At 36.5% G+C, this 141361-nt stretch overlaps 17 protein-coding genes and 2 pseudogenes across 20 annotated transcripts; 9 read left to right on the top strand and 10 right to left on the bottom strand.

The window, feature by feature from the left end:
- Positions 1-12417: 12417 nt before the first annotated feature.
- On the bottom strand, positions 12418-14541 carry LOC116210973 (annotated as a pseudogene).
- Positions 14542-24415: 9874 nt separating this feature from the next.
- LOC116210399 (probable mediator of RNA polymerase II transcription subunit 26c) lies at positions 24416-27794 on the top strand. Its single transcript, XM_031544264.1, has 9 exons — positions 24416-25298; positions 25692-25760; positions 25852-25934; positions 26022-26098; positions 26455-26504; positions 26624-26657; positions 26757-26878; positions 27058-27160; positions 27380-27794. The coding sequence occupies exons 1-9, from the start codon at positions 24888-24890 to the stop codon at positions 27487-27489; spliced, it is 1059 nt and encodes a 352-aa protein (XP_031400124.1). The 5' UTR covers positions 24416-24887; the 3' UTR covers positions 27490-27794.
- A 257-nt stretch (positions 27795-28051) lies between these two features.
- On the bottom strand, positions 28052-32703 carry LOC116210398. Its single transcript, XM_031544263.1, has 3 exons — positions 32151-32703; positions 29868-31296; positions 28052-29428 (listed from the first exon to the last, which is right to left on the bottom strand). The coding sequence occupies exons 1-3, from the start codon at positions 32539-32541 to the stop codon at positions 28402-28404; spliced, it is 2847 nt and encodes a 948-aa protein (XP_031400123.1). The 5' UTR covers positions 32542-32703; the 3' UTR covers positions 28052-28401.
- An 8276-nt stretch (positions 32704-40979) lies between these two features.
- Positions 40980-42722, top strand: LOC116210970 (annotated as a pseudogene).
- Positions 42723-46674: 3952 nt separating this feature from the next.
- On the top strand, positions 46675-47892 carry LOC116210968. The gene is made up of 3 exons (XM_031545138.1): positions 46675-47036; positions 47118-47314; positions 47372-47892. The coding sequence occupies exons 1-3, from the start codon at positions 46675-46677 to the stop codon at positions 47890-47892; spliced, it is 1080 nt and encodes a 359-aa protein (XP_031400998.1).
- Positions 47893-53353: 5461 nt separating this feature from the next.
- Positions 53354-58781, top strand: LOC116211299 (WAT1-related protein At5g64700-like). 3 transcript variants are annotated; one of them, XM_031545616.1, is made up of 7 exons: positions 53357-53717; positions 53824-53886; positions 54009-54125; positions 55130-55379; positions 56205-56363; positions 57286-57437; positions 57584-58776. In XM_031545616.1, exons 1-7 carry the CDS (start codon positions 53431-53433, stop codon positions 57750-57752), a joined length of 1197 nt encoding a protein of 398 aa, XP_031401476.1. In that variant the 5' UTR covers positions 53357-53430; the 3' UTR covers positions 57753-58776. The 3 variants fall into 3 exon arrangements, with proteins under 3 accessions (XP_031401477.1, XP_031401478.1, XP_031401476.1); XM_031545617.1 differs by lacking the exon at positions 54009-54125 and having other exon boundaries at positions 53354-53717; positions 57584-58781; XM_031545618.1 differs by lacking the exon at positions 57286-57437 and having other exon boundaries at positions 53354-53717; positions 57584-57727.
- An 11880-nt stretch (positions 58782-70661) lies between these two features.
- On the top strand, positions 70662-74962 carry LOC116211298 (WAT1-related protein At5g64700). Its single transcript, XM_031545615.1, has 7 exons — positions 70662-71058; positions 71160-71222; positions 71916-72032; positions 73455-73692; positions 73891-74049; positions 74244-74395; positions 74650-74962. Exons 1-7 carry the CDS (start codon positions 70877-70879, stop codon positions 74837-74839), a joined length of 1101 nt encoding a protein of 366 aa, XP_031401475.1. The 5' UTR covers positions 70662-70876; the 3' UTR covers positions 74840-74962.
- A 2396-nt stretch (positions 74963-77358) lies between these two features.
- On the top strand, positions 77359-80152 carry LOC116211296. The gene is made up of 7 exons (XM_031545613.1): positions 77359-77701; positions 78498-78527; positions 78788-78886; positions 78965-79088; positions 79185-79497; positions 79576-79630; positions 79717-80152. Exons 1-7 carry the CDS (start codon positions 77567-77569, stop codon positions 79789-79791), a joined length of 831 nt encoding a protein of 276 aa, XP_031401473.1. The 5' UTR covers positions 77359-77566; the 3' UTR covers positions 79792-80152.
- A 147-nt stretch (positions 80153-80299) lies between these two features.
- LOC116211297 lies at positions 80300-81126 on the bottom strand. The gene has a single exon (XM_031545614.1). It carries the CDS (start codon positions 80999-81001, stop codon positions 80426-80428), a length of 576 nt encoding a protein of 191 aa, XP_031401474.1. The 5' UTR covers positions 81002-81126; the 3' UTR covers positions 80300-80425.
- Positions 81127-82535: 1409 nt separating this feature from the next.
- On the bottom strand, positions 82536-85014 carry LOC116211295 (trihelix transcription factor GT-2-like). Its single transcript, XM_031545612.1, has 2 exons — positions 84590-85014; positions 82536-83897 (listed from the first exon to the last, which is right to left on the bottom strand). The coding sequence occupies exons 1-2, from the start codon at positions 84781-84783 to the stop codon at positions 82799-82801; spliced, it is 1293 nt and encodes a 430-aa protein (XP_031401472.1). The 5' UTR covers positions 84784-85014; the 3' UTR covers positions 82536-82798.
- A 1397-nt stretch (positions 85015-86411) lies between these two features.
- LOC116211294 (protein BOLA2) lies at positions 86412-87982 on the top strand. The gene is made up of 3 exons (XM_031545610.1): positions 86412-86601; positions 87483-87505; positions 87591-87982. The coding sequence occupies exons 1-3, from the start codon at positions 86539-86541 to the stop codon at positions 87787-87789; spliced, it is 285 nt and encodes a 94-aa protein (XP_031401470.1). The 5' UTR covers positions 86412-86538; the 3' UTR covers positions 87790-87982.
- A 630-nt stretch (positions 87983-88612) lies between these two features.
- On the top strand, positions 88613-91443 carry LOC116211293 (fibrillin-5, chloroplastic). Its single transcript, XM_031545609.1, has 8 exons — positions 88613-88755; positions 89480-89606; positions 89750-89999; positions 90245-90360; positions 90450-90572; positions 90670-90768; positions 90873-90917; positions 91018-91443. The coding sequence occupies exons 2-8, from the start codon at positions 89574-89576 to the stop codon at positions 91189-91191; spliced, it is 840 nt and encodes a 279-aa protein (XP_031401469.1). The 5' UTR covers positions 88613-88755; positions 89480-89573; the 3' UTR covers positions 91192-91443.
- Positions 91444-99443: 8000 nt separating this feature from the next.
- Positions 99444-102019, top strand: LOC116212387 (50S ribosomal protein L15). The gene is made up of 4 exons (XM_031546974.1): positions 99444-100081; positions 101015-101098; positions 101189-101278; positions 101534-102019. The coding sequence occupies exons 1-4, from the start codon at positions 99692-99694 to the stop codon at positions 101789-101791; spliced, it is 822 nt and encodes a 273-aa protein (XP_031402834.1). The 5' UTR covers positions 99444-99691; the 3' UTR covers positions 101792-102019.
- A 1325-nt stretch (positions 102020-103344) lies between these two features.
- LOC116210420 (probable LRR receptor-like serine/threonine-protein kinase At3g47570) lies at positions 103345-105326 on the bottom strand. Its single transcript, XM_031544286.1, has 2 exons — positions 104063-105326; positions 103345-103780 (listed from the first exon to the last, which is right to left on the bottom strand). The coding sequence occupies exons 1-2, from the start codon at positions 104331-104333 to the stop codon at positions 103674-103676; spliced, it is 378 nt and encodes a 125-aa protein (XP_031400146.1). The 5' UTR covers positions 104334-105326; the 3' UTR covers positions 103345-103673.
- LOC116210963 (LRR receptor-like serine/threonine-protein kinase EFR) lies at positions 104429-105310 on the bottom strand. The gene is made up of 3 exons (XM_031545132.1): positions 105083-105310; positions 104918-104976; positions 104429-104705 (listed from the first exon to the last, which is right to left on the bottom strand). The coding sequence occupies exons 1-3, from the start codon at positions 105308-105310 to the stop codon at positions 104429-104431; spliced, it is 564 nt and encodes a 187-aa protein (XP_031400992.1).
- A 1901-nt stretch (positions 105327-107227) lies between the features above and the next one.
- LOC116211174 (histone H3.2) lies at positions 107228-108012 on the bottom strand. Its single transcript, XM_031545422.1, has one exon. It carries the CDS (start codon positions 107862-107864, stop codon positions 107454-107456), a length of 411 nt encoding a protein of 136 aa, XP_031401282.1. The 5' UTR covers positions 107865-108012; the 3' UTR covers positions 107228-107453.
- Positions 108013-111231: 3219 nt separating this feature from the next.
- On the bottom strand, positions 111232-114353 carry LOC116211173 (actin-7). Of its 2 annotated transcripts, XM_031545421.1 has the most exons (6): positions 114164-114353; positions 113248-113324; positions 112737-113130; positions 112034-112647; positions 111811-111899; positions 111232-111440 (listed from the first exon to the last, which is right to left on the bottom strand). In XM_031545421.1, the coding sequence occupies exons 2-5, from the start codon at positions 113305-113307 to the stop codon at positions 111834-111836; spliced, it is 1134 nt and encodes a 377-aa protein (XP_031401281.1). In that variant the 5' UTR covers positions 113308-113324; positions 114164-114353; the 3' UTR covers positions 111232-111440; positions 111811-111833. The 2 variants fall into 2 exon arrangements, with proteins under 2 accessions (XP_031401281.1, XP_031401280.1); XM_031545420.1 differs by having other exon boundaries at positions 111262-111899.
- A 2010-nt stretch (positions 114354-116363) lies between these two features.
- On the bottom strand, positions 116364-119220 carry LOC116211171 (actin-7). Its single transcript, XM_031545419.1, has 5 exons — positions 119066-119220; positions 118177-118253; positions 117682-118075; positions 116985-117598; positions 116364-116865 (listed from the first exon to the last, which is right to left on the bottom strand). The coding sequence occupies exons 2-5, from the start codon at positions 118234-118236 to the stop codon at positions 116800-116802; spliced, it is 1134 nt and encodes a 377-aa protein (XP_031401279.1). The 5' UTR covers positions 118237-118253; positions 119066-119220; the 3' UTR covers positions 116364-116799.
- Positions 119221-124733: 5513 nt separating this feature from the next.
- On the bottom strand, positions 124734-126536 carry LOC116209897. Its single transcript, XM_031543647.1, has 3 exons — positions 126348-126536; positions 125260-125414; positions 124734-125131 (listed from the first exon to the last, which is right to left on the bottom strand). Exons 2-3 carry the CDS (start codon positions 125407-125409, stop codon positions 125066-125068), a joined length of 216 nt encoding a protein of 71 aa, XP_031399507.1. The 5' UTR covers positions 125410-125414; positions 126348-126536; the 3' UTR covers positions 124734-125065.
- Between the last annotated feature and the right edge of the window lie 14825 nt (positions 126537-141361).

Here is a 141361-nt window from a genome sequence, read left to right as displayed (position 1 = left end):
AGCTCACGTGTTTCAGATGGTCGTTGGCTTGTTGATAGTGGTTGTACTAACCACATGACAAGTGATGAGAAGCTCTTTAGGGAGCTTGATAGATCAGTAACAGCAAGAATAAGAATTGGGAATGGATAGTACTTGGCAGTGAAGGGTAAATGAACTGCCCAAATAGAGAGTTGTGTTGGTACAAAACTGATGTCTGAGGTTTTATATGTTCCTAAGATTGCCCAAAGTTTGTTGAGTATTGGTCAGCTTGTAGAGAAAGGATACAAGGTGATGTTTGAAGAGAAAAAGTGTTTGATTTTTTATTTAAAAGGTAAGAAGTTACTTGAGATTCCAATGAAGAATAAGTTTTTTTTTCTTTGGATCCATTGAAGATGAAGTCTAAGGTGGATGATGATCAATCTGTTAAAGGGAGAAGGTCCTTTGCAGACAAATGTCAGAGTTAAAAAGTTGCAGTTTTAGAATCTACAAGATGTGAAGAAGCCAAATCCGATCTAAGAATGATAGATAGAATGAAGGAGGAGTTGGCCACTATAGAGCCAAAGACAAAAGTCATTCTTGATGGCTCTATGAACAAACAGGAGGAGAATGTCTATGGACTGAAGGAGACTCCTAGAGCATGCAATGGTGTCCAGATTGTGGAAGAACAAAGCACTGATGTGTTCGTGAACAATTAAGCAAAGTGGATAAATGAAGCTAGTGCATTGCTGAACAGAAGACCAGTTTGTAGATATCTTCACCAACTCCTTTCATATTGGAATGTTTGAGCTGTTAAGGGAGAAGATTGAAGTGTGCAGTAGCAACTGATCCAAGGAGAAGTGTTGGAGCTACACTAGTTGAAGTGCAGTTTTGCTCATGTTCTGTTTAAGTTTTCTACTAGTGTCTATTGGTGTTGGTAACTGAAGTTTTTCCAATTAATGAAGAAGTAGACAATTTCTCCTCTCTCTCAAAGATCTGCATTATCTCATTCTCTCTAAATTGAGTTCTGCTGGTCTACTGTGAGGATTGAATTAAAAGATTTAACAAAAGATGTTTAATGGTCCACTTGATACGCTTGGTAATCCTTTTTGTCAAGGCTTCACAACTTTTAGATGAAAGCTTAGTAGACACAAGATGCAATCCCGAGTATTTTACATTTAAAGCTCCTCTCTTAAAACCTGAACAATCCAGAAGCTCCTCAACTGCAGCATCATTAATCCCGCCAATAAAGATCTCCAACTTTTCATGGTTAAGCTTAAGCCCAGACCATGTGTAAATCTCCTCAACACATCAAGAATAGCCAGAATTGAATCTTGTGAACCATTGGTGAAAATAAAGATGTCATTCGAAAATCATAAATGAGTCAATTTTAGAGACTTAACCTGGGATGAAATCCAATTATGCCTTCCACTACTGCATTATGGATGACCCTCGAAAAGACTTCCATGCAATCACAAATAAGTATGGTGAAAGAGGATCTCCTTGTCTCACACCTCTTTTTCCTGGGAGGTAGCTTGCCATAGAACCATTTACTGCTATAGAAAATTGAGGGGTAGTGATACATCATTTTACCCATCCAACAAACTTTCGCGAGAAACCATTACCTCTAGACAGTTCAGAATAAATTCCTAATTAAGGGAATCCAACGCTTTCATATTATCTATCTTGATGGCACGTCAAGGAGAAATACCTCGCCTATGATAGTTCCTGGCAAGCTCATGAGCTAACAAGACATCATCAAAGATCCTTTTCCCCTACACAAAGGCCATCTAATTTAAACTGATTATATTAGAGAGAACATATTTAATCCTATTAGTAAGGATCTTAGTAATACATATATATTCTATATTGCAGCAAGAGATGGGAAGGAAGTCCTCCATATGATCAGCCTCAAACATTTTAATTGTTACTCTTTTCTTTTTCCATGTTACTTTGACGAGAAATATTATCAATCTCTTTGAGGAATAGTTCGCTATGGCTAAACATTGTCATGTTAACTTTTTTGGTCTGAGCTTGTAGACATAAAATTAAAGAAACCGGAGATAACTCCAAATTTTATTGTTACAATGATATTCAAATTTTGATATATGCAATATCATGCAGCAAATCACCTATTTTCATGAATATGACATAATCTCGTGTATTTATTTGTACTAGCTAGTACTGTATGAACTTCCATGGTGCTTCAAAACGAGGATGCTCCCCGGTCAACCCATATTAATTTGGTTTTTAACCCACTTGACTAATTATTAGCTCATGAACTTTCTTATCGGTAAGGGATCGGAAGGTAACTGATGGTTAAAACCTTGATTATGGCTTCTAGAGTTAACTCTAGCAACCGACCAATGACTACTTTGATATTGAGCTTTAATGTCGGCTCCAATTACACCGATGACCTCATGAAATCCATACATGCATGAAAGTTGGTTTCTTGCCCAATTAGAGCATCGACCTGGTGCTCATGTCACCATCTTATCGGCGAGAGAGAATGTAGAGATAGAATGTACAGATAGATGGAGTACTTGGAAGGAAAATCAGAAGTATGAATTGAATTGAACTGAAGTTTCGATGAACAAAACCTGAGATATATATATAGCTCATGCTTTGTGATGATCTGACGTGCTCTTATTTCTTTGTATGAATATATGGGATCCGCAGTTTCTTTCTTCGTAACTAACCAATTTGGCAATATTGAGATCCACACTCACCTTTGCCTGACATTCAAGGACTGGAATCGAGTTTCCATGACCTCAATTGGACTTGGCATTATATTCATACTCTTTTCCTCCTTTGCTCTTTGTTGGTTCATCTCAGAGCAGAAAATTTTATGTATTGTCGACATAATTTAGAAGACAAATCCAATGGAAAAGATTTGACATATCAAAAATGAATAATTTGAAATACGAAAATGCAGAGCCAAAAAAAAAAAGACAAGCCAAAAATTGCATTGTTGTACCTTAGAAATTTGCATCATAACATTGTTGTAGGACTCGAAGAGATTCATGGCCAAAAAGTTCTCAAGTAGAAGCTTATTTGAAAAAATATATGCATAGTGTGAGCTGCATTTCAGTGAGTACAAAATTTCAGAGTTAAATGAACTATTATTAACTAAAAATAATTTTTTTAAATGAATAAAGATAATATATTTTTAAACAACCAAACATTCATATATACTAGCATATCCAAGTTAGTCATTTAATTCACCAACACAACATATTATACCATACATTCAAACAATTACTAAATTCATTCGTAAACAATCAATTATCTTTATAACCATATAATAATATTAGAATTAACCATTAACTCAGCACCATCTAACACTCATACACTGACTAAATCAAGCTTTAGCAAACAACACGGTTTTCATAGAACAATTTCAGACAATCTCAATAATCATCACATTTATACAACAATATACAACACAACTAATAAATATAGCCATAGGGTTGCATTTCCTTGCAACAAAATTGTGACGGTACCGTGACCCCGCACATCTCACTCATATCATCCCTAACTCCCAATATCCATATCTCATAAGCGGGGTCGCCTATTAACCTCTAGCGGTAAGAGTTGACCTCAATTTATATTCCGCCTGGTAGAGTGGCCAATCGGGCCCCTTTTTCTATTCCGCCGGGTCCAGTGGCTGATCAAGCCCCTATTTATATTCCGCCGAATCCAGCGGCCGATCAGACCCATATTTATATTCCGCCGGGTCCAACGGCCAATTTTGCCCATATTTATAATTCGCCGGCTCCAGCAGCTGATCTTGCCCATATTTATATTCCGCCAGGTCTAACGGCCGATTTAACCCATATTTGTATTCCGCCGGGTCCAGTGGCCGATCTGGCCCTATTTATATTCCGCCGGATCCAGCGGCCAATCTAACCCCATTTTATGATATGGCGGGTCCAGCGGTCCCATGACTATAGTCAAACATATTAGTACACACAAGCATAATCCAAATCACATTATCACATTATCATCATATATCCCACACACAATCAACATACACAATCACACTGCATATCTCAAGTCAAGTTGAAACATAAAAGGGCAATATCTCTCAAATCCTTACACATAACGTAGTAAGACCGATTTCTTAATCTAACTATCACAATATTCTTCTTAAATAATTTATATAACTATTATAAATCATTTCACAAGAGAATAGAGTACTCACAAAACTCCCAAAATAATAACTCAACGAATCGAGCCTCCTGGGTATATAGTCTTAGTCTCCTTGGCTCCTATTAAATTCAAGCATAAAAGTTAGATTATATACTAAATATGAGCATAAATATACATCAGTTCAACTCCCTTGTTCTATCATTTTTATAGCTACAATATAAGACTTTCCTAAATAACAAGTGCTTTTACCTATCCCTTTCGGGTTAGTATACGGAACATTTCATTTCATCCATTTTAGAGAACGGTACAGAACATTTTATTTCATCCCTTTTTCGGGGTATGCACATGGACTTCTCAATCAATATATCCCCTCACTTACATAAACATTTGCGATAGTTTATACATGTCAATCACTCAAAAGGGGAAATTGAAGCCTAAGAGCTGTGAAGAAACTATTAATCAAAGCCCCAAGACGATCATAAGCTCTCACCCAAAAACATAAGAATGACTTCCCGCCACTATCATCGATTTGGATCTGACGCAAAAGCATAGTCAAAATTAAAATTGGACACTCATGAACACTCATGAGTTAAGAAAAAAGTTAAAAATGAAGAATGATAGTACAGATATAACAGCCAAGATTTAGAACACGAGACTGATCAAACTCTCCAGTTTCATGTAGCTCCTATTGATGAACCTTATATGACCAAGAATTCTGCACAAATATGTGACCAACTAATCAGAGCCCCAGGGACTGATAAATAAACGGAAAAAAAAAAAGCATCACAATAATTCACCTAAATTGAATTGGTCCAGTCCTGTTATTAGAAAAAAAAGTATAACCCAAACAGAAGCTTCTCAGAAATCTTAGACTCCGACCATCCTCGAAAGACTTGATTGTACATCCAGGTATCAGTCCAAATCCCATTTTTTCTTTATGGGAATCAGCCCGAATAATTCAAGAATTCAAAGCTTATTGTTTTCTCCTCTCACCGACTCTCTGGTCTCCTCTGTTTTCCATCCCTCTGTTCTTCTGCGTCTCCACAGCCCAAAACAGAGCAAGAAAAGAAAGAAGAAAGAAAAAAGAACGGCGGTGGAGGAGGATGGTTGAGGGGCAAAAGTTTGGCCACGTGGAGCCATGCTACCCTCTCTCTCTCTTTTTCAGCAAACATGTGTATGTTATATATATATATATATATATATATATAAACATGTAAGTATATGTATATGTATGCTATTTGAATATAAAAATGTTAGGTCACACAATCCCACTCATTTGGGTCCTCCATTTGGGGCTGCTCATTGCAAAGTAGCAATACTTTAATTTTTTTTTTCTCTATCTGATGTAAGATAGCTTTAGTTGGACATCAAGAAACTCAACGATGCTTCTTCCCTTAGATATATCTCGATATGGAGAATATAACACCCCTCTCCTACGGACCTTTAGGTTGTTTAGTAATGGCAACAATGATTATTTATCAAGCCGATCATAAGTCTGAGGAATACGATATAAACGTGTGTGATATTCACTTCAGATAACTAATCAGAAGGGAGGGAATTTGCGTTACACACATTGTGCATCTTCATGACTTGTCCTTATTTATTTTTATAGAAATAAGAATATAATTATGATATATAAATAAATTTAAGTAAGCTAGTTTTTTTCACTGCATAATTTTTGAATGTGTAACATGAACATAGAGTACCTTAAATTGTGTGGACTGATCTCGAGTAATGAAAGATAGAACCTTTGAAGAAGTGTTTCACCTCCAAAATTTTCTTTTTATTGTTTTCTTATCGTGAAGGGAAAAAAAGGACGAAACCTTAAAATAATCTATTAATCAGGTGAAATCTGAACATTCCTCATTAATTATGAAAAAAAAAATTATTTCGTATTGCTCCATTGAGTGATACATGGTTAAAGCATAATTCCCTCTTGAAACTCTCTTTTACTTTCCTTAACAAAAGAGCACAGGAACAGACAGAAGGAGGGAGTGGCCGAAAAGGCACTAAGCGTCGGAAGAGTCTGTGTATGTTCGGAACTTATGGCCAAAGGGCAGTCAAGAGTGGTAACTGTCCTGAACCAATATACGCGCGGAATCTGTGTGTATAATATTGACCATATGAACTCAAGTATGTAAGTGAAGTTATATCTGGAAGGTAAGGGCCTTTGCTAGTGAAAATAATAGGACAAGTCGTCCGTACAAATTGAGCCTGGGTGGGACGTTCGGTCGAGCAGATCTTGGGCGGGAGCCCGAGGTCAAATTGTAGGAATAAATTGGTGCAACATTTTAAGGAGTTGGAGGGGTTTAAATTGGTGTAAAGGCACGACCACGAAGGAGGTGCATCTTGGCGAAAAGCTAAGCTGCGAGAAAGAAGGAAGTTAATCGACAATTGGAGAGAGAGAGAAGGGACGTAGCGACAAAAGACTGGAGAGGGCTAGGGCGGGAGAGTGACCGGAAAGAGGCCGAGAAGGAAGCCAGGCAGCCAGCGGGCAAAAGAAGCTCGAGGAGGGTGCAAGAGTGTGGTCTGAGCTCGGCGGTCTAACGGTGAGGGCGGTTCTGGCATGAAGGCAAAGCGATACTCCCACTGTTGACTGTGAGGAAGGAGCTACCATCAGAACATGAGAGATGAAGGCAATGGTATTTCTAGAATTAAAAGTATTGGAAACACCTCCTTTTTTTTCTTTTTTTTTTCCGATGTTCACCTTCGCATTCGGAAGTCTAATTGTGCTCCGACTAATTTAATCAAGTCGGATCGGCCCACTAAGGGGTAAATCTCTCATAGCGTGAGTTTTTTGTATTCATAAAAACTTGAAATAATACCTTAGTTAAGTAGAACAAGCGCTGAATGAATCAAACCACGTTATTTAAATACCTCATATTTTTTAAGGAGAGAAATAATGGTATAATGATATTATATATATCTATATATATAATAATAATAATAGATATACTTGTCTTCGTACTTTTCCCTTTGACAATTTAGGTACGAGTTTGCCGAATGGAGTAGTTAATAATGACGATGATCAAGTTTCCTCTTCTTTTTTTTTAAGGTTATACAAATTCATTACATTTGGCATACGGAAAGTCGTTGAATGAAAAGTTACGATTTCAGTTTTTTGAACAAATAGCGTACAATGACATATGTCTCATCAATTATATATTTTAGAATAAATAGGCAATTTGATCTTTGACTTTGCTATGTTGCACCAATCGGATCATTACCTTATTTTTTGCATCAATTTAGTCCTTTATTTTTTGAAATTACATCAATTAGGTCCTTGTAACATCAGTTAGGTCCCTGGCTTTCCTATTTTGCATCAATCCAGTCCATAAAGATAAGATTGTACATCAAATAAGTCGCAGTTACATCAAGTGGGTCCCTCCAGATCGGATTGACGGTGTGTAACTGCCGTTAAGTCTTCAGTGACCAAATTGATGTATGAGATTCACCATCTGATGTAACTTAGTTATGCATTCGCGATTGGATTACATCAGATAGGTCACTCATTTCTGAAGAAATCATGATTAATTATCATTCTTCTTCCTACCACCGTCGGCCAGTAGCCGTCGAACTACTACCTCTTACACCTATTAAGATATGTTCCTAGCTATACTGGAGCTGGAGAAACTAGATCTAGCCTAACAGTGGCTAAATATGGCCTCTCCAGACCAATCTAGCTTGAGGAGCAGCTCAAGCCCTTCGAGCAGCTCTACATAATCAATCACCCTAGGGCTCCAGAGCTCGAGGCTCGCAAGTCCCCTGCCTGGGTTCGTGACACAAACAAAGATATAGGTTGGTTGAACCAGGGGCTCCCAACCCCTAGTTCGACGAGCCAGGGGTTGGCGAGCCCCCTGCCTAGGTTCGCGACCTCAACGCGAACCTAATTAGGGCTCGCGAGCCTTGGTGTGGTAGGAGAAGACCCTCTGATTTGCCGAGCGGTAGTTCATCTTTTGTTTTTTTTCAAATTTAATTTTGCATTTTTAATAAAAAAAACTTTTAATTTTACCAAAACAACCTCGTTTTTTTTTGTAGAACTTTTTTTCTTTTGGATGGAAATGAAGGAGAAAAAGGTAAATGAAGAAAGACTTATTTGATCGAACGTTAGATCAAATTGATGTAACAATGATCCTCATTTAATAGCGTCAACACCTACGGTTAATGAAATGGCATGGAGGACCTCAATGATGTGACAAATGACCAAACTGATATAATCAGAAGATCTAAATGATGCAATTTTCTTCAGTGAGGGACTATTGATGTAACAAAGACTAATTTCATGCAATTTTCTTCATTGAGGGACCTAAATGACGTAACAATGACCAAATTGATGTTTATAAACTCAAGGACCAAATTGATACAAAAAATAAGTCAGAGTCCCAATTGACGTAATTTTCGTTAGTTAGGGACCAAATTGCCTATTAACTCTATATATTACATAGAATTGCAAAATACATAAAGCAGTTCCTCTTTTGTATTTTGGTGATGACAATTCGTATAGGAAGCGGAGAACAAGGTCAATTAATTGCTCTACAAAACCTTATTTTTTTTATTAATACAAATTAAGGTCATATGCTTAATATAAGAAAATGAAAAATTAAATAAAGATGCATAATAGGTGTAGAAACTCTTTCTCGTACTACAAGGAAAAAAGCAAAGCCCCTTACCCCTAGGTTTAAGTAAAAGAGCTAAAAAATTATGCGGTTCCTATTCTATTACTGGTAGGTGGGCACGTATTTTGCACGCGCAATACGATATCTAATAAAATTAAATTAAAAATTTATTCTATTAAATGCATGATTATAAATAAAAAAATTATATAAATTCATAAGGAAATGTTTAACATTGTTCTAATGGACAATGTAGTCTCCTCTTTTTCGTGGATTTTATTTATTTTTTTATGAATATTCTATTGGATATCCCCACTTCTTTTCTCTTGAAAATCTTACTGATAATTATTTTTCAAATATAAAATTTTCATAAAAAATTTGGAAAATAAATTTCTACTTTTTTTTGGCGAAATATTAGGTTTTCTTAATTTGAATGTGAGGTCAAATAGAATTTGAATTTTGTTGGAAATTATAGTTTAAAATAATGAAATGAATCAGACCAAGCGGTTTTCCTATAAAAAATAACCTGATGGCAAGTGACCTTATTCCGAGGAATTCATTTCTGCAAGAAAAATATGAATCCATAAGCTCTATTTTTTGTTTAATGTTTTCGATAGAAATTTTATCAACAAATAATTTTATTTTTAAAAAATATATTTGGTGAGACCTTTCTAACCTATTTATGACAAAATTTTCGTTGATAAGTTGTTTGAACAATATCTTATTATAAAATATTTTGACATATTGTCAAATGAAATTCTTATGAATATTTTGTAGAAAACTCTTAAATTCATCTTTTCTGTGAATAATAATTCATCGGAAATGCTGAAAGTTTCTTTACAATGACTCCTATTTATATCAACCCATCATAATCATTTCGGGATATATCTTACTTACGCATGTCCACCTATTTAGACCATAGCAGAATGTAAATTTTGAAATAATTCTTCTCACAACAAAATGTTCATTCGTTACTCAGAACAAGTTTTATATAATGAAAGCATATACATTCATATAACTAATGAATTTGAAGATCACCTAGGCTCGAACCTAGATTTGTCGAAATCCATTGAAATTCTGGATATCAAATGGTGCAAATTAAAATAAAAAAGAAAAAGCTTTCTTCAACGAAACATATTATTTCGCCCTTCTATCAGCACAATGAACTCTTCGAAAATGAAATCACGTGGTTGATTAATTATAATTGATTGATCTACGAAAAAATGCAATAGTTTGTCCTCCAAAGATGGGTAAGCACCCGTTGGATTTTAAAGTTAAGTTTTACAACTGATAAAAGAGTGTCCAACTAACAAACAAGAATAAGATACAACGGGTCGTTTCTAGGTAATGAATAAACAAAGAAAAATTCAGTTAAAAAAGTTATAAAATGAAAATTTCCCAGAAAGACGAAAATAAAAACTCCTCAAATTTTTTCCGAAGAAAACTCATTGAAATTGATAAAAAAAATAAACAAACAAATAAATCTCCTGATTAATGATATTGGAGAAGTACTTCATCAAGAAACTTAAAATATATCAATCTATTTGATATAAGGGTCCGATTAGGAATTATAAAAATGGGAAAAGACAAATAAAAGAGGGTAGAATGGAAAATAGCAAATGTGGAGAAATCAAAAGGAATTTCACACTTGTATAATTAGTATATATTATACGTATATATTCTTAATGAAAAATGCATTTAGAAAGTAATGATTAGTGCATGGGCTATAATTTACATGAAAAATGACATGTGGTTATATGTTAGAAAATTATAATTGAATAGACATATAGCGGGATATAGATGCATATTTTACAAAGATGAAAGGGTACTTTTAAAAAGTAAAAGTTAGAAATACTTTCAAAGATTTATACTCTTATAGATGTTATAAAATTATGATAATTTTATTTTATTATTATACTTGAATATATGATTTATTGATGGAAATATGTATTTAGAATGAGGCGATTGATGTAAATGGCTTAATATTGACGAAAAAGTACTTGCGGTTATATTTTAAAGAAATACAATAGAGAAATAGAATGAGAGATATAAATGCATGCTTTTGAAAGTTTGAAGGGTATTTTTTTGAAAGTAAATGTAGAGTAGAGAGTAAATAAGTGAATGGCCTAAAGAACCACCTGGTAAAAGGAGTAGAAGTAGAATACGAACATATCAGATTAAGGGCTACTTTTTGATAGCGTGATATTATATATATTTATATACCTCTTTATCACTATTTTTTAATAATAAAAAACACTAGATAATATCTAATATAAAATAAGCAAAGTACTCTTTTTGAATTGGAGAGGCACCAAGATTTAAATGTTGGTAGTCGTAAGTGCAAAAAACACTTTAGTTAGTTAGATATATATTAATTTCTAGAAGGCACTATTTTTTCTTTTAACGGACAATAATATGAGGGTCTTGTTATATTTTAGGGTTAATCACTAAAAAAAGCACGACTTTTGCACTTTTTCTTAAATATAATACGATCTTTCAAAAATAACATTGAAAGGTACGACTTTTGTATTTTTCATAAATATAGTCTGAATTTTGGATAGTAGTACAGAAAGGCACGAACTTTGCATTTTTTCTTAAATATAACACAACCTTTAAAAAATAACACATAAAGACACGACCTTCAAGCACGACTTCTTTTTTAACATGCTAGAATCCTAACTAAACTTGAAGATCGTGCATTTATGTATTATTTTTTAATTGTCTAGACTCCGACTCGATTCTCGGGCTGGGACCGTCAATCTGTGACCCTGACCCCTCCACTGAGGTCGTCAGTACCCACGGAGTGCCGGCGACCTCAGTGGAGGGGTCGAGGACTCCGATTGGCGGCCTTGACCCCTCCTTCCTTGTCGATTTTCTTTTTAGGACTAATGAAAAAAATGGAAAGTTGAGGATATGAATGATAGAAGAAAAAAAGTTTAGAACCAAAATGATTAAAAGGTTAAAGATTGAATACTAAAAAAGAAAAAAAACAACTAACGCCATAATCCCCTGTGGCCAACGAAGTACAAGAGGGGCTAATTGTCCCTAATAAAAACATATGGTGCAATTTGTTCCGACCTCAAACCACCATGAAAGTTTTTGTACTTTTCCCTTTATATTTTTTAATGGGTTCATCACCTAAAAAAACACAATCTTTACACTTCTTCCTAAATATAATATGACATTTAGAAAATAGTATAGAAATGCACGACTTTCATTTTTTTTTTCTAAATATAGCACGACTTTTGGATAGTAACACAAAAAGACACGGCATTTGCATTATTTTCTAAATATAGCACGACCTTTACAAAATAACAGAAAGGCACGCCCTTCAAGTTTAGTTGAGATTCTAGCACGTTAAAAGAGAAGATCGTGCCTAAAGGTCGTATATTTTTGTGTTATTTTCTAATATTCGTGCTATATTTTAAAAAAATGCAAAGATCATGTTTTTCTATACTACTCTCTAAAGGTCGTGTTATATTTAAGAAAAAATACAGATATCGTATTTTTTTGTGCTATTTTCCAAATATCGCTATATTGAAAAAAAAAGTGCAAAGGTGGTGCTTTTCTAAGTGATCAATCATTTTTAGGATTAATTAACTTTTTAGAAGATAATATATATCCATTTTCCTCTATGAGTATTGTTTCATTTGAAATCACTCCTTTATCCCCAAAAGAAACGTAAAATGAACATTTTCCTCGCTAATTAAGTCAAGGAACTTTTTTCAATAAAATAATAGTGCACATACAAATTGAATTAATACATTTAGGAAATAAATTCGACATGTGGTACTAAAATTGATTGATCATAGTAGCCTAAAATATTTTATTTAAACATATCCATCAATTAAAATTAGATGTTCCCATCTTATTCGGCAACCTCCCGCAATCATAGTCTGCAATACTGATAAATTTGGTTAGGATAGTTTTATAGAAGACGTCCCTAAGGAATTTCATCCACCATCCTGACCCATCTTGTTGGACACACCCTGATAGGAGCGAGGCCGCGATGATCCATGCAGTCCGCCACTTCCTCTCTCTGACGTACTTCTCAAGGGCGTGACCAACTTCTTTCGGCCTGAGCTTGCCATCAGGGCCAACTGAGTTCCCTATGTGTCGGCCTAAAACAACAGCATCTTCAAGTGCCATGCAGCCGCCTTGCCCAAGATCAGGGGTAGTCGGATGCATAGCATCACCAAGTACTGTGACGTTCTCTGCGTTAAGGTTTCCGGGAACAATATCCCATGGATGTCGGAACACGAGCAGCGCCCACAATAATGTTGAGAGATCCGAGTGCTAAACGACGTCAAGGTAGGACACAGGGAAGTCCTTCGCCCATTTCTCCGTTACTTCTCTTTGTATTGATTCCAGGTCGCTTTCAATAGTTTCGCCTAAATGGATAACATAAATGTATGTTATTAACCAAAACAGTCTTGTATCAATTGAGCCGCAACTTTTCATATATCGAGGCCCACCTGGGACCTGACTTAGTGACATTAAAATTTTACTGTTCACGTAAATCTTAATAAACCGGGTATTAGTTGGATTTTTTTTTTCGGGTAAAAGTATTGAAAGATCTTAATTACCTTTAGGCGGTGTTTTGCAAGCTAAGAACCAAAAGACTTCTCTGTCATTGAGGGGGACAAAACCGGCCCTTTTAGACACGTCGACATATTGCTGAACAATATGGCCCAGCCCATGGCCTTCCGGATAAACAGAAATCCCACGAACCGCTGACCGGCCCGAATGGACCGGCAGACTGAGTTTCAACCTCCTAGCAATCACCGAGTGAACCCCATCGCATCCTATCACCACCTAAATTAGTCCAACAAATAGAAATGAAAAACTTATTAGAAGTTTGGATGCCCATCGTTACTAAAAAATAAAAATAAAAATAAAAAACTACTGACACGGGAATTAATGAAAAATAAAAAAATTAGAAACCTTAGCCTTGATTGTGGTTCATCTTCAAGTCCAAGAATTGAAATCTGATGGTCATCCTCGACTTGGGATTTAATGAAGTTGAGCTTTGAAGAGAAACGGATCGTATTTGGGGGCAGTTCGTCGGCCAATGCTTGTAAGAGGGTCTTTCGATGTACCGGTCTTGGTCCCCCCCTGCATCAAACGATCATGTAAATGAATTTGCAACAAAAATACATGCAAACATGCTTTGTTAAATTCGACAAGTTCGATCGACCGGACCAAATTGATGAAAAGCAACGACTTTGGAATGGTACCTTTTGCTGGAAGCGTAGAGCACTTGCTGAGTTGATTTAGTCTTGACATCGGTAACAAATCCACTGAAACATAAGAGAACGAAGACCAGTAAGGCAGAAATTGTTATCTTCCCTTCTTCTTCTTCTTTTTTCTTTTTCCGATGGGTATTTTGGTATTCAAAAAATTCGCTTAGTTTTGACTAATCCAATTGAACCGATCGTAGGCCCATAGGGGGTAAAACTCTCCATGCGTTGATTTAATTTTCTCCATTCACAATATTCGAATCCGAGACTTTATTTAAAAGAACAAGTGGTGATACTACTTCAACTACAACTGTTATTTTACTTTCTAACAGAAAATTGCATAATAATTACTTGGAAAGAGTTTCCCTTTCTATGGGAGCGTAGAGAGCGGTAAGCTTATCGGCAACTCCAAGGGCATCGAGGGCAAGTCAAGCGTTGGGGAAGAGTGTAAGGGCCGCCCCGGTGGCCCTCAACTCCGCTGCCCTCTCCAACACGACCGCCCTAACTCCGACCTGCTTCAGGGCCACTGCGGTCACCAAGCCGCCAATGCTGGCCCCGACTATAACCACTTCCTCCTCCATGATTGTGAAAGACATGATATGTATCTTATTTTTTGATGTTGGACAACATGCGCTGTTTATATGGAGAGGTTCCGGTGGCCGTTCATCTTTTTACACGTGGACTTTTCATAGTGAGCTGCGAGGAAACACACATGGGAGAGCAATAAGCAGCCGTACATTGAGGTTCCCACGAAAGTCTTTGACAAGTCCTTGAGCCCCAAGAAAAATGTGAGTATGCGCAATAAAAACTAAGTGACTTTGTTCACCAAGGTCAGGTGGTTCGATGTGATGGTTGCGCGTGTGGTATTACGTAGGGTGAGGTAGTATCTTAATCTTGTGAAATTCCTAGGCCCGGTGCGAGATGATCTATCTAATGAATTATTTGAGTACGTATGAATTAGTCGAGATGCATATAAACTGATACAAGTATTCTCTGACAACAAATGTTAAGCGGAATTTGGAAATGTCTTATTGATGGCTTCGCCTAAAGAAAGAAAGGGAATCGCCGAAAGCGAGTCAGCGCAACATAGATTTTTAAATTGCGCCAACCCCTTAAACAGGATATTTCCATGTGCCAATATTCCTTGCAAAATATTCAGCATATATATATATATGTTATATGTAAGCTTGTCCAAAACTTTGCGACCATTATATAAAATTAATGGATAATCTTCAGCGGATCTGAATAAGCAATGATCCTGGTCGGGCTCGAGAAATGTTCCAGTTATCCCTAGACCGGCGAAAAATGGTTGTTAGCTGGCAATCAAGTTAATGTCGCGTACGGAAATCAAGATCCTGTTTTGGGCTCCATATGTTACGGGCAATTCGAATGCTACTTAATCTGTTATATTTTGAACATCAACTTCGAAGAGACTGATAGATGAGGAATTGAATTTTTATTCCGATGCTTTAACCAGCTTCTATCTCCTGGTTGTTACTTGGACAGACAAAATACTACGGACATGATATTGGTGGCATCGATACATTACATGTGACTTTTTGTTCTGCGTGAATACTGACATTCGAAATTGTCAATTATAGTTTTATAATTATCAATTATAGTTCTATTATTTTTTAAACAAAATTGTAACATTTGATAATGTGTTAAAATCGCAAATGAAGGTTGAAACCCTAAAACCCTAGAAAATTTTAAAGTGAAACGTTGAATTAATTCATCAATGAATCAAAAGTTCTCTAAAATGTAATTAAAAATTACATAAATTAAATAATTTTCCAAATCGGCACAGTGCACGGTCTTGTACCTAGTTCAATCGAACTCTATTCAAATAAATTGAATTATCCCTCACAATCCGAACTCGTTGATCGAACTTCTCTACCTCGAATCTTTCGCTTGACATCTAATTCAATGCTCCGAGACTTATGCTCTGACTCCACTTGTTGTCCCAAAATGTACAAACAAGATTACAATAACAATAAATAGATAAACGTAGTAAGACCCTTAAACTGATAAAAATATCCACAGGCTGAGTTGGATAATCTATCAAAATTGTAAAAAGTTGAAAATTCTAACTAAGATAATACTCGTACTTCCTAAGCCCCTTTGCAACATGAACATGAGAGGAATTTAATCGATCTCTCAATCTTCTCACCTTTCTCAAGAGTTATAAAGAAATTTTCCCCAGAAAATTCCTGAAATATCTACAGCCTGATTTCGTGATTGATCACATCATGTGAATTGGATTATAGACTCTATACAAGACCTATTCAATATGGGTTTTCTATTCCATGCCCTAAGGGCATAGAGTAACCTAACAAAAATTACCAATTTAAACTAAGATCTCATTAATGCAATTATTTCAATCTTTTAGTGTCTAATATGCCCTTGAACTTCTCTTAACACAGAAATCCCACAACCCATATGCATCTCTTACCAAATAATTTCACACCATCTAAATTAGAAGATCTTCTTTCCACCAAACTTTTTTATTTTGGGATTTTTAACAGGATATAGGCATCATTGTTATCCCAAAAAGGAGTTCTCCAATATTCCATCTAGTAAATATCCCGAACAAAGGAAATAAATTAACAGGAAAAGATAGTCAAAAGCATATGAACCCCAGAAAATTATTCAATATATTAGAATTTAAAATATCAATCTGAAAAGAATTGTTGCCAGCACCTATAATTTCATAGAAAATATAGGATTCGAAACATCCATATCAGAAATATTCTTTTGTCTCTTAGCAATCCCATCTGAATTATAAGAGATCTCTCGGTCCTCTTTCTCCGGACAAATTGAAATGTTATGCCCAACACGCTTACATAACCTTCATGTTCCTGTCTGCTTTTCCAACGCCTTTCCACCTTTCATCCGCTTTTGCTTAGGCCTTCCTTTTGTTTTTTATGTTGGAGGGCAATGAACAAAATTGACCGTGTCCATCATGGAAAAACTATCACATAAAGGATCATTCTCTCGCATTGACTCTTTACTAGGCATTTGAAATCTCTCCAGATCTTGAAATTCTTCTCCACACCATTTTTTCAGAAAGTACCTTGTAGGAATCTCAAAAAAATATTCATGGAGAAAACGCTTTGTATAAGATGACAGAGGAAGCCGAAGAACTCGAAATATTTACAACTACAACTGGCCACAATACCATCCCAATGCACAAAATGTATACGACTTTGTGGCTCTTTGAAATATTGGACCACAAAATGTATACGACTTTATGTTTGGTTTTAGAGTTGAGTTGAGTTGAGTTTTGATTTTAATTGATTTGTAATGATTGTGTTGTTGAATTATGAAAAAAATTATGAAAAAGTAATTAATAGTTGAGGGAATTTAGTATTAAAAATTGAATTAATGATTAAAAAAATTGAAGAAAAAGGGAAAAAAATAATTGTGTTGTTGAATTGACGATAAGTGGAGTAGAGTTAAAAAATATTTTGAATACCAAACTATATTATTTTCTCAAAGCACCTTATATTGAGTTGTCCTACCAAATTCATCTTGAAATTTTCTGAAGGAAAATGGCATTAGGACACCTTGTGCTTGCTCCTCCAATGGGGACATGTTTCTCAAGAAGATCCTCTATATGTCTCCAACATCCGGTTATGCAATTGACTTTGCTCAACGTCCTCAACGGCAAGATCAATCTGTGGAGACACGAGTCCAAATATTACATTTATTTAATATTATACAAGCTTGATATATCAATAATAAAACTTAAAAAAAATATTAATGTATTAACCAGCTTAACAAAATGGGTCAAGCTTCCATGGGATGATACAAAACGCTTTATAAATGCATTTATACTTTCTGATCTTCCGGTGTTTGCCATACCTCCAAAAAAATAGCTCCGAAGATATGCAGGTACCCAGAATTCCTTAATTTTGTATAAGCCGATCATATGCTTATTTTCTTGCAACTTATACTTTGCAATCACTTCAAACCATCGATATTCAAACTCTTCTGGGGTGTCCAACCTATACAGTTGATAAAAGTCTGAGCACCAACTCGAATATTGATTCTGAAGGATTACAGTAAACCAACCACTAAATTTAGCAGTTATATGCCATATGCAAAAAACATGTTTAGTCGAGGGCATTTCTTTTGCAATTGCCTCTGTCATCCATGGATCTTGATCTGTCAAAATTGTCTTCGGGGCCTTTCTCATTATAAGAACAAAATTCTGCAAATTATATGAAAATATATGAGGATAGACATTGCTTTAATTCAAACAAAAAATTTGATAATATAATTTTACAATAATGGAACAAGATTAGTATATATGAGAAGAATGATCACATGCTAACATTTATTAACCATCGGAATGCATTTGTAGTTTCATTGTGAAGAAGTGCACATCCAAATAATATAGTTCTCCCGTGGTTATCAATACCAACAAAAGCACTGAAAGGCATGTCATATGCATTAACTCTGTCAGTGGTATCAAACACAATAACATCCCCATACTTTTGGTACCAATTAAAACACTGGGAGGATGACCAAAATATATGCTCCAATCTTCTTTCCTCATCCAAGGTATATGTGAACTGAAACTGAGGATTTTCATCTTGAGCATTTTTACAATATTTTAAAAGCTCCATGGCATCATTATTTACAAACTTCTTGTGAATTTTACCGTATAGATTATGAATATCTTTATGAAGAAAGGGAAGCTCTCCATGCTTTACATTCCTCTCAAGCTCCATCACGCGTATAATTTGCCTAATGGATAGGCCCCCCTCTTTTAATAGGAGAATTCTCTTTTCGTCCTCCACTGAGATAGGGCGGTAAGAAAGAAAGCACACCGGATTAGGAGATAGTAAATTATGAGAATGATCTCCTAAAAAGGCCTTGACATGCCATTCTCCTGGAAAAATCTAGCATGATTTTCTGGAAGCGATGCCCATATGAGCCTTGCATTGACATCTAAAGGATTATTTATTCCTTTCTTTCTTGGACATGTCAACAATCTTCGGCACGGGGAACCCCTCACGATTACAAACGAAATCCCGCCTCTTTCTTTCACCATGTTTATTGATGAATCTGCCTTTTCTAACTGCAAACCCATTTCTCTTGGCATAGTTTTGATAGAAAATAAATGCGTCTTCTTCACTGAGAAAGCATTGACAGACAAAAGGTTCTGGAGCATCCTCTGCAGTTCTTCCATGGCCATGAGCATCTTCTCTTACATCAGTCGATTCATCATCATCGGGAAGCTAATTTAAGTCAAATCATTTTGATCAGAATTAACTACACTAGGTAAATCCTCCATCGGTTGTTAAAAAATAATGGGCTGACAATTAACAAGAAAAAACGTAATAGGAAAGGGAATGCAAGGGAAAAGTGAAAATATAGTGGCTGGATTACAATAGTGCCGGCTCTTGATAGAGAAAAGAGAAATCCAAATTTCATGTCAACTACATTGAAAATTAATCATAACTAATGAAATCGACCAAATCTTTACAAGGAAATCCTTAAGATCTTCTAATTAAGATGGTGAGGAATTATTTGGTAAGAGATATATATGGGTTGTGGGATTTATGTGGAAAGAGATGTCCAAGGGCATATTAGGCACTAAAGGATTAAAATAATTGCATTAATGAGATCTTAATTTAAACTGGTAATTTTTGTTGGGTTAGGCATAGAATAGAAAATCTTATTCAATATTCAAAGATATACTGAGATCTCTCTAGGATTCCCTTTTAAATATTACAAAAATATCCTAGAAATAGAGAAATTTCTCCATTTAAATTTTCAAGAAATAAAAAAATCCCTAAAAACGAGAACATATAATGTTAAAAAAATCTGATTTTATTATATTATTCCTTTTTTCTTCAATCAATTTCAAAATTGTTCGAGTTGCCTGTTATGAAGGATTTGGATATAAATTTATTTATATAATAACTCTCTACAATCCTTCATAATCCCAATCCGAACGAGCTGAGATATCCAATGCATGCATACACTAGTTAACTAAGTAGATTCTCTGATCGACTGTTTATCGAGGCGATGCCATAAACATTGCCAAAGTTCAGCTTAGCCTCGAAATGTCTATTTAGTTGCCTGCACAAATAAGAACAGAATCTGTGACATTATTACTTGGGTTGGGGATCACAATTGATTAGGCTTTTTTTCTTTTTTTCTTTTTTTTTTATGAACCATAGTATCCTGAAGTTCAACTGGGCCACAACTAATTCAGTTAAGTTGGATCGGCTCAATAAGAGATAAAACTCTCTAGCATAAATTTTATGCTTTCACAATTACTCGAAGCCAAAATCATATTTAAACAGAACAAGTGCTAAACCGCTTGAACCAATTCATATTGGGGATTTGGTTTTTTCGATCGTCAAGGTTAAAGGGAAGAATTTTTTTTATTTCTTGTTATTTTTGGACTTTCCAAGCGAGAAAAAAGGCCTTTCTTTTTTCTTTTTATCTCTTTTTTGACTAAGGGAAGAAAGGAACCACAAACTCTTGACCCTACCAACTTGCATCTGCCCCCGAGTTCATGTATATCCGAAAGTTTCCACTTATATATATATATATATATATATATATTAGCCAGTGGCAAATCGATGCACAAGTGATCATGAGGCTCATTCAATAAACTGAAGACACGTGATTTTTTAATGAGAGTAATGGACATTTGTTATTTGAAGGATGGCTTAAGAAGGTCAATTTGGTAAATAATATGGTAAATTACACTGGTAGTCCAAAAAGTTTTAATAATGTATCAGGTTGGTTCAAAAAGTTTTTTTTGCTACTTGATAGTACAAAATATTTCAAAGTTATAACAAGATAGTACAAACCGTCATCTTGCCATTAACGCCGTCAAGCCGACGTTAATGGTGCAAAATCGATTTTTGTGGGACGTCACATGATGATGCAAAATATTTTGAAGTTATAACTTAATAATACAAAATGTTTGACGTAAGTTACATGATGGTGTAAAATTTACAGTCTTGTAAAGGACAGCTTGACGGCATCAATGACGAAATAATGATTTGTACTATCATGTTACAACTTTGAAACATTTTGTACTATCAAGTAACAAAAAAAACTTTCTGAATCAATTTGGTACATTATTAAAATTTTTTAGACCACCAGTATAATTAATTCTAAATAATAGTCTTGATAACTTTATTGTGCATGTCGCATCAGTTTATAGCTTCACTACACTCAAATCTTTACAAAATTTGTTTAGATTGCAATAGCCCAAGTGGGTCACACTCATAGGATATGTATTCAAAACTCAACTGGTCTCACATATCCAAATCGATGAGTCACTGTGTAAAGTTTTCTTAGAAAATGCTTTGTGCAAATTCTGCAAATCTGGTGGTACACCCCGATTCGATATTTAAAAGTACTATTCACCCGACCCATGGTGGATGGTATTTCCCGTTTGGTGTTGAACCTTAATTAGAATCTTTATGGCACGTTCTATCTAATTTTATTAACTGATCAAATTTTTCGTTTTAATTCGAAGATGGAAACATAATGGATCTATCACTGCATCAACTAACGCTAGTCTGTCCAACTAACAGTATTTGGTACAAAATAATTGGGAGGACTTGAAGGGCAAAATAATAAGCAGGAACCTGTATTTGCAAAAGCAGATAAGTTTGGGTGACAAATGTGTTAATCATGTAAAATGATATCAAAGCAATAATCGGTTCTAAAGGGATTAGTATGGCCCAATTGGACTTTTAAATATCATGATTTATATTGAAAAATATACGAAGGATCACATTGATGACAATTAATAAGGTATAGGGACCAAATCATCCCATTATTTTTTATCAGAGGATTATTATGCATATCTTTTTGCGGGCTGAGTACGACATGCGGTCTTGATTCTATATGAAGAAAGATTGTTAATCAAGATGTTCAAAGTTTAATTTCTTATCAATAGGATGTTCATACTTTCTATTTTGTATCTCCTATTAAATGTTTGGATTTTCCTTATAATTCGGAGAAAAAATATATCAATGATAACTCATATTAGAATGAAAAATTATAACACGACATTGTATTATCATGGCACTGCACTCCCCACCATCGGATGCTACAGTGCCCTGCGGATCCCACACGGATCCAATGAGAAGGAAGCGCATGTCACAGTTACACCAGCATATATCCATAGCATCAAATTGAGAGAGGGTTTGGACCCGACTAAAGAGGGTCCAAACGAACACAGTCGAGACTGTAAGTGCAATACAGTCGACTAGAGCCAAGGTGCAATTGACTATGTTGTACTTACAGTAAACTATGTTCATTTGGAATCCCAGACGAGTCCCATCCTAGATCGGATAACTTGGTATTGGGAAATTATCCGATCCCCATTGATATGGTAAATATCATAATGATTTTTACCCTTAGGGCATAGGATAAGAACTCATATTTACCACGTATGTGCCTATCGAATTGAGAATGACATAAATGCTTGTATATTTAAATGATACAAATTTGCTAAACTACGTTGCAATTTTAGAAAATTTACTTAATTTATTTATCTATTTATTTTTTGCTTGAAAAATTTTACTTAATTTATTGATTTTTATCCTATGCCCTTAGTGCATAAGTTAGAAAACCCATATTATAATTAACAAACGCACAATTCTCGCAAAGAAATTATCCATGGCAGCGAAGAAAAAAGACATGATATAATGACATGCACTACCGTTTAGGAACCGAGATCCCAAACTCAATCCCCGTCATTGGAATTTCTCATACTTATTTATTTAGTTTTCTCTTTCCCATTACCAAATTCATAGATTTTTATACAATTCCAAACCCCTTGGCTGATAATGCTCCACTTCATTAATGTTTACATCCATGATAATGTAAGCCCGGATTTCACCTGGATCATCGACACGAATGGAAAGTTTTCGTATCTCCGACGAGACAGGCCAATACGAGAGCGACACATTGCGGAATGCGGATGGAGCAAAGAAGGACTCCGAATATTTTTTAAAAAAATTTAAATTACAGACATAGGACGAGAGTCTCCTCCTAATCCAACCAAACCCGCAAACAAAAAGCAATATTCTATTTCATTCCCCAATTGTAATTACGCGGCGGTCTACTAATATATAAAAGTGTAATAATAATGTCATGAGAAAGAAAAAGAAAAAGAAAAAGCCATCCCTTACCTTCCCGCATCATTTGACCATCTCTCTCTCTCTCTCTCTCTCTTCTCACTCTCTTTGTGTTTGTCTGTCTGCCTGTCTTTCTCTCTCCTCTGTGTCCATTCTAATCTCCTAAGCAGACCAAAACATGCTTCCTTCCTTCTCTCTCTGCCCGGCTGGGCCCAAGAGAAGCCAAGTGCAGTCCATAGGTCAGCCTACAAATTCCACGCGCACACACACCCAATTGAACAACTCGTCCTTTCTTTTCTTATTTTTTTAAAGAAAAACTTTCAATTTGGTCCTCGAAAGATCAATTTACCAATTATTTGTTCCCTCGATGATTTTTGCCAATAATTTGGTCCTCAAAAGATCGATTGACCAACAATTTGATCCTCAAAAGATTAATTTTGTCAACAATTTAGTCCTTCAATGAATTTTGCCAATAATTTGGTTCTTGAAGGATTGGTTAGCCGATAATTTGGTCCTTGAAGGACCATTCTACCAGACAATTTAGTCCCAACTGACGTTAATCTTACATTGAAGCTGATATAACGCATCTTTAACCAACGGCAATCGAAAAATTATTTTTTTAATCCTAAAACCCGATAAGACATCAATTTGGTCATTTGTCCCCCAACCTAAAACACCCACAACCCCACTGAAATTGAACGATATCATTCCATCCCCTACAATATCAAAAGACGTTTGCATTTTCACTCCCTTAACTCTATAAATTCCACTATTCCCCCTCCTTTGTTTGAACCTTAACTTCGAAAATTTCTCTACAAAGTATAGAGAGACAGTGAGTGAGTAATGAAATCAACAATTCCATCGCGTGTTTCGTGTAGGTTAGGCCACTTGAAATGATTTCAAGTTAGTTGAAATTCCCGTTTCCGTTGTAAAAGATGAGGGTGTGACAATCGAAAAAAAGTCATATCGAGTTTTTAGATTAAAAAAATCAATTTTTCAATTGATGTTAGTTGAGAATGTGCCATATCAAGTTCGATTATCATCACGGGGGTCGACAGTCAATTAACGTCGGGACTAAATTGTCTAGGGGAACGATCTTTCAAGGACCAAATTGTTGGTCAACTAATCTTTTGAGAACCGAATTGTTGGCAAAATTCATTGAGGGACCAAATTATTGGCAAAATCAATCTTTCGAGTATCAAATTCTTGGTCAGCTTATCTTTCGAGGATCAAATTATTGATAAAATTCATGCAGGGATTAAATTGTTGACAGAGTGATCTTTGGATGAACAAATTGAATGTTTTCTCCTTTGTTTTTCCCCTGCCTTTTCCACTTCTTAGAATATTCCATTTCCTGTCCCAATCCAGCTGAGGATTTCTATGCCCCCCTCACCCTACGCATTATTCCCCCCATACCCAGAGGAAGAAAAAGGAAACCCAGAAACTCAACACTCTCCTTGCAATCCCTGATTGATTGATTCTTGAAGGGAAGGGCGGGTTGGATTTCGGTTATTGGGTCCGATCTGCGGTTTCTTGCGTGGGGAGGTTTGGGTATTTTTTGTTCAATCATCAAAGCCCCCAGTTTGATGGTATTCCGTTATTGAATTTTAGCTCGGTCCTGCATTTATTGGGGGGCCAATCCTACCTCATCATTAGATCTGTTCTTGCCCGGCAGTTAGTCCCAGATCTTGAATCCCTCCTGCAACGCTTCTCAAGGGTCGGATTTCTCAGCTCTGGTGATTTGTTGAGCTTAAAGGTGTGATTTTGGGAGGTGGGTCTTGGCCAAATTTGGGATCTTGGTGATGGATTTAGACGACTTTAGGGCGGTCTTGGAGAGTTCAGGGGTGGATGTCTGGACTTTTCTTGAGGCAGCAATCACTGTGGCTTCTTCAGATCACCTCAATGAGCTGAAGCAGAGGAGGGATGGGATTATAGAGAAACTCTATGCGGCCAGTTTTGCTGATAAGTGTAGGAATTGTGACTTCAATATCTGTGGGGTTAGTAGGAGTAACGGGCTGGGGGTTGGGAAACTTGACGCAGAGGAAGAAGAGAGGGATAAGAATGGCCGTGGAGTTAAGAGGCAATCGGCTACACCTCCTAGTCCTCACTCGGGCAATAGGGATGATGACGAGCTTGATCCTTTCGGGGGCTTGTTCGATGATGAGCAGAGGAAAATTCTTGAGATTAAGGGTCACCTTGAAGATCCTGATCAGGTCCCTTGTCTTGAAAGTTTTTAAGCTCTGATAATATGGGTGCTGAGTGGTTGCTTCCTGCTGCAGAGAAGTATCCCACTTTTTTTTCCCCCCTCCTTTTCCTTTTCGGTTTCAGTGAAACTTTCGGAAAAATCAGATTTCGATCAAGTTCTGTTAAATTTGATTTTGCTTAAGCTCATGTTAGCTGAAAGGGTGGCGAAAGATAGGAACTTTTTGTTCTAAAATGCCGGTATTCATTTTGATGTGGAAGTAAAAAAAAATCATCTCTTTACGACGTTTTCATTTCTTGTTTGTTTTGGAAAATGGGAGAATTCTCTGCGGCTGAGCAAGCTCTGAAGTGTTGTAGAATTACTTGGAATTGCTTGTCTGATTCATGAGATATGTGTCAAGCAGTCTGAGGATTCGATTGTCGAGTTGCTTCAAAGTTTAGCAGACATGGACATTACATTCCAAGCTCTGCAGGTATGGGAATTGTTCCCCGACTAGCTATCTTTGGAGAATCTTCCAGGGTCGGTGACATGAACTAATAGACTTGATTGTTTACAACTGGTAGGAAACTGATATCGGGAGGCATGTGAATCGTTTCAGGAAGCACTCTTCTAATGATGTCCGGAGGCTCGTGAAGCATCTTGTTAGGTTCATACAGTGAACTGATTCTCTATTTGCATCGAATAACTTTGATTCATGTTGGTGTTGATGACCGGGCAATTTGTTGCAATGCAGGAAATGGAAGCAAATCGTGGATGAATGGGTAAATGTGAATCAACCTGGTGAAATTGCTTCCTCCACACTCCTGGGTGGTAAAATATAGATTTCATTCAAGAGAAACTTACCTGTAATTGCTTTCCTAAAATACTTTTCCTGTTTCAAATAGCAGAAACCGGAAGTCGAAAAGGTTTTTGGAGAGTCTAAAAATTGTTCACTGCTGTTTTCACTGACTATTCGAACTTACCATTCAAATGTCAAACTCCTCTGTGAGGAAACACTTGAAATCAGTTTTTCAGTTCCATCAATAAAGGATCTCTAGCAAGAAATTATCGAAAGAACTTGGAAACAGCATTCCACTGATTTACCATTTTCGGAAAATTTGGATACGTTGCTGCAGTTCATAAGCTCAATTGAGAAAATTGTGATAACAAATTTATATTCTTGGCAGCTGATGGAGACTCACCACAGCAGAAAATTCCCCAGAACGGTTACCACAAGGTGAAAAATGAGTGTTTCTGCACTAAGTGCTTTTCCTGGAAAAAGAAAACTAGTTTTGGGAAAATCCTATGCATCCCTTTTTTCTCCTTTCTAAGATTCCTATTCTTATTCTTTTCTAGGTTCCCGATTTCGCACCCTCTCCTAATCCACACAGTGAGTATAGAATCCGATTCAGAGATTTGCCCTTTTCAATTTTACCCATATTTGCCCGCAGTTTTGATTTTTGATTCTTGCTTTGACTGGAGTACCCAGCTGCAAGTTCTGGGTCAGAGAGGAACATCTCGGAGCCTGAACCGAAAGCTAAACATGTAATCCGACGTGAAACTCCGCCCATGAGGCCAAATCATCCAATGTCGGCACCTCCTGCTCAAAATGTAAGGAAGGTTATCCTGGAAAATCAAAACTTTCCAGGAACAGTATTTTTGGTTGCAAGGATCAATGTTTAATTATTTTCTGTGAAATGGTTTTGAGGTTACATGGCACTTTGTTTCGAACTGGTTTTCATACTGATCTTTCAAAGGACGGCAATGTTTTTACATTCTGAATTTTGTAGAGACAAAGAGAACAACACCAGCAGAAGGAAAGCAACGTTGAGTCTGATAGGTTGGCTTCGGCGAGGAAGAGGCTTCATGATAGCTACAGAGAAGCTGAAAATGGTTTGGTTTCTTCATCTTTTTAAATTCCTTAAAATTGCCCATTTGATCATTCGAAAGCGAGTTCAGTTAGCTGTTTTCATATGCTTTCTAAAAACTGGAAAAACTGAAAATTACTGAAGAAATCTCCCGTCACCAAATGAATATAATCTCTTTTTAGCTCATCCGCGTCTTAATGCTGATGGCTTTTCATTCTTTTTGTCAATGTGTGATCTCGCGAAGCCAAAAAGCAAAGAACGATCCAGGTGATGGACATTCACGAGATACCAAAACCGAAGAACACCTTCTTCACGAAGAACAAAGCCGGGGGCTCTCAGGGAAGGCATTGGTGATTGAGCGTCAACTGACTGAAAAACACAAAGGCATTTTGCCGTCTTCACATCACACGGCTCGAGGGCCTTTCACGGCCTTCCCATCTTCCGGGAAATCCCGGAATTGGTCACGAGAAAGAGAGTATTTTATGTCATATATATATATATATATATATAATAAAAGCTTTTCTTTATCCTTTTCTCAACTCTCCTACCCCGCCCCGCTCGCCCCTTGTTTAATTTTTGTGGCAAGAAAACGAAGTGCATATTATTTTGGGGTACAACGCTTGGAGTTTCAGTGAACAATCCTCGCAGGGTTGCTAATCTTTCATCTTTTGCCATCGGCGGTTACTCCCGAAATGAAGCCTGCTTCGCTCGGTTAATTCATGAATTCTATTGCCGAGCAACAACAGGAACGACGAAAATTAAGTCTGAGAATTCCTGTCAAATTCGTATAGTTGGTTCTTTTAGGGCATTGATTTTTTTAAAGCGCCATCGCCTGAAGCCCCGCCACTGCAAACATGCTACAATAGTGATCTTGATGGAATGTAAATGATCAGTGATTAACTGATCTGATAAATCCTTTTCTGAACTACTTAAAATAGTCGTCGATTAATTGATCCTATAAATCCTCTTCTGAATAAAAACTGATCAAGGAGAAACTAGCCCGTCCGCTTACATGCATAAGCCGTCTCCTAAAAGTTCAATAGCAAATGGGCTAAAAAGAGAAATATAAGCAAGGTCTCCGGATTTTATCTCACCCGGTAACCTTCCTCACTTCCCGATCAATCAAATCATGATCTTCGGAAGCTCCTAAATTCTCGAACCACCGAACAAATAGCGAAGGTGGAATTGGAAGGGAAAGTTGTATGATGACTTAGTTCAACAAGACTGCCTACGAGAATTTCATTTCTGGCTCCAGCGAATAAATGCTCAGGTCTGCTGCTGCATCCTCTGTTCGCTCTCCATATTCTTCATACTACCTAAAATACTCTCGATCTGCTTCTCTCTCTCACCGCTCCCATTTGTATCTGCCACGAATGAATAGGCTTTCTTCTGCCTCTGCCTCTGCTCATAGAGCTCAGAGGAGTCGCTGGACAGGTCAGGACAACCAGCTTCCTCAGGCTTCAAGTCCTTCGTGTTACCACTTCCGACATCCTTGCTGTACCAGGAATTGAGTATCTGCATCAGAGAGCTATCTTCATCCATGTCCCGTTGCTTCTTGTGCCTCCCTCCTCCTTGTCCTGCTAGACTAGTCTCATCCTCCGATCCAGAAGTAACTTCCTCCTCATCCAAGAGTGCGGATTCGTACTTGGGCAGTTTAGTTCTTCCACCTGAACTTTCTTTGGTGAGGGGACCCAGTTCATCCCATGAATCAGATGAATCCCCATCTGAACTGGCCACAGATTGGATCCCAGTAGAAGTTACAGGGCTCGAACCCTGCTTGGCTCTGCTTGAGGGGAACATCAGCCCTGATTCAAGAGAGACTCCCGGGATCACCTGCAGGAGGCCTGTGATTTTCAGGTACCCAAGCTTCTGCAGGTCGAGAGGGTAACCATACTTCTCAAGGAAAAGCTTCCTGAAACAAGTGATGTTATACCCTTCAGGATGTCGGACCAACACCTCCTGCACGAGCTTCTGGACGTCTGCTAAAAGCTGATTCCTTGATCGATCAGGAGGCTTCTTGTTGAGAACTGGCGAAGAAACCCCGGTATGGGAAATGTTGTGAACTTTTCTCTCCCCCTCGTGCTCCGATGTTTTATCGGAGAAGATCGATCTCAGCCCTTTTGAGCCCTGAGAACGAGGCTGACTAAGTCTGAAAGGAAACACCTGAGAAGTATTCTCTTCCACCAGTTTCTTCTCCGAGATCACTAGATCAATGAGGCGGAGGAGATCTGTTTCACTGAGCGTTTCGAGGATAGCGGGCCCACCCTTCCTCATATTTCTGGCCAATGCGGCCCTGATAAGAATATGACACTATATTGTTATTTCTAGAATAAAAAAATAAAATAAAAACCATACATAAAACACAACTTTGAAATCAGTCCAGCACAAGTAGATTCATCATAAAACTGTGCAAGTATCAAGAGATGTTTGGTATTTGGATTAGAAATGGTGAACTAAAAGCATGGAACCAGAACCAGCAAATTTTAGGGCCTGTGCTGTTTACTTCCACAAAACGTTTTCTTTTTCTTATATATTCTAAATAAACTTCACTAAAAAATGATGATGCTTTTTTATAAATTTCAAGCATGAAATTTTCCATAGGAATTAAAAAATAGCATCAAAAAGTAAATTTGACATTGTAAAACAATAAACAAGAGATAATAAGCTTACTAACGAATAGCATCAACTTTAGCAAAAAGGACAGTTGCAACAAAGAAGAAAGAGGCATCAACCTGGTCCGAGACTGAGAGACGATATCTGAACCTCGGGAAGAGTCGAGAAAAGATTTCACATCGTTCCAAAATGTTTCCTGCGAAAAAATGTCATCCCTCGCAAGGCAGTCACTTTTCTCATCCAGAGCTTCTTCAGTGGATCCATCAATTGCTGGTTCCGGTTTGCTAGTAGCCCCCTTCCCCTGAAATTTGCACCAACTTGCAATTCGGTGAAACAAACCTCTCCTATCAGAATCCACACTCACCTCTTCTTTTACGCTCAACTCCTTACTAGGCAAAGATGATGATTCTGAATTTACTAGACCAACATCCTTACTCACCACCTTTGCAACTTTTTTCTCACCCTTCCTCTCAACTGAATGATCGACAGAATTACCAAGCGTTTCACTTTTCTTGTTTGGATCACCAGAATCAGTAGCCTCAAACCATCTTCTCCAAATCCTTCTGAAAAAACCCACTTGAGGCATAGACTCATCTTGTTGCTGTGTAGGAGATAAATTTTCCTCATTAGCTTGTGTATTAACCCCCTCAAAGAATTTCTTATCGGGCTGTGGCGGTGCCATATCTACAGCTTTAGACAACTTCACCCAATCTCGATCCGTGGAGGTCTGCTGTTTTACCTTCCCTATACTTACTTCGGTGACAATTCCTGACTCAGGCTTTGCCCTGTCATCTTTGAATGAAGATCTTTCCTCACCCTCTACCTTTGTGTTAGGGTTAGTCCTCCAGTCCACCTCTCCACTGTCCATACTGAACCCAGAAGATAAGTCTCCAGTCAGATCAGATGGTCCATTACGTTTTGCACTGGCAGGCCGTACCAAATATTGCCCGTCATGCTGAAACTGAAGCTGCAAAATGTGCGGCATTGATGAGAGAAATCGCGAAAACTTTTTGTACCCATAAAGATCCCTATCTAAGATCAGATTCGATTTCTTGAGCTCTTCCCGCAGTTCTGTGATCGAGATTCCATCCGGGTATTCCCTCAGTATATTATTAATAGTCCTCATGACCACCCTTGGAACAGGGCGGACCTTAAGCTCCGAGCTGGGCTCCAGAGTGGGTGAACCCTCATTTTTCAGCAGAGGTGATTGCTCCGGAACTGCAAAAGGGTCCTCAAGCAAGCCCCTGTAATGGCCATACCAGGAACCATGGGGACCATCGGGGGGTTGGTTGTAAAGCTTGCCAATGAGGTCTTCCCCTCTGATCATAGAATTCCAATGCCACATTATGCTAGCAGCACTGCAAAGGACACCAGGCGCGTTATCCAGGCTCGCGAGAAGTATGTTGTAGTTGTTCATTCTTAACCGGTGCAGAATTCCAGCAAAGTCCCGATCACCAGAAATCAAGAACAGGTGTGCCGGTGGAGGGTTCCGGGATACCCAGTAGAGAAGGTCCAAAAGTAGAGATCTGTCCGCACTGTTTTTACCACCTGTGTTATATAATAGTCGGAACAGGGAATTTAAGTAAGAGATTGAGTACATTGCTTGCATGAAATGCTAGAAATCTAGAAAGTTTAAATAATCATACATCAATGGGAGTACAAGTTCTGAATAAGGCACTGTGACAACATCTTAACTATAGTTCATGTCAATATATATGTTCAGTGGAAAAAAATTGGTAAGAATCATCCCAAAATCATGTAATAATAATTTGAATTGATGGTTCTTGAGGGACCTTGCTTTCCCTATTCAACTTTCGCAAAGCATATGTTTTGAGCAGAGATGTAATGTTCATATAACAAAGAGGACCCAACGAACTTGCAGAAAACCACTTTATAAAACAAGATGATCCATTTCAGCATTTGCGAGTCTTGAAATGCCATTATATTACACCTTCTCCTCAGGAGCTTGTGGTTTGCATTTTTCCATTGCCAGGGTAATTACCCCGGACAATAGATTGACCATTAATTCCACTCATTATCAGATCAATTATCAATTTCGAGCATTTCAGGCGTATGCCAAGATTACCCTAAGTTTCACCTTGTTGAATTCCAGCACTACTCAAACTTCAAAGTTGTAAAGCCGAGAAAAGCTTTGTTGGCAGAGCCCAAAGAGACCGGGCTGCCACTTAACTACAGAACTAAACAGACCCAGGTGAAAATCCAGAGAGAGCCTGAATTGACTTAATTCGTAATCGATCCTAATGATGCTGCGAAGTATGCTTCATCAAAATTGAGTGATCACGATTCACAACTAAATGCCCCAACTGAATTGACTTGATGATCAACCCCGAGCAGTATTATCAGATGAACCAATTAATCACGGTTGGAGAATCGCAACAAACCGTTAGGAATGTGAGTGAGGTTGATCCCGGTGGCAGACAGAGCCTCCTGATTGGCCCGAGACAGCTGCAGAACATCCCCGAAGGCGGTGATCTGAACCGGACCCTTCATCCCATTAGCCCGAACGGCGGCAACGATCGTTGGGGCCACCCTGAACACATTGACCCCAGCCGGGACGTGGCAGTTCTCGAAGTCCCACCACACCGAGACCCGAACGTCCCGGGACTCGTGCTCGTACCGCCTCGAGGAATGCGCCAGAGGAGGCTGGGAGTGGAAGTTTGAGGATTGTGTGGAGAGGTGGTAGACATGGAGGAAGAGTGACGGCTGGTGCTGAGAATTAGGGCCTCTGTGGAGGAGCAAGTACAGCGGGGTTCTTGAGCAGAGGGGTTTCATGGTGAAAGCTTAGAACTTCAGAAGCTTTGGGATGAAATGGGAGATGGATTCAGGCGGTTTCATGGAGTCGGTGGGGGCGTTGTCGAACGAATGCGATGACGGTGAGTCCATTTGGGTTTAAGGAGGGTTTTGCAGAGGTGGGCAATAGGAAGAGGAAGAAGAAGCCCCTTCCATCCTCAAAGCCCAGGTGCACGTGGGGGGAACACGTGTCAACAATTATTGGTGGGCAAGAATTTGGGGAAGCTTTGAAAGCCCAAAATTTTCATAGCGAAAAAATTAGAAACTGCCTTTACATTACATTTTGGAATAAATTACACTGGTAGTCCAAATAATTTTAATAATACATCAGGTTGGTCTAAAAAGTTTTTTTTGTTACTTGATGTACAAAATGTTTCAAAGTTGTAACATGATAGTACAAACCGTTATCTCACCGTTGACGCCGTCATCTCGCTATTGACATGGGTGGACCTTTAAGTTAATTAAAAAAATATTTTGTACCATTACATTACATCTATAAAACATTTTGGACCATTAAATGACAACTTCAAAAGAGTTTGAACCATCATGTAACGTTCTACCAACTCCTATAAACATATCAGAGCCACGTGTCGGCCACGTTTCGGTCACGTCAGCTTCGCTTGAGGGCGTCAATGGTGAGATAACGGTTTGTACTATCATATTACAATTTTGAAACATTTTGTACCATCAAGTAGCAAAAAAAACTTTTTGGACCAACCTGATACATTATTAAAACTTTTTGGACCACCAGTGTAATTTACCTTACATTTTGGTGAATACATTTTGAAACAACAATTTTCTTATGAAAAATAATATTAATAATTATTTATTTATTTATTACAACCTACAAGTAATAACCTTTCAATAATTTTTATCTTATAAATTAGAGTAAGTTAATTATTATAATAATAATCTAATAATTATTTTAATTAACATGCGTCGTATTATTAAAACAACTGTTAATATAGATATATCGCATACATTAAGTTTTGTAATTGGGATAAAAGTGCGTTGCATCCTTTTGTTAAACAATGTTTAGGACATCCTTAGCTTAGGTTTTATTGTCATTTTATTTATGATCTTAACTTCACAGCTCTATGTCACAATATATGGACGTGATAATATTTTTTTATAAATTCTATATATTATCAGTTGATTTCATTGTAGTGTTTATATCATTTGTATTCAACATATATATGTTCTTTTTAATATACACATATATATCATCTCTTATAATAATTAATTTGAATTTTGAAATATATAGTTATTTCTTAACACAATAAAGCATTTTTAATATTAATTTTAAGTTTCATATGATAATCAATTAATAAAATTAGATTAATATTAATGGTTCGATATATATTTTCAACTAACCATTTCAATTACTGTACAATGTGTATTTGTTTAATTGTTAAATATTACATACTTACACAAATTTGATTATACATTTTAAATATGAAATTTGATAACATCCTTATTTCAATATTTCATTTTTATTTTTGAAATTATATTATAATAATATATATTATATATTTCAAATATTCAATTATAACAAGAAATGATATAAGATATATGAATTGTTCTAAATCATCTCTTTAATTTTTTACATAATTTATTTTAATAATTTTATTTCATTTATGAGAAAGCATTAATTGTTAGAGAAATCAATAGATTTACCTTTGTGACCTTCTACTATTTAGAAAATCACTCTTCTAATCCTAAATATTATGTGAGATACAACTTTATATATACACTAGCCTTTTTTACCCATGCAATTTTTATATGAAATTCATTGAACATTTTGCATTAAAAATAAGATTACACTCCTTAATATTTTTTAATGTAATTATACTTTTTGGATTTCTATAAAGTAAATCTATGTAAATCATGGTCTAAAGTATAAACAAATATATTTTGATTAATTTATGCGCTTGGAGAATCATTTGTGTTTCATATATATGAACATTATTTTTTATACTAAACTTTTTAACTTAAATTTAGAATGGAGATTTGTAATATCATAGTCTAATTATATATTGATATTTATGCAGGGGTAATTTTTTATTAAGTTTCACTGAACAATTTTACATTCAACTGTATAATTACACTTCTTCATATTTTCTAATGTAATTATACTTTTTGGGTTTCAAATAATGTAAATTTATGTAAATCATGGTCCCAAGAATAAATGAATATGTTATAATTAATTTTATGCACTTGGAAAATTATTTGTTTCATATAATATGAATATTATTTTTCATAATAAGTTTTTTTAGGAGAGTTGTACCATCAAAGTCTAATTATATATGAGTATTTTTTTATTTATGAATTTTAGTTCAATTATAAACTCTAAAGTCATCTATCATTTTATAATTAATAATTTATAGATTATTTTTTGCTGAGAAGACATTATCAGAAATATTATTCTTATTTTAATATGTAATCCCGTGTTATATCACACAGAGTAAAAGTATTGTGTAGAATTTGGCCAAAAAATATATATGATATTAAATTACTTTTAATTTAATTAAGATTATTTCAAAGATTAAATCAAAATTCTAGATGATTTGATTTTACCATCCCACCAATGTTATAGAATTCGTTCATAAATTTGTCGATATGGATCATGATAGGATTTCAGTTTTCGAACCTTGATCACGTGCAAATCACGAATCTCAAGTGACCTGAAAAAAGGGGAAGAACGGGAGGAAATTCTAATTTCCCTCTTGATGCTTAAATAAGAATGTCTGGAAGAAAAGAAGAAGAATTGAACTTAGCGTTTAGAGGTACTTGAAGAGCTATTTATAAGAGTTCCGAGATATCTATATCGGGATATCATAATCCAATATGAAGTGTCAATGTGGGCCTAGAATGGTAAGTCGGACTGAACAAGTCGGCCCAATTTTCTAGTCCCCAATAGATCCAAAGTTAAATTATCATATGTACTGTTAATAGTGCAAAAATGCATGGACCTTACACTTTTCTTTTTTTATTCTAGCACGAACATTCAAAAATTGCCTAGAAAAGCACGACATTTCATTTTAGAAATCTAGCACGACGTTAAATTTTTCGTCAATTTTAACAGTAGTGCCACATGTCGTCACGCTATTGCATGAGTAGGTCCACTTATTTTTATTTTATTAAAAAATTTTGAAATAAAAAAAAAGAGTCTGCTGACGGGCTGAGGCTTGAATGAGGAGGGGGCCCGGCGGTGGTGGTCTCGATTACGGCCACCACTACACCAATTAGGGTCAGGGGCGACCCCTGCTATCATCGTCGACCCCGACTGGGCCACCACCGCTCCGATCAGGGTCGGCAACGACCCCCTTCATCGTCTTCGACCCCCTCTTTTTTAAAAAAAAATCATAATTTTTTTCATTAAATAAAAATAAGTAGGACCCACTCATTTAATAAGGTGACGATACGTCGCACTACCGTTAAAATTAAGGGAAAATTTAATGTTATGCTAGATTTGAGACTAAAATGAAATGTCATACTTGTCTAAGCAATTTTCGAAAAGTCATGCTAAAATCATAAAAAAGTGTAAAGGTCATGTTTTTTTGGTTATTTACCCTAATTATATTGACATACTTTGTTCATATTATTTGTCCATATGGATCCGAAATGAAATCATCGTGATAACGTTTATTGTCCCAATAGGTTTTGATGTTCTCTATTAGTAGGACTTTTTCTCACACACTTTTGACTCGTTATCCGTTGCTCATTCTCAATATTCGTTGCCTCACATGTTCTTTCCCTCAGCCGAGTTAAACTTTGTACATCTCTTCAAAATTTTCCAACTAATTTAAGTTTTTTTCATTACCTCATTTGTTCGAGGAACTGTTTCCACCAAGGTATATACATGTCTTTTTATTTAAGACTTTTCTTTTCGCTAGAGATGCACCTTTTTGGATTTGTTAATTTAAGAAATGCAAGGGACTCTTTTGAAATTGTGTAACCGTCAAATACGTTGAAATGAACCATCCAGAGATGAAACAACAAGCAAGTCCATTCATCATTTGCATTATCCAAAGTTTTTTAATAGCTCTCTACATCGAATTTTAAAGCACAACTTCATCCTTATTTTCCAATTCAACCGGAGGGATGGAGTCATCTCCGTATGTATAGTGCATTATAAAATGAATTCGTATTATGTTATCATTTCAGCCCTTTTTCTTCTTCTTCTTCTTCATTTTTCTTCATCATATTTCCCCATTGTATCTTTCTAGCTATAGTCTTATATTGCACGGTCTAGAGACTACACCATAACCTAATAGAATCTAAATTCTCATCTATTTTAGATAAATTGTCAATAGATTTTTTTCTCTCGAGTATCAAGAATCTAGTATCACAAGAAGGTGCTTCCACTTTAACATATTCCTTAAATTACGTGCAGTTTTTATTGTTGCTTCAATTGCGCTTAATGGTTTGAAAAATGCATAGAGGAAGACGAATAGGAAAAACATCAGGAACTATATTCTAATCATCTTTATCCCTTCATGGCTTCAAGTATGTAGGAACATTTGTAGTAATAACCGAACTTGAAGCAACTTGAAGGACGAAAATCTTCAGATGGACTTACCATATTCTTTGCTCCCAGTTTCCAGGTAGGGCCGGCAGTATTTGACACAACGCAATAACATAATATGGATATGACATGGAGTTAAATGGATTTGTGTTAAGGCTAAATGTGTTTCATGTCTAAATAAGTCAAACACGTTTAGACATGATAAATAAACGTGTTTAAACGGGTTCAATCCTTGTAACCCATTTAGACACGGTTAGACCAACTTATATTATGTGTTATCATGTTAATAAATTTATTTCACATATTTTATCAATTTATAGAAGAAAGTACACTAAAATTATCTAAATTTGTTTATATAAATCACCCATTTATGGTGTTTTTATCATGTCAATCGTGTAGTAAGTATATATACACATTTAGACATGCTTAGTTAAATGGATTAGACATGTCGTTTTCATGTCAACCCGTAATTAAACATATCGTGTTCGTGCTTGAAAATCGTGATACGTTTATTAAACGTGTCGTGTTTGAGTTTAGAGTTTTTTGGCACGAATCCATTTATACTCGCAAAGAATCGATACATTCTCAGACTCGCAAAGAACTTTATTGAGACTATATGGCCTGTTTCATCCAAACCCTACATTCTCCAACTTTGTTGTCTCCATGGAGCAATTCATCGAGCGTACGACTAATCATTTCTTAGAAGTCCCGTCCCACGAGAATGGTAACTTTCCCATTGTTTTCCTCTCTCTACTTCTGACAACTTGCAATAGTACCATGATAAATGTATCGATTAAATACCAATTATAAGGAAAAAAAAACTTTGTTGCCATCTAGATTAATATCCGGATGTACCTATAATATTTTTTAGTTAATTTGATATCGATCTGATGGATATATCGATTATTTAGCAAAAAAACCCGACTGTTGTTTGATGGCTTTCCTATATAGTTTGCCCCAACAAAAGTTAATTTGATAGGTTGGTCTATAATTTATAATGTTGAAGATGCATATATAGTACAAGTGAATTACTTGTATTTTTTAAGTAAATAAATCACTTCACCTCAAGTAATTTATTTGCTTTTTATATAATTTACTTGAATTATAAGGAAATTATTTGAAATTATTCAAGTAAATACATGCATGTAAAATACTTGCATTTTAAATATATCTATCATTGAATTTTATAATCCAACTTCGGTAGACCTTCGCTATATAGTTTTGTCTCATCAAAAAGTGTCATAGTGGAAGAGGTGGCGGTGATGGATCCCCATGCTCAAATCTCCCCCTTCCATATCCCTTCATTTTTTAGGTTATATTATTTCTATATCCTATTAAAACAATGAGTCTAATATTAAGCTTTATATATTTATATTATCATATATGTCGACTTTATGATTAATCAATGACCATTTAATGACCAAGATTAATTTACATGCAACTTACGATGTATCATGTGCAACGCATGTGCAATTCTGGTAGTATAATGAAATTATGAAGGAATCATGCTTTATCCCGTGTAACGCACTCGTCTCTAAGACTAGAATGTATATATGTATATATATACGCATATTTATAAACCTATATCAAAAGTACACATTATGCTTAAGATTGAGGACTAATAATTAATTTTAAAGAATTTCATAAAATGATGTCAAGTTTTTGAACTTAGCAGGAAACTACACCAGGGAGCTCCCCCACACCTTCGTCGTTATCTCAAGTAGGTTGAAGTCTAGGGGAAACTGATGAAGATTCATGCAATCCATCTCTTCAAAAATTCCTCTTAGTTTCACCCAAAATAAAAATTCCGGTTAATTATAATATTCAAATCATGAGTTTAACAATGACACATTATATGTTGTCTCAATCATGGAGAACTAATCGGTAATAATTGGTACATTTCGTGGATTTTTAAGTTAATTAGATAAATGTTCGGATATTATATTAACCATCGTGATAAATATCACTACACTTCTTCTACAGGTATCACGTTTTTTATGAGCACATATATGATCATTGAAATATGCTTGAGATTTACATGCAATTTATGATCATTTTTATGGCTTGGGTCTTCATGTTATGTGTGATGTATATATAAATAGAAGAAAAATGATAAGTTTGAAGATAGATCGAGAAAATCATTCATTTCCACAAATTCCTCTTGCGGTATAAGAAGATGAAATGAGTCAAATGACATGGGCCGAGGCTTTCTTAATGACACTGGTGACGGCCCAACTCGTAGGAGATGATCCGGCCCACTAAATACTGGTGGGCCGATACTGAGAGAGATGATGAAGCTGGGTTATCATTCACTAGCCCAATCACAAATCAGTCAACCAGGATATCACAATGCATCCTTGCTTCTCCAAAACCGATCCAGATCCTATGGGAGCAAAAACTGGGTAAGTAATCTCATCCGTTTGGACCGGCAACACTCAATAATAAAAGCATTAAAAGCAGAAAATTTGGCTTCTCAAAGGGAATATTGATCCCCACTTACAATCATTTTAATTGGTTTCTACTTATTTACAATCGATGAGTAATAACTCATTGAATATTGAGTCATCCTATGGCACGTCAATTTAAGATTCCATTTGGTGATTCACGAAAAAAAAGTACTTAGATGCTTGAGAGGAACGGACGTTGTCATTATGAAATGGAGTCCAGGGGATTTAAATGAGCATTTTATATCAAACCCACCGGCCGGAGTGAACCATTGGTCGAGTTCTGGCACACAGCGTCACTGGATAGGCTAACATATGGCGTTATTACCATATCATAAACTATTTTGGTTCAGAAGTTTCGTTTTTGGTTTCTGTCTGGCCCTTCAGCCCTATTTATCTAAATTCCATTATTTTATGTACATTAACAATAACGACTATCACAAGTGATATATATAGACACAAAATTCAAAATATTGACGTGAAACGAGGCGGCACTTTTCTGGAATGACAAATTAGTGACAATAATTACCAGTCAACAATGACTGATTTGATCAAGCGCGTATTTACCTACCCGGGGCACGATGAGAGTACTTCATTCTTCCAGTGAAGTTTGCATACATTGCATTTTCCTCCTATACTGGGAGCTGGTGGAGCTAATCTCACATTAATTAATATATAACTAATCTATTTTTTCCCTTTGGATTTGCATCCTAACGGTAAGATAGTGTTCATACTATGTGGGAACTGATTAGATTCGTAAGTATGAAAGACAAATCAAATAATGGGGATTATAGTATTTATCAAAAAAAAAAAAAAGGAAACGACAGAAGAAGAATAATGGGATTAAAGTTAGCGAAATTAGTGATTCGCCTAGTCTATTTTCGGATCCACTTGCCAATTAATTCATCTAAGCGAAAGAAATTAAGTCAATGTAATTAGGATGGAATTAGCACAAACAGTTGACCAATTATACCGTAATGGATGAATTTTACGTGGGAAGCAAGAGCTCAATATTTATCAAAGCACTTCGTGGTCAGGCAAAATCGACTTCCAAACAATGGAACTTAGTATCGATCGGTAGGCTGGAGTGTAAGATGGAGCTGTCCGCTGTGTGAACTTTATCGTCAACTCTTCCCTATTGCTTGGTCTCGAAGACCAACTGTTCTCCCGTGGAGACAAAAGAAAATCTAATCTTCATACAATTAATCAATCCTCCAACACTGACCTTACGTACGTCCATAATAGCTCCCATTGTTGTTTTCACAGAAAAAAGAAAAGAAAATCCAAATAATCTTCATGCAATTATTAATTAATCCTCCCATACTGATTATCCCAGTGGCCATATATATATATATATATAGCTCATTACTTGGAAGTCCATCTCAAAGCACTTCCAGTCTATATATTTGTTGAACGATTCATCATTGATCACTCAGTTCAACATACTTATGGATTTGAAGAACCCCTACATATTTGCTGCACTGGTGCAGTGTATCTTCGCCGGTATGATACTTCTCTCTAAGGCTGCGTACGAGCAGGGGATGAACATCTTCATCTTGGTTTTCTATCGACAGGTCATTGGTACTCTCCTCATGATCCCATTCGCAATAGTCTTTGAGCGGTACGTGATATCAAATCACACCATGACTCTTTTTTACATGCCAACCCGTTTCACCTTTATTTTGCATTAAAGCGCTTACAACACAACACATCCTTACTATAGAGCTCAAATTGTCCAGGAAATCTTCTCACTCTGCTCAACCTTCGTACCTTTTGCATGATTTTTGGCATCGCATTGCTCGGGTGAGACTTCCGTCTTACAAATGATTTTTTTTCTATTAATTTTTTACCCCATGAAACCCTAAGAACAAATATATAGAGGTTAATATAACTTCATGATCTAATACAATTGTCATCCGCAGCGTCACATTTGCATTGAACTTATACGGAATCGGCCTCAAGTTCACAACCTCAACGGTCGGTGCAGCGTCCCTTAATTGCATCCCCGTGATGACTATCATATTTGCAATCATGTTAAGGTATACATACCAAGTAAACCGACAATCATAATGTCATAAGAGACTTCTATATGCCTATGATTATAGTTCCCCTGATGGCTATTGTAGGATGGAGAAGGTGAATGTGAGGAAGGGAGTAGGAATAGCTAAGGTAGTAGGGATGATCCTGTGCGTTGGTGGGGTAGCACTTCTTGCCTTCTATAATGGACCCCACATCCAGCCTCCGTTCAAGCATCACCTGTTCAACCTGTCCCATAAAACCAAACACGTTTCCTCTAACTCTAGATGGCTCAAAGGTTGCCTTCTCTCATTGATCTTCATTGCTGCCTGGAGTCTTGGCCTCGTTCTTCAGGTACCATATCATAATATGTATTTGAGTTAGACTCATAGACACTTACATATACAAGTTGTTTGGCAATAGTCTCCTCCCCTGAATGATTTTTGCAAATTGTGGCGTCAACAATAGGGCAAAGTTTTGGAGAATTACCCGTCAAAGCTTACCTTCACCACGGTTCTATGCTTCTCGAGTGCAGTCCAGTCATTCTTTGTGGCTATTGCAGCGGAAAGGGATCCTTCCCAGTGGAGGCTTGCGTTTGATTTCAATCTACTCGTAATTATGTACTGTGTAAGTCCTCTTCTTTATGAATTTTGATAACAATTAATGATCTTATGAGACAATACCTAAATATAAAAGTTTCTCTCCCTCCACATACTCAACAGGGGATACTAGCGACTGGAGTATTGTATTATCTACAAGCGTTGGTCACAAACTCGAGAGGTCCAGTATTTCTCGCAATGTGGACGCCTCTCAGTCTGATAATCACAATCATTGCTCAATCCTCCTGCTGGGCGAAGCCATTAATTTAGCCAGGTAACTAAGTTTACAGCTCAAGTTGAAATTTCTTTATGTGTAATTGAACTTCCTATAAGTACATAAATTGCACTCATAAAAAAAAATACAATTTAAGTCACTAAACTTTCAGTTTCTCTTTTGTTTTTCCTTTTTTTTTTATTAGCATTTTAGGTGGTTTGCTCTTAGCGGCAAGTTTGTACATTGTGCTCTGGGCGAAGAGGTCTGAAGGAGGAAAAGAAGAACCAGAGAAGATTGCTATACCTCAGACTAAACTAATGCCAGTGGTAGAGCACGAGATGAATGAGGAACCCCTTGTGTAACTTATCAATATATATACGAATAGCTATGTTTTTAGATCAATTCTTCACTTGGTGATTGTAAGAATTAGTGAACCAGATAACGAAAGTGGCATACAGTCCTAGTTATCTACTAATTAAACTCGTTATAGAGAAAGGGGACATAGCGCAATGGCACAATCATTCGCTTAACAACTAAGAGATTTCAGATTTGATGATCAACAGTAGACTACTCATGCCTCTTTATTTAGATTCGCATATTCATTTTTTTAATAACTCGATGAGATTTAATTAGAAGTTAAAGCTCAGTACATCTAGATTGTACGAGAGAACGGGAGCAGTGCAAAAGGAGAAAGCTGAAAAGAGAATGGAAAACACATAAACAAGAATGACAGATTGAGGAAACAACTAGATTTCATTTTCTTACACTAAACTCATGAAACAATAGACGTCTTTCACATCCAACTATAGAAATGAATGACCTTTTTAATTTTTCAGGATAGTTTGAGAAAAGTACTTCTACATAGGGAAAAAAAAGTATTTGTAGAAAGATTAGGAAAAGAAAAGCCATATCGAGCGGCCTCCATTGTAATCGAAAATTAAACTTGTTAGAGACTAGACAATCTCTGTGCAAATTGGATGGCTCAATAGAAAATTTTGAAACGTTTGGGAATTCACACGCTTGAATTAATCCATTCCTAACAACTTAATCCGTTTGTGTTGTTAGGAGATACTATTAGATGTGTGTTTACGTATCATCTCTTTTTAGTTTAATTTTCAATTATGGCTACGGCTTATTTGCCCACCGAGTAAAAAAAGAGAGAAAGAAATTATGGATTTCTCCATCATCCCACAAAATAGATATCTTTTAGGTCATGCCTCGTCTATTGCTCCGATACCTACCTTTGCTGCTTTGAGCTTTATACTTCTACAAATATTAACAAAAGAAGTTATCCTTCATTGGCCACATTCACCGGCGGAAGGCAATTAAATAGTCGAAAAAGGTCTCCCCATTTTAAGTCTCTTTTTATTTTTGCTAGGAAAGACTTCGATACTTTTACCCTCTCTTTTTTCCCTATATTTTCCTATAAGAAAATTTTAGACCTCTATTTCAAGAAGGTTGAAGTTTAGTGGCCACTGATGAAGTGGATTCATGCAATTCGGCTCGTGGAAACAAATATGTTTACTAATGACATAATATATATTATATTATAAATTAATTAAGGAGAACTAATCGATAAAATTGGTGCATTGCGCAGATTTTAAGTCAAATAAATGTTTAATTTATTTGATGATCTCTACTATTAATAGGGTAGAAAAAGTTTATTAGTTTGTCTTACTTTGTCAAAAATACCCATACTATTTATTATTCAATTAATAAGGAACACTATATAAAGTAAATACAAACAATAGCTACCAACCATCTCTCTCACTTCCCGATTTTCTCTCTATCTATTTCTCTCGCCATTTATTTTTCACACTCTCCTCCACGTCACTTCTGATAGGAACCGGATTTTTGGACCTGACGTTCAGTGGGCCGAGAAGGCCCAGTAGGCCCGTGAGCAATGCGGCTCAACTGGCCCAAGTAACGGATGTGATTGACTTGAAGGCTAAGTATACTAAAGATTAATTTTCTAATTAATTTATTTCGGAATATTGGAGTGTATCGAAGATCTCTCCAAGTTTGGTAACAGATATATCTCTGAATTACTATAAATAACCATATGACATTAATTTACAGATGACGCTCTAATAGCTCCCAAACTAACTTGAGCGTCGGAGAGGGAAATGTGGGGACACCACCCTAATATTCTCCTTTTGCAGGTTGTTCGAGGCATATTCATGGAGTTCTTCGATTATTGGAGAAGATCAACATCAGTAACAACTCACGTGGATTGCATGTGAGGAATTGCGGATTTTCCAAGTCCGTAACTTCTTATCCTTTGCATTTTCTTTTCTATCATTTTGTTGGATTAATTGAAAATTTAAAAATCTTAGAAATTATATCATGTTCAGAAAAGTTGAAATGTGCTTAATATCATGTGTAGTACGAGTCCTTATTTAAAAAGTATATTATATTTCTCATGCAATTTTTTTCTCTTTATATCATTAATTTTGTTAAAAAATAAAAATTAACTAAAATTCTAAAAGTACGTGTAAATGTCAAAAATGCGTGTATCGCTGCGCATAACGTGGGCACAAGCTCTAATGTTAGTAAAAGTAAAAGAATAATTTGTTTTCTATTATAGGAAATCGATATTTTATTCTATTTATGCTATTATTAAGTCTATATCTATATATAGTAGAACAAACTATACGCTAAGTAACAAATGCTTGTTATAAATGCTATCAATATTCTAAAATATAGTTAATAAAATAAATATTATAATTAATCTTCATAAAAATAAAATAAGTATATTATACAATAAATAAATTCTCATATTTTATATAAAAGTGATGTATATAATTAAAATATAAATTATAAAACCACTAATTTTTATCAAAATATTGTAAAAAGATTTAAATTAAGTATATACATATAATTAATTTTGAACCCATTTTTTATTCTTGATTGACCATGAATTCCTCCAACCGGAGATCAGAGGCGTTCTCCCTCCCTCTACGTAAACAATCTTCCCGCTGATTGTGATACAAAAACTCCGTTTCTTATTGTTCGAAAGTTTGGAAGAGCCACAGATTTTTTCATTCCAAAGAAGCTCAATAAGCAAGGTCGCAGATTCGGTTTTATCTTCAGCAAGTGGCAGCTTCTATGCAGAATGTGCGGAGCGGAAATCATCAGCTTCTGGTGAACCTTGCCTAATTTCCTAGTCCTCTTCCCAGGGGTGCTGCGAACCAGCCACCATGTGAGCCTTCAAGAGGCAAACGTTCTGTAGCAGGAGTTTTGGAGAAAGCGGTATCAGATCCGCCGTTTGTCCCTATAAAACCTCATGACCAGAGCTTGAAGCAGATGGCCAACGTCTCTTTCTCCTCTCATGAACCAAACAGATAATGGTTCAGTAGGAGTGCAGTTGCTTATGCCCATTTTCCTGGTAGTATCGATAGCCTGAAGGATGCTTTCCTTTGTGAAGGAGTCTTCTGAGTGGATGTTAAAATGCTCGGTGGGGATGCAGTTCTTCTCGCATTTGAATCCCATGATCATATGGGTTCGTTGATAATGGATCCCGGCTGGTTAAGGCAATGGTTTTATCATATCAAGGAATGGGAACCAGGTTTGGGTCCTACTGAGAGTTCAGTCTGGCTTAGGTCCGAAGGGGTCCCTCCGCTTGCTTGGACGGCTCAGTTCTTCAGTGTACTCTGCAGTTTGCATGGTCGTTTTGTGTCATTTGACCACTCGACGTTGACGAAAGAGAGGTTGGATCTTGGAAGACCACATGTAACTACGATCCGGAGGGAGTTCATTATGAGAAATGTTAAAGTCGACATTGACGGTCAAGCTTTTGATATCAGGAAGAAAGAAGTGGCTCCAGTTCCACCTCTTGAGAACTCTATATCAGATGGTGGAATCCAGAACATGAACCGCATCATTAAGCTTGTAGATGTTCCCGGTGTTGATGTTGAAGTTGGCGTTTCTTCCCCGATTGATGTCTCCATGGATGCTACCTCGGATTCCCATGGTCAGATAGCAGCAAACGAAGTTGAAGTTGAGAAGACTTGGGAAATAGTGAAGGCCGTCGGGCTGGCTTCACTTGGTGATGAAAGTGCGGTTTTGAAGAAAATTTCCAGGATGATTGGCCGTGAAGAGGAGGAATGGCAGCTTGCTAGCTGATTCCTTCTTATTTTCTTCATTTCTGGGGTCTTACCTCTTATAAATGGTTAGAATTATGTCTTGGAATTCCCGTGGCTTAGACTCGGTGGTTAAAAAACGAGCTGTGAGGATGCTTGTTGAGGAAATATAAAGTGGATATTTTATGCTTGTTGGAGACAAAGACTGAAGTCGTGAATGATCGGGTGATAAATGCTATTTGGGGCAGCAATAAGAGTAATTGTTGTCTGGAGTACGAGTGTGTTTGCTTTATTCATCTCCTCGTCTGATTATCGCTTCTTGTCTATTGAAGGGATGTTTTCTGCTCTTAGTATTGATTGTATTATCACTGTGGTTTATGCTCCAAATGTTCGTGCTCTTCGCAATGGTTTATGGGAGGTTCTATCCTACAGCTTCTTAAACATGACTAAACCTTGGTGTCTGCTTGGTGACTTCAATGAAGTGTTGCATCCGGATGAGCGGAGTGGAGCAACTGCTTTTACTGTTGGCATGCGTAATTTAAGGTGTTCAGTGGACTCGGGCAATCTCATTGAATACCCTCTGTTGGGAAGAAGGTTTGCTTGGTGAAATGCTAGATTGATGAGTGGAATTGACCGAGTCTTTGCTAATTCTGAATGGTTGTCTCTGCTTCCTAGCTTGTCTTCATCTGGACTTAGCAAAGGATTATCTGATCATTGTCCGATTCTCTTATCGTTTGCTGATGTAAATTGGAGGCCAAGGCCTTTCAGAGTCCTTGATTGTTGGTGGCTCAAAAAGGATTTCGGGAACGTGGTGGCTGACTTTTGGCGGGTTTCTTCTTCATCTTCTCATAATATTGCTTCGGCTCTCAGATGTCTGAAGAACTAATTGCGTCAATGGAACATCGAGTCCTTTGGAAATGTCGATCAAGCTGTCTCTGATTTTGAGAAAGAGATTGATAGCCTTGAGCTTATTAAGGAGACAAGACCTTTAACTCATTCTGAACTATCTCGAGGAAGATCTCTCCGTGAGCAGCTCGTTAAGCAGCACAGGAAGGAGGAATCTCTCTGGAAGTCATGGATTCAGTGGTGTAAGCTTGGGGACAAGAGCACGAGCTTCTTTCATCTGTCAACCTCGATAAGAGGTTCCGGGAACAAGATCAACTCTATTTCTATCGATGGCAGGATCATTTCTCAACTGAAGGAAGTAAATTACGCAGTGAGAGACCACTTCCACCGCCTTTATTCCGTAGATGACTCTGTTGCACTTGCCTGCCCGGGTCTACGTTTCAAACGAATTTCTTCTTCAGCAGCCGAACAGCTAGAATCTTTCTTTGACTTTGAGGAAATCAGAGCTGCTGTTTGGGATTGTGAGAGCTCTAATTCCCCCGGACCGGATGGTCTGGACTTTTTCTTCATAAAAAAGCATGGAATATTCTTGGGCCAAATGTAGCTTCTATGGTGCATGATTTTTATCGCTTCGGCGTCCTACCGAAGGGTATCAACTACTCCTTTATTTCTCTAGTGCCAAAGATTGCCGGTGCCTCTTGCTTAAAGGATTTTCATCCAATAAGTCTTGTTGGCTGTCTCTATAAGATTATAGCGAAGCTGTTATCTCGCAGACTTCAACGTGTTCTGAATGATGTCATCAATAATGCACAACATGCTTCTATGAAGGGTCGTCAGTCCTTGGACAGCATTCTTATTGCATCTGAACTCATTGAATTTCTTCGGAGGAATTAGCAGGAGGGGTTTCCGTTCAAATTGACTTCCAAAAAAAGCTTCCGATTCTGTATTGTGGAGCTTTATTGACTCTGTAATGGAGTCCATGGGTTTTGGCGTCAGATAGAGAGGATGGATCATGCTATGCCTCTCAACTACTCAGGTTTTCGTCCTTGTTAATGGTTCACCGACTGAAGAGTTCTCTTCACAGAGAGGTCTCCGCCAAGGAGATCCGCTATCACCATTTTTGTTCATAATAGCCGTTGAAGGTTTTTATCAATTAATGAGGAATGCTGAGGACCTGGATCTTGTCAAAGGAATTTCATTAAGAAACCCGGGGCTCAGTATCTCTCTCCTTCAATTTGCTGATGATACCCTTATCTTCTGCCCTAATGATTTCCGTTTTCTCGAAAATATAAAAAGGATTTTGCGATGTTTTGAATTAATCTCAAGGCTGAAGGTGAATTTTTTCAAAAGCTCCCTTGTGGGCATTGGGGTTCACCAAGATCAGGTTGTTTCATTTGCAAATGACCTGAAGTGTAGATCTGGAGCTTTTCCCATTACTTATCTCGGTCTGTCTCTTGGCTCCTCTATGAAAAATCTTTCCTGTTTTAGATAAAGTGAAGACTAGGCTCGCCTCATGGGAAGGTAAGTTCTCTCTTCGGGCGCTCGTCTTACTCCCCTGAAGTCTGTTCTCTGCAGCCTTCCAGTATGCTACCTTTCCCTTTTTTCTGTTCCCGAAAAAATTGCTCAAAATCTCCAGAAGATACTTAGATCTTTTCTCTGGGGTGGTTGTGCTGATTCAAAAAATATGTGTCTAGCAAGTTGGGATTTGATCTCTTTGCCCAAAGAGAGTGGTACCAACAAAAGTCGAGCATTATTGGCTATGTGGTTTTGGAGGTTCGGCTCTGAAAGTGACTCCCTGTGGAAAAAAGTCATCTGTAATATTCACAATTCATTTTCTTCCTCCTGGTATCCCTCTCAATGTATCTCCTCTTCTAAAAGTCCTTGGTCCTCCATTTTCCATTCTTGTTCATCTGTTCCTCATGTTCGCCATGCTTTTTCCTCGAACCTATTGATCTTAATAGGGAACGGTCAAAAAACCAAATTTTGGCTAGATCCTTGGTTGGGTGAATCTCCTCTCAGAGATTGTTTTCCTAGACTTTTCACTATTTCTCTCAATAAAAACGCCTATGTTCATGATGGGTTTTTGGGAGCAATCAAGTTGGCGTTGGATCTTCACTTGGAGGCGGAACCTTTTTGACTGGGAGTCGAGTACGCTGGATAGCCTTGTCCTTCTACTTGATTCCTGCAAATTATACCAGGACTCTCCTGACAAGTTTGTTTGGAGGCCATCGGTTGCAGAAGAGTTCTCGGTGAAGTCATTTTGTCGACTCCTTTCTAATCCTTCTTCTTTGGAGAGATCGGGCACTTCTTTCTCTATGGCTTGGTCCGGTTAAGCTCCACCGAAATTCGAATTTTTTTACGTGGTTGGCTTTCCACAAAAAAGTCAACATAAGGGATGTTCTTTCAAGAAAAGGTCTGCTTAGCTCGAACCAACTTAACTGCCCACTATGTGATTGTAATACTGAGAATGCAAATAATTTATTTCTGCATTATTCCTTCTGTTGGAAAGTCTGGCGTTTTTTCTTATCATGGTGTGGTCTCAGCTGGTGTCTTGCAGATGACTTCTCCTCTCACTTTTGTCAGGGGTCTCAATCAATATGTGGTAAATTTCAGAGGAAGAAATGGACTGCACTGTCGTATGCTATTATATGGTCCATCTGGCTTGCAAGGAATAATAGCATATTCAAATCTAAGGTGGTTGTTTTTGATAATCTTGTGGATATCAACTTCTTGCGCCTAGCTACTTGGATGAGGGCAATCCTTGATGACTTCCCTTATTATGTGGTCGATCTCTCTTGGTCATCGAAAGGGATTCATAGATGGTTGAATCCTGCAAAGTCCCGCCCCCAGATATCTTGGTCTGCTCCTCCGGTTGGTTGGCTTAAATGGAACATAGATGACTCCTCTATAGGTAAACCAGGCCCTTCGGGCATTGGTGGTGTCCTTAGAGACTCCAAGGGTTGTGTCATCTGTATTTTCTCTTCCCCCTCAGATATTATTGATCCGAACCTTGCTGAGCTGCAAGCCATTAGAAGAGCTCTCCAGCTTTCAGCATCAAATACAGCTCTCTTTGGCTTTTCCTTCATCATCGAATCAGATTCTAAGAATGTTATCTCCTGGATCAAGAAACCTGGCTGTTCTCCATGGAAGTATCGAAACTTCTTCACTGATATTCAGCTCTCTTCTTGTCACTTTGCTCAGCTTCGGTACCAACACTCTCCGAGGGAATCGAACGACTTTGCGGATTAGTTTGCTAAATCAGGAGTGAATAGAATCTCTGATTTTGTTACTTGGATATGATTTATTTACTTGTAATCCTCCTATCCCCTTCTCCACGTTTTCCGCTTCATGTTTTTTGATTTTTTGCTTTGTTGTTGATCTCTATTCTCTCTGATGGAGATCTTGTCCCTTGTCTCTTTTTGTGGTCTTTTTATTTGTTAGACCTCCTTATTAATGACATATTCATGAGTTATAAAAAAAAAAGATTTAAATTAAGTATTTTAAATGAGGACGACATGAATATTATTTTTAGCAAAAAGAAGGTAAATCAGGCATAATATGAATTGCAATAATCTATAATAACCCTTAGAAAAGTGTGAAGCTAACATTGGAACTCCTAATCCACCATAGATATACCTCTCTTTAGACAGGAGAAAGTGACATGAAACCATGTCACTCCTTTTAGGCCTTCTCTCCAATTTTCCCCTCTCCGTTTCATTTTTTCTCTTATAGTGCCTTTTCGTGAGGGATGGCCACCCACTACGTCTTTTCTCTGCCGTCCCGCCACTCCTTGTAGGCCTACCTTCCTGCTACCGTCTGTCACCGATAGCTGAGTATCCGCTCCACTCCCGACAAGCCAAAGTTCCACGTATATATCGATCCACACACCAGTATGACCACCACTCAGAGGAGAAAGCCCCTTCCATGTCCAATCGCCCCCTTCTGCCCCTTCCGATCCAATCACAGCTCAACCCATAAATCTTGTGGGGGCCTTTCTGATTGCATCTACCATAAAAACAATTATTTCCCCCTCTCTTCTTCGGCTATAGCTTCATGAGTCCTTCTCTAGGTGAGTCCTATATATCAACTTCATCATCTGTCGGTATAGAATAGACCGCATAAAATTGCGACCAATCACGAAATGCCACCTCGACCTTTTTTTATTACTTGAAAATTAATTATTCTAATAGTAATAAATAGAATATTTTCCTAAAAATAATGTGATAATATTCTATGGATATAAAATAGGGCAAGATGAACTTCTACAAATATAAAAGAAAGCATTAGCTATTATCGGTGTAATATCTCTACAAAAGAAGAATATAAATTGGAATAAAAAGAAAGAGTAATAAGAAATACATGAAATATTTAATAAAAGTTTAGCATATGATAATAGAAATATCATATAAAATTATTTAAAAAGTTGAAAAATCAAATTATCTATTTAAACTTAATTTATATAATGATTTCACATAATGTACAAATGATTAAACAAATACGTAATGCTCATTGAATATATGAATTAGTTGCAAACTATAAACCAGTTAATATTATATTATTTGTCTATGATCGTATATTTTAGAAATAATTGTTCAAAATTAGAAATCAATTATAGAGATTCCTTATGGTTCATAAGGAGGGAATTCATCTTTAAAACTTTTGAATAATTATGTATAAATAAATCCGTGCAATGCACACGATTCAAAACTAGTTACATAGTAAAATTGGTTGCTTTTGTAATAAAAGAGGTTGATAAATGTAATATTATTAAAATTATGGTTCTGTATATATTGATATAATATATAAAACATCCAAGTGAATACTAACAAAATCTATTAAAACAAACTGACAGAGCATTTCTGCAATATATAATTATGAAAATGATCATTAGAATAATTTTTTTAAAAGTATTAAAATGCATATTAAAAATCTATTTGAAATTTCTAATTAAGTGTATGTACAATAAATAATTATAAAAATGAATATGAGAGTGATTTTCATTTAGAATTCAATAATTTGGCATATATATAAATTATGACAAGCCAAATTATATGAATTTCTCATATGTAAAAATTTAAAAATTAAGATTTGAAAATAAAAATTTTGAATTTTACTATTTTGAAAAAGTTGAGCAAAACAAAACTTCTATGTCTAAATTGAAGATATGTAACATATCCGGTATTATATTGGAGGTTAACTCAGTATATAGTGCATATTAAATAAAAAAATTAGTTACTTGGCCAAAAAAGCTGTCACTTAACAATGTCATTTTTATTAAGAAAATAATTAAAGCTTATACACATAATTTCTAGAAAATTGTTGCAACTACACTAATTCTGTGAGATTATGATCACATAAAAGAATAATAATTTAACTTTTTTGGGTGAATTAGAACAATAATTTAATATTTGAAAGTGAGAATATTACAAAACATTATTTCAAGAAAAATTAGCAAAATCAAATTTGCATATTAGAAATTATTTGAAATAAATTTGATAATGGTGTTTAAAATAAATACGCAATGCATGCTTTTTTTTTCGGTAGCTAGGTTACGCAATGCATGTTGAATAAGATAATTATGAAGCCAAATATATATATATATATATATATATCTACTAATATTATTTGGTAAGTATATAAAGCATTTCAAACAGATCAAATATATGTTCTACTATTAATAGATAAATAACATTTGATAATTAGGAATCCGATTGAATCTATTAGAGGTTTACAGAAATTTAGGTTATCTGCATGGTCATACTCATACATGAAACCAACTATATGCAGTGGATATATACTATATCTAAAACATATATATGTAATTCACCGAATATATATATATATATGTATGTATGTATGTATTGGGCTATTGCTCTTCGTGTTTAATTACCCCAAAATAAAAAGACATGTACTTGAATTAGTATGTACGTATATATGAAAGGTCCCTTGCACTAAATATCACCTTCTATACAATCAATCAAAAAAAATATATATATATATCAAACCAGAAAATATCAGCTTCTATGTTAAGTGTTAACCACACATTTACATCTCTCTCTCTTCCTTTCTCTTTCTGTGCGAGTCCGTGAACTTATGATATATACATATGTATATATATAGATGATATATAGGAAGCATATACATGCAGGACCTTGTGATGACTGGCAAATGCTTTAGCTTGGCAATACATGTGAAAGACAGACCCGAAGAACTTCAGAGAGAAGTCATCGAACTCAAAGGAATGGACTCGCCAACTCGCCAAGGAAAGAAACCTTATCTCGCTGTCGTGCTGATCCAGGCGATATATGCCGGGATGTTCCTGCTCTCGAAGGTCGCGTTCGATCTCGGCATGAACACTTTCGTGTTTGTGTTCTACCGACAAGCTGCGGCCACCATTTTATTGGCCCCTCTCGCATACTACTTCGAATGGTACGACATTTGATTTACGGTACCATCATTTTAGTATGTAAATCAATGGGTATGTAATCCTCTCTCTTTTCTTTCTTTTTCTTTTTTTTGGGGGCGGCTGGAAAAGGGAAAATGCTCCTCCATTATCCGTCATGACCTTCTTCAAGATTTTCATGCTCTCCTTGTTTGGGTATGTCCGTAATCCCAAGCTTGCTAAATCTTGATTATCATTTTCTATTATTAGAAAAAAATATTGAACATATAAATTTTAACTACTCATATTTTCAAATTAATTTTTTTTATAAATCTCAGAATCACAGCATGCCTAGACTTATATGGAATAGCACTAATCTACACATCCGCGACTTTGGCCGCTGCAACTGCGAACTGCCTCCCTGTTATTACCTTCTTCTTGGCTCTTTCTTTCAGGTACTATTACATTGTTAGAAAAATTATGAATCTCTGTCGTGCAGATAAACTCCGGCCACTTGAACTCATCAATTTATATAAATTATACCACATCTCGTAGTTTAATTATATTCTTCTCTTTAATAAGAGAAAATTATCCACTTCTATCTAATGCTACTTTCATTCTTGAATATTTCTCCATAGTCCACAGTAACATGCATTTCGACATTTTGCAAATTCGGTAGCTCTCTTTTACCTATAAATTAAGGAAAAGCATCTATACGTATTTGCTCTCTTGCAATTTCGTTTTGTAACTTTCAAGCATGTACAAAGCTAGTTTTTGTAATTTTCCCAGGGAAAAGAAATGAGGCCTTGGACATTCGAAAGAACCACAAGTACAAGTGTGATGAACCTCTATTCTATATTGCGGTCCACTTGAAAATGGCGCAAGGCAATTAATGAACATTTTATCTTCATACTTGGAAGATGGGAGGACCACTTCAACAGAGTTTTATTTATTAAAAAACTTCATATTCTGATGACCATTTGTCCGTTAAATCTAACTCAGTTTCGGCGGAAAAAATATTGGCAATATTTGTTCACCCAAAATAGGTCAATCTCAAAAAAAAAAAATCCAATCTCAAAAGATAATTAATTCATGAAAAAAAAATCACGCTATCTTATTTATATATCCACAGTCTATACAAGAGCACTTTGCACAACATTTTTGTCCTTGAAAATTCTAACATTCCGTTCCACTTCCAAATCCTATATATATATATATCAGGTTCAACGGGGCTTCCGCATCGATATCATCTATAATTTTCATTGGAAACTAGAGATTTTCTTTGAAGAAGATAGAATGAATAGATATATATATATATATATAATAGGACAAAGAATGAATAAGCTCTCTGCTATATATTTCTTCATTGATTTTACAAAATTTACTTTTTTTTTTGTAGCAAGAAAATAAATTAAAGGGAAATATGTGTGTGTGTGAGTGCATGTGTGTTGGATGGCAGGATGGAATCGCTGGAGCTGGGAGCAGTAACTGGGATGGCAAAGCTAGCAGGAGTAGGAGTGTGCTTGGGAGGAGCAGCAACCTTGGCCTTCTACAAGGGCCCACACTTCAGCCTCTGGTCCCACCACCATCACCTCCACCATGATCATCAAACTTACCAATCCCATGTTTCCTCAGGCAGGGCTTGGATCAAAGGCTGTTTCCTAATGCTTAGCTCCAACACCCTCTGGGCTCTTTGGCTTGTCTTGCAGGTACACACAGACACCCGCACACATATATACACACACACACAATACCAAACATCTCATTCATATGTAACCAACAAACTTAAAATGGAGAAGGAACCACAACATGCGATACGACTAGCTAATAATACGCTGTCATTGTGTGATTTTTTATCTGCAATGTCCGGGTTCAAATTGGAAATATTTCACGGCCAGGAACAATTAGCCATCTCACTTAATTAAGAAAAGGAAAAGGAGAAGACGCCCTGAAATATATATTTATTCATAATATGAGTTTTTAATTTGTAAGAGTATATATATTAATTGAGTTTCCTCCCCCATATTGGAATGCCTTTCTATTAACGGGCTTTGGTTTGTAATCCCTATCAAGGACGCTGGGACTGAAAAACTCATTTTATGGACGGTCGTGTTGGCCGGTACACCAACTGATCACCTAGCTATGTATCTTATTCGTGAGGCCCCTGTTGATTGTACGTCGTTGAATAATTTGTGGATTTCAATAAGCAGACGGTCCCTTGTCATATCTTAGCCCAATTAAGTGACCCACTTCTAAATAAAGATACGATATGTCAATGTAAGCGTTCCCTTTTCATTTAAAAAATGACATGATGGACTATGAGATCGGGTAAACATGCATGCGTAATATTGATGCGATCATTCGCAGCTGTGCATGCATTCCAATTATTCATTAATAGGATTTGATTACAGAATTGTCGAGATTAATTTCCGATTATTAATACTTCTCGATCTTATTATATTGTATAGTAATACTTATCGACCTTAATTATAATATTATTAATAATTTTTGTTCTTAACTATAATTTTTGGCAGGGAAAAGTCATGAAAAGTTACGAATCAAAACTTCGGCTCACAACTCTGCAGTGTTTCCTGAGCTCAGTACAATCATTCATCATTGCAATTCCTTTTGCCAGAGACCCTCACGAGTGGAGACTCGGTTGGAATATCAGGCTTCTCTCAGTCGCATATTGTGTAATCATATCACTTCCCCATCCTTCTACTTTCATTTTTTTTTTATGATTTACTAATATTTCATAATTTTTTATCAATTAATTTTTAACAAATCGGTATAGGCCTGTGATGTATTAAGCCAGTTTAGAATAAAACTAATATTCGAGATTTTATTTAGAAGTTGTTCAAAATTTTCAGTTTTATCAGGAAAAATCGTTTTGTTTATTTTAATAATTTTTAATATAACCATTAAAGTATCATAGAATTTAATTAGGATTAATTAAAATAACCAAAAAATCAGAAGAGTCTGGAAAAAAAGGCTTATCAAATTGGACTCTCGTTCTTCGGCTTTTATATTTACAATTAACTATACAAAGCCCCGTGTTTTGGGCAGTTGCATCATCGAGAAATTCTTCTTTTTAAAGAAACCTATTAGGGATATTAAAATTATATAATATTTCTTCGCAAAATTGATAAAAAAAAATTATTTTTGCAGAAATTTCTAATAAATATCTAGAAAATTCAGAAGACAGAGAGTTAGCCAAGATAAAGATTCAACATCTATTCACTGAAAAAAAAAAGAAAAAGATTCTACAGTCAGTGGCGGAGCCACATCAATGCCAGGGGGGCAATTTGCCTCTGAATTGTGTGAACCGAAAAGTCAACATTGCTATTACAAGAATTACAGACCCAACAAATTTTCAATTTCTTTAAAGTTTGCCCCCAAAAATAATAAATTTTCATGATTTTGCCCTGTAATATATATGTTAAGTTATTATTTTGCCCCCGCTGGAATAAATTATGTTTGTCAAGTCTTTACTTTGCCCCCGCTGGAACAGAATCCTGCTCCGCCCCATCTCATTTTCCCTTTTTCACATATAACTTATAAAGTTAATCGTTGGGTTAATTATTTTCTTTTTATTTTTACCCAATTTCCTTATAGGGAATAGTAGTGACTGGGGTTACATATTACCTCCAGACGTGGGTTATTGAGAAGAGAGGCCCGGTTTTTCTAGCCATGTCGACTCCTCTGTCACTCGTCATCACCCTTTTTTTCTCCGCAGTCGTACTACACGAAATCATAACACTCGGGAGGTACCGACGTATAAGACCTTGATCACTATTAGTTCAAATATACATGTTAAAGTAGCTCAATGTACATATATTTATTTTATAATTTATTTGTTTGTTTATTAATTTATTTGATCTCATTTAATCCGTTTCTTCTTTTTTTTTAACAGTATTTTAGGTGGAGTTTTGCTGGTTGGAGGACTGTACAGTGTTCTGTGGGGGAAGAGCAGAGAGCAGAGATTAGCTGCTAATTGCTCAAATCCTACACCCTATGAAATTAATCTAGAACACAAAGATAAAGAGGTGACAACTAATACTTCTAGTTCTACTTATAACTGACAACCTTAATCAAATCAAAATCATCTCGTTAATCTATAAAAGATTTGTGCTATATAATCGGCATAGCCTCCTTTCATAGAGCCACTTTCTTAATTGTAAAAGTAATGAGAGGCACTTATACAGCAACATTGATTCGAAGGATTCTCGATAACAAATTTCGCACAATAAAATTGTATGTTTAACTATTTTTAGAAAGACCATGCAGTTGGGGAACATGGGAGACGACGAACTTGACCCGACCCTCCAAATTTTGTGGGCGTCAAGAGAAGTGAACATTTAGAAGGACCAAAGAATTGGTCCCCTTGAAAAAGAATTGATTGCAACTTTTGTTTGTCTTTTTAGGATTCCCATTCCTTTTTTTGTGACAGATGGAGCTAACTCTACACTTTCTTTTCTTCTTTTTATTGACTATAAGGGAAATCTATGATTCTACGTAATATACGATGAAAGGAGAAATAGAAGAGCATGAAAAATCTTACTAAAATATTATGATGGCTCAACTCACTTAATGGTTAAGATCAAATTTTAATTTTTCTTAAACATGTCAATGATTATACTCAAGTCTTTTTTTACTTTTTTTTTTGGTGAGATAGGGCGCGGAAATCCCAAAAAGAAATTAAATTACATAAGAGCGGGATATGATAGTCCCAATAATATCGTCATATTGAGAGGAGGTTGATGATGCCTTCCGAAGGAAGATGAGAGATCCTCCCAAGGAAAATTATACTTGGTCATTTTGGGGTGTTGTGCAGTGTGTTTGGCTACATTCATAATAGGAAAATATAAATAATTAAATGTCTTATATGTAATTGGTATATCATGTGAAACTGGTGTCATCAGATAAAAAAATTATCCTTGTCAATAGTATTTTTTTATGATATTACTAAAAAGCAAGAAGAATTAGAAACTATATTGACTTGTGATATTTTCACGTGATATACCCGTTACACGGTACATATAAGACTATCTCATACTTAACGGGGCTAAGGACAAGTGCGCCTCAAATTTTGAGATAATTTACTCCCTAAACTTTCTCCATTGTCTCTCCAATGATCGAATTTAAAATATTTAATTCTTACTATTAATCCTATTGCACCATGGGACTATATTAATTAGATCTCTTCCCATAGCTACCGTTCATGGCTCATAGAGCTCATCTCGAGCTTTACATGGTTTTAGTACTGATGGTACGTAGATCAGGCCTCCCCAAGATCATCCTAACAATATCGAAAAAATTTACATATTGAAGCCATATTTGGCCCTAGAAAGACCATAACTTGGCTTGAGCAAAACTCTAGCCATGATGCCACTGAGTATTTATTGACTAGTTAAGGGTGTTGGCATGGTCAGTACAACACAAATGAATTATTCAGACTATATTATGCATTTAAAAGTCAATTATCCGTCAAAAAATTTTAGAGACGGATCAGTTAATTGCCCTTGTTATTGCGATCTCTATCTATAGATCTTTAAAGATGAATTCGAGACAAATTTTTGTTTACTTCTAATTACTACAACGAAAAACAAATGGAATCTATCTATTACATTTATAAAAGCTGAAATACGAAGCGTTAGGGCTCCATGTTCTTAAATCTTTCTAAATTTTCCCTGCTTTTTTTATTTATTTTGTTCTCAATTCATTTACTTAATCATTATACTAAAAATTGCGAATAAATTTTAAATAATTTTCTAATTATAAGAAACTTCCTCAATTAATTAAATACACATTAAATAGCTTTTTTTTAAAAGATTTTTTTCAATAGATTAAATAACTTCTCAATAACTAACGGTGAGTTCAGTGGCAACTGAGCTTCCAAAATGTTCCAAAAGGCGGACTTTATTTGTAGTGCATGTGTTTAAAACTTACTAAAGATATTTCATGAGCAAGATCAAGTCAATACCGAAACTAAATTAATCTCAAGTTATAATTGAGGATGCCCATAATTTTATTAAAAAAATAATTTTCGATAACACATGCACATGCTCATTGCACAGGCTTGTAACTAGTTGACTCTAAAAGTGAGCACGTGTCTTATTATTCCTCAATAAACCTTTTAGAAACAGATTTATCTTGTACTGTATTTTATGCATCAATATATATAAGACTAAAAAAGGTTTTAATTTTTCTGGAGAGGACGGTGATCTGGGACAAAGAGGTCCAACCAATGCATGTAAATCTATGCAGAAAAAATTCGAACCCTTGATCTAAACTTTGGAATATCGACACCTTATCCAATTTTACCAAGAGTTCTTATATTTATCTAAAATTGTAAATTTTATTATTTATTCTGCTTTAGTAATTTCTTTTGTGAATACTTTAGTAACAATTTTTAAGTATTTAATAAATCATTATTTTTCGGTGAATTACAAATTATTATTTTTATTATTTCAATTTTCTTCTCAAAAAATGCTCAGCATTATCCGTGTGAAATTTTTGCCATTATTTTTTCAGTTAGTGGCATGTGAAGAATTGGGTTTTTCTCTTTCTTTTTTTTTTTTGGCAATTTTCTATATTTTTGTTAGTCATATTTGCTGAAAAATTGGATTGTAAAAATTGAGACATTGGCCCTTGGATTTTTCAGAAGAAAGTTATAGAAATACCAAGTTTTTTTTTTTGGGTGAATTGACCAATTGTAATATTCTTTTTTTTATGAATTAATGAAAATCAACACTTATAAAAGTACTAACTAAGGTGGCTTAAACTATTTATTGTCACAGAAATCCCCAAAAAATAAAGGTGCATCAAACTCTTTATTGTCCACTCAGCAAAAAAGGTCCATCAAACTCTTAAAACTCCTAAAGGTCAAAAAGAAATTGTAAAATCTCCTAACAGAATTACTGTTCATGATTGATAAGACAACCTAATTCATTCAAAGACTATCCATAAAGGACGTACATGATTTCTCCTACCCGGGCAGAAAAATATAAGAAATCAATCAGACCACGAAATTTTTTCAACGGCCTCATGATTGATTGGCATCCCATGATATGTAATCAATCAAAGATGTTAATCAATATGATGTATGTTTATCACGTGACTGAAATCACAGAGTCTCGTGTATGCATGGGAATGAATCTCCTTTGGACACCCACACACGATCTTTTCCACGTTGCTCATGACATGCAAAAACTAATTATTACCTAGTCAAGGTATTCATACGCGCACACTACTTTTTCTTTCTAGCATTGCCCATTTCATTGAACAGTCCACATTTGAAAGATGTCCTAAAGCTTCTCTGAGCTTTCAGCAATTTCGCTTTTTCGATTAGGGAATTTCCATCGTTTTTCTTGGCTCAAGCCCTTTTCAACCCAAAGTTGATGAGTACCCATCAAGACAGACCGATGTGTGACATAGGAGCATGTACGGGGTAGCTTCTCCTAAAGGGTATCTAATGAGGTTCACAAATTTACTTATTTCCCTTCATTCTCGACTTTATGCCACACGCCGCTGTATTCGACTAACGCGCAAACAAGTTTTCTTTTAGAAAAAAGAATATCAACATGTGAGATGGTTGGTCCCGTAGTTGTCTAAGTACTGGACCAACCATCTCATGCACCTTTGTTGATAAATAATAGAATTAGATAAAGCTCAAGTTCAAAATTACGATTTCAGCATAGATGGTATCAATTTATAAAAGTATGACGAATCGCATGATATCTTTTCAATGATAGTAAAATGTGGACTCTAGACGGGAATTATGTGCAATGTCATCAATCGATAATGATGACAGAATCCACATGGACGATTGAATCATTAATTTCTTAGTCAAGGGATGACCAATAAATTTAGCTAAAAAAAAAAAGGGATGACTAATAAGATCTCATATGTGCCATGTGCTGACGATGTTGCTGCTGACCCAAAACTACGTACTACTAATGATTGATGAGCTGGAGCTCCGATGGTCACCTTTGAGAGCTAGCATATGATCTATTCGATTCTCTCACCTTTTTTTGATGCACCATATTTCATTCATTTGGTGATTCTCTTGTGTGCAAAATCCTAAACTTGGAATATATTGAGAAGATTCAAATTGCATTCTGCTTTCACAATCTACTTTTGAATCAATGACCCTACTTACTTTTTCTCTGAAAATACGTGCACCGTCAATTCCCGGATGTTTCTTTCTATTAAATGATTGATTTTATAAACATATTTGGAGATGCACGTTTTTAATGGACATACTTAATTAACATGTGTTAAAAGAAACCGTTTACTGAAATTATCATTATTAATTGTAGAATGATATGGCAGATGGAATAATAATAATAATAATAATAATAATAATAATACTAAAATAAAACCAACGGTGTGTTATTATTTATTATCGTGGGATTGAATTAATATGGATGATCGTAAATTTACTTAGATTTCAGAAAACTTAACATATATTTAGCAGAAGAAAAAATGAAGGATGACTTATAGACTATAGACTTGCTAATAGAAATTTAGAAATATCAATAATTGGATATTTTCCTAATTTTTCTAGAATAATTCCAATATTTCATGTTTTGCTTACCCTTTATCTATATTATATATAGAAGTATCACTAGTTTCTCTAATTTTTAATATTCTAAAAATGTCTTTATATTCTCATGATTTTTCCAAGTACTTTTTCACTTGTGATTTTTGCTCTCACATTTTCACTATATATATAAACCGACTCTTTCTATTCATTACTCATTTTTTACGCTTTATCGCCTTGCATCTCTCTCAACAAAGTTAGTCTTTCACCACATATATGTTTGCACCATATGTTCATTTTCAATGTCTATTGTCCTTACAGATTCATACATTCTTTGTCGCATCGCTCTAAATCACGTGATTGTTTTCAAAATTTCTCATTTTCTCAATTTTTGTTCCAAAAAATACCAAATCCTTCGTAAATTTATACCTTTCTTTTCATACATTTTACTCCAACACTTTTGGTGTGCTTTGCTAGTATGACTTTTTCTCACACACTTTCAACTCTCTACTCATCCCTCGTATGCCCTATTGTATATTGCCTCAGCCGAGTTAAACTTTATACATCTCTTCTAAAGCAGGATACTTCCCAAAGTGTTTTTCTAATTTTTTTCCTTTTTGCCCTTGGTTAATTAACAATATTACTATTTTACCATTTACTCAAATAGTACAAATGCTACTAAACATCACATCTTTTCAATAGCATGACATTCTTTCATTCATTTAAATAGAAAAAGTTTACGTATTCTTTCTTATGACATTTCGACTTTAAGGCACCATTTTGTACTTCTTCATTATAAAAACTATCTAGCATATTCTTTTTCATAATTATTCACTCTAGCGAATGCATAAAACATTAAATAACTTTTTCATTCGACACTTACGGTTCTTCTCTCCCCTTTCCTATTTACATTTGTATATTTTCTATTTTTTCTTTCAGTTTTTAATCACTTGTCCTTTTAATTATTTTTATTCTTTGACTTTGCTAATCATTGGAAAAATTCTCTTTCTTCAACCATCATCCTTTTATTTTTATTTTCAAGTTTCAAAAACAAACTTATACCTATTCGTTCTCGTGACTTTTCGATTTAAATGCACATTGTCATACTTTTTCACTATAAAAACTAACCAGTATGTTATTTTCCATAATTATTCACTCTAACGAATGTATCAAATATAAATAAATTCTCCATTGAATACTCATGGTTCCTCTCTCATGTTTCTTATTTACATTTATATCGATAGATTTTCAAAATTTATAGTAAAAATTTTAAAAATTATTTTATAGATGGATGTTTTCTGATGAGTTCTTGGCATATATTTTGTGATTAAAAAAATTATATTTTTGATGAATTTTTCAAAATTTATATTTATTTTAAAAAATTATTTAAGACGTTATGCCATCTGTAATTTGTTTTCTAAATCCCAATTAAATTTTTTATCGAATTCCATGGATACAAAAGTATGCATTTGTGAGAATAAAAAAGAAAGAAAGAGAAGCAAATTTTCAAAGAAAAAAGATACCGTATCATTAATTTTATTTATTTATTTTTGTTTTCTCTCATCTTAGGTTTCTTCTTCTCTCCCTATTCTTATTCTTTTCTTTTTCTTCATCCACAGACATCGACTACTGTTTTATCCATTTTCATTATAGTGCTTGCTACCATAACCTTCTAACAATATTGCACAAGCTTAAAGTCCTCATGCGGTCAATGTCTTCCTTCACGAGCTCTAGGTACATTTTCGTTTTTTCACCTCAAGGGTATGTATGTAAAAAGGGAGAGATAAGTTACTTCCAGCAACGCCTCAAGGGTCATATATCTCTTTCCCTCGCGGAGAGGTCACCTAGGTTCTGAGCGGAGTGTACGATGAGGTCCTTCTTGAAGTCTCCTTGCTTCCATCCTCTTTGAAATGCCGATATGGTTTTGCACATGGTGACCTCAGGAACCTCTGCAACCACCCCGAAGAAGCGCTTGTGCCAAGCGTGATGCGTTTCCCCCTCTCTCTGCTCCATATGGAACGGGTAGTTCACATTCTTGCGTATTCTCTGTTAACTCGCGAATCTCTGCACAAACAACTCTCGTAATTGGTCAACGCTGGAAATGGATCCCACAGGGAGTGAATAAAACTACTCTATTGCTACCCAATTGGGGTCCTCGGGAAGAGCAAATACTTCACCCTCACATCAAAAGTCCTTCCCAATAGCGATGTAATGTATTCGTCGATGTGGTCATTCGGATCGGACTTGCCATCGTAGGAGCTGATCTGGGGAAAAGTGAACCTTTGCGAAACGGTGGTAAAAAGGAGTTCCTTCACCTGGGGACTTTTGCCGTCTACATCAAAGAGCACAATGCCCTATTTCTTCTTCTCGTTCTCCGCAATTTGATTCTATATAAGCTTGTTAAGCTCCTCAACCGTCATTTTTACCTTCGGATGAGCATCAGAATCCCCATCGCGGAGTGAAGGTCCTTCTAAGCACGGATTACCCTTTTTCTTTTTATCCTTCTGAAACTTTTTGGGCGATTCCTCGCACTCTGATTGAGCTTGGAGCCCCTCGCCTCCGACGGGGCTGCTTTGGGAGCCCCGCGGGGCACCGAGAGCATTATTCAGAGCCATCTGCTTATATTGAAGGATAATAGACCGGACCCGGTCCCTCATCTTTGGTGAGAGGGCCTCCAAAAGCTCTTTTTCAACCTGAGAGTCCCCCTCAAGTGAGGTTGTGACAAGTGCTGGAGGATGGGAGTCATTGGTCGGCTTCTGACGAGGCGGATTGTCGTTGCCTGAGGGTTGATGATCGATGGGAGGTTATTGACTGTTGCTGTCGGGGTAAGCTATGCATCAAGATTACAGACAGAGCCCCCAGCACTCAGGCGGTTGCGTGCGGAATTAGCCTGACGCCGAGTGAAAACCATCTTGCTAAGTTCTTGGACATAAAATCGAGAAAAGCACTAGCCTTATGTGTTGTTTCTAACAGACAGAGCACATGTTAGGACCAAGAAATATAGGTTCAAACCACGAGTGATTGACGTGCATCTCGTTGGTGAAGAAATGGAATCCACAGCCCACATTCAGTTTCAAACACCTGCACAAGGGGAGAAGGGGGTGGTGCTTGATTTCCCTCTCTGACACTCAAGTCAATGTGAGTCGTGAATGTAAGGGAAAAAATAATGAATTGTTGATCAACCCTAAAAACTTGTAAAGTGCTTGTATTTATAAAGGGCTTAGAAATAGATTATGTTACCCTCATGATGAGATATTCGGTCTATTTTCATATCCCATACCTCGATATATTTGGAGTGTATCTTATCGTTATAAGAAATTTCTTACAATAACTCTTACTGACATGTCTTCGCTCGTGAGCCTCGTGAGTAGGCCTCGCTTGGAGGACCGAACCTATCTCGTGATTGACAGGATTGGGCCTCCTTAGGCCTCGCTTGGGTCGCTAGGCCTTACGGGCCGTATCGGGTCGGAACCCGAAATCCTATACCCAGCATAACCCATTTGCAAATTATCTATTGCATTCATCTTCTCCAAATTATTTTGGTGAATGTGTCCAAGGAATGGAAAGAAGAACTAATAAATTAATGTCATTAAAAAAAGGAATGTTGAATCGATATGGATTTATTTAAGTGACTTGATACTTCTTGTTTTTTAAGTAATTTTACGGATTGAATATTGTGAATGGAGAAATTCACAATTAGGAGAACTTTATCTCTTAATAAGTCGATTTATTTAAAATTAAAATTAATCGAGACTTACTAGAATTAAAAAAAAAAAAAAGGAATCGAGGAAAAGCCAAAACAAAGAGCCTCAGGGAAAATCGACACATGGGATTCTCGACAAAGAAAATATTTTTGAAACAACTGATATGCTTCCCACTTCAATTGTGCACGACATAATCCAACTTTTGTTACTCCGACCAAGTAGACAAAGCAAGCCATACATTATATATCGGGCTTTGCTTAACTTAACTAATGAATAACATAACACGATTCACTGATGTGCCAGACAGTAAGGAGATATAAATATATACTCCGGATTATATATATAATCAAGAAAACGTGATTATACATACACACTCTAGAGTTTTGCACCCAACCCATACATACTATACTAGCCAGTGTTACTGTTGGTTGTCTTATAATTTTTTATTTCCACATATGTAATATATATAACAATGCAGCTTTCAAATATTAATTCAAATTTCACATCTTCAGTGTTTATAATTCAAATATCCAATATTGACTGTTAAAGGCCAGAGGTATGAATTAGGGGTGTGCACGGGTAGCGGATATACCCGGAACCGGTCGAAACCTACCCGTTAGGGTAGGGTCTGAGTAGCTCGTATTGAAAATGGGGTAGGTTTCGGGTATTAAAATTAGAAACCGGTGAAAATCAGTTCTGGTTCCTGCTTACAGGGTACCCAGAACCGGTTATTTATTTTTTTTTAAAAGGAAAGAGTAAAGTTTATGTCTCCTCTAATGAATCAGAACAGAGGCATTTTGTTGTGTGGGATCGTATTATGAATGTTTAATTTTGTTGATGGATTGATGAGACATTATTTTTTTATTGTTGTGGATTAATCAAAATTTTGTTGATATTCTATTTGACGTGATTACTGATTATGTATGTGACATTTTCGGTTTTATTTAGCGAGAGAAAAAAATTTACAGGTTCCAACAGGGTACCCGGAACCTGTGGTATAATATAGGTTTCGGGTTAGTTCCGATTCTAGGATTCAACAGGGTAGAGTCCGTTTCAAAAATCTTGAAACCTGGTCCTTACAGGGTAGGATTCGGGTATCGTGAAAAATATAGGGTACCCGGAACCAATCACCCCTAGTATGAATGAAAATATACCAATCTCTTTCGGACCATCTAGAGAACAATATTTAGACTAGAAAATTGATATCCAAAAGGATTATGTCCAAACTTGGCATAATTTATATCAGCTTAATGTTTGGTTTCAGCTTTTCCTTTAATCAAAGGGTCATCTTTGAACCTTTAAAGTGGTTATTAAGTGGCTCACTTGCATTGTAAAGGAAGGGGTGAAAGAGAGAGAGAAAAATGGGGAACCATGAATTATAATTTCTGCTTTATTAACGATATCATACTCAGGCTGATCCATAAAATAATTAATAATTAAAAAAATTCAATAAAAGAAGCACCCACCAACGATTTTTAATTCATTCGTACTTCCAATAATTGTCTTTATGCTAGTAAATTCATCCGAACAATCGGAGGATGCTACTTTAATCCAATTTGAGTCAGGTCATCTAATTACAAGGTAATAAAGCTCTCCCAATAAAAAATTTTATCAATATTTCACAATATTCAAATTCAAAATCTTTGTTTAGAGAAAATAAATATCAAACTGTTTGAATCAATTAATGCATGTGACCTCTATGAAATTATATTATATAATAATTTTAATATATATAAACAAAGATAGAGGAAAATGAGTATAAATAATAAAATTTAATCAAAGATTAGGGGATTAACACGAATAAAGTGTAGGCAGGGGAAGAAGCTAGAAATCTAGAAGTGTTTTGCATGTTCATTGTTAGATGGGTTAAATTTTTAGAGTTACGCATGCAACCAATATCGACAGTTGAAATAGACAGCAAGGCTGTTCATTTTCCTCAATCCTACCACATGTCATTTTTTTATTGGTTAGTGTCAATGCTGACGTGGTATAACCGATGCACTATGTACTTTCTCCTATAATACGCTCTCTATTATTTCAATTTCCATTTTTAAAACCTTTTCCCATTTTTGCCCTAAGACCATTAATTACTTGTTGGTTCTTTACCGGTGAAAAAACATGCTTTTCATTATTTTTTTTGGGTAAACATGCTTTTTATTTTTTTATTTAACATAAAAATAGTGGGAAAGATTATTCTCAACCTTCTGTTTTTTTGTTTTTCTTATTCTTCTTTGGCTGGAAGGGCAAGGAGTGAGCTGACAAAGCGGGTTTCCATTTCATGTCATATGTACGTATGATAATTGTAATGGTTAGCAAAAGATCGTCATACTCATTTCATTAATTATATGCGTTGATCCAATGTAGCTAGGTGTGATGAACACGAGTATGCATACCTAACCAAATGTACGAATAGATCTTCTCACGAATCAATCAGTAAAATGATTATCTTCTATTTATATCTGTTAAATAAGAACTGAAAAGGCTCTCAAAAAGAAACTCGTAATTAATAATTAATTCTTCTCACAAGAGGCTGAAGAACAGGTGCACAACTTATCTGCTCCACTAGAAGAAGCTAGTCCTCGGACTGTAGATGAATCAACCTTAACTAAGCATAAACTCTCCGCATTCTATAGCCCAAGCGAGTTCGATCATGCCCCAAGAGCACTCCCGACTCCACAACTCGGCAATCATCGAATCAAGATAAATGTCCACATCTGCACATTTTTCTTGAATCCTGAAGATTAAGCTATGGTGGGTGACACATTTAACTCCATGCACCAAAAATCAGTACTTCTTTAAAGAAAAAGTGCTCGTTTGTAACAGAAAAAATAAAATATAGTGCTTTTCTCTTTCCTAATATTGCATATAGTTTTAGGGTGCAAGATGCATCTCGAATTTAATGAGGGCCCTATTTTACAATTAAGCAACGACTTAAAAGAAGAAACGAAGCAACAGAGAATATTCCTCCGAAATTAAGGTTTGCCCTGGTCGGAAAAGCTTGATTGTTGTTGGGGAGGGGGGGGGGAAGGTGGCTGATGAGGATGATGATCGCAGCATGCATCTTTCTTGGTACTTTTTTTTTTCTTTTGGGTGTGAATATTTTGTTAAACTTATGAATCGATGAAAATTCCAATACGTCCGACTTATATATTTTATTCCCAAAAACAATTGCGAACATCTATACTTAATTATTTGAAGTGATTATTACTTATCAACATATGAACAGACTTAAACAAAAGTGGTCAATGTCATATTATAAAAATCTAAGTGCGTGCTTTGAGTCAGGACGATATTGACGTTATACTGTATAAGGGGCACCGGTTTTCGCTTAATCAAGTTTGACTGATGTAATATAAAAGAAGGGATGTAAAGCGGATTGATTCAATAACGTACCCGGGCCTATTTCTCTACCTTTATCTTTCAACTTTTTTGCGCAGTAATCTCTACCTTGTAATTATCAAGGACGGTGAGATCAACAATTAGAGATAGAGACATACAAATAATCGGCATGCTTTTTTTTTTTGTTTTATGTTTAATGATCCATTTGCACTAGCTAGCAAAAGCAATTCATGATAGGAGCCTCCTGAGGGTGCCACGTGGCATCCTCAACTTGTTTCCAGACCCTTTCAATATTTTATTATTTAGTTTGTGTCTACATGGAATTTTTCCACATTTTAAGAACAAGCTATTAATTACTTACATATATATATATATATATATACTCCTTTTCAATGTGTCCGCGTCGTCCAAAATAATTAAAAGAAAAGAAAACGTGTCTCCCCTTTATCTTTAGGTGGGTATATATATCATGATGTTGATAGTATTCTACCCAAAAAAAAAAGTGATGCTGATAGTACATTCATGTTTAGGGAATTGTGATATTTTTAACATTTCCCCAAGGCTTTCTAACTTCCAAGTTTGGGGCAAAGGAAGTTAACTTAAGTACATACTTTTTGAGCTTTGGGAGATTGATCGCTCAATAGATATCTGAATCGAGTCTGACTGTATACTTGACTCTATATACACTCATGGCCTAAATGTGCATGTCTAAAATTGGCGAAGTTTTGAGATTCAATCCGAACATGAATTTTCCGATGTGAGCTAATTAAGTTTGAGCTGTTCAATACTTGGCTAGGATTGGTTTGGTTGTTACACTCCTACTACTTTCCATGGGTGATCCACCATATACCATTTCGATTTTCATCTTATTCGTATTATAACCAAAACAATGTAACGTGTACTAATAAAATTTTTCAAGAAATCCAAAAAGAATTTACTTATAAAAAAAAAAAGAAGCTAATTCATTCATTTGAACATTTACATGAGCAACACGACGGGAGCTGCATTTATAAACTATTTATTAAGTATCTCTATCAGTGAAGTTGAGTGTACAAATTCTAATCTATATATTATATATAATAAATATATCAATAATTATGTTGGCCAAATAAACTATTGTTTTTGGGAAATGTGCCATCTGATATAAGGAAATCCAATGGACCTCGATTAATTCAGGTTCGACAACATCGACCCACTAAAAGATAAAATTCTTTCATTCGTGAATTTTCTTCATTCACAAGATTTGACCTCGAAATTTTACTTAAACTCAAATAAACTTTTGGCTCACATAGCGTTGAATAACCCTTTTTATTTTTAATATATAACCATAAGGTGTACCCCGGGGCCGGGCTCCTTTCTCCTAGTGTATATATATCTCTACATTTCCTCAAACAGAAGAGAAGAGCATTCACCAAAAAGGAGAAAGAAACAGAAGAGAAGAGCTCAGCAACACCATCATACACACATATTCCTCTCTCTCCCCTTTATATTGTATGTTGGTGTGTGGCTTGCATACACACAAGCATCAAACGAAATCTTTCATCGCCATTCTTGGTTACATTTCATAACTCAAAAAGGAGGTCGAGAAGAGGCTGATCGATCTATATAGACTCCGACAATGAATTACTCGTCAGGGAAGAAGCCTTACCTCGTTGTCATGCTGATCCAAGCAATATACGCCGGGATGTTCCTACTCTCCAAGGTCGCATTCAATGAGGGCATGAACAACTTTGTGTTCATCTTCTACAGGCAGGCCATTGCCACTGTCTTCCTCGCCCCTCTCGCCTTCTACTTGGAGTGGTAACAACTAATAACGAATATGTGACTTTCTACTAGTTCTCTCAATACAGATAGTAGTGTGATTTGGGTAATCGCTGATCGAAATTTATCTTCTCGTGAAGGAAAACCGCACCTCAGTTGTCTCTCGTGACCTTCATCAAGATTTTCATGCTATCCTTATTTGGGTATGTTGTATATATCATCAAAACTTGCTTCATTTAATTTATTCTTGATAATCATACTTTATGTTGGAAATATGCGGCTTTATATATAATATGCTTTTGTAGGTTTTACATAGGGGAAAATAACATGAATCGAATTAACAAACAAAATATCTCATCTCCCATCAGCAAAAGATAAACCACTTTATTCCATTTCTATGTATTGCAGCTTCTTTTCAATCTTCAGTAGAAATTATTATATGATAACTTCTTTTTCTTTTTCTTTTTCTTTTTCTTTTTTCCTCTTTATCGTGCTTAAACAATGTTTTTATTTTACAATAAATTTTGCGTTATTCTTCTTCGTTTAAATTTTTTAAGTTCCAAAAGAAAAAGAAAAAGGAAAAAAAAAACAGAGAGGAAACAGCAAAGGGAACGATTCTCTATTGAGAATCCGTTTTTTCCCCCCTCAAAAAGAGCCAGCAAAGCACAAATATTTTATTCCTGAACATGTATATACAACTGCAAGCTCGAATATAATGTCGAGATTAACCAAAAAAAATCTTTTTATAACAGTGTAATTACACGCGATATTTACTTTATAATCACATGTTGCACATATTATATTGTAGATCATGAAGCTTTCATATTCAAATTAACTTTTTAGGCCGGCTTATAAATTAAACTGATCCATTCTTTGTTCTGTTATCATTTTGTCAGGATCACCTTAAGCCTAGACGTATATGGAATAGCTCTCGTATACACATCGGCAACCCTAGCGGCAGCTACTACCAACTGCCTCCCCGCCATTACTTTCTTCCTGGCTCTTCTGTTCGGGTATGCAATCATTGTTATATAGCACGAGGTGAAACTTTGGGTATTGTCAATTTCACGATCAATTCTTCTATTTCAAATATTTGCGGGACCATATATAGTAATTAACTGTTTATATTTATTTGATTAATAAATAGTAAATAAATAAGAAATGAGCACACAGTCATATTTATTATATGGTTAGTTCTAAAGTGACCAATCACTGTTCATGAAACACTCTTTGATGGAATCGAGAAGCAGGCCCCCACTACAAAATAGAACTTTGTTACAATGCTAAAATACAACATATATGCATGTCTGCATATTTTTCCATGAGAAAAAAAACTCGACTTTTTTTATAGCTGACAAACTTGAATTCGTCATTTATATATATACCCACAGGCAATACATTAATTCCACCATTTTCTTTTTTTCTGTGTATGTAATCCTTATCCAGTTGGTTTTCCATTTTATCTTCCCTTTTCTTTCCTCAAGGGGACCTCTTGTTTGATAACTCGGATTACCAAGTTGCATGCTTTTTACAAAGCTAAGGTGGCAATTCGAATTTTCAGCTATAAAATTTGCAATGACTTTTGTAATTTTCTTCCTGATCCTCTTCATTGTCTTTCTGTTTGTGCTGGAATTAGTTTTAATAAATAAGTTTAGAACATCACGTGATCTTATTAAAGAAAAAAATAAAAAAATAATCCAAAAGGAATTTATATCTGTAGTGGCAATTTAATTAGTTAGCTAATTGTTCTTCATCTCTAATTTAAGAGTTTATATATAATGTGAGGATCAGTATAATTGATTTTGGAATTCGTATCTTGTCGATTTCGTAATTAATGGTTGCCTGTCCATGTGTCTGAAATCACATAATCATGGGAGAATCTCTGCTATGAGGTCAACAAGATTATATATATAAATGCATATTAAAGCATCGGTTACTGATTGAAGAATCACATCATTGCTTACATATATTTTAGATTCGTCTTAGTTGTTTAAGAAATGAGAGACGCGCATCCATCAAAGGTTGTTTGATTAATTAAAATGTAGAAGTTCTCCATGAATCAAGTTGGATTAATAGACCTTTTTTTTCCTTTTTCTTTTCTGGCCAAGTTGAGCTAAAAATTAGTCGCCAATAAATTGAAAAAGACCAAATCTTAAAAGGATATCAGGAGGGGTTTCTTAATTTCCTATGCAACCACAAACTTCATGAGGGGTCCTTGACCAGAATCTCGCCTATTTGTACATTTCATTTGTGATCAAGGTTGATTCATCTAGCTAACTAATCATTTATACGAGGCCACGTTGAGCATTCATGTAACTTGAAAATTAACCGATTCATTTGCTCTTATATGTTTTTACATCGATTTGTTTACATCAGTAAGTTAATGTAGCAGCTAGTTATATAAGTCTATTAATCTGCATAACTCAATTTTGTAGGATGGAGACGCTGAAACTGAGGTCAAGCTCAGGGGTGGCAAAGCTGGTAGGAATAGTGGTATGCTTGGGAGGGGCAGCAACCCTGGCCTTCTACAAGGGCCCACAGTTCAGGCTCTGGGCCCACCACCACCTCCATCAAGCTTACCAGTCCCATGTCTCCTCAGGCAAGACCTGGATCAAGGGCTGCTTCCTCATGCTCAGCTCCAACACCTTCTGGGCCATTTGGATTGTCCTACAGGTAACAACTAATAATCCCTCTCCTCCCACAACCACACATAAATATCTTCCAATCGACGCGACCAAAGTACCACGAAACTTCGAGTTTTTAGCGGTGATCGATAGCCCCAAAATCTTTATTCATGGTTCGATTATCTTTCGAAGCCGTGCTGGCCATGGTAAAGCTAACGATCTTCTCTTTCTTCTTGTCGAAAAACAGGGAAAAGTAATGAAATGCTACCCATCAAAGCTTCTGCTCACAACCCTCCAATGCTTCCTCAGCTCAATACAATCACTCCTCATTGCAATTCCTTTTGCCAGAGATCCTTCCGAATGGAAACTTGGGTTGAACATCAGACTCATCTCAGTGGCATACTGTGTAAGTTAATTAAAACCTAGCTCCCTATTCCTCCAATTCTTATTTCCCAAACCGACGTCCGTGTATCATCAGCTAATTAGCTTAGACTAATCCTCAATCACCCATCCAGTTTCGAACTCCTATGGTGAACATAAAATCGCATAAATTACTCTCTTTTTAATAAGTATCAACTCGTTATGTTTCTCATGTTATAGGGAATAGTTGTAACTGGTTTCACATATTACCTCCAAACATGGGTGATTGAGAAACGGGGTCCGGTCTTTCTGGCCATGTCCACTCCTCTGGCACTCATCATCACGATGTTCTTCTCGGCTCTCGTCTTACACGAAGTCATCACTCTTGGAAGGTACATATTTGCCCTACTTCAAACCTCCATAGGAAAGAAACACTAATTAATAATAGACTCGGAATGGTCTTCAGGAGTACTTGCTGGTAATTATTTTAAGGATGTATACCTGATAAATTTCAAAATATACGATTGTTTTGGAAACTTTACAGTAGATGTCAGACAAGCCTTATTTTACATATATCAAATATTTTAGTTATCAATTGATTTAATTAATTAATTGTCTTGTAAATATATGTAATACATTTGTGCAGTATCTTGGGTGGACTGCTGCTGGTTTTGGGGCTGTACAGTGTTCTATGGGGGAAGAGGAGAGAGGAAAAGTTGTTACCTGACAGCTTCTCAAATTCTATGTCTTCTGGGATTCAGAAAGAACCCTCAGAGCTGAAAGAAATGGGAACTCCCAAGTCCTACAACATCCCTAGTCCATTGTTGCCTGTCTAACCTTAATCACATGGATGTTTAATTTCTCTGTTTCGATTATTATGAATGACTACGTGATAGACTAAAAATGGAAAAATCAGTATGTGATCATCCTATCGAATGAATTTTCTTCTTTTTTTTCCTCTTCCTTTGTGAAATATTCATTCAAGTCTTTCAACTTGTTCTTAGAATTGGCCAGTTTCTTAATTACTACAGTTGCCTTGTTTGCTTGCCTCAACCACAAACCCTACATTTGCATACACTTGCAGGATGCCTCACCTTTGGTTTTACAATGGTCGGCTCATATTGCCTCGTCATTGCAATATGCAAGACATCATCTAAGTGGACATTTACCATGTCGATGCGACACTCGAAATGTTAACCTTTGAAGCGTGAAGAGTCACACGCATTGGATTCAATTGCTCATGCTATCACGTCATGTATACGCAACATGTCAATTTAGAATTCCAAAACACATGTTCAATCCAGCACTACTTAGTATAACACGGTCTATAGCCAAAACGACGATCTCTACAGCGCTACCACACGTCTCATATACGCTATATGTCATTAGAATTCCAAAACAGAACATGTCAGTTTGGTACTACTTATTATAGCATGATATATATATATATATATATATATATATACTAGTAGGGTTGCCCGTGCCATGCATGGGGAAACTAATAAATAAAATCGTACACGGTACATAAATAATGGAAAACATATATTACTTGCTTCATAGTTAAATTTTACTTCAATTTAATACAATCATTATAAAGTATCTAAAAATTTTGACAATTCAATATCCTTGTTAAAAATATATGATGTACTCTTCGACCGACCCATATAATGTCATTATATTGATACATGTTATCCATAGTATTGTGGGCTTATTCAAGATCCATAAGTAACAATCCATGATTAAATACTTTATAAACCGGCTAATAAAATTGAATTAAGAACAGAAATAAGACATGTCTTGTATTTTTTTTCATAGTTGAGTAAAATGAATTTCGAAATTGAGTTAATGTAGAAGATTAGCTAAAGTTTTTTGTATTTGACAAATTACTATTATTATTATTATTATTATTATCATTATTATTTACTTCATAGCTAAGTAAATGTATATAGTATTATATTATTATTACATACTTCATGATTAAGTAATGTATATATTTACATTAATTTATTCGCATTTTTTAAAATACAAAAGAGAAACTTGAGAGTATAGAAACAAAGTTCTTCATAAAGTATTTGAAAATTTTGACAATTCAATATCTTTGTTGAAAATACATTATGTTCTTCGATCGACCCTTATTATGTCATTATATTGATGCAACTTAATATTGTTGGCTCATTCAAGTTCCATAAGTAACAATTCATGTTTAAATACTTTATAAATCAACCTATAAGATTGAATTAATAACTGAAATAAGACTCATCTTGTATTTTTTTTCTTAGTTAAGTAAAATGAATTTCGTAATTAAGTTAATGTAGAAGATTAATTAAAGTTTTTTGTATTTTACAAATTATTATTATTATTATTATTATTATTATTATTTACTTCACAGCTAAATAAACGTATATATTATTATATTTATATATATTTATATGTGTTTATATTATTTATTTATTTATTATTATCGTTATTATTATTATTATTATTTATTTCACAACTAAGTAAACATATGTATTATTATATTAATTTATATTATTACTACCTAATTCATGGTTAAGTAATGTATATATTTACATTAATTTATTCGTAGTTTTAAAAAAAAACTCGAGAGTATGAAAAATGAACGTACTCTCTGCGAGAATTTTTAAAATGCTTCCGGTTTATATACATATATATATATATATATGTTTGATATCGAGGGTATTCAAGTTTGTTCAACTAATCCTACGGTCCACTTGAACACCAAGCAAGCTCACGGGATAGGTCACTACGACCACCGCCGTGTAGGTGGGCGAATATGGAGTATTTTCTTGCATGATTTCTGCAGTAAATCGAACTTGAGACTTCCCCAAGAAAGTCATATCCTTTAACCACGCAACTCTATTAAGTTCTATTATATATACGTTCTTTGTTCTCTCTTCTTTCCTTTTTTGGGTGAATTTCTCTCTTCTTTCTTTGCTAAAGGGCATGCTTGATATATTTACATGTAAACTGAAATAATGACAGGTATTGAATTCTACTGTAGGTTTTTCATTCTTTTATATTTCACTTATTTTTTTTCGATATAGATGAGATAGAAATTTTGATGTCTACTCTCCATCATAGAGTTCCCTACACTAGTTCTTTACCGTTCTTTAAGTTTCTTTACAGTTCTTTATAGATAGATCGATTCTTTTAGATAGATATATTTATGTTTATGCATGTATATATGGACTGATATCAAGTTAAAGCAGCCCAAATGTGAGCTCATGAGGCCCAAAACTGTTTCTAACAGGTCCATTGGCTAAACTGGGGCTCAAATGTGAGCCCATGAGGTCCAGCTACAGTGTTCCTTCTCCTTCCCGGCGATAACAGCGGCTGAAGCAAACGATCAATGCCGGGGGAGGGGGGAAGAGAGAGAGATAAGGAGCTTTTCTCTCTTGGCACAGCTGAATTGAAGGACCAAAAGCAACTCTTCCACCTCGCGTGACTTAGTGGCTCGACAACCAAAAGAGCAGCAAATTCATGATATAAAAATTCGATCTTTTACTGTGTCTGATTGTGTTTCGGGATCGATTCGGGTCGAGATGCTGATACCCAGATGGCGGCATTTAATTCCCATCAAGAATTCGTTGGTTGCTTCCACACCAGCGGCAGCTCAGTCGGCCGGTTTTCATTCGACTCCGTTTGCGTGTCAGAAATGGAAGTATAAATGGGACTCTGTAAGTCAATTTTCACCCGACATCATCTTCCGTTTATTGTATTCTAGTTCTTTGTTTGATTCTCTTTCGGTCCCCATAATGTTTGATTCATTGCTTGAGACCAAATTCTTCTGCTATGTAACAGCACTTTTTGTGATGTTTTGTTTTGAGAAAATGCAGAGCTTTTGTAGATCAAAATTGACTCGCACCCTATTTGATGCTCAATTGGGTAAATGGGGTTGTTTACATTTATTCCTTATTTGGAGAATTCTCTGTAGGATACAGTAAGCTGAGATGGTAAAAGGACATTTCTTTTTGCTTTCATTTAGAAAATTGCAGGCAGCTTATTATCCGGTGTGAAGCTTGTGATGCTTCAAGTTCTAGTTATCTATGAGTGTGATTTATAGAGTGAATTTTCTTCTCAAGCGCGTTCAAAAGTAGTGCAATTTAGCTGCCATTGACGCATGGATGGTAAAGTATGTGAATTTTTAAATCTACTTATCATTGGAATTAGATGATATGCATCATTAAATTAAGTTCGGCAATACTGTGGTGGCTATTTATTCTAATGTGCATAGGAGATGATTCATTAGCTAATTTTGTCACTACAAAGGCTTTTTTGCATCCACCAAGACTTACAGTTGCAACTCGTTGCTGCATAAGAAGGCCAAGATTCGAAACTTGAGCTAGGTCTTTACCCAACCTAGGAATGAGTGACTTACTTAAACTAGAGACCTGCATCTGAGTATATTCATGTGTTTGTTTAATTTTACAGACCTGCATCTCAATATATTCATGCATATGTTTAATTTTGCAGGATCCTGTTAAAGGCCAGCAACCAACTAAGGTAACGAGCTTTTTCTATTGTATTGTGTTTGACTAAATTGGTATAATATTCATGGCATAGCTTGTTGAGAATGACTTGCTCATCAACGCATTTTCAGAATGAAGCTGATGCCATAAGTTGCTAGGTATTGCTTTACAGTTCTTTTACATTTGCAGTGAGGATAATATCACCCTTTAGTTTCCATTTCCTCACATCTTTTCTACTTTATTAAAGAAAAATTTATGATAAAATGGCATCTAAGATTTTGTTTTGCGATTCAGAACTATATTAGATATACAACCCGTCAAAAGCGTGCCGACGCGAAGAAAGCTCTTAAAGATCTCCTATTCAGGAGTGGCTCCTCCAGATTTTCTTTTCAGGTAATCCATTTATTTCGAGCAATTTACCAAGGGAGTATCTGACTCTAAATTAATGTTTATAATTCTCTATCTCTGTAGGATGAAGATCCAATTTGGAAATTAGATGGGACCGAAGCTGATCAATCACATAGTGGTGGTAAGACAGCCAGAGCAAAGTATTCTTCTCGACATGCTGCAAAAAACCACTACAAGAAAATGAAGCGTGAGCCCATCTTCTCTCATCTTTGCTTAGAGTCTCGGTTATTATATATGTGTTGTGAACTTTATCCCTAATGTTTCCCTTTAATTGGCTCTTCAGGAAAGATTAGAAGGGAGAGCTTCACCGAGGACTTCGAGGGTCATCCTGAGACAATCTTTCATGCGACTTTTGGGAACAGATGGTACACTTGGTCTTTCAACTCGGAGCAGTCATCTACTTTTGAAAATCCCGCCTTTGGTTTTGAGTGGAGGGAGCGAGGAAGTTCAAGAAACCAGAGGGCGAGCAGGTGGGAGAGTATCAGTGATGTAGAATCAGACGATGAAGAGGAAATCAGTATCGGGTCATCTTCTGACCGGACGATTCTTGGGTTGCCTCCGAGAGGTCCTCTGAAATTAGAGGACGTTAAAAGCGCGTAAGTTTGTGTCTGAAGTTCTTTTGGATCAAAGTTCAGGTCCTCCCAAGTTTCTGAAGATGTTCCTGTTATGTGCAGTTTCCGACTATCTGCATTAAGGTGGCATCCTGATAAGCATCAAGGCCCTTCACAGGTTAGTATACGATTTGTTTTTCTTTGACCTGATTATAGTCATTACGGATTTTTGTCATGGTTTTCTTTGTTCTCATAATTTTGCAGTCGGTGGCCGAAGAGAAGTTCAAGTCTTGTGTCAATGCATACAAGTCACTGTGCAGCGCTCTCTCGGCAGCTTAGAGCTGTGAGCTTTGTTGGAGGGGATAACAGATGACCCATCCGAGACCCCAGGGGTTCCCATGAGAATCCCCTAGCGGGTCCAACAAGATTACCCAAGTTCCACATACCCTGCGACCATGGAATTGTCCGATGTCGCAATACCTAGTCTAGGCAAGAATATCAACTTTCGAGGAATATGGTCTTTGAATAATTTGTAGCTCATAATGTTGCAATTTCAGCTCTTCATTCGTTTTCTCATACCCTGCGACCAAGGAATTTTCCGATGTCGCAATACCTAGTCTAGGCAACTTTCGAGGAATATGGTTTTTGAATAAGTTGTAGCTCATAATGTCGCAATTTCAGCTCTTCATTCGTTTTCTCATGTCATTTATCTCGTTTAAACTCGCCTTCCAGTTAATTATGTTTGGGCAGATTATAAGTTGTATGAATTATCAGTTGTTCCTCTAGAAATACATACATGAAAGTACACTCTGCCTCAAGATTTAGAGATAGAGAGAGAGATGCAATGTATTGTGAGTGATGAATCTGTGTTTCAGGATTTGAGACATACAGATTGAATGATACATAGTTCTGAAGAAATCCCAAATGGAATTTCCCTCTAACCCGGCAAAAAGTTTGAATTTTATTCCGATTTTCAGAAGCAGAGGATGACAACAGAGGCCGAGACCATGAAGCCGTAGATCAAGATCAAGAACCCGAAGTGGAGAGCCCAGTTCCTCTTGAACTTCCCCAGGTAGCTTTCCGGCGGCTCCTGGTACTGAATCTCGAACTCCCCGCCGTCGTCTTCAAACCCGCCACCAGCGCCGGTCATTATCCTCATCTTCATCTCCCTCAGCTTCTCGGTGGCGAGGCCGAGGGTGAGCTTGTGGCAGCGCCGCTGGTACTTGAATCCGTTGATGCAGCGGAGGGTCTGCGCGACGGAGACGTAGAATGCGAGGCTGGCGAGGGAGAGCAGGGCGATGGGGACCCAGCAATGTCGGCACTGGAGGCGTCCGCCGCCGCTGGTGAGGGCGACGAAGACGAGAGCGAGGAAGAGGAAGAAGAACTGGGTGAGCTTGTGGAGCTGCTTCTTCTGGAGGTCGATGGAGCGCTTTTTCTCGAGGGTCTTCTCGAAGTGGAGCTGTATTATGGTGTTCAGGGCCTGCAGGGCCGCCGTCTCCTTGGGGACTGGCGGCGGCGCGTGGCGGTGCTGTGGGTCGTACTCCGCCATTGACGAGCTCAGAGAGATGGAGAGAGAGAGAGAGAGAGAGAGAGAAGGGCTTGACTTAAGCAAGTGAGAAGTCGACGAATGGAGATTGGAATCTCGATGAGATGTGGGGGCTCTCCCTGAGTCAGAGACTCACTGCTGCTGCTACTACTATAATCCAACGGTCATATTGCTCTTGATGAAAGTTAAAACATATGTATCTTACCGAAAAAAAAAGTTAAAAAACATATGTAGTTTGGTGCATCCGAGGAGAGATCAGACATCCATGGTGAAATCAGACCACATTGATCTCGACCGAGCACGTCGGATTTGTGGTCACGGAAAACGTGTAATGGCTGAGATTCTAGCATAGTCTTAACTAGGGATGATTAGTTTCGGATACCCTATATTTTTTATGATACTCGGACTCTATCTCGTAAGGGACATGTTTCAAGATTTTTTAATCGGATTCTACCCTATTGAATTTTGAAATCGGAACTTATCCAGAACTTATATTTTACAGGTTTCGAGTACCCTATTAAAACCTGTAAATTTTTTTCTCTCGCTAAATAAAACCTAAAATATCACATACATAATAAGTAATCACACCAAACAAAATATCCGCACAATTTAGATTAATCCACAACAACAAAAAATATATGTCTCATCAATTCATAAATAAAATTAAATATCCGTAATACGATCTCACACAACAAAGTGCATATGTTCTGATTCATTAGAGGAGCCGGTAACTTTACTCTTTCCTATCTTTTTTTTAATAAATAACCGATTCCGGGTACCCTGTAGACAAGAATCAGAATCGGAATCGATTTTCCCCGGTTCCTTATTTTAATATCCGGAACCTACCCTATTTTCAATACGAGTTACCCGGCCCCTACCCTAACAGGTAGGTTTCGACCGGTTTCGGGTATACCCAGTATCTGTGCACACTTCTAGTCTTAACGCCTAGTAAATCATAAAAGTTGCATCTGAGGGTCTTAGCAATAATTTGATTTTGCATGTAAAAGATGATACTGAAGACCATTGAGATCTTGTCGAAACTTTGCCGGGTGTGATTAAAGGTCGAATGGATCTTTAGAATGCATTTGATTTCAGAGTTAAAATAACTTTGATTTTGATTTTGATTGTGAAAAATGACAAATGAGATAGTATTATAAATTTGATTTGGAAAACGTGTGTTTTTATTGTGTAGTGGGTAGAGTTAAAATCAAAATCATGATTCTAAAATCAAACTCTGAAATCAAACGGGCCTAAAGTTTTAAGGTTCTTGCACAGATCAAAGGTCCGATGGATCTTTAGAGTTCTGGATACTATAGCTCGTAAAAGTGAAAAGGGATACGGTTGACAGAGGTCGATATTAAGAGAGGCTCGCATTGATGAACGGGTTGATCGCAATCGTAGAGGATACGTTGCCTAGTTTGGCAAGAATATTGGCACATCCGAACGAAGAAAGAGTGTGAAAATGGCTAACAGACATTCGACAATTTTTCTGCATAGATGCAGTCGAGGGGTTCATGAAGATGTACATTAATGCTGCTTTTCACAGGAACGGAAGCTGCAGCCTTTAAGGCATTATTATTTATTATTACCATTAAATTAATTGATGCTAATATTTGTTGGTACAGAAACATTTCACAACCCCCCCACGCAGACTTATTCTCTCGTCTCTCCTCTCTATCTATAATCTAGACAACAACAAAACACATAAAGAACATGTCGTAGTTGTACAAAGATTAGACAAAACTCCCGAAATAGAAAAAGATACCTCCGCTTCATCCTGAGATGGCCATCGCTGCTGAATTATGCGGCTACACTCTGCGACCCATCAAGGTTGTCGTGTTCTCGCTCTATCTCGGGGTCGGATCTCTCACTTTCCTCGTCCCTTTTCGTGCCTTCTCGGTGTTCTTGTTTATCTGTTCCTTCCCGGTCCACCGAATGCATCAGAGGCTCCCCTCCCTTCCTGCTCTTATTACTCCTCTGTCCATACAGGGCGTTGAGCTGCTCAAAGTAAGGGCAAGTTTTCGCATCTTCAGGCCTCCTCTTCTTACTCTCCTTCACCCTCTTGAAGTACTTGTTTATGTTCTCCCATTTCTCCTTGCATCTCTTCCCACTGCGGTTGTACCCAAGCCTCTTCATCCCGGATGATATCTCCTCCCACAGGGGCCCCTTTGGCCCGCTCTCATGGTACTGCAAGTCCAGGCTCGACTTCAGACTTATTAGAGCTTCCACTTCCTCTTTGGGCCACCGGGATGAGCTAGCATGAATGACACCGCTGTTTGTATTAGCACTAGAGTTGTTGCAGTCCACTGCTTCTATGATCACCTGACTCAAGTTTTCGTGGCGTTTCGCGGCTCCCGATTGGTCAGAGAACTTCTGAAGGAATGCGAGGACTGCTGCATCTTTTGCTGCCGCTATGGATCGTTCTTGCACCAAAAGCTCTCGTTCCCTCTCGAGCCTTGCTAGTTCCTGAACTTTCCATGCCTCCTCTCTCGCTACCCTGTCCCGTTCGTATTTCTCAAGAACCTCTATGAACTGCCTCTGCAAGCTCTCTTGCTTCTCCAATAATTTCTTCATCAACCTCTCGAAGTACTTGGCCAGTTTCCGCTTCTTTTTGGACCCACCTTCCATTTCTTCCTCACTAGAGCTCAAAACTATCGAATTCGAGATACCAGCAGTTGTCGGCATAATATTCTCAACTGGGGTTCGACTCACGATGGGTGGGTTTAGAGAGACTGGAAGGGGAATCGGTTGGTGGCTCTCGAAAGCTTCTAGCTGCTCGAAGAACCGGTAACTCTTTGTGCTGTGCTGTTCTTTGGCTCTCTTGTGGTACTTATAGATGTTCTCAAACTTCTCCTTGCATTTCTTCGCACTCCGATGATACCCGAGCTCGGCCAACTTCCTGACAATGCCTCAATACTTCAATATCTAAAGTTCCACAAGCAAGCACCAAATGAAACGATATCAACCGAGTAATTTTAACCACATGAATTACAGCAACACAAACTCCGAAATCCAGAGGGGAAATCGGGGCATAATTAGAAGAGTACCCTAGAATGCGCGAGTTGATATGAACTACATAAAAATGCCCTTGACTTTGTATATTGCTCATATCTATCCAACTACGCATACCATCAATTCACATGAACTGTTTAATCAGCCAATGCATCCGCTTATATTCCACAGCTGATTCTCGGCAAAGTGGAACTTGCTTTTGAGATTTGAACATTAAGGGGACGCAGCGCATGATAAATAAAACAAACTCCGCGCCAAACTCAAAGAAATGAGCAGAAACAGAACAAAGTACGACACAACGCAATCTGCTTAACTCAATGCATTCCGCGGAATCGCAAATAAACCGTGAAACTGATAATATTAACGAAACAATGATCTGGTATGCTCTCAGCAGTGAAGGACCCAACCCCAAACAAATTAACACAGAGCATCGATCTCAACACGAAAGCAACAGAAAAGTTGGCTCATCTTCAGCATACGAGCTCGTACGTCTACATCAAACCCCCATCCCATAATTATATAACTCGAATATCATATACCTCTCAAATCAGCTCAGAGTTCCTGAAGTTGTTTGCTTACTTGGAAACTTGCTCCCACAGAGGAGCTTTAACCCCAGAATCCTTGAAAGCAAGGTCCATTTCAGACCTTACCTTCAGCAGGGCCAAAGTTTCTTCCGTCGGCCACCGGTTCCCGGCCGAGCTCCGGTCACCCTCCTCGCCCTTCGAACCACCGGCTGTGGGGTTCTCAGGGAGGGTCGACAGGCCTCCCAGCATCAGCTCCCCGGGCAAGTTTTCACAGCCCAACAAAATTCTCCGGGTATACAATTCCAACAAGCAGATACCCAAATAAAATATATATATATTTAAAATAATATTTTTGCTTTTCTTTGAGAAAGATTGGATTTTGCGGAGTGAATTGAATTTGGTTCAGTGAAGAACACAGAGAGAGAGAGAGAGAGAGAGAGAGAGAGAGAGAGAGAGAGAGAGGGCAAGCAAGGTGGTGAATGATTAGGGTTTCTTTCTTTCTTCATCAATAAAGAAAAGTCAACTTTACAAGCAGCTGAACAGTTGCCGCTATTTTTCGCTTTTCCGTTTGCCCTTTTCTTTTCTACCTTTGCCCCATTTTTTTTTCTGTCTGAATTTATATCTATTTATATATATATATATATATATCTGTATCTATAATTGATATGGTTGACAATTGCAAAACTTAATCATAGACACAAAAAAGAAATATTAATGGAATTGAGTTTATTATGCATTGAGTACTTTCAATAAATAATTTCAAAATTAAATAAATTTTGTCATGTAAAAAACCTAATCAATCTAAATTTTATTTTATCAGAAAATACTTCATGCAAAAGGATCTTGAAAATTTTCGGTTGTAAATAATACAATTGGTCATATATATTAAAAGTCTATGCTTTAAATTGTATTTATGCTCCAAAAGATCAATTAAAATAAACATACATTCTGTAATTAGCTTTTTCTTCCTTTATATTTGTAGAAATTTAAGTATATGCATATATATTTGGCATCAATAATATGCTAATAGATAAATTATTATGTATAATAATTTTATTAAATTTATCTCTCATAACATATATATCCTAAAATAATTTAAAATAACACATTTTATTCTTACAAATTGTCACATTAAAAGTGAGTCATATCATATATATTATTGTACTTCTTTAGTATAATCTCACTATATATCAATAGAATCTCTTTAAATTATAAATATATATATAATTGATTATTACAATGAAAATATTTGCAGGAAAAGGTTTAGTTTAAATGAGTTCACAGTGTAAGTTTATCTATATATCTAATCATTATTATTATATAGTAAAAATGACATTTTTATCAATAAATGGAACAATTATACTCAAGGTTTTTCTAAAACAGTAAATGATCGAAATAATTTTGATTTTGTAGGATTATATTTAGTAAGATATTATTAGAGTCAAATTGTTGTTGAGATTAAAGAAATGGGTAAGTCAGGCATTGAAAAATTCATATATTCTCCAATAAATAAACAAGTGATCAAACATGGTAACCACTAATTGGTTAACTTACACCCTAGGATAGAAAAAAAAAACCTTTTGAGGATTAAATTTATGGTCCTATTAATTGAAGTATATACAATATGAGCATTTTCGGAAAATAAATAAAATTATATTAAAGGGGGCCTCATTCCTTATTCCTTTATAATAGTGTAGATAGATAGATAGATAGATGTAGATATAATAATAATAAATATATAATAGAATAGTATATATATGTATTTAAATAATAGATATATCTTTTTTTATTTAAAGAAAAAAAGAAAGAAAACAAAAGTGGGGGAGAAAAAAAGAGAATCTTTTTGGGCTTTTAGAGAGAGCTACTGGGCCTTGGAGGGAGTCCACTGAAACGGAATCAGAATCTTCCGATTCTCTCTTCTTCTTCTTCTTCTTCTTCTTCTTAGAAGAAGAAATCTCCGGTCACAGACAGAGTAAGCAAGCAGAGAGACCGGAGGAGAGAGAGATGGGAGTTACCAAGGAGCAGGTGGAGTCTTCTTTGGTTTCGAAGATGAACCCTTCACACATCGTGAGTTCTGTTCCTTCTATTGATCTGATCGTAGCATGAGAAGAGTTTTTTCTTTTCTTTTCTTTTCTTTTTTTTTTTTCCTTTTTCGATAGCTATCGTCTGCAAGTTGCAAAATTGAAGCTCTGCTGAGAATTCTAGAGATGGTTTGTGTTCTTTCGAGGGAGGAATAAATATTGTTTCGATTTATAAGCTCAGTGGTTGTCCTGTCGTAGCTATAGAAAGTAGAAAAGATGACAGCGTCGTCGGGTGTTTCGTAGAATGAGAAGTTTTTGTTTGTACGATGTAAAAGCGAATGATCGAGGAAGATTAATGGCTCGTTTGGTTCGATGGAAGCGGAACTCATTGGAATGGCACGCAATGGGCATCCTTTGTAAAATTGCATTTTTTTGCCCATTTCGACTTGCCCGAGGACGAGGAGCCATAACTTAAGAGCTCTGCGTGGCAATTCAGAATCTCGTTTGGCTGAAGTTCATGTTGATGGTTCGGTGGGGATATTGTGTCTCATGAAATCCTGCTTCCCAAATCAATGGGAGAAGCAGTAAATTAATGTAGTAGACACATAAAAGTTCGATGAATACTTGGAGAAACGATAGAGCTATGGGTGGACTTAACTTCTCTGGTCACGCTTATGTAATTGCACAGGATAAAATTTTCGCCTTACAGGTTTGTGATTTCCGATATCAAATTGCAGGAATACTACAGTTGCTTGAAAATGTAAAGTTTCTTATCATTCCAATTGATGATTGTGTGGCCCTTTTTATCGTCTTTATCATTATCACCGATAGATGATTGCAGTACTTATAATTCTCTCTATCTTTTGCAATCGTCTTTATCAGTATCCTCTCAAGTTATGAAACTGAGACACTTTTGTGCTATTGCAGGAAGTGATAGATACTTCTGGAGGGTAACTTCTCTTCTGTTGCAATATATAATATTTTGTCCTTCTTTTCTTTTTGTTTAAAAAAAATGTTTTCTTTTTGACGAATCAGGTGTGGGGCAAGCTTCGTGATCGAGATCGTGTCTTCACAGTTTGAGGGGAAGAGGCTGCTGGAGAGGCATCGAATGGTGAATGCAGCACTGGCGGAGGAGATGAAGGAGATTCACGCTCTCTCAATTCGGAAGGCTCTGACCCCGGAACAGTGGAAGCAACAGCAAGAGGCTGAAAATCCCAAGCCTGCAGCTGCTTAGGCATATACATTAATGCTTATAAACTTGTCACGATTCTCAGAATCTGAAACTGTTATAGAGGGACAATAAGACAGCCCGAGACTAGGTATCGGTTAAGGGTTATGCAGTTCCCAGTTGAGTTTGTGTCATGTTCGTGGCACGGATCTTTACGCCTTTAACTAATGTATCGACTAGTCTTGAACCTGTTCTTGCCCTTCATTCATACTTTGGTTTGATAGAAAGACAGACATCACTAAGTAACGGAATTCTTGCAATTTCTCAAGAAAAAACCTGATAACGGGCAGGGCCACGAGGGTTTCTTAGGTCTTGGTTTGGTTGTTAACAGTTTTCTGTCAACGATCGCGATCAACTGAACCAAAACCAATTCATAAGCCCAGCCAAGACCTTTTAGAAAGTGACAGATCCATTGAATTGAAAGTAAAGGTAGACAAGCTTTCTGAAACAGCAGTAAGTATCATGTGGCTGAGCAGTCGTGATCCCTTTGTACTTTGCACTGGAGAAAGTACAAGTATTAACAAAGGGAAGGCTTCTCTTAAATTTAAAAGACATGTCTCTACTTAAGAACGAAATATAATAAGATTGAAAGTTTACCTCCGAGACTATAACCGTTCTCGGATGAGTGGGTCATGATCAACACGAAGACCCCCACCCCTCTCTTCCTCTGGTCTGGCGGGCTCCATTTCTTTACTTTGAACTTTGAAGGAATACGCACGGTTATAAACCAAAAGGGCGAAGGGAAGAGATAATATAACAATGTCAATGAGGACGAGAATGAACCATTGAAAAAGAACGAGGATAGAAAAGGGAAAAAAAATGCTGAGCAAATGCAATAGTGGCTACTGTTGATTTGGCTTTATGCCGTCCGGTCATTGACACAGGAATCAGCAAATTACCCACAAGAACGTCTCTCCTCTCCCCCTACCCTCAGTCCCACAAAGATTCCATACGAGTCCTCTTCTCTGTCGGGTAAGTCGGATTAATGAATGTTGCCCATAATCATCTTCTTCCTCTCCTCCTTGAGTTTATTAAGTCCTTTTAATGACTTTGAAAATTGATGTTTTCTTTGGTGGTGTTATATCATGAAATTCGCTGACTTTAAGCTTGATTTTAGCAGTTTCAGTGTAGGAAATTGATGGGTCCACTTTGAATGTTCTATCCGTTCAGCTATGCACATGGGGGCAGTGGTTCATGGATGGAATGGTGAATAGTAAGAGCAGGATTGTTTGCTTTAACCCGGAATTAGACATTGATTCATCTGTTGCAGCAAAACTCGGTGAGGGGACGGGGAATCGGCTCAAGTTGTTGGGTCTTATGTGAATGAATAGAAACTAAGAATGGAATGGGACTGGCCAGCCTATAAAATTGGGTGGGATTTCTGTATCTGAGATTGCTTTGACCTTATTTCCATATCCCCATCAAAGCAGTTCTGGCCACCTGATCTCGTGGGAGCTGGATTGTCCAACCTCGAGGTTAGAATTAGTCGAACTGGGAGCACTTGGCGATAGAATTTCACTGCACACCTGTAGTTGGGAGTTTCTGTTTATTGGTTTCATATTTTAATTGCTGGATTTCTGTTCATTTGGTAAACAGCAATCCTTAATGAGCTTTGACGGCATTTAGTAAGAATTGGAGAAGCAGGATCTTACATCCTTTTTTTTTTTTCTTTTGTTTGAATCTACTGCTTTTGCAGTAAGAGCAGGAAGGTGTGGCTCTCTGCTTTATACCTGTTTTACAGGACGGGATACTCTACTACCCGTAGCCATGGAAGTAGGAATAGCTCCGGTATGATATCTGACCTTCCCCTGTCACTCAGGCTTGTATGACTTTGATCCCTTATATTTGCCAATAAAGAGTTTCTCTTCCACGTAAAGTTTTGTTCTCTTATATAAAAAGAGGATGAATTGCTATGCTATTGATGTGAGCAATGATTGATGAGTTCATGTGCCATTGGGCTTTACAGTCATCAATCCCAACTTCCCACTTGCTCCATTCAGCACCAAGTATCACAATAAAGATGGTGAGATGTTCTCATAGATTGATTCCATTAGCAAAAACCCGAAAATATGGCTGTTCTTCGTCTTGGACAAGACAGGCTCGCCTTGTGATGGTTGCAAAGGAGAATGCAGGCTTAGTTGGAAACGAAATGAATGCAGCTGAAGGAATTGAACCAGTCCACATGATCAAATCACGTCTTTATCAGGCCGTTGATGGTACTCCCGACTTGCCTTTTGAGCCTATCAGACAATATCTCCCATTAAATGAAACAAGAATTTAGTGTGGCATTTTGACTCCGGTTTAGAAAACCAGTCTTGATGGGTCGATCACTGAAGTAAGGTCTGTTGAAGTTTGAACTGACAGTTCTGTTTTTAAATCAGTTTATGTCCAAACTCATGTACCCATAACTCGGCCAGTTAAATTTCCTGTCTGTAAAAGTTTGATTTCAAAATGTCTGAAGGAATCAACAGAGGAATTTTTGGAGTTACATCTGCTAAAAGATCTGAGATCGAAGGTTTGGTAAAGTTGCTCGAATCTCAGAATCCTACTCCGGATCCCACAGCAAGTCTAGACAAGGTGACTATCAATCTCATTCTGCCAATTGCCAAATGACCATCTTTCCATGCTAAACTTGTGTTCCATCTCTTCGACCATTTCTTCTGCAGGTTGCAGGATGCTGGAAGCTCCTTTATAGCACAATTACAATCTTAGGTTCAAAGAGAACAAAGCTGGGTTTGCGTGATTTCATCTCCTTGGGGGATTTCTTTCAGATCATTGACGTTGCTAAGGTACATAAACATATAATCTTGTTCCAGTTGTATACCTTAGGGTGATTCTATTTCTTCTGTACTAAGTTTCAACCTCTGTTTATGCAAACCATTGGAGGGTAAAGCAGCTAACGTGATCAAGTTCAACGTGAGAGGCTTGAACATGTTGAATGGACAGTTAACTATTGAGGCCTCCTTCAAGATAGCATCTAACTCGGTTTGAATTCCTTGACCCTTTTCCGAGTTTTTCTTCTTTCTTCGAAACTCGTGTTTTCCAATTTCAAAACTCATTTGGTCTTTTTTCATTTTCTTTGACATTAGAGAGTTGACATCAATTATGACAGCTCAACAATTACTCCGGACCAGGTGAGGGCACAGAGTTTTCTCCTTGTGACCCACTTAGTTGCTTGCCTCCTTCACTAATATTTCTTCCTTAAATTTGTGGGGGTAAAACAAAACACAAAAGTTGATGAATTTATTCCGGAAAAACTACGATATCCTGCTGGGTATTTTCAATCCCAAAGGTTGGCTCGAGATCACGTATCCTCTCTGTAAACACCAACATCGCTCTTATTATTTTACTGCATTGTATTTTCCGCTTCACCATCCCGAGACACACAAGCTGCAGAAAGGTCCTTGACTCAGAGGCCATTAGATATGTTGATGAAAGTCTGAGGATAGGGAGAGACGACAAAGGCAACATATTTATCCTTGAGAGATCCGAAGATCAACTGTGACTTCTGTTTCCAGTGTGTATTGCTTCGCATGTCGTCTTTTGCATTCTGGTTTATCCTGATTCCATGAACTATGATTTTGTAAACTGTAAGGTCTCGTTTGGTCCGCGAGAATGGAATGGATTAGAATGGAATGCTCATTTCTTCATTGCTCCTCATTTTCTTATTAGTGTCTCTTACATGAGTTAAAAAGAGCATTTCACTTATTATCATCATTTTTCTTCATTTTGATGGAATGAGCATTCCCTCAATTAAGGAAGGGAATGGTCATTCCTTATTTCATATTATATATTGTGAATCATCATATATATTCTTATAATTTATATATCTAAGAATGTATATAACATGATATCTTGATAAATAAGTCTAATTTTATGATTATATTCCTTTATTTTGTGATGATCATTAAAGAAAATCACATTTTTTTACTCAATACTATTACATTTCTTTGTATAGAATCCATTCATTTCCATTCCATTCTCGCATACTAAACGGGACCTTAAGTGTAATCTCCATGCAAGATACATAACATTTAACCATTCTGTTGCGTTGCATTGCATTTGCTCCTGTTGTATTCCAGAAACCATCAGGTCACAACGATGAACGAGACTGATTGAGTGGCGTTATGAAATGTCGTTTCTCGGGTTGGTTCCTATATCTGATCATGAATTGAAATTGAAGATTACTTGAAATGTTCAAACCAAAGATTGACTCTGAGATTTACCAGAAAATTTATATTTTCTTCTATCGTATCTGAGGAGACAAAGTAATAGTTCTGTTATTAATTCTTTCAAAAAACAAGAAAAAAAACTTACCTGAAGAGCTTCCCAAATTGCATAACCGCAGGGACATATCACCACGGTCCCGCAAACCGGACCAAAATATTAACAGGGATTTGACATCGAAACATGAGACCAATGGATCCTTTTTAAACTTCTTAGTAATAAAAAGGTAGGAAATTATGGAGATTGCGATAGAGATTTTATTGCTCACTTTTCTCAAGGTTCGGGTTTCAGAGCAAAAGATGGCTGATTGCTTGAGCTCATTGCCTGATGATATTATTCATCTCGTATTCTCATTAGTGCCAATTAAAGAAGTAGTTCGCAGCTGCGTCCTCTCAACACGATGGCTGTACATTTGGGCCTCTACCCCATACCTCAACTTTGCAGTCAATGACAGGCGCTGTGCTTCTTTTGTGGGCAGTTTCTTATCACTCTATTCCTTGCAAATGACGAGCAGTTTTCTATCCATATACGTATCTTAAAAAGAAAAACTATAAATTTGATCCACTAAGTTTGGTTACTTTTCTATTTTAATCCTTTTTCTATTTATTTTTTTATCATTTATATCATATATCTTTGAATGCTTTTTGGTTTCAATCATTTTCCATTTTCTTGGTTTTGGTTCGATTTCGTCCATTACCTTTGACTGTTTTTCTATTTAGATCTTTTTATCAAAATAATTATTAAGCAAATTTTAATTTTGGTCCTCAACCTTTTTTTACTATTCCTTTTGTCCTAATTCTTTTTTGTTCGTCAAATATTACCTCAATGTTAAACTTCTTACCAACATGACGTATCTTGAAATAAAAATTACTTTTTCATTCTTTTTAGTCCACTAATGACTAAACACAATTACTTTTTAAAATTAAAAAATTAATAATAAATTAAAAAATAACGCGAAGTAGATGAATCAACTCGAAGCTTGAGGGATAATTAACCTCAACTCTAGTGGTGCTAACCCTTAAACGAAGGATGATAACTTGAGAAGGAGAGAGGCGATGGTAGGGGACGACGCCAAGCACCACCCTCTTAGGAGAGGTCACCATAAGCCTATAGATCTATCAATGTTTCTCTTTGCAATCACAGCCATCATTACTCTTAACAACATAATTCATTGCATCACAAGCATGATTGATGGCTATCGAGGTACAATTTGCTCTATTTTTTCTATATTTTTCCGTTTTTTTGCTTGCAAATTCAAGTATTGATTATTCCAATGCAAACTGCATCTGCTAAGATTACACCTAAACACTCGTTCCCTCTCATTAACTTGAATAGGTTCATGATATTGCTTTTATTTTCTAATTTATTTTTAAAAAAATTATTTCTAAAATATTGTGTGAGCATTTTTATGGAAAATTAAGTTGTAGAATTATAAAAATAAAACGTCTAATATTAAGAAAAAGATGAACTAAAAAAAGAATTAGGATAAAAAAAGTAGCTACTTATAAAATCCTATATCTTTCCACAAGAAAATCCATAAATACATTTTATTATACAAAAAATTAACAGTATTATATAACGTCTCTTTTACAAGATACAAAACCAATTTAAAAAAATTAATGATTTTTAAACTTTAAAATGCATAAAATTACCTGTGAGTTTTAAAATAATTTTCTCGAACTGAACTCCTTTTCAAGGACAAACTCAACCCTTTAAATACAGGAAAACACATCCTTTGTAATTACCTTATAAAAATAATATCAACGGTTTAGAACTTCGTATAGAAATCCTAATCCTCTCGTTTACCACATAATCAAGTTAGTCAGAACTCCTCAATAAAAATCAAATCAGGCATAACAAGAAGAATTATCAAATGACTCAACCTACACTACAAGAGACAACCTGACAAGAGCTGTCTAACTTAATCACCACACACAAATAAATTCTAGACTAAATATATGATTAGAATAAACATGTGCTTTACATTAAGCCCACTTAGGTAAACCCATCACTCACATTCATATTTCTAACTTAGCCATATCAAGTTGATAACTCTACAATCATAAATGTCACTTTCATACTCCAAACATGATCCCAAATAAACAAATAAATATTGCAGCACTCAATTTCGCATTCCTTAAAGATAACCATGAAATTTCATCATAATGGTACCGTGACTCGTCATGAATCTATAGTCTTATCTCCAAACGTCTCCCCCATAACCTCCGATCTCGACCTTCTCACTTATGTCCGTTTTATATTCCGCCGAATCAGCGGCCTGATGTCCATTTTATATTCCACCGAATTAGCAGCCTGACATTCATTTTATATTCCGTCAAATCAACGGCCTGACGTCCGTTTTATATTCCACCGGATCAGCGGCCTGTCAATCCATCTCATATCCCGCCAAGACCAACATAAAATCATACTCTAACATATAACTCGTTTGCTTAATTTGACTTATAGAATAATAACCTCGACCTGATAATTGACCGATATCAATATAATTCAATCCTACAATATACATCTTGCACCACAGTAGCCATCAATGATAAAACTTAGCACACACCACACACCCTTATATGTGAAGTCAAAGAAACAAGATCATTTAAAGTAAACCACAAGGAATAATTTAGCCCGCAAGCACCCAACTGCAATCCCAATTAATTCCATAAAGATCCAATCATTACAGTAATTCAGATCACCTTGACTGACCCACTAGAAATGAAATCTACTAATTCGTACAACCCAAAGATAAGAAACTCAGCCATGTAAATTAAATACACCAAATCAATTAAACCAAGCAAAATAAAGTCGAGAACAAGAACTCGCCACCACTTAAAGATTCAGTCAAGAAAAGTCAAAGGTCAATGATATATATAAAAACCATATTCTAATAAGGCCTTTCATTCTCACCAGACATGCATCTAAGTAAAGATTGAACCTAATGATTAAGGGTTAAACTTTATGGGGAACTCACAATCTTTCATGAACATATTTATATTACATAAGGTACTCGATGAATGTTTTAGTAACCTTTCCTACGAAACAAACCAAAAGAACTCAATCAAGCAAGAATTGAAGAACACAAACTAACAATGATTAGTTTGGAGAAACCTATCTCAAAACCGAGCCCAAAATCATAACTTATTGCTCCTCAAACACTTCTGCCCCTTTAGCTGTAAAAATCATGCCTAGACCACGATTACAGGATAACCCACAACATAATTTTTTGCCCAAAATAAACAATCAAGGGCTGCCCAGAAAAATAAGGAATTTAGACACACCGAAATATAACATAAAGGAATTATTATCGATGGAACTCAAAGCTAAACTATTTTTAACATTTAAATCATCAATTTTAAAGATTGCCTAGCTCAAATTAAAAACTAATAACTGGATCAACCAAGGAAGCAAAAAGCGTTCCCATAGGTGATCAAAAACAAAAGGAAAAGGAAAAGGAAAAGGATCATAATAGAAAAGCATCCAAAACTATAGGATGTAAACAAAAAAAAATTGTATAAGTTTGCCTACTTAAAACTACATCGATCCGCACTCATGTCCTGGCTTCAATTTGCTGTTAACCGTGGCGTAAAAGATCTGTCAATCAATGCGCCAAAGTGTCGGTTGCCTCTATTCGTTCATTCGTGTTGTTCAATCATAAAATGGGATCAGGGTCATTTTATCAATATATTGGACCAATATAGGAAGCATTGATTGGCCTCTCCTCAAATCCTTGACCATCGGCTGGTCACAGTTAAGCGACGACGAGATAAGGAAAATCTTTGCAGGGAGTCTCTGGCTTCAATTCTTGAAACTAGAGTGGTGTTGCGCTTTTATTGATCACATTGAGGTGAACTCGACGAGCACGAGAGAGTTGGTGAATGATGGTGACGGTTGCCCTTATAATACTGATGCCATATATCGGACTCCGGAAAATTTTCGCCCCAAAACTGCCCATGCTACGGGATTTTAGGGGTCGCGAATTCGAAGGATGTGAGATTAACAAATGTGTCATCCATGGTAGAAGCCAAGATCAATTTCTACTATAGTGCTCCTGCGATTTCCAAACAAAAGCGTCAAAAACGTAAGCTTCGAAATAGTGTACGTATGTTGAAGCAATTGCATGGCGCTACCAAATTTACTACAGGGGATTTTTGGCTTGAGATAATAGGTCCTATCTCTTTCTTCATCCTCTTCTTCGTCTATTTTCTTTTGCGTTCAACATATTTTTATACACTCTTTTGTTATTGATTCAATTCTTTCTTTCTTTTTCTAATCTTATGTTGCTGCCTCAAGAAAACTGTGATGGGCTAATTATTATGGATGATCAATGACAAGAAAAACTAATGGTTGATGAAACCTGCAATCAGTTTTTCTAAACTCAGGATCTTTTATAGGTTTTGTCATATGAGAAGGCGAAGGGAACCGAGTTTCCTATACTCGGCTGGAAGGATCTAACGGTTAATGACACATATTTCGTACCTGACTTCCCAGCCATCGTAGGATTGTTACAATGCACAAGGCATTTGGAGAAGTTGACCATAAAGATAGAAAAAATATTAGGTGAGTAATACATCTACATACATAAAGATACATTTTGACGACTATTGGGTATGTATATATACATCTACATAAATATATATTTCGCGTTTATCGTTTACGGGGATGGAGATATATTCTAATAAGCATTGTTCATATTTCTTTTGTACTTGCAGTGTTAAGGAAGCATGGAAGATGAATTCTGGAGTACCCGGAAAAAACATTTTCCCGCATTTAAAGAAATGCCTCAAGATGAGTTGACATAATTGATCTCCATCCAGGCTTCAAATTGTGGGATGCCGTAGTTAATATGGCTGCGAACTTCGGTTCCAAGACACTGGAACTATGTGGCCACCAGATGGATGGAGAGAATATCATTTATGCAACGGTTACAGGACCTGCCATATGAAACCTGTGAAAATTTCTCCACCATACGGTTGACCGAAAAAGAAAAGGAAGATCGATCCAACCATATGGTTCATCGAAGAAGAAAAGAAACATTGATCCATCATAAGACCCCCTGTAACCAATACAGGTGCATTGATTAGTATCCCCATATGCAAATATCGTCTCGAATGAGGAGGAGAGAAGCTGCATGTTTTAGGAATTCATGAGATCGTGTTATATTAGCAGCATTACAATGCTCTTGTATATGTTACACATATATATGTCTTCTCATCTGAGAGCAAGAAGTGCGCACGCACGCATGCACACATGTATGCATCTTTTCCAATAACTATGTAACTGTTAAATTTTCAATAGTCCCATCTCTTTGTTAGGCCGATATTGGATCAAGTTGAAAGGGTTGCTAAGGTCCAAACTCGTGTCATAGTAAACCTCAATTGATCTAGCTGAGAAGGGTTAAAGCATACAGGTACAATAGGAAATCCGACCCAAACGGGAAGGATAGCCAGTCTTGCATTTGGTTTTCCTTTCGGGTGCAAGTTTAATGCTGCGTTTGGTTTTAAAGTAAGATTTTAAAATCAGATTTTGAAAAAGAGTGGTATAAATGAGACTCACCATTTGACTTTGTATAAATTATTTTGTTTTGTTGTGGGTAGAATTAAGTTAAAGTATGATTTTAAAATCCTACTTTGAAACCAAACAAGCCATTAAATTCCGACTCCCGGCTCGGAATAGCAACCACGCCTAACCCCGGTCAAACCAGTTTTTCCATACACACCAATAAAAAATGGAGTTAATTACCTAAAAAGGCATAAACTTTTCACATTTTATCAATTTTAGTATGAATTTTTTTCTTGACTTAAAAATACACAAATTATCAAATTGACATCAATATTAGCACAATGTCATCTTTTTTTATTATTGAGGCCTTAACGGCGGTCACCACCCCTCAATCAAGGTAGCATGTGATGACATATGTCCCCGCCAACCCCCCATTGTGGGGTGTGTCTGTTGATGAGGCTCCCGCCACCGATCCCTCTTCCTTTCTTTCTCAAATTTTTTTCCCTCCAAATTCGGGCAGTAAAGGCTTCATCGGAAACCAAGGGTGCCCTTGTAGGGTTGTTGGCAACTACTGAGGTCATCGGCTACCCCGATCGAGGGTGGTGGCCAACAATTCCCAATTTGAGGGTTCTCTCGATTTTGGGGGTGAAGGTCTCGATTTCGGCCACCACCCCCCAATTAGGGTTACCAGCCCTCCCTCCGATTGGGGTTGTCGACGCCCTCTGTAACCTCGATTTTGTCCAAATTAATGAAAAATTTGATGTCGTGCTAACATTGTTATCAAATCGAAAGTTTGTGCATTTTTAAATTAAGGAAAAAAGTTCGTGCTAAAATTATTAAAATGTGAAAATTTTGTACCTTTTTTTGTTATTAACCATTTTGGATATAGAAACACAAACCTTTGTCTATGGTGCTCTCTCTCTCTAGGTCAAGCTAGTGACCAACATTGCCAGAGGTGAGCTGCTAACAACCTCGCATTGCACGGTGTGCTAAGCTTCATTGCCCCTTAATCTCTAATTTTACATTGCGTTTAGTAACAAAATTTAATTTAATTTAATTTAATTTAAAAAGATGAAGACAAAAGTAGTTGAGAAAAGTATATGAGAGAATATGAATAAGAAAATAAAAAAAAGTAATTATTTTGTTGTTGAATTGAGAAAAAAAATATTGAAATTAAGAAAAAAAGTATTGAATAGTTTAAATAATTTAATATTAAAAAATTAATTGTAATAATAGATAAAAAAAAGTATGTGAGAGAATTTGAAAAAAAAGATATAAAAGTGATGATTGTGTTGTTTAATTAAGAGAAAAGTAAAGTAAAGTAAAGTAAAGTAAAGTAAATTAAAATTAAGTTAAGTTAAATTTGATTTTGTAAACAAACATAGTACTTTAAATTCAAACTTTTATCTTCGCAAAGAGAGGGACACAATAGAAGGTCGCTAGTTTACCTCATTTGCGCAATGCATTTGCGATGGGGACCTCACCCCCTCTTTCCTTCTCCAGCTTTCATCATCTTCTTTTTTTTTTAAATACTCATTCGATTATAATGAAAATAATTCTTTATTTAATAAAATATCCTTTTAACATTTATCATCGAAAAATTAAAGAAGAAGACTAGGACAAATAAAACGCCTAACATAAAAGACATAATTGAAAGAAAAGGAGAGTTATGATGAAATCGTGAAAGTAATTATAATTGAGTATCAAACCTTAACTTTCTCTAATAGAAAATTGAATAAAATGATGAAAATAGAAATGCAACCGAAAGTACAGGATGAAAACAAACGAAGGAAAAGGAGATGGGTTAAAACGGGAAAATAAGTAAAGTCACTGGATGAAAACGAAACAAAAAAAAAGTAAAAGTGGACTAGAACAACACAAGTCTTCTAAAATATAGTATTTGAAAAAAGGAAAAAAAGAAAAGAGGGCGAGTTTTCTCTTTTACTCCAGCAACAAGAAGGGGGTAGTGACTCAGTGAGTCCGGGTTGACTCGCTCCCTCCGCCATCTTTCTTTTCCTTCTTCAGTCTCCCGTCTGTGTGTGTCTACTCCTCACCCAGTCGCTGCTGCAAAACCCTAATGACCACTCATCTCCCCGAAATCCCGACTCCATTGAAAAGCCAGTAAGAAAAGCTCCAGCTTTCTTCCGAGAAGAGAAGCATCATCATCATCATCATGATCCGGTCAAAGCTCTCTTCACTCCTGTCGCCTCACCTCCTCAGACCCGCAACACCCATCAACTCCACGCGGCAATTTATTCCTTCCCTGCGGCCTCCGTCTCCTCTGCAGCATCTGACCAACCCTCGTGGCGGTTCATCATGGGGGGAAGTTTTCAGATCTTATAGCCTGCTGAGCTTGAACGACCTGAGGGACAAGCAGCCGAAGAAGCAGAAGAAGAGGAAGGGCCGCGGTATCGGGTCGGGCCTTGGGAAGACGGCGGGTCGCGGGCACAAGGGACAGAAGGCAAGGGGGACCATGAAGTACGGGTTTGAGGGAGGCCAGACTCCCATGCGGCGTCGCCTCCCCAAGCGCGGTTTCAAGAACCCATTTAGCCTCACTTTTCAGGTCTAAAATCATTTCATATTCTGTTCTGTTCTTCCCTTCCAATTAATTGTTTATTTTTCCCAATAAATTTCTTATTTGATTTTCTATGAATGAATTTCATAGTTTCTTAGCTGGGTTCGATCATGTTCTTTCTAGCTGAGCATATAGTGAGTTAAAAGAGTAAAAAATTGGTATTGAATTTGAAGCTGGATATGAACTCTAATCTCGATTGTGGCGGATGGAAAAAGTTTTGAGGCTTCTTGATATTTCAATTCTGCATTATTTGAGCATCCACAAGGTTACATTTGATTGGGCACTGTCGTGTTTTGGAATGGAACCGCCGTGTGGAGTTCTGTTTCGTGTTGCGGCTCCTTTGGCCATCTTTATATCACCAGACAGGGCATAAGGTTCTCTGAGTCGGTATTATTAGATATTGGATCTTGTTGGAATTGTGGTTAGAGGGTTTGAGCCATTTGGATAGGTCATATTGTTCGATTGAGTTGAAAGCTGGAAACTAGAGCAGTCCGTTTGGTATAGGAGAATTGCAGGTCGGATCATTTCTCGTTTGAATGAATCTATTTGAAGCTCTTGAATGAGTATAGACTGGACTTCGTTCCAAAGATTATAATTCCATAGGAGATTGTCCATACAACTGGGGAGCAGGGGATGAAACTGTCGTGTCATCAAATTATGGTTCCTTTCCCGAAGGGGTGAACAAGACTTTTGTATGTTACAATAGCATCAGGAGATAGGTTCGGCATTGGAGAAATAATTGCCAGAAGAGTCAAAAAGATGCTTATCTAAAAAAGAAAAAAGAGTCAAAAGGATTCTATTGCATGGCTAACAAAAAAAAATTTAGATTTTTAACGTTTCCCCTTGAATTAGCTGACGACTCGTTTGATCATCATCCTTTCTCTTTACTTCTTGGTGATATGTGAAGATTTTGTCTTGCAGCCAGTTGGATTGGGAAAAATTGCAAAGCTCATAAACGCGGGGAAGATTGATTCTTCTGAGCTCATAACTATGAAAACTCTCAAGGTGAGGTTGCTATGCTGAGCATTTCCTGAATCAAGATTGAAAATATTTTGGCTTGGTTTCATTTTCATAAGATGTTATCTCTTTTAACAGGATGTAGGGGCGATAGGTAAGCAGATAAAAGACGGAGTAAGATTGATGGGCCGTGGAGCTGAACAGATTCAGTGGCCCATTCATCTTGAGGTAATTTGTGGCTCGATTCTTTTTCTTCTGGACTACTATGACCTACGTGGTCAGGTTTGAGAAACCGTTACTTTTCTATTGTCCATCTCGTCAAAAAACACAAAAAGTAGGTAGCAAGTGTTTGGTTGCCCTCAGAAGAAGACGTGTTTTCCAAATCGAAACAATCCTCCCAAACCAAATGAACACTTTGTCATGTCAAATTCCGTTTATTCCCATATACACGAGAAAACACTGTCTTATTGCTCGATTTAACAGGTGTCCAGAGTTACAGTGAGGGCAAAGGAAGCAGTCGAAGCTGCAGGTGGATCAGTTCAGAAAGTCTACTACAACAAGTTGGGCTTAAAGGCCCTGATTAAGCCCGAATGGTTCGAGAAGAAGGGAAGATTGCTCCCCAAGCCTGCCCGACCGCCACCGAAGCAGGGGGACAAAGTCGATAGCATAGGTCGCCTACCTGCTCCCACAAAACCAATTCCGTTCATAGCCGTCGAGAAGGAAGAAGCGCTATCCATCTAAGGAAAAGATCTTGCTGAACTAGCGACTTCGATTTTTTCTTTATAAAATTCAAATTCAAAGTTTTGGTTCTTTCTGTAGACATGTTTAACTGTGTTGGGATCTTATCCCGATATCTTGTGGAATAACATGGTAGATGAGGAAGAGGAAGTGCCTATAACTGCTCTTTTGATGTTCTCTGTTCCATTTGAGTCTCATTTGGAAGGAAAGTTATCCTCTAAGAATTACAATTGCCTGTACTAGTCTATTAATTTTTTTTTTTTGCTAAATATAAAGGCTGGGAGGGGAGACCAGTGTAGCGATCCCCAGCCATGAAATGGTCTATTTGCCCGAATGGGTAAAGGGCTCGGTGAGACATCAACTCACCTAAGTTACCATAGTTCCATCGAAATGCACAGTGGATCAGAACAACTCTTATAAGGTTCTTATAAGGTTGATGACAAAGGTCTATTAACGCAAGCGCTTTCATGTTTTAAGTCAAATTTTGACCCATTGTCCTCCTCTTTGGAAGACAAAGCCCGTTCTATTGGGCTACCACCTTGGATGGTGCCTATATGAAGATGTTGTATGATCTAAATCATAGCCGGTTTGTAATCAGAGATGGATGACTTTGGTTAATTTATCATAATCCTCGCTTTCTATGCGGTTTGGTATTTAGTTGAATTTTTTTTATGAAGTTATATAGATTCGATTTGGATTTTCGATTGCATTCTGCCCTCTTCAGATCCCCCCGATGCACTTCATGTCTCAGTGATGAGCAAGCTTTGCTCAGTGAACTGAAAGTCAATAGCAAAGATTTAATATTCAAGATAAGTTGATGGTAGGAATAATTTAGACTGTTTAAGAAGTCAAGAGGGGCAAATTGAACGCTTGTCATTCTTTTGCTGCTGGTGCAATCTGACTCCAAATCTGATTCTCTCTAATCACATCATGAAGGCGGTGTTGATTTTTTCTTCTTTTCTTTTTAATCATAGTTCTGTTCGAAGGACGCGTAGCAGCCCTTAAATCATCCATGAAGATTGGGCATCAAGAGGAGACACATTTGTAATGCCAGCTCTTTTTTCGTAGCTCTTTCGGTGTATGATTACTATGCAGTTTAAATTTGTATGGTTGGCAAGTATGTCTGGATGACACTGTTAGATTCGTGAAGGCATTTGGTATATTCAGATCGAGTCATTGTTCTTGTGTTTGTGGAATTCCGGTAAGCAGGAATGTATATAGGTCTATATCAGGATCCTCAGACTTGAAAGACATAATCGACGTTAGGAGCTAGTCTTCCCGGAAAGGGTTCGCATTAATTTTATGTGCCATTCATAGGGTTGAATTTTGTATGAATGTTAAGACACTTGCACGCCTTGCCAGCTGCTAGACATACATACATATATAACAAGACTGACAGAAGAGAGTTGTGGGATACACCAAGAAGATGCTGCCATACACATCTGCATCATCTATTCGAACGTGTATCATCAGACTATGCGATTGGATGCTATATATATCTATATATATATATATATATACATATAGCAGTGGTTGCTGGGTCTAGCTATCCTTACTCCCCGTACAATGGTTCCCCTGTTAGGAAGTCGAAGAACATTTATATAGATATATATAGCAGTGGTTGCTGGGTCTAGCTATCCTTACTCCCCGTACAATGGTTCCCCTATTAGGAAGTCGAAGAACATTCCAAGCCTTTTGCAACTCTACCACTACCTCTCCAATTCCAATCCTCTCATCCGGATGTGTAGCCGAGCACATGAGGCCGACTTTTAAGGGTTGACACCAAGCACTCGTGGAGGTTGCCTTGTACTTGACCCAAACAAAGCTGTGGATCTATCACCTGGGTTCAACCCGTTAGAAAGAAACAAGTGATCGCTCAACAAAATCACGGAGAAACAAGTAGGTCTTTTTTCCCGTGAAAAACTTCGAGCGAGTGAATCCCATAGCTGTAGACGTCCCCTTTCGTGGATACCTCCACACCAACACCGTATTCTGCACTCAGGAACAAGGGCCTTAGAACTAACCACAAGGAGGGAGCTAGCTTCGGGGTTCTGATGACTTTCTTGAGACATATAATGTAGGCGCAAAAGTGGCTCGTAAATAAGAAGGCATGCCATGGTTACTGATATTATAATTTTTGGTAAAAAAATAGATTGATCAAAGAATATATCTGGAAGACCTTGACGCGCTGTCCTGGATGACATATATATACATATATATATATATATATATATATATATATCAGAGAAAGAAGAGATATAATTATAGTATTACCTGGTGCGATATTGCCTATAGTTCCCCTAATGCCAAGCGAACTTGTCTGTGTTCCTGATGATTCTTTCATCACGAGAAACTTTGCTAAACCGAAATCACTTACATGTGCCGAAAAATCACTGTTTAGAAGGACATTGCTCGGCTTCGAATCAGAGTGTACTATCGGTATGCAGCAACAGTGGCGAAGATAGTCCAATGCTGTGGCGACATCAATCATTATGTTCAACCTCTGCACCATACTGAGTGTTGTGTTACTGCTTGCTCCTGTCATATCGGGGACTGGATGAAGCCACTTTTCGAGACTCCCCCGTTGGGCATGAACTCAAACACTAGAGCCTTAAAATCTTCACCACGGGAATCGATGGTTCAGCAAGACGTGATAGTCTTGACAAGGTTCTGATGCCGAATGTTCCTCATGGCCTTGCACTTGGCCATGAAGCTCTTCGTTGCTCCTCGCTCTTGAAGTTTGAGAACCTTGATGGCAACGATTTGTCCAGTGCTAGGCAGGATTCCCTTATAGACTGCTCCAAAGCTCCCTTCTCCAATCAGTTTTCTAGTAGGGAACCTGTCTGTCGCTTGTGAAAGTTCCCAATATGTAAGCTTAGGATTGTTATCCTTGGTCGAAGAAGCTAAGGCTGCTTCCCTTCTCGATTTTTTTTATCAATAGAGAACAATCGCAATGATTCCTGCTGCTAGAGAGAAAGTGGAGGACCGATATAAATGATTGCCAAGACTATCCTCGGAGACAGTTTTCTGTCTCTGTTTCTTCAGTGTTACTTCTTTACAGCTTGGCAACTGCAATGCGGTAGGACAGAGAGGCTTATGCAACTTGTGAGATTCCTTGGAAAGAATTACTGAACACAGCAAGAGTTCTTAGCCTCGACAAGTGATAGATCTCTTGAGGTATTGTCCCTCTGAAGTTGTTGTCACTAAGGTTAAGCAGTCAAAGGAAAGTAAGCTTCCAACACGAGGAGACAGATAACCCGCCAGTTGAAGTGATGGGAGTTCAATTGAAACTACCCGCCGATGCTTCTTCCTGCAGGCTACTCCGTGCCAAGTGCAGAAGTGGATCATATCATTCCACGAGCTGAGTGCATCGAAGGATTCTGCTGAGCTTATCTGGATTTTGATGGCCAGTAATGCTTGGTAATCTGTTTCGTTGTCAGAACCAAATGCTGCTTTATAAGCAGAAATTTGGATTATGAAGAGCTCAAGGATGAGAGAGAGGCTCGATATATTCAGAGTCATGTTTCTATGTGGATGAAATATTCTAATTGGAGTGAATGGTATGAGATTGTTGTAACTATATATAGATTTGATATCGGCAGAAAAAGGAAAACTTAAGAATTGATAAATCAAATCGTTAATTAGAGTCACTAGCTGACCATTTATGGGTATGTGGTTGGTCTCTCATTTCATTGTAACGCAGACAGACCATCTACCCATATAATTCTCACAACCACTTCAGGTCAGTCCCTTTCTCTTGGGACTAAGTCAATGAGCATTAACTAGCTTGGTCCCGTAATTGTACATTAACCCGTAAAGTACGGATCTAAGGCTATTCAGACAGCTACAACAGAACAAACATTTTTTGGCTATTTGTGAAGAAGGCAATAAATCGGATTCCAATTCATCAGTGACCACTCCATTTGATTTTGACAGGAGTTGCAAATTGAGTAGAGTCTAAGAGTGGTTCATCAAGCGTTGCTATCTCAATTTATTTCACCGTAATCAATCTCCCATGGACCAAGACCGTAGACTCCATTCTATAGAGTATAGATAAGCATTAAACACAATTATTAGTTACAAATTTTCGTAAAATCCGTGCAGTAAGCTCAATTTCTTTAATGATGTAAGTAGGTAGCTTGATGAGCAGGATAGAGCCGAGTAAGCATATTCTATAGTTTATTGCTCAGTACATAATTTGTCCAAGTTGAGGTTCAGGATCACGTACGTATACTGATGAATACTAAAGTCACTTTGTGTTGGAACTTTGTGTATAGCATATATCCTGCAAATCCCTGCTCTTTTCTTCTGTGGTTTATCTCAATTCAAATTTATGTTGTAAATTCACAACTATGCCTTGGACCCCGTGTGAGGGCGTGGAGGCGACTGGCATCAATCTCTATGATTGGAAGCTGTGCACGCCTCGGCTTCCCTGCGATGGACATCATGTCCCTTCAATATCATCCAGAGGCATGCCCCAGACCACGCGATTCAGATTCTAGTAAGTTGGCTTAGCTTTCCTTTTACAGTGGTAGGGGTGGGGAGCCATTTGATAATTCAGAGAAGGTGCATAAGCCATTTAAAACCAAAATTCCGTACAATTACCTGTTTAGGAAAATCAAGAGTCGGATGCAACATCTAATTAGTTTCCTGGGTTGCACTCGGTCACATGTTGTCAGCTGAAAGCTCTTGATTTCTATTTTCAGCACTGATTTAGACCTATTTCTTAACTGCAGTTTTCAGGGAATTCCTAGAGCTTATGAGACAACCTAAAACAAGCGCTTCAGCAAGACATGAGCACTGAATTTTTATCAGTAGCTATCTAGAGGACTCGACCAATCGAGCAAAGAAGGATGTACCCCTCCTAGGAGAACGTTTGGACTAATCACATCATGAAAGCGGTGTTTGATTGTAATCGCAATTTTGTTCAAAGAGCACATAGCAGCCCTTAATCATTCATGAAGATTGAGCAACAAGATAAGAGACATTTGTAATGCCAGTTCTTATTTCGTAGCTCTTTCGGTGTGTATGATTACTATGTAGTTCAAATTTGTTGATAGAGTGTTCGAATAGTGAAGGCATTATTAGCATTTGCCTGTTAGCACCACTCCCTTCCATTTACGAACTCAGCAGCAACAACTTCGAAGGTATACTTAAGTTTGCACCCTTAAGTTCATATCTAGTCAACTCCCACTCCTTTGACATTTACAACGCAATTTGAAGGATTTGCTTGGATATAAAACCATGGTGCATGATATACCAAAGGTCCAAACTTTCTTTAGTGCTTGTCAAGACTAATCAACACCGACCCAATTCAATGAGGATCCGCTTCGCTACCTCGGGAACCAAAACTCGAGGCATAAAGGTCAAGACTTCCCCAGGCAAAAATAGTAGAGAAGAATGTCCTGCCAAAATACTGGCTCTCACTAATATATCCCCTTGATGAAAAATTGAATGATTTTCCATTGGCAAGTGAAGATGGCAAAATATATATATGTCATTAACATGGAAATATAAGAGCAAAAGCAATTTGATTTTCTTGATCAAATTAGATTACGGCAGCAGCACCCTACCCAACCACCCAAAACAAAAGGGGAAAAAAAAAACTACCAACAAAAACATGAAATTGCTGAGAAGACCCTGAGCGAGCTTAGTAATTAGCAATTTAAGCCCTCTCGCCCCGAATCCGACGAGCAAGCTGAATGTCCTTGGGCATGATGGTGACCCTCTTGGCATGGATGGCGCAGAGGTTGGTGTCCTCGAAGAGCCCCACCAGGTAGGCCTCCGCCGCCTCCTGGAGCGCCGCCACCGCGCTGCTCTGGAACCTCAGGTCCGTCTTGAAGTCCTGGGCGATCTCCCTCACCAGCCTCTGGAACGGCAGCTTCCGTATCAGCAGCTCCGTGCTCTTCTGGTACTTCCTGATCTCACGGAGGGCCACCGTGCCGGGCCTGAACCTGTGCGGCTTCTTCACGCCCCCCGTCGCCGGCGCGGACTTCCTGGCCGCCTTGGTAGCAAGCTGCTTCCTCGGGGCCTTGCCACCGGTGGATTTCCGGGCAGTCTGCTTGGTCCGAGCCATTTTTCACACGAATGCAGAGAGGAAGAGAGAGAATTGAAGTGGGTTTGGGGATCTTTGAGCGATTTGGCGAGATGCTTCCTTTTAGGGTTTATATAGACAGGGTCAGAGATTTGCCGAGGTTGGTCGGTTGATTTGGGGAGGTGGCGATGGAGGGAAGGGAAATGGAATTTTCTGTTCCATTTTAGCGGGTTTATGATTTTGGGGATTTGAATTTGAGCCGTCGATTGGAATGACGAGTTGACGGCAGGGATTTGAGACCATCGGTATGATGCCCGCGGATTGCCAGCGTGGCTGGATTTGTTTTACATTTTGCTGGGCAAAGTAAATTGAAAATAGTAAATACCAAGGGATTCTCTTCTCTATCTGCCGCACTTGATTTAGGAAAATTCGGTAAATCATTGATAATCATTAAAATCAACAGCATGAGGAGCATCACCTTGGCAGGTGAAAATCCATCTATGGTTATAATAAAATCGTGACATCTTCACGGACGAAACGTCAATATAATTATATAAGCATGCAACTTATGAATGAGTCGCTCTCTTTAAAAAATTCGGTTAAAAACTCGTCATGGTTATTGACAATCACAAGACCGGTAACGAGTTAAAAGAATTTGATCCTGTGTGAGTTACGATGACTTTTGAAATTAAAGAGACTGATGCATCTCTATATGAGTACGGAAAATGCTATCATTTTACTATTCTGCATAATCCGGGTAAAGGAAATCTAACAAACAAGTAGGATGAAATTATCACTCCTTCAATCTCACCCGGAATTTTGTTATTTCTATTTTTACTTTTGCCAGTTATTAGAACCTTATTTAAAGATACTATGTGCGTGTGTCTGTGTGTGTATATATGTGCCTGTAAGATGGTATTGGGGCCACAATATTTTTATCCACAATCTAATATTTTTCGGTTACAAGGAAGACCCGTGGGCTTAGTGTATTGAAATAGAAATCTTAAATATCTAATAAAAGGGCACGGGTAATCCCACTGAGTATCGAACCTGAGACCTCTTGATCACCAGGCGAGAGTTGCACCACTGTGCTATTCCCTCTCTTGATATCCACAATCTAAATTTTCGTACATTGAAAATAAAATTGTAAAAGTAGTAAAGAGATCATCCAGTGATCTCTTGGTTTTTGCTGACGGCAAAGCGTGAGTCTTTAAAAGCTTTGATGGAAGTCCTTCAACAGTTTAAGCTTGGCCAGCTTCCAGGAATCCAAGGAGATATCTGGGCTTGCCTCTGATCTCTGGCAAGCTATCTACTAAAGATTGGGCTACCTTGTCAAATAGAATCACTGGAAAAAGTAAGGCATTGGCCTCTCTCCATATTTATCTTATTGCAGGCCGAGTTCAATCGATTAATTCAGTCTATTTCAGTAAGGTTAATTTCTGATCTGCTGCCTTTATTTTGCCCAAGAAAGTAAATTAAGATGGTTCAACAACGATGTAATGCTTTTTTTATGGAAAGGATCTGAACGTCAACCCGGGTAGTCGAGTGAAACGGGGAGGATGCATGCTTGCCAAAGAGTGAGGGCGGGCCTGGCAGTAGAAATCTTGGGAAGTAGAATGAAGTTGTTACTAAGAACAACTTGTGGCAAGTATTAGTGAATGCTGGGTCTTTACGTGTGTGTGGCGTGGATTCATCGTTACATGCTCGGGAATAGAAGTATATGGTCTATTAGCCCTCAAAGCAACAGCTCTTTGGTGGTGGAGGAAATTGCTTAGGCTCCCTACTTAAATTAGTGAAGACAAAAGTTGAGCATAGGGTGGGGGATGATGGTTCGAGTATTCATTTCTGGTTTGATCCTTGGACTGCATTTGGGCCACTGCTTGATCATTGTATCAATGACTTTGCTTGTTTCCCTTTCTATAGTGCTAATGCTAAGGTAAGCTTTGTATATAGGGATGGGAATTGGCTGTGGCCAAGGAGTAGTGACAGCCAAGCTTTGACGTTACAATCTGCTATCCCTGTTTATGTGGCAATATGCAGCTGTTGACAAAGTTATGTGGGGGGCTAAAGGAGAGGTTTGTTCTTGATGATGTTTGGCAGGATTTGAGACCCGGCAGGAAGCGGAAGATTGTGTGGCATAAATTTATATGGTTCCCTGGGCATATATTCCTAGGATCTCTTTTATTTTATCTATTGGCTGTGTATTTTTGAATCGTCTTGCTACTAAGGATAGGATGCAAAAAGAAAAAAAAAAAGAAAGAAAGGGGATGTTTGGTTTCTTCCACTGCTGTCCTCTGCGTCAATTGTCCGAGGAATCAAGGGACCATATATTCTTTACAAGCCCATTCTCTGAACAGGTTTGGGAGAAGATCCAGTTTTTGTTGGGAGTTCATAAACAGGTGCAGGACTTGTGTGTGGAATTTTCTTATGCGCCGCAATGGAAAGGAAAGAGCTTTCCTGGGGTTGGTACATCTATTGCATCTGGCGTGTGATGAATGAAAGAATTTTTCAAGAGAGGAGACATTCTGTTGAGGGGATTGCAACCCACATTGTGGAATTGGGTCGATGGAAAGTTTCTTCTTTGCCTAGTTCCGCTCGCACATAGAGCTAAAGAGTGTTTGTTGAGAGATGCTTTTAGATTAACTCAACTGATGTAAATCCCTTGGTTTAAAGGGATTTTACTCTATTGAAGGTTTTGACTCTTTTGTAAAGAAGTCCGTTGATTTGAATAAGAGAAGTATCAGCATTCACCCGCAAAGGGGGGAAAAAAACTCAAAATAACCTTTACAGGTTCCGCTTTTCGAGATGTGAATTCTGCTCACCCTAACAGGCAGATCAGATAGATCCCTTTCGATTCAAAAACAAGAGCTTTCACTTTCTGATATGTGATGAATCCTGCTTATGCTTACGAGCAGACTTAATAGGAAGTGGAAGAGCATGTGCCTGATATAAAAGAGAGGAGTCTTAACTTTAAAACCCCCGATATAATGATTTAGTAATGCAGCTGTGCTTTTTAATTTTAAGACTCCCATCATCACTCATTACATGTAAAATTCCCTGCCCACACCAACCAAATGAAATGATAATAGCTGTACTTTTACAGTTCAGAGCCCTGTCTGAATGGGATTTATTAATCAATATTGGTTCCATCATGGAAACCTTTCAGCGCGCCCCAACAACCGTTGTAACGTCACAAAATCATAAAACACGCACCCAACCATCGTCATATTGTAGGGGAAGCGAGCCCCTTGCTTGCCATACTTAACCTGGTACCCTATCCATCCGATGATGGTTGATAGGACCTTACGCCTTGTAATTTCTCATAATTTATTTGAATAAAAAAGAAATCCTACTTGGTAAAAGAAACTTGGCTATAAAGAAACTGCAATAAGCAATTGCTCTGTCCTGATTTACCAAGTCGCCAAATATATACTCAGAGTAGCTTCTAATTCTCAATATTCTGTAATACATTTATAATATTACCATAAGCATATGTAATATAATTCTGGGAGCCAAGATTATGAAAAATCATATCTTAAATCTTAAATTGAAGAAATAAGTCAAAGAAGAAATTGAAAAAACATATCACAATCCAATCTCCTGCTACAAACATTCCCCCTACAGAAAGAAAGCCCAACCAGATCAGTTGCCGGGTGAAAAATCCGACTTCAAATCCCCCCCAATTGTCTGCCAACCGACCCGAATACAGAGAAAAAGACCCATTACAAGCTCTCTCTTTTTTCCCCTTTTTTCTTTTGGCTTCTAATACGAAAGGCTGGTAAAATTGCAGTGAATTACAAGCATAGAGAGCTACAGTATGTAATACATTTTCTTTTTCTGGACTAGAACATGCCCTCCCTCCACTTCACCTGACCACCAACTTATCTCAAATCTCAAAGCTCATATCATCTTAAACAAACTTTTGAGAGTTCCAAATGACACATTATACAAAGAAGGCAACTAGATGCAGAGAAAAAACTTAACTCACCACCGGAAAAATTCATTTTGGCTTTAGAAGCACTTCCTGTGGACGATTGATGGACCCGACTCATCGTACTCACCCTTGGAGATCCACATCTGAACATCAATCACAGGGCAGACAAGTTTAGTCAGTGATGGTATTCAGTATTGACAATAATAACATCCCCCGCAACACGAAGAGGCAAAGTGCCCAAGTGGAACTAAACTAACAGAAAGACAGAAAAGCCTACCTGCTGGAAGGTGCTGAGAGATGCGAGGATCGATCCTCCGATCCAGACACTGTACTTTCTCTCGGGCGGAGCCACCACCTTAATCTTCATGCTACTTGGCGCAAGAGCAGTGATCTCCTTGCTCATCCTGTCAGCAATACCAGGGAACATGGTGGACCCACCACTGAGAACAATGTTACCGTACAGGTCCTTCCTGATATCCACATCACACTTCATGATGGAGTTGTAGGTAGTCTCGTGGATTCCAGCAGCTTCCATGCCGATCAGCGAGGGCTGGAAGAGGACTTCTGGGCAGCGGAACCTCTCCGCACCGATGGTGATGACTTGTCCATCGGGCAGCTCGTAGTTCTTCTCAACTGATGAGCTGCTCTTAGCGGTCTCGAGCTCCTGTTCGTAGTCGAGGGCGACATATGCAAGTTTCTCCTTCATGTCACGGACAATTTCCCGCTCGGCGGTGGTGGTGAACATGTAACCTCTCTCAGTTAGAATCTTCATTAGAGCATCAGTGAGGTCACGACCAGCAAGGTCAAGACGGAGGATAGCATGGGGCAGAGCATAACCCTCGTAAATGGGGACCGTGTGGCTCACACCATCACCAGAATCAAGCACGATACCTGTCGAATCAATGACCATGAAAAATTTTAGAAATCAACCTTCACAGAAGGCATTGCATGTTGAGGGATGGAAGAAAATTTCTACGCACCAGTTGTACGACCACTGGCATACAGGGACAGAACGGCCTGAATGGCAACATACATGGCGGGCACATTGAATGTCTCAAACATAATCTGAGTCATCTTCTCTCTGTTGGCCTTGGGGTTGAGAGGAGCTTCCGTAAGAAGAACAGGGTGCTCTTCAGGAGCCACACGGAGCTCATTGTAGAAAGTGTGATGCCAGATCTTTTCCATGTCATCCCAGTTGCTCACTATACCGTGCTCGATGGGATACTTCAAGGTGAGTATACCTCTCTTAGATTGGGCTTCATCACCAACATATGCATCCTTCTGACCCATACCAACCATAACACCGGTGTGCCTAGGTCGGCCAACGATACTGGGGAAGACTGCCCTAGGTGCATCATCGCCAGCAAACCCAGCCTGCAGACGTAGTCGGCAACATTTTCAATTAATGAACGAATGTTGGAGAAAGTACTGAAACTTTAAATATTATCCACTCTATAGAATAGATTAGGATGTATCGAGGGGTCAACTGACCTTCACCATTCCAGTACCATTGTCACAGACTAGGGGCTGAATATCCTCAGCATCGGCCATCTTTTACAATTTCAAACCTGCAGAAACATTTTTCAGAAGTGAGTGATAAAGAAATTGAATTAAAAAACAATGGAACTTCCACCATCAATTAAGTTTGGTTATATCGAACCCTTATCTTCCCCTTTTATCTTCAAGAACCTCAGATTTATCAGTGGTTATTCAGAATATTCCAAAGCACTACACATCTGCAGATAATTCTTCTTTTTTTCATTTCTATTTTAAAATATTCTCAGGTCTGGAGCTGGATAAAGACCTCACAATTGACGGATATTTAAATTAACTAAGAGATCATCAGCTGCTCATGATCGAATTCTCTAAATTTTCTATGTCGTCTAGTCAGAAAACGTACAATCACCATCTATTACAGCAGCACACTAGAACAAATCTATAAGATTGAGACATAGAAAACTAGATTGGATATATTAACACGCCATTCATTCAGAAAAGTAAACCAATCAAACAGTTTTAACAGCTTGGAGAATGCTCAACATACACAACCGGAGCACTGAAGTCATAAGGATCAGCCGAATTGCGACGGAATCAAACAGATAAAGCTGAACCTCGATCTAGAAACAATGGATCGCCAACACAACAGCTCATATCAGATTCAGAAACCACAACCGAGAGCAAAATAAGCAACAAATGCGAGGATCGGCAACATTTCCAGCGAAAACCACCACAACTTCCAAGACATTTCCACGTACAGACGACATCGCATCCGAATCACAACGTACACGGACCGATCTACTCAAAGGACCCAAACAGTTGCGGCAGCTAAATCTACTACACTCGATCTGTCATAATCCAGCAGAAAGCGAGAGAGAGAGACCAATTAGAGGCATGGATCGGAGCATACCGTGACAGCGAAGAGATAGACGAGATGATCGCTAGGTCTCAGAGATCGCACCGAGGCCAACCTCCGAGAACGACGGGTCCGATCTTCCTAAGTCGTCTTCTTCGCGGCCAACAGAGAGGGGGAGAGCAGTAAGGAGAGGCCAAAACCGAGGGTGGGGGGAGTATATATAGTGAGGATGACGTGAGGTTTGAAATGCAAATGAAACTGCGACCAAATGAAGAGTTTGTGGATTTGTGTGTGCGGGGGAGAGAGCGAATCATTTCCGCCACGAGAAAAGATAGGGTGACCTGTAATGACAGCCTTTCCCCCGTCCCCCCTCCACACTGCCATCTCCACCGTCAGATCCATCTCTCAGATCTCGCCACGTGGAAGCCGGCGCTGCGCCTGGCCTCGTTGAGCCATTCGGGTCGGGTTAAACCACATCGGGTTCCCTCCAGCCCTTTTCTATAGCCGTTACAATGGGCCACTGTTAGTCCACACTTGACTTGAGATTCAGGCATGATTTTGATCTTCTTATGAACAATGTGAACGACTCGTTTTCGACCGAAAGAATGAAAACGAATGACTCTTGATTCGGTGATGTGTGTCTTAATAATGTTGTCTACGTGCTTCGTAAGCCTTATAGCTATTTTATAAAAGTTAAGATGAAATATTTGATTTGATTCGTTAAATTAAGGATAGTACAAACATGTTATTCGCAGGATGTACGGTCTTTTGATATATTTAAATTTGGACTAAAATAACATAATTGATACGTTTTTTGATAAACTTGTATTTTAGTAGCTCTCAGAAGAATTCTAATATTATATGTATAATTTAAGATCATAAAATTTACTTATGCAAAAAACAATTATAAAAAAATTACTTTAATGCTTTTTATCAAGTAATTTTTCTAATGCAAACCAATAAAATGCAACCAGAAAATAGACATGTTTCCATAATTCAACCAAATCTAATTAGTTTTAAAATTGATGTAATAATAAATACATAAGTATAAATAACAAGTGTTTCTGAAAGTAACCTCATCCAATCAATATTTACATTATAATAATATACCTATAGGAATGTAAATTTTATAAATTTAGAAATACCTACTGGAATTGTGTTGAAAATTACACTCAATATTCAAAATATCTTCCATATATAAATTTGTCACTGAAATTATTACTGTTTCAAATTTTCTATAATTAAAATAAAGAAAAAAGGTTGAATAAATTATAATATATATGAATTTCTTCACTATTAAATTATTGATGTAAAATATATATATATATACTTAAATTTATGTAATATTAATAAGAGCAAAAAGTTACGTACAATATTCATCTAAAGATTTTAAAATGTCAAAAATTATAATAACATCTTAAATTTATTCCATGAATATAAATTTCAAGACTTTTTATTATTAATTATTTCATAGATAATAAAACTAAAATTAATTAACTTTCTTCTATTGAAAATAAAATTAATCATTTACAGAAATACATTTAAGCTTGATAAATGTATCAAGTGACTGGGGGAAACTAGTTAGCAAGGACATTTGCTTCGCTGATATTATGTAGTGCTCAGCAAGATTAAATAAGGTAGGTAGATGAACCGAATCGACTCGGCATTTTATTTCTCGTTATAAGCCTCATACATAATCATGTTATTCGAAAAACTAATAGAGGCTCTATTATTCGGACGTGGCCCTGCCGATATACGTAGTAGTGGATTCAAATCAATTTTCCTACTTCAACCTTTGAATCGGTAGAGTACGTTTTGTTGGTACACCTGTTCTCTTTGTTGGTACTCTCGTTCTCTATCTAAACTATACGAATCGATGCGTTTCGGCTCAAGTCCTTCCTAACACCTCTTAGTAAAAAATCCAAATTGGATTCAAAATTGGCAGGTTATTGATGCCTCTTGCACTTATCCCTGTTAAAATTTGCTTGAAAAGAGTACTAATTAAAGGCATGGACTAGAGCCACTACAAATCGGGAGAAGTTAAATGAGTTGAGAAGAACCAGAACCAGTTTAGTAGGAGATAGATAATAATACCATCCAATCCAGATTCATATTTCTTCGATTTTACCTAGAATCAGGAACAGCTCTTTCATTACTTGATGAAGGTATTTCTTTATGGATTCAATGAAATCATACAAAACTGGGCCGATGAGAAACCAAAAAAGCTGGAGGGGAAACCTCGCGATATACAAAGAAACATGTAAACTCTTCAATTTTCTTTCAAAGGTAAAACCTTAGAAAAATCATATCACAAACAAATCTTTAATCTCCTGCTACAAACATAATCGTCCTAACAGAAAACCCACAAGAAAATGGCCGGGCAAAGAACATCCAAGTACCCGATTGTCAGAAAGCGGAAAACAACCAGAGGCCTATTGCAAGCTTTCTGCTTCTGATACAAAATCTCAATAAAAACACGAATTGCATAGACAGGAGAGCTATCAGTACATTACATTTCACGGACTCAAACAAGCCCTATTGCATTCGACATGACCCGGTAAAATCTCAATTCTCGACGCTCATTCCCTCGTAAATCAATACTCGAGAGTTCATATGACACAAGATAGAAGAAAGAAAAAGGCTGACTTCAGCGGAGAACTTAACTAACCACCGGAAAACTTGTTCTGGACTTAGAAGCACTTCCTGTGGACGATCGATGGACCTGACTCGTCGTATTCACCCTTGGAGATCCACATCTGGACATCAACCACGGGACACACATGTTAGTCAATGATAGCGTTCTCTATGACAACAATACCTTCTCAACAACAAGAAGGGTTGAAGTGGGAAGTAAACTAGCAAAGAAAGAGCGTACCTGCTGGAAGGTACTGAGAGATGCAAGGATCGATCCTCCAATCCAAACACTGTACTTTCTTTCGGGTGGGGCAACCACCTTAATCTTCATGCTGCTCGGGGCAAGAGCAGTAATCTCCTTGCTCATCCTGTCGGCGATACCAGGGAACATGGTGGAACCACCACTGAGTACAATGTTACCGTACAGGTCCTTCCTGATATCCACATCACACTTCATGATGGAGTTGTAGGTAGTCTCATGGATTCCAGCAGCTTCCATACCAATCAGCGAGGGCTGGAAGAGGACTTCTGGGCAGCGGAACCTCTCCGCACCAATGGTAATGACTTGTCCATCGGGCAGCTCATAGTTCTTCTCAACTGACGAGCTGCTCTTAGCAGTCTCGAGCTCCTGTTCGTAGTCAAGGGCAACATATGCGAGCTTCTCCTTCATGTCACGGACAATTTCCCGTTCGGCGGTGGTGGTGAACATGTAACCTCTCTCAGTGAGAATCTTCATCAGAGCATCAGTCAGGTCGCGACCAGCGAGATCGAGACGGAGGATAGCATGGGGCAGAGCATAACCCTCGTAAATGGGGACTGTGTGACTCACACCATCACCAGAATCCAGCACAATACCTGTTGAATCCAAAACAATGAAAACATTAGAAATCAAGTTTCATCCCAGACACTTTAGAAGCTGGAAGGGATTGTGCACTTACCAGTTGTACGACCACTGGCATATAGAGACAGAACAGCCTGAATGGCAACATACATGGCGGGCACATTGAATGTCTCGAACATAATCTGAGTCATCTTCTCTCTGTTGGCCTTGGGGTTGAGTGGAGCTTCTGTTAGAAGAACAGGGTGCTCTTCTGGGGCAACACGGAGCTCATTGTAGAAAGTGTGATGCCAGATCTTTTCCATGTCATCCCAGTTGCTCACAATACCGTGCTCAATGGGATACTTCAAGGTGAGGATACCTCTCTTCGATTGGGCTTCGTCACCAACATAGGCGTCCTTCTGACCCATACCAACCATAACACCAGTGTGTCTAGGTCGACCAACGATACTGGGGAAGACTGCCCTAGGAGCATCATCTCCAGCAAAGCCAGCCTGTAAAGATAGGTACCAAGTAAGCAACTTACATAAAAAATAAATAAATAAATAAATAAATAAAAAACTAGCAAGCAGTAAGAATTATACGAATGGCTTACCTTAACCATTCCAGTACCATTGTCACAGACAAGGGGCTGAATATCCTCAGCATCAGCCATTTTATAGAAAAATAGACCTGCAGAGGCATTGCACAAAAGTAAGATTGATGCAGCCTCCAAAAGGTTATCCAACTTGGGCGATAGAAACCATTCATCATAGATTTGACATATCCCCCACAGCAAACTCTTAGGAAGATTCTCTCATTCATTTCAAAAGAATCCAGTCCACGTTAAAACATTGAAACCACTTACAAGCACAAGGAACTTTGTTGCTTTAATGTTCGCAGGTTTACTCAAAGATGATCAGCTACAGTTTTGATAGTATCATTTCTATTCAAATTTCCTTTATGCAGAAATCAATGATTACGAATAATCATCAACATTCAATATAATCAAAAAATAGAAAAGAAGTTGAACATAATCTCAATCTACGAAATGAGAAATCACGGAGTGTATGCACATGACGATGCAGTACGGATCGCACTTGTACACTTCTTTAGTCATCCAGAGTAAGTCAATCAAACAGGTTCAAGAGCTAGAAGCATGCAATGCTCAGCATGTAAAACTTAGAGCAATGCATCAATGTAATATCAACATCAAACGATGGATCGTCAACACGTGACCTGACACCAGACTCCAGAGACCAAAGACCGATCACAGAAATCACAATACGCAAGGATCGGCAACATTTCCAGCTCAGACGATCAGAAAACATCAAGAAATCACCAAAACTCCCCACACATTTCCACATACAGGCGACATCCGAGCCGATCTACTCAAATCCGAGGGAATTGCAACAGAAGACGGGAACTCAAGATCTACGGCCCCGATCTACCGCAATTGAACGAAAAAGAGGAAATGAAGGAAATGAGCACAGATCGGAGCTTACCGCGACGGCGAAGAGGAAACGAGGGTTGTCTACGATCGCTGCAGGAGCCAACCTCCGAAGACGACGGCTCCGATCTTCCAAGTTCGTCTCGTTATTTCTCCTCCTTCGCGGCCAGAGCTATAAAGAGAAAGCGATGACGAAGGCGGAGGAGTGTATATATATATAGGGTGGGGAGCAATAGGATGAGGAGAGGCTGTGAAATGCAAATGAAATTGCGCCCAAATTAAGAATTTGGGGGGGAATCATTCCACCACGAGAAAAGACGGGGTGACCTGTATGACAGCCTTTCCTCGTCCCCCCATCTCCACCGTCGGATCGGCCTCCTCCTCATATCGCCACGTGGAATGAACGGCTCTTGTCGGGCTCACCTTCCGGATCGGGTCGGGCCGATACTTTCCGGGTCTATTACCCCCCACATTTTCTCGTTTTTTCTCGTCCGATCACCCCACATAATCTTTGGCAATTAACTCAAACTAATTTCGGACTAAGACGTTGAACAGACTCTGACCAACACCATATTCCCTTTGGCAATTAGCTTAAACTAATTTTGAACTCGGATGTTGATCAGACTCTGACCATAGAGTCGATTTTGAACCCTTATACTACAGGTAAAGTCCAAATACAAGTCGTGATTTATGTCCTCCAAATACAACTCATGATAAAATCATCAATGATGTTGCTACACCTATACTTTCTCATCTTGCCTAATTTAACCATCGATTTTCACTCTAGTCCCTATACTTATGATTCCGCGCTGATTTTGATGGTGCCATTGATGACACGATGTGCTCCTTTTGCGATCGTAAATTCAAAATGGGCATCATTTCATTTGTCTAGCCGGCGCCAAATTATAGCAAGGCATACTAGGCTGATTTAACTTAGTGTCATATACTGCGAGAAAGCTAAACGGAATGTTATATCGTTTGATTCTTTTCTCTATAAATTGTCAGTACCTTTTTCAATTTACCGGTATGAATTGTATCACACGATTAATCATAATGAACCGCTTAAATAAGCTCGAAAATTCTGACTACATGAAAATTTTGGAGCCAAAACTAGCTAGGGGAGGAATTTAATATAAATAAATTTATTATTTATATTATTTACATTGTATGAATTTAAAAATTCAGAAAAGGAAAAGGGTTAGAAGAAGAGAGTAGAATCGCGGTTGGGTTTATAAACCGTGGAGTACATGTGAAGTCAAAATTCTGGGGCCTTCTCTTGAGTGGAATCAAATCAAATGTAAATAAAAGTAGATTCCAAGCAAAGTCATAGCTCACTCAACTTACTTCACTGCACATATCTACTGCCCTTCTCCTGCCAGGTTATTGCCCCCTTTTTCTTCTATTCCTTTTACATAATCGGAATACTCTGCAATTACCCTTTTTTGTTCGGTTCAGGGAAATTAACGGGCCGTTTGAATTCGGAGTTAAAGTCAACGAAATTTTAACTTTAACTTTAACTGAGGAAGAAGACAAGGGTTTGTGAGCCCACCAGTTTGACTTTAAATAAAATAAATGGATGTAGTAGATAATTGTGTATAATGAGATTGTGTGTTTGAATAAGATATGGGACCCACCAGTTTGACTTTTCAAATGTGTGTTTTGTTGTGTAGTGTAGAGTTAAAGTTAAAGTTAAAATCATGGTGATTTTAACTTCGAATCCAAACAGGGCCTAACAGCTTGTTTGATTTTACAAATCGATTTTAACTTTAATTTTAACTCTACTCCACTTAACTTCACTTATTTTCAATTCATAAAAAAAATTTATTATCCAAAAATTTGAAATTACTAAGATATTCTCTAGCCAAAACATATTCGTTTGTACCATGTTGTAGTGTATTGGTTAATTTGTTATGTATATGATATATTGGAATCACGAGATCTTGAATTTGATCATTACCAGTAAGATTTTCATGCTTTTTTATTTATTTATTTATATTTCATTATTCTTTATATTAAATCATAAGTCTCTCAAATAAGAAAAAGTTGCTATATATGGTAGAAGTTACACATTTTTATCTCAATTTGAACCAAATTGATGAGAGATAACTCTTATACAAAACATCAATATCTGCAATATTCTGGTGGTTTTCTTTTTGTCTGAAAGACAACAGCGTAATTTGGATTGGTAGAGATAAGATTTGGAGAAAAACTTGAACGATCCTGTTTTACGCGGAGGCAATGAGAAAATATAATTAAATTCACATCATGAATGAAGTATCATATTACACTTTTTCAAGTGCTTTCTAATTACTTATTAATACTTTTTCTCAAGTCAAATTCTGACTTAAAATTAAAGTAAACTAACAATTTGCCCCTTCAAAGGTCGATGTTCCATCAAATCTGATCTCAAGTAATATTTTACATCACCTTTAATCTTGGCCGATTAAACGTACATCAGATTGACCATTATGTTAACCTACAACTAAAAATTGAATGAAAAACATTAAAAGGTCATTTTTGATTCATTTTATGATTTTTTTAATTCCTCGATAATGTATTATATTGTTTAGTCATATAAATTTTTAAAATTGAAATAAAAAGAAAACAAACATCTTCTTCTGCAAATGACTTGAGATTTGAGAGGGAAGGGGTGGGGGGACGACCAACGATGGGGCCATACCACAGGCCAATCTCGCCTCTAACGTCCTACACCTCTGGTAAGCTCGCCTTGGGGGCGATGGGCAGAGAAGTGCCCCACCACCGGTCATCCTCTTTCTCTCTCTCTCTCCCCCAAGTTTTAAAATGTAGAGAGAGAGGGATAAGGTAGATCGGCGGTGGGGGCAAGCCCGCCGGCTACTGTTCCTTGAGAAGCCACTGACAAGGTTACTCAAGGGGCGTTCGCCAACGGGGTTGCCCCCATATCCGATCTGCCCCCTCCTTCTCTCTATTCATTTCAAAATCGAAGAGAAAGAGAGGGGAAGGGGGCACTTCCTTTCTCTCTAGAACATTCAGGGAGCAAGGGAAAAAAAGGCAGAGGTTGGAATAAAGGAGGATGATAATGGAGCTCATCCGTTGCTCTTATGGCTCGTCTCTTTGTTTCACGCGAAGAGATGACCAAATTGTCATTCGATGGAATTTGATCTTGTTGTTCTCTTCTGTTTGTTCTCTCTTGCTTGTTATTCTTATTCTTCTCGTTGCTTGACCAGATTTTGCTTCCATGGGTGGGCTGGGTGAAGGGCGAGGTAATAGCTTATGTCTGAAGCCACAGAAGGGATGAGGGGTTGGCTTTGTGAACTTGAGGAAGTAGAGAAGCTCAACGACAAGCTGATGAAAAGCTCCGGAGATGAAAATGGTGGAAGCCTGTGGCTTTAGACACGTTTCCAGCCCAGGCGAGGTAACCAGAGCTCTCGTAATCCATTGGTGACCTTCCGTGGGTAGGCTGGGGGAAGGGCTAGGGGCTGACTCGAAGCTCCGATTCTGATACATCCTCCATTCTTCATATTTTCATTTATTATTAATTTTCTTTTGCTAATATTGAATATTTAATAGTTCATTGCAATAAAGATGAAAATCCACTTCTTGTCCTCCCGAGATTTCCTTCATCGGAATCTAGAAAACCGAGAGCTCTCTTCCCTAATTGACATTTTTTTTTGGGTAAATTGCACTGGTGGTCCAAAATATTTTACAAATATTTTATTATGGTCCAAAAAGTTTTTTTCGCTACATGATGGTACAAAATATTTCAAAGTTATTTCATGATGGTACAAATTGTCAATTGGCCCTGACGTCGTTAACATTTTGCTGACGTGGCGGGTCCTATGTGTCATTTTTGTTACATGGAATCAATCATAGTGCGCCACGTCATTTAAGAGAAAATAAAATTTTAAAAAGTCCAAAAAATAATTTAAAAATACAAAAAAAGAGTAAAAATTTTCAAATAATTTTTTTAAAATTTTGAAAATTATTTTTTTAAAATATAAAAAATTGTAATTTTTTTTAAAAAATAATAAATACAAAAAAGAGTAAAAATTTAGAAAAAAATTAAAAATAATTTTGAAATTTTGAAAATTTTGAAAATTATTTTTAAAAAATTTAAATTTTTTAAAAATAATTTTATAAAAAAATTAATATTTAATATTAAAATTATTTTAAATTTAATATTTTTTTTAAAATTTTTTTAAATTAAAAGTTTAAAATTATTTTTAAAAGTTTTTAAAATTTTCAGCTACGTCAGCGTCGGCTTGACGGCATCAAGCTCGAGTTGACGGTTTGTACCATCATGTAGAGAAAAAAACTTTTTGAACCATAATGAAACACTTGTAAAATATTTTGGACCACCAGTGCAATTTACCTTTTTTTTTTTATCGGAGGCAAACAAAAGGGGAGAGAGGGAGAGAGAATCAAGAAAAAAAAGAAGAAGAAAGAAATCATGTAAAGATCAAATAAAAAATGGCAGAAAACAATAAAAAAATTACATCATATGATTTCGTCAATTTTTTAACGAGAGGCTAACGGAAGGATTCCTAATATGTACTTTTAAACGGTCGAGAGTTGGGTCGATATAAAAAATTACTCAAGGTAAGAATTGATATAACATCAATCTTTCGAGTATTTGTTAATTCACTCTTAAAATTACTTGAATGTTTAGGTAAGGACATAGGAAATATTGGCAAAATCCTCGTCTAATTTCATTTTCGAAATTTGAACTTTTAGTGGTGGAACAAAACCCAACACGACAGTCTTGATAAATCAATTCAATGTCTGAAAGGGGAGTTTTCAAATTCGGATGGTGGGGCAAACGACAAAAGATCGACAAATTGGGACCACACGGGGGACCCCTCGCCCTCACAATTTCAAAAATTCAATCTTATGTCATGGGGATTTGGTGATTGCGAGAGCTGTACCTGGGGGGGCGGGGCGGTGGTTGGGTGGGAGGTTCCGTGGATTCTAACATTTGCGGTTGGAAAAACTGAACGCCGCTAATTACGACGCTGTAACAGCGGAGTGCGAGTGCTGTCGTTTGGCGCAAGACAACATACGCATATTCGAGAATGTTTGCACTTCCATCCACGAGCAGAACGAGAGGACATACTTTCAAGTTCTTGATGATAAATTTTCATGGCTGACAATGCTTGAAAGTATAGGGTGCAAGACCCCCTAGTCCTGCCTGATTTCCATCTTCCCTATTTCAAATAGACAAACGATCTAATCTACCGAGAAAAAAACAAAAAAAGACAAACCACCTAGAAACATATATCGAAGTATGATGGGAGATTTCATAAGCACAATTCCATTCTTTAGATAGAGCAGCGTTTGCTGAACTCTGTCGACATCATAATTCATACTCGTGAATGGAGAAAATCAATGTAGGGAGAAATTTACTATTACTGGATAGAATCTATTCGAACCGAAGTAATAGATCCATTAAACTTTCGAATACAATGATATACACAAAAAAAAAATTCATAATTTGCGATTAATTTGGCAGTTGCAAGTGTAATTTTATTAGGTGATTACAAAAACTACTCCTGCTTACACTATATAACATTCATTTCAACGGTTTTGAGTTATTCTAATAATACTTTTTTTTTTCAGATTAGAAGGAAGGTTCATGACCTAATATAATGAAAAAGAAAGTAAAAATTATTTTTCGACAATTTTGTGGCAGTAGTATTCTATGAAGGCTTTTCTTTCTTCTGGCAAATTGGTAATTGACACTTTGATTTGATAGGGGAAATAAGAGAAAACATTCCGGCCCAAAAGAATATATGGGAACGGCCCAGATTAAATATTTGGGCCCGGCCCATTACAGAAGATTAGCCCAACGTAAATGAGGCCATGAATATTCCACTGGAAAATATTTTTACAAGAGAGGTTCCAGAATTGAAGTTTTTCTTTCCAAAGTAAAGGGAATGGTACAAGCTGAATATATATGCAACCACTGATCACCAATTGGAGCTCCGGCCAGAAGAGTTGATCATTTCTCACCAAGAAAAGTTTGGCGGGAAAACGAGAATGGCCTGTCCAGTTCGTTGAGTCGTGGTGGTAATGATAGCTAATACTGGAACAAACCGCCGCCAGACTTCTTGACAAGGATCTGATTGTACCCGGGCCTTGAAGTCTGCAAATTTCACAAGACGTAAATGATTATGCTTGGACCATATTCAGCCTTACGAATTCATGATAAAGCTAAGAGAATCAGTCTAACATCAGCAAACTAGATAAGGTAGATAAAGGAAGGAGACTTACAAGATCCTTGAAGATGATAAAAGCGATTACGAAGAAGAGAAAGAATAATATCTCAAACTCCGCGAGCTTCACCAGCCTAAAGACTTCATTCACTGCCTGAGTCAGCATCGACTCCCTCCCAGCTCTCCTGCCTGTCCTCTCCCTCATCATCAGTTCTGATGCCAAAGGAATGAAAAACATAAGTCTGTAAATTCCCAATTGGTTTCTGCACAGTATCCATACTGAATAATACGGACCATGGCTGTGAATTCGAATCCACAGCACAGTTATCTCTGGGAACGTATCAGGCAAGCAAGAACGAAAAGTGGACAGTTCGATAAGTTCAAGCCAGTTGCAGCTTTATAATATGTCATACGGATTCAAAACTTCAGTAGCTAGCCTTTCTCTTATGGCTTCATGGCCAGACTAGATTTATAAACACGAAAAGAAACTCCCCGAAATTGAAAATTTTCCTCGAATACAAATGAAACTAATGTCTGCTAGTTTACTCAAAGATGATCAGCTCTAGTTTTGAAAGTATCATTTATATTCAAATTTCCTTACGCAGAAACAAGTGATTACAAAGAAACATCAACATTCAATATATATATAAAATCAAAAAATAGAAAAGAAGTTGAAGATAATCTTAATATATGAAGTGAGAAATCCCAGAGTATATGCACATGATGATGCAGTGCGGATCGAATTCGCAGGCACTACTTCAGTCATCCAGAGTAAGTCAATCAAACAGTTTCAAGAGCTAGAAGCATGCCGTGCTCAGCATGTACAAGTCAGAGCAATGCATCAATTGTAACATCGACATCAAACGGTGGATCGTCAACACCTGACCAGACACCGGACTCCAGAGACCAAAGACCGATCATAGAAATCACAATACGCAAGGATCGGCGACATTTCCAGCTCAGACGATCAGAAAACATCAAGAATTAACCAAAACTCCCCACACATTTCCACATATAGGCGACATCCGAGCGGATCTACTCAAAATCCGAGGGAATTGCAGCAGAAGACGGGAACTCAAGATCTACGGCCTCCGATCTACCCCAATTGAACAAACAAGAGGAAATGAACACCAGATCGGAGCTTACCGCGACGCCGAAGAGAAGACGAGGTTGTCAAAGATCGATGAGGAAGCCAACCTCCGACGACGACGGCGACGATCGTCCAAGTTCGCGGACTGCGCAATAAGGAGAAAGCGATGACGAAGGCCGAAGAGAAAATATCGGTGGACACTTATTGTAAAACAAATTACATTTTGCATTAAATAAGGTTATATTAAATAGGGTTTAAATAATCATTTTATACTTATATTATAATTTTTAACCCGTGTGTTGCACTGGTAGTTTTTAAGGATGGTAGCGGTGCGAATGTAGAGCAGGTATCACAAGAACCGCAACCGCACCGCGATATAAAATTGTGCACCGCATCAGCACCATATCTGTCGTGGTTTTGAAAATTAAAAATCATATTCGCACGCCCAAAAATTGCGGTTATCCGTACCATACTGTACCATAAAAAATAAATTAAATAAAAACTCTAAAAAAGCATAACAATTAAAGAATTAAATTAAATAAAATTTTATAAATAACGATTATCATTAGATTAGTATTCTATTATTAGCTTATTAATAGATAATTAAGAAATCAAGTTGGATTAGGATTGAGTTTGGACAATTTGTTGAAAAATTAGCCTAATCTATATGTATAAAATATAAATATTGCGGTGCAATTTTATCTGCAGTTTTTTCATCAAAACCATATCCGCACCGCACCACGGCGGTTTTTGAAATTAAAAACATATCTGCACCATAATCATTTGGTGCTATTATGCGGTGTTAAAAATGATGCGGTTATCCGCGAATACGGTTTTTTACACACACCATTGCCATCCCTAGTACCTTTTCTATGGAGAATTGTTGGATTTTTTGCCTTTAGATGTAAGATCATAATTCTTTTTTTTCCTCAGAGGAGAAATTTTATATTTTTCGAAATTAATTATAATTTCAATTTGATTAAAGTAGTTTTCATAAACTAAGTAGGATCCAAAGTAAAAATAATTATGTCGTCATTTTATACAATTAAATGATTAATTTGTTACACATAATATAAATTTTATTTGTTATAATAAAAATTTCAAGATAATTTTAAAATCTTAGGATATTTGTATTGCAATAGTCTAATAATGTATTGAATTTTGTACTTATAAGTTTTAGTCCTTTCATAGATTGTATAATTAACATATTATATTACTTGAAAATTAATTTTTCACAAATAAAATTTTCTAGATTGGGACAAGAATATTCACACAAATTAATCCAAATAAAGTTTCTTCTCTATCTTTTTATTTTTAAATACATATAAAATTTTTAAAATCGAGGAAAAAATACTTAGATAATTTAATTCAAGTAAAATTTTTTCTTATTTTATTATTTTTAAATTAAATTTAATCTAAATGAGATCTAGAAGTAAATATTTTTTAAATATTGACAAATCTAACCCTATATCAATTACCCAATTTATTGCATAAATATTGACCTTTCTACCCCTATATAAATAAATAATTACCTTTAGAACCCTATTTATTACATGAGATACAACATTATATATATAGATCATAATATTACGATAAAAATATTATTTATAAATGCTATTCTAAAAATTATATTATAAAATTCTCCCTAAAAACTTATATTATAAATGATATATTCATATTGATATAATTAAAAATATTATATTCTATTAAAATCAATAGAGTAAATATATATATTATGAGAAGTCACCTAAGAAAAGAAAATTTTTGATTCACACCAAAATAAAATTTGTATATGAGGACTAAATATATGTGATAATGCACCAATTATGCTTAAAATATCATCCAAAGAAATAAATAATGTAATAAATAACTTATTATAATAATTTATGCTCGGAAATAATTAATTGGACACTTATTTAGTTCGTCAAAATAGACTAATTATATAAAATTGGATCTCGAATATATACTCTAACGATATATTTTTCATATATCTTGGAATTATATTTATAGTTAAATAAATATATAATGCATATTAAATAAAATAATTAGTTACCTATATAAAGGATTTTTATGAAAATTAATACAAGACACTAACTTTACAAAATCAGTTTCACATAGAAAGTAAAAGATTCAATAAATAATAGCAAGCATATAAAATATATTATTTTTATGACACTAATTCTACAAAATTAAGTTCACATAAAAAGTAAAATGATTCAATAAATAAAAGCAAGGATATAAAATGTATTATTTTCAAAAAATTAGATTTATAAGATTAAGTTTGTATGCATACAGTTAGTCGAATTTGCATAATGTTAACGATTAAAGAAATATTTAATAATCTTCAAATAAGAACTTTATTAGAAAAATATCACTAAACTATTAAAAATTGAACTAATATATCATGATCATTTTTCGAAATTATTTGTTATAGTTGAAATTATAAAAAATGTTAACAATTACTATTAAAAATAAGCATGTGCGATGCAGGGTTAGAATACTAGTATATATGTATACGATGAGGCTGTGAAATACAAATGAAATTCTTGGATGGAGTCATTCCACCATTAGAAAAGACTAGGCACCAAATCCGCTTTGTGCGGGATTGTTACTCATGAAAGAAAAATATAATTTTTTTACCCAAAAATAGAAATAATATAAATTACAATATAAATTTATCCCATGCATTTTGTGCTTCACTTAGTAATTTTATTATTGCATTTTGTTATGAAAGCTTCATTTGTATTTGTATTATTAAGTTTTACATTACTTTAATTTTTTCATCAAATTAACTTTTGTTAGTTAGTAAAAACTTATGATTATGTATAGGTGTTAATTATTTGATATTTTTCCATTTTTATATTTTTAAAAATAGATTTTAAATTAATGGCAATATCCATAGAGATATAGGAGGTTGGTTTGAGGAGATACCTAGCCTAAGCAAGTCGAGAGATACTAAGGGAAGATCGTCGAATCTCGGGGTAATTTACTCAGTTCATTTAAAGAAAAGAGAAGAAGAGTAGAAAAGGACTTAATGAACATCGAGGGAATGGAGACCTTAGGTCTTCCAAACATAGATTTTTATTAACTCGTAGTAACCTTGCTAGTTAGATTTACTTTCTTTAATTACATCTCTCATAATTACCGATTCGCTTGACTTCTATTAAGTGTGTTAATTTTAGTGCTTAGCAATAATTTTGAATCAATTCTCCATGAAAACGATACTCTATTCACATCTCTATTACTTGATACGATCCATATATTTGTGGGTTTGTGATATCGAGAATATTTGCATCACCAAGCCACTTTTGCCGATATAATGCTCATTATATCCCACTCACTACCACCTCAACTTGTTAGGATCACTATCCCCCATCTTATCGAGGCAATCTGATATCTCATGGCTGAGGGTCTAGTCGCTGTGATTTGGGGCTCGTCATTGATCATTAATGCCACATCGTAGATGGGCTAGCAAGAGACTAAGCAAGGCAAGGGTAATTGTTGTCAAGCCAACAACCTCAATTCTGGAAGGGATAGTATCGTAGAGAAGAGATATGGGAAGGGGGCGAGGAGAGGGAATGATTTTATATTTTGCAGAACAATTTTTCCCCGATAGACGCTGACGTGGATGCGACCAAAGGTCCCTTATAGGGAGCAAGAACTGATATTTAACAGAGTGGGAACGTGGAAGTAGCCTTATTCCCTAGGACCGTGACGATCATTGGCAGATGGATGCGATTAAAGACGAATATACACATGCAATTATATCTATGTATGTATGCCTTTTGAACTCAATGATTAAATATATTAATGTATTTTAAATTTTTTGATGATGTAATTTTCTGATATCTTTAGTTAAGATTTTTTTTTATCAATTTCAAGTAGTTTTATCGGAAAAATTTCGAGGATATTTCCATCTTGTTGGAACTTTTTCAATCTTATAACTTTTCTAACTGAATTCTTATTTAGTTATTCATCATTTTAAAACAACCCGTTATATCTAATTCTTATTTGTTAGTGAGACACTCTTTTATCAATTGTAAAATCAAATTTTAAAATCCAATGGGCGCTTACCAATCTTTGGAGGACAAACTATTACATTTTTTCGTAGATTCAATCAGTTATAATTAGTCAACTCTATATTTTCATTTCCAAAGAGTTTATTGGGCCGATAGAAGAGTGAAATAATATGTTCTGCTAGAGAAAACTTTGTCTTTTATTTCGATTTGCACCATTTGATATCCAAAAGATCAATGGGTTTTCGACAAATCTAGGTTTGAGACTAGGTGATCTTCAAATACATTAGTTGCATGGATGTATATGCTTTCATTATAAAAAGCTTGTTCTGGTATCGAATGGACATTTCGTTACGAGAAGAATGATTTCAAAATTTATACTTTGCTATGGTTAAAATAGGTGCACATGTGTAAGTAAGGTATATCCCAAAATGATTATGATGGGTGATATAGATTGGGAGTCATTATAAAGAAAATTTCAGGAGCCGTTTGGCTTCAGAGTTAAAGTTACTTTGATTTTGATTTTGATTTTGATTGTGGAAAAGGACAAATGAGATGTGATTATAAATTTGACTTAGGAAATGTGTATTTTTGTTATATAGTGTGTTGAGTTAAAGTTAAAGTTAAAGTTAAAATCAAATTTCTTGCAATCCAAACGGGGCCAGCATTTCTATGGATTATTATCCACAAAAATTACATTTAGAATGAGTTCAAGATAATGAAATATTTACCAGAATTTTGTATGATAATATGTGAAAATATTTTATAAATAAGACATTCTTCAAATAACTTACCAATGAAAATTCCATTGGAAATAGGTTAGAAAGTTCTCACCAAAAACATTTATTAAAAGTAAAAATATTTTTTGATTTCCATAGAAACATTAAACAAAGATAGAGCTCATGGATTCGTATTTTTCTTGCAGAAAATTAATTTGTCAGAATAAGGTGGGTAGCCATCAGGTTATTTGATATAAGACCATTGCCCGGTCCGATTCATTTCAATATAATTTTTTAAAAAATATAATTTCCGACATAAATGAAATTTTATTTGACCTCACAAAATATTCAAATAAAAAACAAATATTTCGCCCAAAAAAAGGTAGAAATTCTTTTTTGTTTTTTACAAACTTTTTATGAAAAATTTATTTTTAAACATATAAATTATCAGAAAGTTTTTCAAGAGAAAAGAAGTGGGGGATATTCAATGAAATATCCACGAAGAATAAGAGACTACATCGGCCACAAAATAAGGTAAAAAATAAGCATTCATTTTTTCTTGGTAAGGCTGCTAATCATGACATTCTCATGCACTTGTTTGAAATCAAAAGATTCTTGATTCGGTTCTTGTAAATAAAATATTTTCATATCCATTTATTTTCTCTCTTGGGTTCCTTTACTAAATTCAAGAACTACCTTCGTCTCTAAAGTATTATTACATTCTATATACAGTATCAGCATGATTATAGTAACATAAAAACGAAAACTTGCTTCTAAGCAAAAAAAAAAATGAAAAGAAAAAAACTTGCTAGTTGCTCCATTGTGGCAAATCTGTCGTAACCAATTGTCATGTCCTGATCATGGATTCATGAGCATAGACATGATTAGTGGATGGTTCGTGCTACGTACAAGTGTATAATAACATGGGTTTCTTTTTTCAATTTCCCTTATTTACTAATGAAATTTATTGGTTGTAATATTATTCAAGAATTTAAATAGATAATATAGTTGTAATTATAAAATAAAAAAATTCTCTCAGGATCACAAAATAACACTTGCAAAGTGTACGACCATGAGCTAGACAAATCAACCAAGACGGGATAAAGAAATTTTTATGAAACGTCTATGTATGGTATTTAATTTTAACTCCTTGGTATTGTACAATTGGCCCTTGATTTTCTTGCATTTAGTTTATGTCTAATTAAAAAAAAAGACTCTTCATTTCTTTTGTTTAGTTTTGTGCCCAAAAATTAATTAAAAAGGATACAACATTCTTAGCCAAATCTGTTTTGTTTGGTAAATAAATCTTTTAGTGTTGGGTTTGTCACCCAATTTCTTGTATATATTAATTCGGACTGAACTCACATAATTCATCCATACGTGTGACGAGTTTTCTACATTAGCGTTCTAGACAAACTCTAAACTCATGTTGATTGTTTCTTAAAGTCTCCCCATCAAATTTCCTCAAATAATTTTGAAATTACCATAATGTATTCAATTAATCGAATGTTTCCAAGGAGATCGTTTATTTTTATATCTTTTGTAAATGCAAAAATATCGACAAACTCATAAAAAAGTTAATTTAAAATAAAAACTGTAAAAGTCCGCGCCACACGCGAGTTATATGACTAGTAAAAAAAATTATGATAATCAATCACAATGTATTCCTTTAAACACTCAACTTGCTCCATTTTCACTTCTCTCTCTCGGCCTTTGCTTCCTTTCTCTTACTAATTATTTATTTATTGATCAAAACATAAAATGAGAGGGATTCTATGAACTATTAGTCCATTTACTTTTCTTTTTATTAATTAATTTCCAAACCTAAATAAAAAAGTAATTAAAATTTTTCTTACTTTTCGTTTTATTAATTAAAATTTTCTAAAATATAACATAAAATGAATTTAAATAAAATAAGAATATAAAACAAGTACGAGAGTACATAGTGGGCCCAAGGTCTCTCCATTTATATTTATGATGAACACATAAATGAGAGGGATTTTTTTAATTTTTTTTACTTATTACTCCATCTATATTTTATAATTTTATATTGTCCATTAAAAAAATAATCAATTACAAAATTTCTTACTTTCCTTTTTTATTAATTTAAGTTGATAAAATATAATGTAAAAATAAATAAAACTATCGAAATAAAATAAGAACATAAACAATCGGGAGAGTACGAATGAGAACGCATCATCTCCTCAAGGTCTCTCCATTACCCTGAGTTTTTTTTAATGATTATGATATTATTATGCATGAAAAAGAATTATAAGTACATTTATACGAGATAAAATTTGCGGAATTGATCTATATAGGGATAACTCGGAAGCTTGAAGACCCGGTTTGAGACCATCGAGACCCTTTCTCTCAAGCTAGCAGAAATTAAGGGTATAAGTGAAAACACGAAAAACTGAAAAGCGGAAAAAACCAATCCTACCTGAAAAAACCCGAGTTTTTGGTACCTAAATCAAACTTGGGTGGTTTCTTAAGTCGAAAAATCATCCGCTAAAATTAGGTACCCGGACCGAAAAAACTGACGGAGCTCGATCCACCTGCTAGAATTATAAATGATTATTTTATACTTCACACTTCATACATAAACCTATTCTTTCTCTCCTAATCTCACTTTATGAGACGATATTTTAATTTTTTTGGACGTGAATGATGTTTAATTTATGTTGATAAACTTATTTAAGTATCGGGTATGATGTATTGTCTTATTGTGATGTTTTTTATCTATTAATTTTCATATTTGAAAATTTATCATGTCAAACTCGAAAACCAAAAAAATCACCCGAAAAAACCAAGTCCGTTAGAGGGTAGTTTTTCGTCACTCAAAATATATTTTGGGTTGGGTGGTTTTTGTCATTTAAAAAAACCACCTAAGAAACTTTGTACCCACTCATTTAAATAAAAAAACCCACCCATCCACCTATTTACACCCCTAGCAGAAATAAGTGTAAAAAATAGCTAACATTCGTGTTTCTGTTCAGCTATACCAATTTTCATAATGAACGGTCAATCTCTCCATAGCGATCGGTTGTTATATTTTCTTCTCTATTTTTAAAATGAAACGTACAGTGGTCAACTTGCAAAATGTGGCCCTATTGCGGATCTGATTGTTCAATGTTGCTTTTTTGCTCTCTTATTATCGTTATCTATGCCTTTTGCCCTATTGCAAGTCCACCGTGTCCCAGCTGGGTAGCTACTTCGAGAAAAATGATTAGCATTATCACAAATAAATAATATATTACCAAACGAACAAATTGGAACAAATAAAGACAGAAGGCTGCATGGGAAAATCACTAGCAATAAGTGTCGCGCACGTGTGATTTTTAGGCATCCGCTGCCGACTTTGGGATGTTCTGTTAGACACATGTCCTTGAACCCAACCGAGATTAGAGTCGCCACTACACCATTTATTTGGCCAATGAGTCACTTAAGTCACGTATAGGGTCAGGATATTAACCACCTAATAATTTAAAGTTTGACATGGTTTTTCTAACTAGAAAAATGAATCTGGAGGCTTTGTTACGAGATTAGAGGCTTGCAAGCCAATAACTTGCTATTTCAGTACCATCATAGGCTCCTAATAGTTCTAACACTTTTTATTAGTTAAAGTCGAGTTATTTTAGTCTTAGGATTGAGTCTATAGTCGCGAACCTACAAGGAAATTAAAGAATGAATTACAGACTTCACACAATACACGTGCTTATACAATTATACATTTTAACTCTCGAATAATGGGCCACACATTAGAGCCAAAAAAGATAAGTGGGACATACATTTAGGCCAACATACATTACGGGTCATACATTCAGGCCAACATACATCACAAAGTGGGCCGAGCGGGCCTACAAATTGGCTTAAGGCCCAAAAAATGGAAAATGAGTCTAGGGCTCCTAATCTAGAAAATTTCTAAATTAATTCCCTATATTTATACATTTTATTCATGATTTCTCGATTTTTCCTGATTTTATTAATCATGACCATATTTATGTGATTAATCCCCAAAATTCTACATAAGGATGATCTAATCCCTCAAAGTCAATTTGACTTTCAATTTGAATCCTAATACTCTATTGGCAGGTTAATTACCCTTAATTCCATGACATATGTCAATATACATTATTATCAATTTTTATCCAATTTACACACAAGAAGCCGAATTATTAATCCAATTAAGTCGAGTGGTTGACTAATCCGGTTTAGGGGATCTCGGGTTATAATGACCCGCCCTCAAGATCACAAAGACCTTCCTAAGGGTCCAAGACACCCTAATTATATCTAGTTACCCCTAGGCCGTGTAATTAAGTCAAATATACATGATTATTACAAATTAACTTTCACCGTTTGACCGATTTTGACTCAATTAAACACATACAAGTTCGGGCAACACTCACAAAGGTGGCTATCCACATTAATCAAGCCTAAATACATTAAATTAGACTCAATTAGATTCCAATTCCTAAGGCCGAAACACTAATTAAGTCAATTTCACCTAAATTGGTATAATTACTCCTAATTAGACTCTAATTAAGCGAAATCAGACTCCATTGGACCCTAATCCACTCAGCTCTACAGATCATTCATATATTCATGACCTCCATACATCAATTGAAGCATAAAATTGATAGGATTTGCCACAATTAGGCCTTATTACACAAGAAGAATGAATACTCAACATAATTAACACCTAATTAAGCCTAATCAACCCCTAATTCAATCAATTAGGACTCAGATCAATTCAGCAAAAAATTTTCAGCATGCTTAATAAGTCAATTTAGAGCTGATTAAGACTAATTAGACCCAATCAAGCAAGATTCCAAAACAATAGGCAGTCAAACACGCCTAATTAGACTTAATCAAGAAACAAATCATCAAATTAGCTCTCTGAAGCTGATTTTACAGAAAATTACAAAATATTAACAAGCCCAATTTCACCTAATTAAGCTAATTCGAGCCTAATAACTCTTAGCCAAGTTCATTGTTAAGCCGATTACACACGATTTAGCCTAATTAGACCTAATTGACTCCAAATTAGACCAAATTAGCTCAGGACCATAATGCTATCATGAATAATTAAGCAGGATTAAACCCAATTAGAACCTAATTAGCATATACATAGACTAATTACGACTAACTATACACAAATTGACTCAATTAACACTAAATCAAGTCCAATTAATGTGCAATTAGTCTTTCCTGAGTACAATCAAGATTAATTAGCCAAGTTCGACCCTAATTAAGCAAGATACTACTCAATTAATCTTAATTAAGCTCTAATTCACACAATTCACCAACATAGTCATCTAATCTATACGTATTTAAGCTAATTAAGCATGTAACAAGCAAGACATGAGCTAGAGAGCTTGGCCTAGGTTCTGGACAGAGGTCCAAGACCTCTTCTCACCTTAGTTTGGGTAATGGTTCAGACTCGCGAGCTCGGAAATAGTGGAATTGGGTTCAAGCTCTTCAAATCCTACTAAATATATATGAACTAGGGATTTTTGAATTATTTTGGCAGAGTTTCTACGCATGAATTGCCAAAAGTCTTTTAACATGGAAAATGAACCCCTATTTGTATGCATATGGGAGTCGAGAGTCGTTTTACAAAAATTCACCGTTCAAGGACCAAAATGCAATTTATTTTTTATAATTTGAGAGCTCCAGATGGGTCCAACTGTCGGAACCTGTTCGTTAGGATGGCTAGTCCGCTGTCGCAGTTACTAACTGCGCCTCTGTACAGGGACGTGGGAGTTAACTGCCACCCTATCCTAAATATCCACCTCAGTGGGAGCTCACTTGAAGTAGTTGAATTAAACTGGTTTGGTCGGGCAAAAATAACATATTTACCCTAAACTTTCAAAAACATTATATTTTTACCCTTTTCGGGATTTTAAATCACGTTTGAATGGAGAAAAATTATCAGAAAATATCCTTGGTTTTAGAAAACATTTTCTAAGTAGAAACCATTCCGACATGAATATTTTTGCTACGTGAGAATATCTATTTCTCCATCTCAAACCCTTGTTCTATTAGATAAGATATATGAACCAAAATCTTTTAATCAAAGTAAATATTACCGTGCCTTTTTCGTGAAAAATATGAGCAATTGGGTTTAAAATAAGGTCTCCAGAGAGTAAGCATTACTTTTCAAAATCCATTTTAAACGCGCGTTCCTGGAAAAAGAAATATTGCCAATTAACTCGTACATTTTTTGAAAATAGGCATGGACAGTTAAAATTAAGTATTCAGCATTCGATGACTTATCTGTTCGTTCTTGGTAGTCCCTTTTACGAGCGATCCTTGCGTACTTTGTCGGTTCTCTGATTTGATGTGCTCCCCGAATGATAATCTTAACCCGAGTCGGAACGCGGTGCTTACCATAGGGAAGGGATTCTCTTTTGGCTATTGCAGCAATGCATGCATTTGATGTTTCTAGTGCTTTCTCAAGGGATAAAAGGGATTATAAAATTGTCCTTTTTAGGGGAAATGTGCATCTTGGCATCCAAAAACTCAATGTTCCGATTAATTCAGTTCGAATTAGGTTGGCCAATTAAGGGATAAAATTTTCCCAAAGTGATTTTTTTATTTACAAGATTCGAATTTGAGACTTTTTTTTAAAGTGATTAAACGTTAAATCATTTCAATGATGTTGTTTTTAATGGTGTTCTCATTTTGTTATCGAAGGTTTCACACATTTTTCTTTTTCCTTTTGACTTCAAATTTCGTCGAGTGGCAACTGAGAATTCAAATTCCATTAAGTAACAAGTAGAGCCTTAAGTTCCACTATTTTATTTATGATGATTAAATAGTTTGTTTAAGTAGCATAGAAAAATCTCGAGCTTGAGGGGGCCGGTCATATAAAGGCTGTACCTCAACTTAGTTTTCTGTTTTGAGGCTTGTGTTGACCAGATCAATATTCCAAGTTGTTTTTTCAAATACATATTTTATAAGATTATTTCAATAGAAAAAAAAAACCTGAAATTAACTGAAACACGGGAGAATTGGACGAAACATAAAATTTCACATGCATTGACATGACTTCTTATTAGTACCCGTACATTTGCATTACAGGAATAGTATCTTATAGAGATTGAATTTTGAGACGGAACGTGTTTGTCTCTATTTTGAGACGAAAATTTTGCAAATTGAGACGCAAAATTCCCTTTATCACCCAGTATATAGAATAAAAAAGACGAAAATCTTCATGTCATTATTTGAAATCGATTAAGAGATGGAAAATACCGTCTCTTCAATATGAAGACGACACTTTTCGTCACAAAATCCATATCTCTTATAGAGACGAAATTTCGAGACGAAATGGGTTATCTCAATTTTGAGACGGAAATTTTTAAATTAAGACAAAAAATTCCGTATATCATCAAAGAGATGGAAAATAAGATGTAGAACTCTTTCTCTCTCTCTCTCTCTCTCTCTCTGGATCATGAGACAAAAAATTTTGTCTTTTAATAATGAGAAGAAAACATATGTCTCAAATACCCGTCTTTATCCACATTAGAAGAAAGTTTTTGTCTCAAATTTTCGTCTCTATAGATCCATATACTACTTATAAATTCAAATCTTTCTTCCCTTTATTTTTAAAGAAAGAATTACGTATACAAATATAAATTATAAGAAAAGTCTAAATAAAAGTTTCAAAAATTATTAAAATAAATTTGATGAATATTAATTGTACATTAAAAGTTTTGTGGATAAAATAATAAATAAATTACATACAAAAGAAAAATAGTACTAGGAAAAAAAAGGTGCAAACTATAGTAAGAGTGAAAATGTAAAATCACTTGGAGCTATTTAACATATAAGCAATAGAAAAATAAATATTAGCTTTAAAATGAAAATTTTAGATGTATAACAAATATAATGAAATGTTATAAAGATAACAATAAATCAGAGTAGTCTAAATGGTAACACGCATACACGCCAAGGCGAAGACCTTGATTCGAATCTCCGTGAGTGTGAAATCCACATAATTAGAGAGATACGGTGCATCGCACCCCTGGTATAGGTGGTAAGCGCACAAAAGCCCATGCTCCCTCTAGGCTTCGCCGACCCAAATTTTTTTTTTTTACATTTTTCCGCGGACTTCGATCTCAAGGATTTGAGAATGGAGAGAGACGGAATTTTCCCTCTCTAATGGAGAGTGAGAAAGCTTTGTCTCTCTTTCTATCTCAATTGTAAGACAAAAATTGAGATGATTTATTCCATCTATCGGTTTGAGACCGAATATTCCGTCTCAAATCTCTGTCTCGGTCGAGAATGGGACGAAAATTTTTGTCTTGTTATTTTACAACGAGACTTTTTGAAACGGACCCTCTGAGACGAAAAAGTTCGACTCTATATCATGTAGAAAAAGAGTTTTTCGTGTCATTGATTTCGTCACCAATGAGAAGTTATTAAGACCATGAAAATAATACTTTGAAGTCTCCTTTTCCATTTCGGACTTTTCATCTTGGTTTCCTCGAATCTCTTCGATCCTTTTGGATTTGAAATAATCTTGGTTTCCTCGAATCTCCCTCATATGCAAAGAAAATGCTGATTAAATTCAAACCCAGTAAACTATGAGATGTGATATAATTAGCAAATTGTATAGGAAAAAATTTATGTCGTACCACAACATTTTGTTTTTGTGTCAATTTTATCATAATCTTTTAAAATTACACTATATAGCACATGGTTTAGGGTGTAGTGTCAATCATAGCATCACGTTTTGCTTTTGTGTCAATTTTATCACAACCTTTTAAAATTATACTATATAGCACATCGTTTAGAGTGTAATGTCAATATGACATGACGTCAAATTTTCCGTAAAAACTAAATAGAAGGCTGATATGGTAAATCATGTTCTCGCCTCTTAACACATCTCTCGTATTACTGCAGCCCCAAATTTCTTTTTCAGTTGAGCGCTTTGCCATTTCTTCTCTCTGTTCACCTACGTGCTCGTCATTCTCTCTCTTCACATTTCTCCCTCTGTTGTTCCCATAAAAGAAAACAAATTAAGGTTTGCATTTCATTTGATAGGTCTGAGGTTTCCTTTTTTTTTCCAAATAAATTTTCATCAATTGTTTACTATATAAACTACAATAAATTCAATATGTGATTTTTTTTCATTCTATTAATGTTATGGTTGTTTTCAAAAAGAGCAATTCCGTATTTGAATAGCGGGGAATAAGATTCGGGTATTGATGGTAAAAGAGATGGGTGGGTCAAAGGGCATTGGACATGTCGGAATATGAATTATTCTACGTGTGGCAAGAGTCTGGACTCATTATTCATCCACATATGCCATACATCAGCCTTCCATTTAATTTTCACAGAAAATTTAACATCATGCTATACTTGATACTACATTCTAAACGATGTCCTATATAGCGTAATTTTAAAAGGTTATGATAAAATTGATTCAAAAGTAAAAAGTTAAAGTTATGTCGCATATTTTTTTCAATTATATATATATATATATTTTTCAGTGAGCAGACTTTGTCTATTGTAATACAAAGGTTTGAAATCATTGAAAGTTATAGATTAAATTGACACCTTAATGAGGATTAATTTCAACTAATAAGCCATATATATTTTTGTGATTTTACGTAAATACAACGGCCCTCCATATAGTTTGATGGATCCGCTGCCCCACACGAAGCCACAACCATAGTGCAGCAAACAACAAATCATTATCAAATTACGGCGGCCACACCCTCTAGGGAGTGCGGCTTTAGTTTCATATGAGTGGGGGAAGGCGAGAGAAACATACGCATAATGGTATGGGGTCTTTTCATGTGTTTGAGTAGTACTATGATACAAAATCCCCCTTTTTGGTACACAGATTATTATAATTCCACTATTTCCTGATTTGAAGGCAGCCCTCCCCATTATTATTCCATTAGTGGCTTCACCCTCAGCTCCCATTACCTTTTTTTTTTTTTCAAATTGATCTATTCTCCTTCCTTGCAAATGGAAACATTCACTTTCTTCTCTATCTATATGCATATTAATTCTTTGTACCACTCTTCTTTCACTTCAATTAATTTCTTTCTCATTTGAGGGATTGCATTTGGAAAACACTTCTCAATAGGTTATAGCTTTTTTGTACCCCCAGTACGAGCGTTTATATTCGCAATGGCGATATATGGCATATTGCCATGTTTGGTTTTAGAGTTATATTTTAACTCTACTCTACTCCATTTCACTTATCTTCAATTCAATAATACAATTATTACTTTTTCTCTTTTTTTCAATTTTTTTAACTATTCAGTTTAATTTTTAATACTAAATTCTTTCAACTATTCATTACTTTTTCACACTTTT

The sequence above is a fragment of the Punica granatum genome, chromosome 6, assembly GCF_007655135.1.
Source record: "Punica granatum isolate Tunisia-2019 chromosome 6, ASM765513v2, whole genome shotgun sequence".
Taxonomy (NCBI): Eukaryota; Viridiplantae; Streptophyta; class Magnoliopsida; order Myrtales; family Lythraceae; genus Punica; species Punica granatum.
This window is presented reverse-complemented; position numbering and strand designations above follow the sequence as displayed.

Bases quoted from the DNA above. Each gene is read 5' to 3' on its own strand.
- LOC116211174 (XM_031545422.1), bottom strand. From the start codon at position 107,864: ATGGCTCGGACCAAGCAGACTGCCCGGAAATCCACCGGTGGCAAGGCC.
- LOC116210420 (XM_031544286.1), bottom strand. From the start codon at position 104,333: ATGACAGGAGCAAGCAGTAACACAACACTCAGTATGGTGCAGAGGTTG. The intron at 103,781-104,062 runs GTAATACTATAA...TCCTGAGTGCAG, and splicing joins TATAGGCAATATCGCACCAG to AATACGGTGTTGGTGTGGAG.
- LOC116210968 (XM_031545138.1), top strand. From the start codon at position 46,675: ATGCTATTTGGGGCAGCAATAAGAGTAATTGTTGTCTGGAGTACGAGT. The intron at 47,037-47,117 runs GTTTGCTTGGTG...TCTGCTTCCTAG, and splicing joins TACCCTCTGTTGGGAAGAAG to CTTGTCTTCATCTGGACTTA. The intron at 47,315-47,371 runs GTCTGAAGAACT...ATGTCGATCAAG, and splicing joins TATTGCTTCGGCTCTCAGAT to CTGTCTCTGATTTTGAGAAA.
- LOC116211293 (XM_031545609.1), top strand. From the start codon at position 89,574: ATGATATCTGACCTTCCCCTGTCACTCAGGCTT. The intron at 89,607-89,749 runs GTATGACTTTGA...TGGGCTTTACAG, and splicing joins TTCCCCTGTCACTCAGGCTT to TCATCAATCCCAACTTCCCA. The intron at 90,573-90,669 runs GTACATAAACAT...AAACCATTGGAG, and splicing joins AGATCATTGACGTTGCTAAG to GGTAAAGCAGCTAACGTGAT.
- LOC116211297 (XM_031545614.1), bottom strand. From the start codon at position 81,001: ATGGCGGAGTACGACCCACAGCACCGCCACGCGCCGCCGCCAGTCCCC.
- LOC116210399 (XM_031544264.1), top strand. From the start codon at position 24,888: ATGGATTTAGACGACTTTAGGGCGGTCTTGGAGAGTTCAGGGGTGGAT. The intron at 25,299-25,691 runs GTCCCTTGTCTT...TGTGTCAAGCAG, and splicing joins ACCTTGAAGATCCTGATCAG to TCTGAGGATTCGATTGTCGA. The intron at 26,658-26,756 runs GTGAGTATAGAA...TGGAGTACCCAG, and splicing joins ACCCTCTCCTAATCCACACA to CTGCAAGTTCTGGGTCAGAG.
- LOC116211299 (XM_031545616.1), top strand. From the start codon at position 53,431: ATGCAGGACCTTGTGATGACTGGCAAATGCTTTAGCTTGGCAATACAT. The intron at 54,126-55,129 runs GTACTATTACAT...GTTGGATGGCAG, and splicing joins TTCTTGGCTCTTTCTTTCAG to GATGGAATCGCTGGAGCTGG. The intron at 55,380-56,204 runs GTACACACAGAC...AATTTTTGGCAG, and splicing joins CTCTTTGGCTTGTCTTGCAG to GGAAAAGTCATGAAAAGTTA.
- LOC116211295 (XM_031545612.1), bottom strand. From the start codon at position 84,783: ATGCTGGGAGGCCTGTCGACCCTCCCTGAGAACCCCACAGCCGGTGGT. The intron at 83,898-84,589 runs GTAAGCAAACAA...AGGCATTGTCAG, and splicing joins CTGTGGGAGCAAGTTTCCAA to GAAGTTGGCCGAGCTCGGGT.
- LOC116212387 (XM_031546974.1), top strand. From the start codon at position 99,692: ATGATCCGGTCAAAGCTCTCTTCACTCCTGTCGCCTCACCTCCTCAGA. The intron at 100,082-101,014 runs GTCTAAAATCAT...TTTGTCTTGCAG, and splicing joins CATTTAGCCTCACTTTTCAG to CCAGTTGGATTGGGAAAAAT. The intron at 101,099-101,188 runs GTGAGGTTGCTA...CTCTTTTAACAG, and splicing joins TAACTATGAAAACTCTCAAG to GATGTAGGGGCGATAGGTAA.
- LOC116210963 (XM_031545132.1), bottom strand. From the start codon at position 105,310: ATGACTCTGAATATATCGAGCCTCTCTCTCATCCTTGAGCTCTTCATA. The intron at 104,977-105,082 runs GTAGTTTCAATT...CAACAACTTCAG, and splicing joins GCAGGAAGAAGCATCGGCGG to AGGGACAATACCTCAAGAGA. The intron at 104,706-104,917 runs GTAATTCTTTCC...AAAATCGAGAAG, and splicing joins AAGAACTCTTGCTGTGTTCA to GGAAGCAGCCTTAGCTTCTT.
- LOC116209897 (XM_031543647.1), bottom strand. From the start codon at position 125,409: ATGATGAGGGAGAGGACAGGCAGGAGAGCTGGGAGGGAGTCGATGCTG. The intron at 125,132-125,259 runs GTAAGTCTCCTT...TGAAATTTGCAG, and splicing joins TTATCATCTTCAAGGATCTT to ACTTCAAGGCCCGGGTACAA.
- LOC116211173 (XM_031545421.1), bottom strand. From the start codon at position 113,307: ATGGCCGATGCTGAGGATATTCAGCCCCTAGTCTGTGACAATGGTACT. The intron at 112,648-112,736 runs GTGCGTAGAAAT...TTGATTCGACAG, and splicing joins TGCCAGTGGTCGTACAACTG to GTATCGTGCTTGATTCTGGT. The intron at 111,900-112,033 runs GTAGGCTTTTCT...ATTGATGTTCAG, and splicing joins CTCTCAGCACCTTCCAGCAG to ATGTGGATCTCCAAGGGTGA.
- LOC116211294 (XM_031545610.1), top strand. From the start codon at position 86,539: ATGGGAGTTACCAAGGAGCAGGTGGAGTCTTCTTTGGTTTCGAAGATG. The intron at 86,602-87,482 runs GTGAGTTCTGTT...GTGCTATTGCAG, and splicing joins AGATGAACCCTTCACACATC to GAAGTGATAGATACTTCTGG. The intron at 87,506-87,590 runs GTAACTTCTCTT...TTGACGAATCAG, and splicing joins GTGATAGATACTTCTGGAGG to GTGTGGGGCAAGCTTCGTGA.
- LOC116211171 (XM_031545419.1), bottom strand. From the start codon at position 118,236: ATGGCTGATGCTGAGGATATTCAGCCCCTTGTCTGTGACAATGGTACT. The intron at 118,076-118,176 runs GTAAGCCATTCG...CTATCTTTACAG, and splicing joins ATGGTACTGGAATGGTTAAG to GCTGGCTTTGCTGGAGATGA. The intron at 116,866-116,984 runs GTACGCTCTTTC...GTTGATGTCCAG, and splicing joins CTCTCAGTACCTTCCAGCAG to ATGTGGATCTCCAAGGGTGA.
- LOC116210398 (XM_031544263.1), bottom strand. From the start codon at position 32,541: ATGAAACCCCTCTGCTCAAGAACCCCGCTGTACTTGCTCCTCCACAGA. The intron at 31,297-32,150 runs GTTTGTTGCGAT...TATATAACACAG, and splicing joins CCTCACTCACATTCCTAACG to GTGGTAAAAACAGTGCGGAC. The intron at 29,429-29,867 runs GTTGATGCCTCT...TATTCTTATCAG, and splicing joins GTCTCTCAGTCTCGGACCAG to GGCCGCATTGGCCAGAAATA.
- LOC116211298 (XM_031545615.1), top strand. From the start codon at position 70,877: ATGAATTACTCGTCAGGGAAGAAGCCTTACCTCGTTGTCATGCTGATC. The intron at 71,223-71,915 runs GTATGTTGTATA...TCATTTTGTCAG, and splicing joins TTCATGCTATCCTTATTTGG to GATCACCTTAAGCCTAGACG. The intron at 74,050-74,243 runs GTAAGTTAATTA...CTCATGTTATAG, and splicing joins TCATCTCAGTGGCATACTGT to GGAATAGTTGTAACTGGTTT.
- LOC116211296 (XM_031545613.1), top strand. From the start codon at position 77,567: ATGCTGATACCCAGATGGCGGCATTTAATTCCCATCAAGAATTCGTTG. The intron at 79,089-79,184 runs GTGAGCCCATCT...TTGGCTCTTCAG, and splicing joins CCACTACAAGAAAATGAAGC to GAAAGATTAGAAGGGAGAGC. The intron at 79,498-79,575 runs GTAAGTTTGTGT...TGTTATGTGCAG, and splicing joins TTAGAGGACGTTAAAAGCGC to TTTCCGACTATCTGCATTAA.